This window comes from Gobius niger (assembly GCF_951799975.1).
Source record: "Gobius niger genome assembly, chromosome: 1".
Taxonomy (NCBI): domain Eukaryota; kingdom Metazoa; phylum Chordata; class Actinopteri; order Gobiiformes; family Gobiidae; genus Gobius; species Gobius niger.
This window is the reverse complement of record NC_136852.1, coordinates 17,682,467-17,825,954: the sequence shown is the minus strand read 5'-3', so window position 1 is coordinate 17,825,954 and position 143,488 is coordinate 17,682,467. Positions and strand designations below refer to the sequence as shown.

General features: G+C 42.1%; 14 protein-coding genes and 1 long non-coding RNA gene across 15 annotated transcripts; 5 read left to right on the top strand and 10 right to left on the bottom strand.

The window, feature by feature from the left end:
* Window positions 1-18,398: 18,398 nt before the first annotated feature.
* On the top strand, window positions 18,399-18,833 carry LOC306978772. The gene is made up of 3 exons (XR_013793925.1): window positions 18,399-18,466; window positions 18,553-18,654; window positions 18,772-18,833. It is a non-coding gene; the product is annotated as an uncharacterized lncRNA (long non-coding RNA).
* Window positions 18,834-39,876: 21,043 nt separating this feature from the next.
* Window positions 39,877-43,130, bottom strand: LOC306969858 (extracellular calcium-sensing receptor-like; the record flags this gene model as incomplete). The annotated part of the gene is made up of 9 exons (XM_079565594.1): window positions 43,039-43,130; window positions 42,676-42,970; window positions 42,487-42,573; window positions 42,032-42,301; window positions 41,752-41,949; window positions 41,406-41,681; window positions 41,091-41,318; window positions 40,899-41,022; window positions 39,877-40,796 (listed from the first exon to the last, which is right to left on the bottom strand). Exons 2-9 carry the CDS (start codon window positions 42,940-42,942, stop codon window positions 39,877-39,879), a joined length of 2,370 nt encoding a protein of 789 aa, XP_079421720.1. The 5' UTR covers window positions 42,943-42,970; window positions 43,039-43,130.
* Window positions 43,131-46,261: 3,131 nt separating this feature from the next.
* On the top strand, window positions 46,262-50,422 carry LOC306978731 (extracellular calcium-sensing receptor-like; the record flags this gene model as incomplete). Its single annotated transcript, XM_079577400.1, has 8 exons — window positions 46,262-46,365; window positions 46,640-46,934; window positions 47,030-47,319; window positions 47,773-48,071; window positions 48,146-48,348; window positions 48,419-48,640; window positions 49,337-49,460; window positions 49,527-50,422. The coding sequence occupies exons 1-8, from the start codon at window positions 46,307-46,309 to the stop codon at window positions 50,420-50,422; spliced, it is 2,388 nt and encodes a 795-aa protein (XP_079433526.1). The 5' UTR covers window positions 46,262-46,306.
* Window positions 50,423-51,554: 1,132 nt separating this feature from the next.
* Window positions 51,555-63,501, top strand: LOC306969854 (extracellular calcium-sensing receptor-like; the record flags this gene model as incomplete). The annotated part of the gene is made up of 8 exons (XM_079565587.1): window positions 51,555-51,658; window positions 51,908-52,202; window positions 52,296-52,585; window positions 59,478-59,776; window positions 59,851-60,053; window positions 60,124-60,261; window positions 62,416-62,539; window positions 62,606-63,501. The coding sequence occupies exons 1-8, from the start codon at window positions 51,600-51,602 to the stop codon at window positions 63,499-63,501; spliced, it is 2,304 nt and encodes a 767-aa protein (XP_079421713.1). The 5' UTR covers window positions 51,555-51,599.
* A 1,182-nt stretch (window positions 63,502-64,683) lies between these two features.
* Window positions 64,684-68,565, top strand: LOC306978761 (extracellular calcium-sensing receptor-like; the record flags this gene model as incomplete). Its single annotated transcript, XM_079577431.1, has 8 exons — window positions 64,684-64,703; window positions 64,953-65,247; window positions 65,341-65,630; window positions 66,078-66,376; window positions 66,451-66,653; window positions 66,724-66,945; window positions 67,477-67,600; window positions 67,670-68,565. The coding sequence occupies exons 2-8, from the start codon at window positions 64,987-64,989 to the stop codon at window positions 68,563-68,565; spliced, it is 2,295 nt and encodes a 764-aa protein (XP_079433557.1). The 5' UTR covers window positions 64,684-64,703; window positions 64,953-64,986.
* Window positions 68,566-71,569: 3,004 nt separating this feature from the next.
* Window positions 71,570-80,023, bottom strand: LOC306969850 (extracellular calcium-sensing receptor-like; the record flags this gene model as incomplete). The annotated part of the gene is made up of 16 exons (XM_079565566.1): window positions 71,570-72,471; window positions 72,774-72,897; window positions 73,097-73,318; window positions 73,475-74,008; window positions 74,179-74,370; window positions 74,575-74,661; window positions 74,749-75,037; window positions 75,123-75,234; window positions 76,883-77,785; window positions 77,886-78,009; window positions 78,082-78,309; window positions 78,374-78,649; window positions 78,782-78,985; window positions 79,245-79,514; window positions 79,599-79,685; window positions 79,757-80,023. 16 exons carry the CDS (start codon window positions 80,021-80,023, stop codon window positions 71,570-71,572), a joined length of 4,821 nt encoding a protein of 1,606 aa, XP_079421692.1.
* A 3,265-nt stretch (window positions 80,024-83,288) lies between these two features.
* On the top strand, window positions 83,289-87,973 carry olfcu1 (olfactory receptor C family, u1; the record flags this gene model as incomplete). The annotated part of the gene is made up of 9 exons (XM_079565553.1): window positions 83,289-83,612; window positions 84,552-84,752; window positions 84,883-85,332; window positions 85,406-85,536; window positions 85,606-85,702; window positions 85,776-85,899; window positions 86,821-87,293; window positions 87,373-87,453; window positions 87,617-87,973. The coding sequence occupies 9 exons, from the start codon at window positions 83,289-83,291 to the stop codon at window positions 87,971-87,973; spliced, it is 2,238 nt and encodes a 745-aa protein (XP_079421679.1).
* A 1,357-nt stretch (window positions 87,974-89,330) lies between these two features.
* Window positions 89,331-91,769, bottom strand: LOC306969837 (extracellular calcium-sensing receptor-like; the record flags this gene model as incomplete). The annotated part of the gene is made up of 3 exons (XM_079565538.1): window positions 89,331-90,238; window positions 91,316-91,439; window positions 91,524-91,769. 3 exons carry the CDS (start codon window positions 91,767-91,769, stop codon window positions 89,331-89,333), a joined length of 1,278 nt encoding a protein of 425 aa, XP_079421664.1.
* A 40-nt stretch (window positions 91,770-91,809) lies between these two features.
* On the bottom strand, window positions 91,810-93,297 carry LOC306969829 (extracellular calcium-sensing receptor-like; the record flags this gene model as incomplete). Its single annotated transcript, XM_079565526.1, has 3 exons — window positions 91,810-92,634; window positions 92,852-93,137; window positions 93,209-93,297. The coding sequence occupies 3 exons, from the start codon at window positions 93,295-93,297 to the stop codon at window positions 91,810-91,812; spliced, it is 1,200 nt and encodes a 399-aa protein (XP_079421652.1).
* A 645-nt stretch (window positions 93,298-93,942) lies between these two features.
* LOC306969821 (extracellular calcium-sensing receptor-like) lies at window positions 93,943-97,856 on the bottom strand (the record flags this gene model as incomplete). The annotated part of the gene is made up of 6 exons (XM_079565513.1): window positions 93,943-94,856; window positions 95,038-95,161; window positions 95,229-95,456; window positions 95,606-96,403; window positions 96,526-96,793; window positions 97,852-97,856. 6 exons carry the CDS (start codon window positions 97,854-97,856, stop codon window positions 93,943-93,945), a joined length of 2,337 nt encoding a protein of 778 aa, XP_079421639.1.
* Window positions 97,857-102,832: 4,976 nt separating this feature from the next.
* On the bottom strand, window positions 102,833-106,084 carry LOC306978741 (extracellular calcium-sensing receptor-like; the record flags this gene model as incomplete). The annotated part of the gene is made up of 5 exons (XM_079577410.1): window positions 105,803-106,084; window positions 104,926-105,723; window positions 104,633-104,863; window positions 104,389-104,512; window positions 102,833-103,749 (listed from the first exon to the last, which is right to left on the bottom strand). Exons 1-5 carry the CDS (start codon window positions 106,055-106,057, stop codon window positions 102,833-102,835), a joined length of 2,325 nt encoding a protein of 774 aa, XP_079433536.1. The 5' UTR covers window positions 106,058-106,084.
* A 2,177-nt stretch (window positions 106,085-108,261) lies between these two features.
* LOC306978753 (extracellular calcium-sensing receptor-like) lies at window positions 108,262-111,600 on the bottom strand (the record flags this gene model as incomplete). Its single annotated transcript, XM_079577419.1, has 5 exons — window positions 111,340-111,600; window positions 110,432-111,244; window positions 109,492-109,689; window positions 109,245-109,362; window positions 108,262-109,178 (listed from the first exon to the last, which is right to left on the bottom strand). The coding sequence occupies exons 1-5, from the start codon at window positions 111,592-111,594 to the stop codon at window positions 108,262-108,264; spliced, it is 2,301 nt and encodes a 766-aa protein (XP_079433545.1). The 5' UTR covers window positions 111,595-111,600.
* Window positions 111,601-114,837: 3,237 nt separating this feature from the next.
* LOC306961741 (extracellular calcium-sensing receptor-like) lies at window positions 114,838-117,724 on the bottom strand (the record flags this gene model as incomplete). Its single annotated transcript, XM_079554613.1, has 6 exons — window positions 117,645-117,724; window positions 117,193-117,490; window positions 116,342-117,124; window positions 116,047-116,274; window positions 115,848-115,971; window positions 114,838-115,748 (listed from the first exon to the last, which is right to left on the bottom strand). Exons 2-6 carry the CDS (start codon window positions 117,454-117,456, stop codon window positions 114,838-114,840), a joined length of 2,310 nt encoding a protein of 769 aa, XP_079410739.1. The 5' UTR covers window positions 117,457-117,490; window positions 117,645-117,724.
* A 5,350-nt stretch (window positions 117,725-123,074) lies between these two features.
* On the bottom strand, window positions 123,075-134,476 carry LOC306961649 (extracellular calcium-sensing receptor-like; the record flags this gene model as incomplete). The annotated part of the gene is made up of 6 exons (XM_079554495.1): window positions 123,075-123,997; window positions 124,096-124,212; window positions 124,291-124,522; window positions 124,590-125,372; window positions 133,772-134,069; window positions 134,340-134,476. The coding sequence occupies 6 exons, from the start codon at window positions 134,474-134,476 to the stop codon at window positions 123,075-123,077; spliced, it is 2,490 nt and encodes an 829-aa protein (XP_079410621.1).
* A 5,735-nt stretch (window positions 134,477-140,211) lies between these two features.
* Window positions 140,212-142,522, bottom strand: LOC306961572 (extracellular calcium-sensing receptor-like; the record flags this gene model as incomplete). The annotated part of the gene is made up of 4 exons (XM_079554375.1): window positions 140,212-141,122; window positions 141,222-141,338; window positions 141,417-141,648; window positions 141,707-142,522. The coding sequence occupies 4 exons, from the start codon at window positions 142,520-142,522 to the stop codon at window positions 140,212-140,214; spliced, it is 2,076 nt and encodes a 691-aa protein (XP_079410501.1).
* Between the last annotated feature and the right edge of the window lie 966 nt (window positions 142,523-143,488).

Genomic DNA, 143,488 nt, shown 5'->3' with positions numbered 1-143,488 from the left:
AACGCCAAAAACGAACGCCAAATTCATGGCGTTGCCATGACAAAACCGGAAATCCTATTAGAAAGTTTTCAATAACTTTTAATGCCCCACATGTGTAGATGATCTGGAGCGACCGGGGAGTCGCTGCGTTCAACGCCCTAGGACGAGTTCGTTCAAATGCGAGGGCACGAAAAGGCGCCTTCGGCGCCAGGTCGCTCTTCTGGCCAAGATGGCCGCCATACAGATGGTTGCCTAGCAACCGCGTAATATCTTTTTTTTCTCGGCTTCATGTGACCAATCACTGTGCCGAATTTCTTTCGTCTATGACAAACTAAAATTTTCGGGGTTTTCGGGATTTTGGGGGGTCTGGCCATAGGCCGCAATGTTAACGTGGTTTTTCCAGGGGGCGCTGACGCGCCATTTTTTTGAATTTTTGAATTTTGGAGATGTGAAGTTTTTTGTTTTCACCAAATTGAATTTTGGGCAAAAATTCAGGACTTTTCGTCGGTGGGAAAGTGGATTTCCTCGGGGAGAGGAAAAATAATAATAATAATTAAAGCCGCAAGCGGCATTTAGAGGCCCTCGCGAGCAGCGTTGGCCGGTTGGCGCACGCCGTCGCATGCCACCGCAACAACCGGGGGGCGCTGCCGCGCCCTACGTGGTTATGCCGTCCCTGCCACCCTCGGTTGAGTTTATAAAAGAGCAAAGGCAAGAAACGGCGCCTTCGGCGCCAGATCACGCGATGTTTCCCAAAATGGCCGACTTTGTGTGGGTTGCCTAGCAACCGCGTAATGTACTTTTTTGTTCGGACGGTCATGACGAAGGTGTGTACCAATTTTGGTTTGGCTATGCCAAACTTTATTTCGGGTCATTGCCATGGCAACACGGTGGGGAAATGGGCGTGGCCATAATTTACTTTTTGATCGGGGTCACGTGACGGATGTGTGTGCCAAATTTTTTTTGTCTACGACAAAGTTTACTTTTTTTCCCCATTCATTTTTATTCGGTGCTCTGCAGGGGGCGCTATCGCGCCCATTTTCAAAATTCCCATATCAAAACATCCGGGGCCGACGACTCGACCAACGATTCAAGTTTCACTCAAATCGGCCAAAGTATGTGCGAGTTATGACTCTTCGAAAGTGACGGCGAACGCCGAAAACGAACGCCAAATTCATGGCGTTGCCATGACAAAACCGGAAATCCTATTAGAAAGTTTTTAATAACTTTTAATGCCCCACATGTGTAGATGATCTGGAGCGACCGGGGGGTCGCTGCGTTCAACGCCCTAGGACGAGTTCGTTCAAATGCGAGGGCACGAAAAGGCGCCTTCGGCGCGAGGTCACTCTTCTGGCCAAGATGGCCGCCATACAGATGGTTGCCTAGCAACCGCGTAATATGTTTTTTTTTCTGGCTTCATGCGACCAATCACTGTGCCGAATTTTTTTCGTCTACGACAAACTAAAATTTTCGGGGTTTTCGGGATTTTGGGGGGTCTGGCCATAGGCCGCAATGTTAACGTGGTTTTTCCAGGGGGCGCTGACGCGCCATTTTTTTGAATTTTTGAAATTTGGAGATGTGAAAGTTTTTTTTTTCACCTAATTGAATTTTGGGCAAAAATTCAGGACTTTTCGTCGGTGGGAAAGTGGATTTTGGGGGGGAGAAGAAAAATAATAATAATAATAATAAGAAAAACCCTTACAATAACAATATAGCGCCGCCTCCGGCGGCCCATATTTATATCGTCGGAAAGGTCTCACGTCCAGTAACCCACCCGTGAGGTTCATTGTCAAATACGAGCGCGTTGCGCTCGTATTTTACCACTTCTTTGTCAATATTTCTTAATGCGTTTTTTTTTCAGATTTTTTTGCGAGCAACTACAAATATGCCGCTTTCGCGGCAAACACCTATATCATTGGATAGGCCTCGATGCCCTGAGTCACTCTAGTAGTGTTTTGGGCATTGGGAAGTGGCCATGGTCGATGACGAGCGCGTTGCGCTCGTCATCGACTACTTTCTTGTCAATGGTGCGCCTTGCCTGGATTTTTCACCTTTTTTCACATGAGCAGTTACAAATGTGCCGCTTTCGCGGCACACGCCTATTTCACCGGACAGGGCGTGGTGCCGGGGTCCCCCCTATTACTGTCTAATGCATGGGGAGCGCTCCGCGCTCTGTTTCTTGAGCGCTGCGCGCTCTTTTCGGGACGTGCGCTACGCGCACGTCTTTCATCAGTGCGCTCCGCGCACTGCCGTACAATTACAATAGGCCCGAGCCCTGCCAGGCCGCTCGGGCCTAATAATAATTAAAGCCGCAAGCGGCATTTAGAGGCCCTCGCGAGCAGCGTTGGCCGGTTGGCGCACGCCGTCGCACGCCACCGCAATAACCGGGGGGCGCTAACGCGCCCTACGTGGTTATGCCGTCCCTGCCACCCTCGGTTGAGTTTATAAAAGAGCAAAGGCAAGAAATGCGCCTTCGGCGCCAGATCACGCGATATTTCCCAAAATGGCCGACTTTGTGTGGGTTGCCTAGCAACCACGTAATGTACTTTTTTGTTCGGACGGTCATGACGAAGGTGTGTACCAATTTTGGTTTGGCTACGCCAAACTTTATTTCGGGTCGTTGCCATGGCAACACGGTGGGGAAATGGGCGTGGCCATAATTTACTTTTTGATCGGGGTCACGTGACGGATGTGTGTGCCAAATTTTTTTTGTCTACGACAAAGTTTACTTTTTTTCCCTATTCATTTTTATTCGGTGCTCTGCAGGGGGCGCTATTGCGCCCATTTTCAAAATTCCCATATCAGAACATCCGGGGCCGACGACTCGACCAACGATTCAAGTTTCACTCAAATCGGCCACAGTATGTGCGAGTTATGACTCTTCGAAAGTGACGGCGAACGCCGAAAACGAACGCCAAATTCATGGCGTTGCCATGACAAAACCGGAAATCCTATTAGAAAGTTTTTAATAACTTTTAATGCCCCACATGTGTAGATGATCTGGAGCGACCGGGGAGTCGCTGCGTTCAACGCCCTAGGACGAGTTCGTTCAAATGCGAGGGCACGAAAAGGCGCCTTCGGCGCCAGGTCGCTCTTCTGGCCAAGATGGCCGCCATACAGATGGTTGCCTTGCAACCGCGTAATACGTTTTTTTGTTTGGTTCCATGTGACCAATCACTGTGCTGAATTTTTTTCGTCTACGACGAACTAAAATTTTCGGCGTTTTCGGGATTTTGGGGGGTCTGGCCATAGGCCGCAATGTTAACGTGGTTTTTCCAGGGGGCGCTGACGCGCCATTTTTTTGAATTTTTGAAATTTGGAGATGTGAAAGTTTTTTTTTTCACCTAATTGAATTTTGGGCAAAAACGACGAACTTAAATTTTCGAGTCTCTCCATAGGCGCAATGTAATCCTGATTTTCCAGGGGGCGCTGACGCGCCATTTTTCAACATTTTTTATTGGGATTCATTGACACTGTGTATCGCCGGGATTTTTAATTTTGGGCAAAAAATGGTGAGTTTTCGTCGGCGACTCGTCGAGTTATTCCAAAAAAACACGGATAGATGAAAAATAATAATAATAATAATAATTAAAGCCGCAAGCGGCATTTAGAGGCCCTCGCGAGCAGCGTTGGCCGGTTGGCGCACGCCGTCGCACGCCACCGCAATAGCCGGGGGGCGTTGCCGCGCCCTATGTGGTTAAAATGACGCTGCCACCCTCGGTTGAGTTTATAAAAGAGCAAAGGCAAGAAATGCGCCTTCGGCGCCAGACCACGCGATATTTCCCAAAATGGCCGACTTTGTGGGGGTTGCCTAGCAACCACGTAATGTACTTTTTTGTTCGGAAAGTCATGACGAAGGTGTGTACCAATTTTGGTTTGGCTACGCCAAACTTTATTTCGGGTCGTTGTCATGGCAACACGGTGGGAAAAAGGGCGTGGCCATAATTTACTTTTTGATCGGGGTCACGTGACGGATGTCTGTGCCAATTTTTGTTTGTCTACGACAAAGTTTACTTTTTTTCCCCATTCATTTTTATTCGGTGCTCTGCAGGGGGCGCTATTGCGCCCATTTTCCAAATTCCCATATCAAAACATCCGGGGCCGACGACTCGACCAACGATTCAAGTTACAGTAAAATCGGCCACAGTTTGTGCGAGTTATGACTCTTCGAAGGCGACGGCGAACGCCAAAAACGAACGCCAAATTCATGGCGTTGCCATGACAACACCGGAAATCCTATTAGAAAGTTTTTAATAACTTTTAATGCCCCACATGTGTAGATGATCTGGAGCGACCGGGGAGTCGCTGCGTTCAACGCCCTAGGACGAGTTCGTTCAAATGCGAGGGCACGAAAAGGCGCCTTCGGGGCCAGATCACTCGATGTTTCTCGAAATGGCCGACTTCCTGTTGGTTGCCTAGCAACCATGTAATGTATTTTTTTGTTTGGACAGTCATGACGTACATGTGTACCAATTTTGGTTTGGCTACGCCAAACTTGATATCGGGTCGTTGCCATGGCAACACGGTGGGAAAATGGGCGTGGCCATAATTTACTTTTTGATCGGGGTCACGTGACGGATGTCTGTGCCAAATTTTATTTGTCTACGACAAAGTTTACTTTTTTTCTCCATTCATTTTTATTCGGTGCTCTGCAGGGGGCGCTATCGCGCCCATTTTCAAAATTCCTATATCAAAACATCCGGGGTCGACGACTCGACCAATGGTTGAAGTTATGCGGAAATCGGCAACAGTATGTCAGAGTTATGACTCTTCAAAGGCGACGGCGAGTGCCGAAAACGCACGCAAAATTCACGTCGTTGCCATAACAACACTGAAAAGCCTATTAGGAAGTTTTTAATAACTTTTAATGTCCCACATGTGTAGATGATCTGGAGCGACCGGGGAGTCGCTGCGTTCAACGCCCTAGGACGAGTTCGTTCAAATGCGAGGGCATGAAAAGGCGCCTTCGGCGCCACGTCACTCCTCTGGCCAATATGGCCGCCATACAGACGGTTGCCTAGCAACCGTGTAATATCTTTTTTTGTTTGGTTCCATGTGACCAATCACTGTGCCGAATTTTTTTCGTCTACGACAAAGTAAAATTTTCGGGGTTTTCGGGATTTTGGGGGGTCTGGCCATAGGCCGCAATGTTAACGTCGTTTTTCCAGGGGGCGCTGACGCGCCATTTTTTTGAATTTTTGAAATTTGGAGATGTGAAAGTTTTTTTTTTCACCTAATTGAATTTTGGGCAAAAATTCAGGACTTTTCGTCGGTGGGAAAGTGGATTTTGGGGGGGAGAAGAAAAATAATAATAATAATAAGAAAAACCCTTACAATAACAATATGGCGCCGCCTTTGGCGGCGCATCTTCCTATTTTCGGAAAGGTCTCACGTCCAGTAACCCACCCGTGAGGTTCATTTTCAAATACGAGCGCGTTGCGCTCGTATTTTACCACTTCTTTGTCAATATTTCTTAATGCGTTTTTTTTTCAGATTTTTTTGCGAGCAACAACAAATATGCCGCTTTCGCGGCAAACACCTATATCATTGGATAGGCCTCGATGCCCTGAGTCACTATAGTAGTGTTTTGGGCGCTGGGGAGTGGCCATGGTCGATGACGAGCGCGTTGCGCTCGTCATCGACTACTTTCTTGTCAATTATGCGCCTTGCCTGGATTTTTCACCTTTTTTCATGCGAGCAGTTACAAATATGCCGCTTTCGCGGCAAACGCCTATTTCACCGGACAGGGCGTGGTGCCGGGACTCCCCCCTATTACTGTCTGATGCATGGGGAGCGCTCCGCGCTCTGTTTCTTGAGCGCTGCGCGCTCTTTTCGGGACGTGCGCTACGCGCACGTCTTTCTTCAGTGCGCTCCGCGCACTGCCGTACAATTACAATAGGCCCGAGCCCTGCCAGGCCGCTCGGGCCTAATTAAAGCCGCAAGCGGCATTTAGAGGCCCTCGCGAGCAGCGTTGGCCGGTTGGCGCACGCCGTCGTACGCCACCGCAATAACCGGGGGGCGCTGCCGCGCCATACGTGGTTCTACTGTCGCTGCCACCCTCGGTTGAGTTTATAAAAGAGCAAAAGCAAGAAATGCGCCTTCGGCGCCAGATCACGCAATATTTCCCAAAATGGCCGACTTTGTGTGGGTTGCCTAGCAACCACGTAATGTATTTTTTTGTTTGGACGGTCATGACGAAGGTGTGTACCAATTTTGGCTTGGCTACGCCAAACTTTATTTTGGGTCGTTGCCATGGCAACACAGTGGGAAAATGGGCGTGGCCATAATTTACTTTTTGATCAGGGTCACGTGACGGATGTCTGTGCCAAATTTTTTTTGTCTACGACAAAGTTTACTTTTTTTCTCCATTCATTTTTATTTGGTGCTCTGCAGGGGGCGCTATCGCGCCCATTTTCAAAATTCCTATATCAAAACATCCGGGGCCGACGACTTGACCAACGATTCAAGTTACGCTAAAATCGGCCACAGTTTGTGCAAGTTATGACTCTTCGAAGGCGACGGCGAACGCCGAAAACGAACGCCAAATTCATGGCGTTGCCATGACAAAACCGGAAATCCTATTAGAAAGTTTTTAATAACTTTTAATGCCCCACATGTGTAGATGATCTGGAGCGACCGGGGAGTCGCTGCGTTCAACGCCCTAGGACGAGTTCGTTCAAATGCGAGGGCACGAAAAGGCGCCTTCGGCGCCAGGTCGCTCTTCTGGCCAATATGGCCGCCGTATAGTTGGTTGCCTAGCAACCGCGTAATATTTTTTTTTTTTTGGCTTCATGTGACCAATCACTGTGCCGAATTTTTTCCGTCTACGACGAACAAAAATTTTCGGGTTTTTCGGGATTTTGGGGGGTCTGGCCATAGGCCGCAATGTTAACGTGGTTTTTCCAGGGGGCGCTGACGCGCCATTTTTTTGAATTTTTTAAATTTGGAGATCTGAAAGTTTTTTTTTTCACCTAATTGAATTTTGGGCAAAAACGACGAACTTAAATTTTCGAGTCTCTCCATAGGCGCAATGTAATCCTGATTTTCCAGGGGGCGCTGACGCGCCATTTTTCAACATTTTTTATTGGGATTCATTGACACTGTGTATCGCCGGGATTTTTAATTTTGGGCAAAAAATGGTGAGTTTTCGTCGACGACTCGTCGAGTTATTCCAAAAAAACACGGATAGATGAAAAATAATAATAATAAGAATAAGAATAAGAAAAACTCTTACAATAACAATATAGCGCCGCCTGCGGCGGCCCATATTTATATCGTTGGAAAGGTCTCACGTCCAGTAACCCACCCGTGAGGTTCATTGTCAAATACGAGCGCGTTGCGCTCGTATTTTACCACTTCTTTGTCAATATTTCTTAATGCGTTTTTTTTTTCAGATTTTTGTGCGAGCAACAACAAATATGCCGCTTTCGCGGCAAACACCTATATCATTGGATAGGCCTCAATGCCCTGAGTCACTCTAGTAGTGTTTTGGGCACTGGGGACTGGCCATGGTCGATGACGAGCGCGTTGCGCTCGTCATCGACTACTTTCTTGTCAATGTTGCGCCTTCACTGGATTTTTCACCTTTTTTCACACGAGCAGTTACAAATGTGCCGCTTTCGCGGCACACGCCTATTTCACCAGACAGGGCGTGGTGCCGGGAGTCCCCCCATTACTGTCTAATGCATGGGGAGCGCTCCGCGCTCTGTTTCTTGAGCGCTGCGCGCTCTTTTCGGGACGTGCGCTACGCGCACGTCTTTCTTCAGTGCGCTCCGCGCACTGCCGTACAATTACAATAGGCCCGAGCCCTGCCAGGAGCCCTGCCAGGCCGCTCGGGCCTAATAATAAGAAAAACTCTTACAATAACAATATAGCGCCGCCTGCGGCGGCCCATATTTATATCACCGGAAAGGTCTCACGTCCAGTAACCCACCCGTAAGGTTCATTGTCAAATACGAGCGCGTTGCGCTCGTATTTTACCACTTCTTTGTCAATATTTCTTAATGCGTTTTTTTTCATATTTTTTTGCGAGCAACAACAAATATGCCGCTTTCGCGGCAAACACCTATATCATTGGATAGGCCTCGATGCCCTGAGTCACTCTAGTAGTGTTTTGGGCATTGGGAAGTGGCCATGGTCGATGACGAGCGCGTTGCGCTCGTCATCGACTACTTTCTTGTCAATGTTGCGCCTTCACTGGATTTTTCACCTTTTTTCACACGAGCAGTTACAAATGTGCCGCTTTCGCGGCACACGCCTATTTCACCGGACAGGGCGTGGTGCCGGGAGTCCCCCCATTACTGTCTAATGCATGGGGAGCGCTCCGCGCTCTGTTTCTTGAGCGCTGCGCGCTCTTTTCGGGACGTGCGCTACGCGCACGTCTTTCATCAGTGCGCTCCGCGCACTGCCGTACAATTACAATAGGCCCGAGCCCTGCAGGCCGCTCGGGCCTAATAATAATAATAATAAGAAAAACCCTTACAATAACAATATAGCGCCGCCTCCGGCGGCCCATATTTATATCGTCGGAAAGGTCTCACGTCCAGTAACCCACCCGTAAGGTTCATTGTCAAATACGAGCGCGTTGCGCTCGTATTTTACCACTTCTTTGTCAATATTTCTTAATGCGTTTTTTTTTCAGATTTTTTTGCGAGCAACAACAAATATGCCGCTTTCGCGGCAAACACCTATATCATTGGATAGGCCTCGATGCCCTGACTCACTCTAGTAGTGTTTTGGGCATTGGGGAGTGGCCATGGTCGATGACGAGCGCGTTGCGCTCGTCATCGACTACTTTCTTGTCAATGTTGCGCCTTCACTGGATTTTTCACCTTTTTTCACACGAGCAGTTACAAATGTGCCGCTTTCGCGGCACACGCCTATTTCACCGGACAGGGCGTGGTGCCGGGGTCCCCCCTATTACTGTCTCATGCATGGGGAGCGCTCCGCGCTCTGTTTCTTGAGCGCTGCGCGCTCTTTTCGGGACGTGCGCTACGCGCACGTCTTTCTTCAGTGCGCTCCGCGCACTGCCGTACAATTACAATAGGCCCGAGCCCTGCCAGGCCGCTCGGGCCTAATAATAATAATAATAAGAAAAACTCTTACAATAACAATATAGCGCCGCCTGCGGCGGCCCATATTTATATCACCGGAAAGGTCTCACGTCCAGTAACCCACCCGTGAGGTTCATTGTCAAATACGAGCGCGTTGCGCTCGTATTTTACCACTTCTTTGTCAATATTTCTTAATGCGTTTTTTTTTCAGATTTTTATGCGAGCAACTACAAATATGCCGCTTTCGCGGCAAACACCTATATCATTGGATAGGCCTTCATGCCCTGAGTCACTTTAGTAGTGTTTTAGGGACTGGGGAGTGGCCATGGTCGATGACGAGCGCGTTGCGCTCGTCATCGACTGCTTTCTTGTCAATGTTGCGCCAGGCCTGGATTTTTCACCTTTTTTCACACGAGCAGTTACAAATGTGCCGCTTTCGCGGCACACGCCTATTTCACCGGACAGGGCGTGGTGCCGGGAGTCCCCCCATTACTGTCTAATGCATGGGGAGCGCTCCGCGCTCTGTTTCTTGAGCGCTGTGCGCTCTTTTCGGGACGTGCGCTACGCGCACGTCTTTCTTCAGTGCGCTCCGCGCACTGCCGTACAATTACAATAGGCCCGAGCCCTGCCAGGCCGCTCGGGCCTAATAAGAATAAGAAAAACTCTTACAATAACAATATAGCGCCGCCTCCGGCGGCCCATCTTTATATCGTCGGAAAGGTCTCACGTCCAGTAACCCACCCGTGAGGTTCATTGTCAAATACGAGCGCGTTGCGCTCGTATTTGACCACTTCTTTGTCAATATTTCTTAATGCGTTTTTTTTCAAATTTTTTTGCGAGCAACTACAAATATGCCGCTTTCGCGGCAAACACCTATATCATTAGATAGGCCTTGATGCCCTGAGTCACTATAGTAGGGTTTTAGGGACTGTTTTAGGGCCATAGTCGATGACGAGCGCGTTGCGCTCGTCATCGACTACTTTCTTGTCTATGTTGCGCCATGCCTGGATTTTTCACCTTTTTTCACACGAGCAGTTACAAATGTGCCGCTTTCGCGGCACACGCCTATTTCACCGGACAGGGCGTGGTGCCGGGAGTCCCCCCATTACTGTCTAATGCATGGGGAGCGCTCCGCGCTCTGTTTCTTGAGCGCTACGCGCTCTTTTCGGGACGTGCGCTATGCGCACGTCTTTCTTCAGTGCGCTCTGCGCACTGCCGTACAATTACAATAGGCCCGAGCCCTGCCAGGCCGCTCGGGCCTAATAAGAAAAACCCTTACAATAACAATATAGCGCCGCCTCCGGCGGCCCATCTTTATATCGTCGGAAAGGTCTCACGTCCAGTAACCCACCCGTGAGGTTCATTGTCAAATACGAGCGCGTTGCGCTCGTATTTTACCACTTCTTTGTCAATATTTCTTAATGCGTTTTTTTTTCAGATTTTTTTGCGAGCAACAACAAATATGCCGCTTTCGCGGCAAACACCTATATCATTGGATAGGCCTTAATGCCCTGAGTCACTCTAGTAGTGTTTTGGGCACTGGGAAGTGGCCATGGTCGATGACGAGCGCGTTGCGCTCGTCATCGACTACTTTCTTGTCAATGTTGCGCCATGCCTGGATTTTTCACCTTTTTTCACACGAGCAGTTACAAATGTGCCGCTTTCGCGGCACACGCCTATTTCACCGGACAGGGCGTGGTGCCGGGAGTCCCCCCATTACTGTCTAATGCATGGGGAGCGCTCCGCGCTCTGTTTCTTGAGCGCTGCGCGCTCTTTTCGGGACGTGCGCTACGCGCACGTCTTTCTTCAGTGCGCTCCGCGCACTGCCGTACAATTACAATAGGCCCGAGCCCTGCCAGGCCGCTCGGGCCTAATTAAAGCCGCAAGCGGCATTTAGAGGCCCTCGCGAGCAGCGTTGGCCGGTTGGCGCACGCCGTCGCACGCCACCGCAACAACCGGGGGGCGCTAACGCGCCCTACGTGGTTAAAATGACGCTACCACCCTTGGTCGAGTTTATAAAAGAGCAAAGGCAAGAAATGCGCCTTCGGCGCCAGATCACGCGATATTTCCCAAAATGGCCGACTTTGTGTGGGTTGCCTAGCAACCACGTAATGTACTTTTTTGTTCGGACAGTCATGACGAAGGTGTGTACCAATTTTGGCTTGGCTACGCCAAACTTTATTTTGGGTCGTTGCCATGGCAACACGGTGGGAAAATGGGCGTGGCCATAATTTACTTTTTGATCGGGGTCACGTGACGGATGTCTGTGCCAAATTTTTTTGGTCTACGACAAAGTTTACTTTTTTTCCCCATTAATTTTTATTCGGTGCTCTGCAGGGGGCGCTATTGCGCCCATTTTCAAAATTCCCATATCAAAACATCCGGGGCCGACGACTCGACCAACGATTCAAGTTACGCTTAAATCGGCCACAGTATGTGCGAGTTATGACTCTTCGAAGGCGACGGCGAGCGCCGAAAATGAACGCCAAATTCATGGCGTTGCCATGACAAAACCGGAAATCCTATTAGAAAGTTTTTAATAACTTTTAATGCCCCACATGTGGAGATGATCTGGAGCGACCGGGGAGTCGCTGCGTTCAACGCCCTAGGACGAGTTCGTTCAAATGCGAAGGCACGAAAAGGCGCCTTTGGCGCCAGGTCGCTCTTCTGGCCAATATGGCCGCCATACAGTTGGTTGCCTAGCAACCGCGTAATATCTTTTTTTTTTTGGCTTCATGTGACCAATCACTGTGCCGAATTATTTTCGTCTACGACGAACTAAAATTTTCGGGTTTTTCGGGATTTTGGGGGGTCTGGCCATAGGCCGCAATGTTAACGTCGTTTTTCCAGGGGGCGCTGACGCGCCATTTTTTTTAATTTTTTAAATTTGGAGATGTGAAAGTTTTTTTTTTCACTTAATTGAATTTTGGGCAAAAACGACGATCTTAAATTTTCGAGTCTCTCCATAGGCGCAATGTAATCCTGATTTTCCAGGGGGCGCTGACGCGCCATTTTTCGATATTTTTTAATGGGACTTTTTGACACAGTGTATCGCCGGGATTTTTAATTTTGGGCAAAAAATGGTGAGTTTTCGTCGACGACTCGTCGAGTTATTCCAAAAAAACACGGATAGATGAAAAATAATAATAATAATAAGAAAAACTCTTACAATAACAATATGGGCCGCCTGCGGCGGCGCATATTTATATCGTCGGAAAGGTCTCACGTCCAGTAACCCACCCGTAAGGTTCATTGTCAAATACGAGCGCGTTGCGCTCGTATTTTACCACTTCTTTGTCAATATTTCTTAATGCGTTTTTTTTTCAGATTTTTTTGCGAGCAACAACAAATATGCCGCTTTCGCGGCAAACACCTATATCATTGGATAGGCCTTAATGCCCTGAGTCACTCTAGTAGTGTTTTGGGCATTGGGAAGTGGCCATGGTCGATGACGAGCGCGTTGCGCTCGTCATCGACTACTTTCTTGTCAATGTTGCGCCTTCACTGGATTTTTCACCTTTTTTCACACGAGCAGTTACAAATGTGCCGCTTTCGCGGCACACGCCAATTTCACCGGACAGGGCGTGGTGCCGGGAGTCCCCCCATTACTGTCTAATGCATGGGGAGCGCTCCGCGCTCTGTTTCTTGAGCGCTGCGCGCTCTTTTCGGGACGTGCGCTACGCGCACGTCTTTCTTCAGTGCGCTCCGCGCACTGCCGTACAATTACAATAGGCCCGAGCCCTGCCAGGCCGCTCGGGCCTAATTAAAGCCGCAAGCGGCATTTAGAGGCCCTCGCGAGCAGCGTTGGCCGGTTGGCGCACGCCGTCGCACGCCACCGCAATAACCGGGGGGCGCTGCCGCGCCTTACGTGGTTATGCCGTCCCTGCCACCCTCGGTTGAGTTTATAAAAGAGCAAAGGCAAGAAATGCGCCTTTGGCGCCAGATCACGCAATATTTCCCAAAATGGCCGACTTTGTGTGGGTTGCCTAGCAACCACATAATGTACTTTTTTGTTCGGACGGTCATGACGAAGGTGTGTACCAATTTTGGTTTGGCTACGCCAAACTTTATTTCGGGTCGTTGCCATGGCAACACCGTGGGAAAATGGGCGTGGCCATAATTTACTTTTTGATCGAGGTCACGTGACGGATGTCTGTGCCAAATTTTATTTGTCTACGACAAAGTTTACTTTTTTTCTCTATTCATTTTTATTTGGTGCTCTGCAGGGGGCGCTATAGCGCCCATTTTCAAAATTCCCATATCAAAACATCCGGGGCCGACGACTCGACCAACGATTCAAGTTTCACTCAAATCGGCCACAGTATGTGCGAGTTATGACTCTTCGAAAGTGACGGCGAACGCCGAAAACGAACGCCAAATTCATGGCGTTGCCATGACAAAACCGGAAATCCTATTAGAAAGTTTTTAATAACTTTTAATGCCCCACATGTGTAGATGATCTGGAGCGACCGGGGAGTCGCTGCGTTCAACGCCCTAGGACGAGTTCGTTCAAATGCGAGGGCACGAAAAGGCGCCTTCGGCGCCAGGTCGCTCTTCTGGCCAATATGGCCGCCGTATAGGTGGTTGCCTAGCAACCGCGTAATATGTTTTTTTTTTTGGCTTCATGTGACCAATCACTGTGCCGAATTTTTTTCGTCTACGACGAACTAAAATTTTCAGGTTTTTCGGGATTTTGGGGGGTCTGGCCATAGGCCGCAATGTTAACGCCGTTTTTCCAGGGGGCGCTGACGCGCCATTTTTTTAAATTTTTTAATTTTGGAGATTTGAAAGTTTTTTTTTTCACCTAATTGAATTTTGGGCAAAAACGACAAACTTAAATTTTCGAATCTCTCCATAGGCGCAATGTAATCCTGATTTTCCAGGGGGCGCTGACGCGCCATTTTTCAACATTTTTTAATGGGATTCATTGACACTGTGTATCGCCGGGATTTTTAATTTTGGGCAAAAAATGGTGAGTTTTCGTCGACGACTCGTGGAGTTATTCCAAAAAAACACGGATAGAAGAAAAATAATAATAATTAAAGCCGCAAGCGGCATTTAGAGGCCCTCGCGAGCGGCGTTGGCCGGTTGGCGCACGCCGTCGCACGCCACCGCAATAACCGGGGGGCGCTGCCGCGCCGTACGTGATTCAGCTGTCGCTGCCACCCTCGGTCGAGTTTATAAAAGAGCAAAGGCAAGAAACGGCGCCTTCGGCGCCAGATCACACGATATTTCCCAAAATGGCCGACTTTGTGTGGGTTGCCTAGCAACCACGTAACGTACTTTTTTGTTCGGACGGTCACGACGAAGGTGTGTACCAATTTTGGTTTGGCTACGCCAAACTTGATATCGGGTTGTTGCCATGGCAACACGGTGGGGAAATGGGCGTCGCCATAATTTACTTTTTGATCAGGGTCACGTGACGGATGTCTGTGCCAAATTTTTTTTGTCTACGACAATGTTTACTTTTTTTCTCCATTCATTTTTATTTGGTGCTCTGCAGGGGGCGCTAACGCGCCCACTTTCAAAATTCCTATATCAAAACATCCGGGGTCGGGGACTGTAGCAACTAATAATTCAAGTTAACTTTTTGCTTTTGCTTTTTGCCCACTGAACTTCTGATCAAAGCAAGTACAAAACAGATATTGTGTAAATTTGTCGCTAATAAAATGTCGCGCCTTCTTGGAGTTTTAAGCCACTTTTTTATTTTTAGTCCTAATGCCACTGTTTTTTCCCAGCTTGATGGCATTTCCGTTTCAAACCATTCACTCATAGACCCATAGTTACGGAAAGTAACTGAGCACATGCATCAGGGCCAGTGGCCACACCCATTTATTTTTGTGTAAAGTCAGATATTTGCTCCACTGACACTAATTACTAAGTCTTTGTATCAGTTTGTTGGACTCACAGCTGAGTTACACCATTTCTGTGAAAGTGACTCTGATAAGAGACCCTGCAGTGAAATGCAGCTGTGAACTCACCCCTGTGAAGAATCAGGATGCTACAAATATGTTATGTGTTTAATATGTTATTAAATATGAACCACATATAGTGGCCTCCTCTTCCATTATTGTAAAAAATATTGGGTACTGTGGCTTTAAGGCACCGCGGTGTAAACAAGCGAGCCAGGAGGAGAAGCGTCACGAACAGAGCTCTGCACGCGGAGAGAGAGAGAGAGAGAGAGAGAGAGAGAGAGAGAGAGAGAGAGAGAGAGAGAGAGAGAGAGAGAGAGAGAGAGAGAGAGAGAGAGAGAGAGAGAGAGAGAGAGAGAGAATCAAGCGTGATTACGTATGTTTTTATATGGTTTGACCTTTCAGCCTATCAGCACTATGAAACGTGAGTGACGTCACGCGTTGGACCGGTATATAAACTCCGCGGACCCGCCCCTCTTTGGAAGTTTTCAGTTCTTCAAGAGCCGATAACTTTCTCCCTCTGCGTCTCTGAGCCGAATCCTTTTTGGACCAAGCAAGAGAAGCCCTTTTCAGCCTTTTTCAGCCTTTTCTCTTTGGATCATTTGGACTATTCTGAGTTGATTCTTTTTTTGGATTCATCTCTGAAAACGTCTTAAGGTAAGAACTGTTTTTTCTTCTCTGTGATAGCTCTGGTTTAAGCTAAACGCTGCATTAAAGCAGTAGCCACACATGTATGCTCTGCCCGGGGCTGTAATAAGTATATTTTCTGTATATTCGAGCGTTATTAAGCGTACATATTGAGCTCTATCGTGGTGACTGTGGGGAAAGCTTGGTTTTGTGCGCTGCTGCCACAGCCAGGCTGATGTAATGTCTGAAATGGTGAAATGAAATGGTTTCTTTGAGCTGCTCGTGTTATTTAAGTCCGTGGCTTGAGAGCATGTGTTTAGATGTGTGTGCCTGTGGTGTGTTAGTCACATAAGGTGATTATTAGTTTTATTTTATTTGGTTTTTATGGGTAAAAAGAAAGCTAAATACTGAAAGGTCCCGGAGAGTGTGTGCGGGAGACGGTGCCGCGCGCTCATTGGCTGTGTGTGCGCGGGAAGCTTGGGGGACAGCCAATGAGTGGCTCCGTTGCTATGCCGTTGCTATGCCGTTGCTATGCCGTTGCTATGCCGTTGCCATGCTGTTGCTCAGAGCAGGGGGAGAGACTCAGGGGAGCAGGTATACTGTGTAAGGCAGGACTTTTCTGTTGGAGTTCTGGGTTAGACCAAGTCTTTCACTGTTAGACCTCATGTAGTCCTGGTTTGGTTCTGGTTCTAACTTGATGTTAAAGCTAATGATGACATGTTTCTGGTAGAAGTGGCCATTGCATGTTCAGCCCAGTTGCTATGTCCTTGTAGAGTGAGAGCTTAGAGCCAATCAGAGGAGCTGAGGGTGGAGTCAGCCAATGAAGTTCCTCTGTCCAGCAGCGCCACATTTGAAGTTCTGTTGCCGTGGTGACGAGTATAGACTGTAGGAGCGAAAAACATTTGAAAAATGCACCTGAGGAGGCGTTTCCTAGAGGAGCTGGGACAGGCGGGGGAGGGGGGTGTTTATGTGTGTGTGAGGCTGACGTCACAGCAGAGCCAATGATTCCAAATTCAAGGTATATTTTTAACCACAAGAGGGAGTTTCAGGTTAAGACAAATACTGAAGTGCCAAAATAATGACACATGTACACAGTACTATTAAACACTCATTGTACACAGTACTATTAAACACTCATTGTACACAGTACTATTAAACACTCATTGTACACAGTACTATTAAACACTCATTTATACAGTTTATCAGCCCACAAACATTGATTTGGTCATTTACATAGATTATATCTTTGCTTACATTTTTCTACAAGAAAAACATGTTAAATGTTTTATGTTAAATGTTTTCTCATATTTCAGATGCCTCGTGGAAAGTCTTTCCGTCGTTCCCAGGCAGCTAGGGAGAGGTTGGCAGAGCGGACCCCCGCTCCTGTGCAGCCTCCCACAGCTGATGATGCGGAACTTTACCGTAAGTGTTACTCATTTGTGTCACTATCTTAAGTGTAAACTGTACAGTCATATAAAATAAATACATGTACAATATAAAGATTAATAATTGAATTATTTGTTTCTTTTCTTATTAGCGAAAGGAACAGGATTCCGCCATAAGGTCCGCCGATGGCCAATGTCCAAGCTGACGGGAAAGCAGCACAAATTGGCCATCCCTCCTCCGAGCCCCAGCAAGAAGGTTTGCCTTTTTTATATTAAAGAAAAACATTACAATAATCCTTATAAACTGAAATGACTGTGCATTGTGATATTATAGGTCCAAATGATTTTCCTCTATTTTAAGTGTAAACAATTGTACTCAATTGGCAGATGATTTTATCTATCTACTCAAATCTATGTTACATCGTATTATTTAAAGAAAATTGGACTTGGTTTAGTAACTTTTCATGTTATTAACTGCCATTATTGTGCTGTGTTTTTCCAGTTTGTTCTGATTGTTGGGGCCAGCCATCTGCGCCACTTCGTAGATGGCTATGTCAAGATACCTGGCAACAAGGTATCGTTTGGCATCAGCTGCACCCCTGGAGCGAGCGCCGCGCAGCTCGAGGTCGAGCTCGCGAACGACAGCCGCCATCCATCGCTCGTGGATCGCAGGCCATCGCTCGTGGTCGTGACCGCTCCCTCCAACAACCTCAAGTCCAGCCGTACCATCTCTGAGGCTGGTGTGGACTTTGGCCACTACCTGGCATCTGTCTGCAGCCGCTGGCCTGAGGTCTGTGTCCTGGACTTTCCACCTCGCGGTGATAGTCCAGTCTACCTGCAAGAGCACCTGCGGCAGGAGTACCACCGTGTCGCAGCACGCATGGGTGAGTGTTATAGGGATACATTTAACTATAGAGTCTGATCACTATATATGTTTAATTTTATTTGAGCTTTCATAGACATTAATGCTATGTTTGTAATTTAATGTTCTAGGTATCAAGTTCTACCCTGCTGCTGAGTACTTCCCGCTGAAAGAACAGCACTTGCGGTGCCATGACGGTGTAAGTTCTCTGATATAGTTTGAATCAGATGCAAGTTCATCTGCATTACAAGTCTAGTAGAAATAATTAACTCAGTAAAATGGTGCCCATAATAACTGTTTTTGTCCCATATCTTTCACAGGTCCATCTGAGCGACACTGATGGGGGGATGAAGCTGTACGCTGACCTGCTGTTCCAAGCGTCCTACATCCACATGGAGACACATCCCAGTCCAACCCCTGTGTCTCCACCCCCCCCCCCACCAGTCATCAGTGATCCAACGCCGGATCCTGATGCCTTTACCCTGGTGGAAAGGAGACGGAGGAACAAGGTGAGACTTGCCTCTACTTTCAAAGCTTCAGCTTCATCAGTGCATGTTATTAAGACTGTGGATACTGTCCTTACAGAGGAGCCAGCTGGGGAGCCCCGCGCACTCCCAAAGGGGTCCCAAGAGGCGGCTGGTTCAGCAGGAGGTTTGTAATATTTCTAAACCATTTGACATCTTTGTATTATTGAATTGTTATATATTAATGATTGTGTTTATTTTTATTCTTTTAAGGTGGAGTCTGTCTTCTCCATCCCGCTTTCCCCCGTTCTCTTCAGCAGAGCCATGCTTAAGAAGATGGACAAGCTTGTCCCTTCTGGCTCTGTGGAGTGCAAGGTGAGCTCTTGTGCTTTGCAACACAATGTTGAAATAGTTGAAGTAAAAGTGGATGATTTGCCTTGTTTACAAATATGAAGTATTTATGGTGTTTTTTTTTTGTTCTTTAATTATTAGGCGTCACGTGCGAGACGTCAGAAAGCTGCTGCCTCAAAGCCAAGCCAACCCCAGCGGAAGGTTTGTACCTTTTTCTGCTTGATATATTGTATATTTAACCTCTTAACCCCCACCTTGACTGAGCAAATTTATTCCAGTGCATCTTTACCCAAATCTAAAAGCTTCTTGGCCAGTGTAACAGCTCCTTTAAAAGCTAAGATCTGCAAAAGTGATCATAGCTTTTTTGTCACATTTTTACCCCGTTTTTTTTAAGCGCTTTTGCTGTGTTTTCATTGTGTTTTTATGATTTTTCACAGCTTTTTGTCATTTTCGTTTTATTTTTGTGGCTTCTTTGTTTCATTGTCATGACTCTTTAGTCGCCTTTTCAGGCCTTTTTTATTGTGTCATTGTTGCTTTTCCGTTTTTTTTGAACACTTTTGTTTGGTTGCGTTTTCATTCTCATTTTTATCTCCATTTTGACACTTTGGTCAAGAAGCTTTTAGATTTGGGTAAATGTGCTCAGTTCAGGTGGAGGTAAAGAGATTAAAGACTGAATATTTACATACATTTCAGGTGAAGGCAGCAAAGGCAGTGAAGTTCACCTTCAGCCAGTTCACCTCCCACTCCTACAGCACCTGCGGTGCCAGACCTGGTAAGTGTTTTAGAATGTAAACGATGTGCATGTTATTATTACAAAGCCTTTCAGACGTGAACCACAACATTCTTTTCATTTTGTCATTTCTTAAGCGGCCCCCCGCCGAGGTCGTGGTGGTGACACCTGCTCCGTCACCCACCGGTGCCGTGAAGATCCTGGACTTGAAGCTGAAGGACCGGGTAGGTGTCTTTAGTGTGGGCTTACATTATTAGTATTCAAGTATTTGTCTCATCGTATTTTGTTTATTTACTGTCCAGGCGGTGCCAGCTGTGGAGGTGACGCCTGGAAGGTCATCTACCAGTGCTGATGTGACCGCCGTTTCCCCTGCTGTGATGGAGAAGGACCAGGTTGGTGTCTTTAGTGTGAACTTATTTTATTACTACCTAATACTGATGCGCAGGTCGACCCGACACCCGCAGTGTTTTGTTGAACGTTTAGTTTTATGGGGTAAACGTATCATTAGCGTTTTTGTTTAGATGTCACCTGGCCTATCACTTCTGTATAATTTTGATCACCACTACAAATGCGGCACATTAGCAGTGCCCAAGCACATATGGGAAACATACATGTGATTAAAATAATGCATCAACAAGACACAAGATAAAACTAAAATAAAAAAGACACAGCATCTTGTTAACCTGAGGAGAGCAACACCTTGTAGCGTCAGGTAAAGGCTGCTCCACTTTAGTCCAAACTCTGTTTAGTTTGACGGAAAGATATTTTCATAACGTGATAGAGGTAAAGCCTCATGATAGTTTCTGCTCCTTGTTTCATGATAAGCGATTTCAAAGGTTCCTCAGCGGTGCAGTAGCAAAACAAAACATCAAGTGTTAATTCTCCACTGACGCGCTCCTGTTTTAAAGGAATAGGCCACCGTTTTTACATACTGAGATATGTTCTTACCTTAGCTTTGACGAGTTCTTTAGGACCTGTCTGATCTTCAGTCACGTAAACACAGCACAGACGGCGTTAGCATTTAGCCTCTCCCTCTCTCCTCTATAGCTCCAAAACAGGTCAAGATAGAAGCTGCCAAGCTCTTCCACGTTTTCCCTATTTAAATATGGTTACGTGAAGTGTTCCACTACAAAGTATAATTACACAGAATTAACCAGGAGTAATTTGGTATCCGCACAGTAAAGTGAAGATTACTGGGCGGATTTCGAACTACTCCTGGTATTATTACGCCTTACAATATAGTTCCCCCTTTTATCCGCTTAGAAAATCCACATTGTTTAATTGTGTGTAATTATACTTTGTAGTGTTACACTTCACGTAACCATATTTAAATAGGGAAAATGTGGAAGAGCTTGGTAGCTTCTATCTTGACCTGTTTTGGAGCTATAGAGGAGAGAGGGAGGGGCTAAATGCTAACGCCGTCTGCGCTGTGTTTACGTGACTAAAGGCACGGGTGAAGAAGATCAGACAGGTCCTAAAGAACTCGTCAAAGCTCAAGTAAGAACATATCTCAGTATGTAAAAACGGTGGCCTATTCCTTTAAGTCAGGGGTGCCCAAAGTGGGGCCCGCGGGCCAAATTTGGCCCGCCGAAACAGTTCTGTTGGCCCGCCAAAGAGTGACCTACTTTTGCGCTGCGTGTGGTTAAAACTAACTCATTCTCAATGGTAAATATGGATGCAGTACACTTTTTGACCACCACCGTCAAATTGGGGGCGCTGTTTCACTCCTTTCACAAAGCTAAGGAAACACTATTGTGGTGTCTATTTATCAATTACAGGGCTTTGTAGCATCAACTTTCACAGTTTTCCAACTTTTATTGCAAGAGTTGTTGACATCGACAACAGTATATGTTAAAAATTGACTTATAAAAGAATTGATGCTGAACTGACACTTTCAAAATAATCTAATGTGGCGTTTTCTTTGAGTGAACCTCTTAACTCCCGCCTGAACCGAGGGGATCTTTTTCCTCACGTCATCAGATTTTTTTTCCATAATTTTTTTGTTGGGTATTCAACTCATTTTTGTAACTTTTTGGTCACATTTTTGTCCTTTTTTAGTCAATTTTTTGTCATTTTTTGTCATTTTTTTGGTCATTTTTTGTTATTTTTTTTGTCATTTTTTGTCATTTTTTGGTCACATTTTTGTAAAAAAAAAATGTCATTTTTTTGTCAATTTTTTATCACATTTTTGTCACATTTTTGTCATTTTTTTCGTCACTTTTTGTCAATGTTTTCTCACTTTTTTCTCACATTTCCATCATTGTTTTCGTCTCAGAATGAGGTAAAGTTACTGTAGGTGCTGCAGATACAGGTGTTTTTTTTTTGGCACTAAATGCTACAATTGGCATAGTATACCATTTGTTTTAATATAGCATGTTATTTGCAGTTATATGTGTTTTTCGTGCTTGACATCGCTGTGTTTGGCCCGCGACTCACAGGCACTTTTTAATTTTGGCCCTCGGAGACAAAAAGTTTGGGCACCCCTGCTTTAAGTCATAGCAGCTGCAACGTGACTCATGTTGCAGTTTTTCAATGTGTGCGGGTTCGGGTTGGGTTGGCAAACTTTTTTTTTCGGGTTGGGTGGGTCAGGTTTGATTTACAGTGGGTCAGGAAAGAAAACGACCCGTACTATCTAAATATTTGTCTCATTGTGTTTTATTCATTTACTGTCCAGGCGGTGCCAGCTGTGGAGGTGACACCCGGAGCGTCATCTACCAGTGCTGATGTGGGTGCCGTTTCTCCTGATGCGATGAAGGACCAGGTTGGTGTCTCCAGCATGACCTTTATCCTCTTAACCCCTGCATTAACCGGGCACATTCTCTCCATTTCAACTTTACCCAAATGTAAAAGCTTCTTGAAAAAAACATATCTTAATAGCGACAAAAACACAGCATAACAGGTGACAAAAAAGTCACGGGTTATGTCCACAACACAGCGGCGGTTGTGTCCACATTGGGAACATTTTAGAGCAGTTTTGTAGGTCTTTGCTTTCAAATGAGGCATTACACTGGCCTACAGGCTGTGAACTCTCCAATCAAGAAGCTTTACGATTTGGGTAAAGCTGAACTGGAAAAAATGTGCTTGGTTAAAGGAATAGGCCACCGTTTTTCCACACTGAGATATCTTCATACCTGAGCTTAGGAGTTCTTTTGTAGCTGTCTGGTCTTTATGTGCGCTCAGTCACGTAAACAGAGCACAGATGGCATTAGCATTTATAGCCTCTTCTACGGGACCAAACAGGAGTGAAGTTAGAAGCGACCAAAATCTTCCAGGTTTCCCCTTATTTACATACGGTTACATGAGCCTTTACACAATCCAAGTATAGTTACACAAAATTAAACATGACGATTTTGTAAGCGAATAAAAAGGGAACTATATTGCAAGGCGTGGTGATATTACTACGCCTTGCAATATAGTTTATATATCTTTTTATCCGCTTAGAATATGCACATGTTTAATTTTGTGTAACTATACTTGGATTGTGTAAAGGCTCATGTAACCGTATGTAAATAGGGGAAACGTGGAAGATTTTGGTCGCTTCTAACTTGACCTTTTTTGGAGCTATAGAGGAGAGGGGGAGAGGCTAAATGCTAACGCTGTCCGTGCTCTGTGAAGCACCTGCACCTGTGAAGACCAGACAGCTACAAAAGAACTCCTAAGCTCAGGTATGAAGATATCTCAGTATGGAAAAACGGTGGCCTATTCCTTTAAGCTTATGCTTGCCTATATTATGGTAAAAATCTGTTTTCATTAACAAAACTTCCAGCATCTGTACATGCAATGTGATTTAACCTCTTAACCCCCACCATAACTGAGCACATTTTCTCCAGTTCGGCTTTACCTAAATCTAAGCTTCTGTACTGTAGAGCAACAGTGTTACGCCTCATTTGAAAGCCAAGGCCTACAAAACTGATCCTGTTTTTGTCGTGTTATCGTTGCATTTTTGTTACGCTCTTTTGTCATGTTTTTGTTGCATTGTTGTTTCTTTTCTGGCACTTTTTCGTCGCTCTTTTTCTCACTTATTTGCTCGGCTTTTGTCACTTTTTCATGGTCTTTCTTTTTTGTTGGTCCTTTTTCTTATGTTTTCATCGCTCTTTTGTCACATTTTCATCCTCGTTTTTGTTGCTATAACTTTTCCCAAAAGCTTTTAGATTTGGGTAAAGCTGGAGAAAATGTGCTCAGTTCAGGTGGGGGTTAAGAGGGTAAAGCCTGATGTACTAAACTGAAATTTAAAGTGCAGGTGCCGTTGTTTGTCACATTCGTTTATCAGATTTGCACAAGTTATATAAAAAGGTTTCTACTGATAGCTTATACCAGTCTGTGAAATGTGCCTGTTTCAGTTTGAAGTAGTGCTTGCTATTAACCTCCTGCATTAGTAAATCATCTTTTGTATTGGTAGAGGTTAATTCACTGTTAATACAGAATTAGTTATTTTGTAGTATATTCTCAACCAAACATAAACTTTCAGGCCTTTGCCATGAAGGAAGCCTGGTTCCCCTCTCAAGTTTTTCCCACAGCATTATGAATAAACCAAGTATTGTTTTTTTCTCTATTACACATTGCTGTATCATATGCTTTGTCTCTTTTATAGGGCAGGAAGAAGAGGAGGAAGGGTCACAACCGCGGTCCAAGGAAACTCCTTGTTAGGACCAAGAGTGACCAGTCACCCACTGATGACCTGAAGATCCTGGACTCGTTGCTGGAGGACCTGGTCGGTGTCTTTGGCGTGAATGTATTTTATCACTGTATAATAATACTTGACTCATTGTGTTTTATTCATTTACTGTCCAGGCGGTGCCAGATGTGAAGGTGACCCCTGGAGCATCCAGTGCTGATGTGGGCGGTGTTTCTCCTGCTGTGATGAAGGACCAGGTTGGTGTCTTTAACTTTAAAAGCATACTTTATATGCATAACCTGCCTGTGTTCCCAAGTCTGTTCAAAGCAAATATAGGCTTTACTGATGACTATTGTGATATTATTTACAATTACAAAAACACTCTACACGCTAATGTTTTTACATATACTTTTTTTTAAGCCCTTAAAGACACTTGTTCAATTGTAGTTCACAATAAGCCCAATCAAGCCCTTATTAGTGCTAGTGCAGCTGAGAGTTGAAGCTCAGTGAGTGAATTCTGGAGGTTATTGTTTTGGTTAATTATATTACTTTATTTACCACACAGATGGAGCCCGGAGCTGGGCCACTTGGAACACCGCCTGCCAACGACGCTGATGTTCTGGTGAAAGGCCAGGTTGGTATTGGAGTGTTCATTTGAATATTATCATTATAGGTATTATAAGTCAAAAAGTGTTATTCTTGATGAACGTAAAAAGAGGCTGTATAGAGTGAATGTTCTGTGACTTTACCTGATAGCCAAGTGCATTTTCTACAGTTTGACTTTACCCAATTATAAAAGCATCTGTACTGGAGAGCAACAGTGTTACACTTCATTTGAAAGCTAAGACCTACAAAACTGATCCCAACTGCGTTGTCGTTTAACCGCATTTTTTTACACTCTTTTCACTTTTTGTGTTATTGTTGCTTTTTTGGCATGTTTTTGTTGCTCTTTTATTGCTTCTTTGTCTCTGTTTTGGCACATATTTGCTTCATTTTTGTCTTTGTGTGGCCTTTTATTTGTAGCTTTTTAGTTTCTGCTTTTGCTGTCGCATTTGTTATATTTTTGTTATATCTATTTTGACACCTTTTCCAAAAAGCTTTTAGATTTGGGTAAAGTCAAACTGGAGAAATGTGCTCAGTTCAGGTGGGGGTTAAGAGGTTAAAGCCTGATGTACTAAACTGAAATCTAAAGTTCAGGTGCCGTTGTCTCTCACACTCGTTTATCAGATTTGTGCAATTAATAATATAAAAGTTTGTTATGAGAAATCTTGAGAAAACTTCAAACTTACTATAAAATGACATGTTCTAGATTTAGTTTGAAGTTGTGCTTTACCACCTTATTTGGAGGTAATTCCCTGTTAAAACATAATTAGTTATTTTTACTATATTCTCAGTCCAACAAACTTTCAGGCCTTTGTGATGAAGGAAACCTGGTTCCCCCACACTATTATCTCATAGCTTTATAAATGTAAATCAAGTATTGATTTTTTCTTTGTATTATACATTGCTCAAGCATATTTATTGTCTTTTTACAGAAGAGGAAGAAGAACAGGAAGCGTCACATCCGCAGTCCAAGGAAGGCCGATGGAAGGACCAAGAAGACCAGGAGTGATGTTGTTGATGTAGATGATGGTGATGTTGAGATTGTTGGTTTTGGTCTTGATGTACCGGTTAAAGCAGGTTGTAGAAGAAAAGAAGACTGCCCCGGTGTTTCTGAGGTAAGTCAAGGTGAGTCGGTGCCGGTCACTCTTCCACGGAACATCCGTGGCTCCTTTCACCAGGGGAGTAATCGGTTCGCGTTTGCTGGCTCTCAGTGTATGGGGATTGCACTGATGAGTCTTGCTAAGCACACTGTGGGTCGTGTGTCGTTGTGGCAGAAGCAGGACTTGGACCGGACTCTTCTTTTGGGTGATGAGTTGTATAGATACTGCAAAGTTAGTGGCAGGATTGCTCCCGGGTCAAGTATGTTGTTGGTCCCAGAGCTCCCACATGAGTGGGACGTCGAGGGACAAAAGGTTTGTTTTGAGTTCACTGAAGGTCTTCCCGGTGTAGTTGGTGTTGACAGTGGGGAGTTTATTGATAACATGATCATTGTTAGCCTGCGCAGTGGTTTAGAAAGAATGTTGGCACTGTATGACACCTGCCTGTTCACCATGTGTGGCAGCACTTGTGCCATCATTCATGATAACGGTGTGTACGCTGTGGTCGACTCTCACTCTCGGAGTGTGAGTGGGATGGTCGATGCTTATGGCAAAAGTGTTGTGGTGTTCTTTAGGTCTATTGAAGATCTGTCTGGGCACTTTTGTCGTTTAGCACGTTGTTATAAGCGTGCGGAGAAACAGTTTGAGCTGACTGGTGTTGTTGTAACTGTTGCATCTGAGGATGTTGCCATCAGCGAGGATGTTGCCATCGTCGAGGATGTTGCCATCGTCGAGGATGTTGCCATCGTCGAGGATGTTGCCATCGTCGAGGATGTTGCCATCGTCGAGGATGTTGCCATCGTCGAGGATGTTGCCATCGTCGAGGATGTTGCCATCGTCGAGGATGTTGCCATCGTCGAGGATGTTGGCATCGTCGAGGATGTTGGCATCGTCGAGGATGTTGGCATCAGCGAGGATGTTAGCATTAGCGAGCAGATGCAGTCAGTTGGTTGTAGTGTGCCTATGGTTGAAGCAAAGCCTCTAAACTCCAAAGGCGTTCACAGATCAAAAAAATCTAAAACAATCCTCTCTAAAAAGGTTGATGCTGGTTTAGAGTTCATTAACCACACTCAGAGAACTAGATATTTCACCCCCATAGATAAGGATATTTGCCAGTCTTTGTGTAGAAAGTTAGAAATACAGTTTGAACACATAAATATACCACAAACTACCACCAGTAGGTCATTAGGAGCCCCATGCAAAAATGAGTCCATTGTTGCTGATGGGAATTGTTTTTTCCGTGCAATCTCCCTCGCAGTAAGTGGAACTCAAAAGAATCATAGAAGAATTAGGATTTCAGTTGTAAAAGAACTAGAAAAGAATCCTTTAAAATATAAGAGTTTATGGTGTCCCTATTCCCCCTCAGTTTATGAGTATATCCAAACTAAAAGAATGAAATATGTAGGTAGTTGGGCCACAGAGGTGGAGATACAGGTAACGGCCGACATTTTAGGGGTAGGAATATTTACATTCTATGATGGGAATTGGCTTGAATACACATTTAAGGGTAAAGCACAGTCAAGTCAATCTATATACTTAGAAAACTGCAATAGAAATCATTACGAGGTAGTTATATGTGTTAAAGATTGTTTGGGGCAGGGATGTTGTGGCGTTTGTCAAATTAATGATAATAAAACGGGGTACAGCCTTAGATTTCACAAGGACTCTCCAGCAAATGCTTTACAAGTAAGTAGTAAGGTTTGTAGTGTACTAAAATCTCGGGAAAAAGAGAGAGAAAAATTCAGGAAGCGGTATCTACAGGGGCCTTTCAAAGAAAAACTTAAGAATTTACGCAGAACAACATACAGACAGAACACCACCCGTAGACAGAAAATAAAGCAAGTGAACAGACAGAAGTACTGGCAACAACTTTCATTCAGAGACATGTCAAGAAAAAGAGGTATAGAGTTGTACAAGAAAAGTATGCTGCACAGAGAAAGGGTAAAGGCAAGGAGTGTTATAAAATATAGTAATGATAAGTGCCATCAGGACAGTGTTAGAGCTTATAGTAAAGACAAATATAGTGGGAATAAGCTGCACCAAGAAAGCGTTAAAGCTTACAGTGTAGAAAAATATAGTAGGGATAAGCTGCACCAAGATAGCGTTAAAGCTTACAGTGTAGAAAAATATAGTAGTGATAAGCTGCACCAAGAAAGCGTTAAAGCTTACAGTGTAGAAAAATATAGTAGGGATAAGCTGCACCAAGGAAGCGTTAAAGCTTACAGTGTAGAAAAATATAGTAGGGATAAGCTGCACCAAGAAAGCGTTAAAGCTTACAGTGTAGAAAAGTACAGAACTAGTCTGTCACATCGTGAGAATTTAAAAGCAGCAAGTAAACATAAGTATGAAAATCCCATTCATAGGGAGGATAAAATAATAAGCAGTAAAACTAGATACCATAATAGTGAAAATAAAAAGCATATTCAAAAGACTTCAAAAAAACAGCATAAACTGAAATTGAAGGACTTTGATTATGTAGCACAGTGTTTCTTGGCGAAAGTTGAAAAAGGGCCAGAATACATCTGTTCTGTTTGCCATAGGTTATTCTTTGAAAAATCTGTAAAACCCTGTAGCTTAAATAACTATAGAAAGAATGACAGAGTTTTAGATGTAGCTAATAAGTGCATTAAAGACACATATTTACATAAATGTAGTAAAGCCTGTGCCCGCCCATGTTCAGTTAAGAAAACAGCTAGAGGTAAGTTGTGGATTTGTTTCACCTGTCATCGTAAGATTCTTAGGGGTTGCATTCCACCAGAAAGTTCTTTTAACAACCTAGAACTTGATCCCATCCCAGAAGAATTGGCATTTTTAAACGATGTGGAGGAACTTTTGGTCTCGCCCAATGTAGCTTTGATGAAGATGGTAGCTTTACCTAAGGGAGGCCAAAGGGGAATCCACGGGCCAGTCACCTGTGTCCCTTCAAATATAGCAGAAACAGCCAAGTTATTGCCCCGTTCAGATTTGGGTGGTGTTGTGTTGCCAATTAAACTTAAGCGTAAACTCACATATAAAGGCCATTATAAATATAGGTTTGTCAACACAATGCGTATTAAGTTAGCAATTCAGCGTTTAAAGAGAATTAATAAGTATTTTTCTGATATTGATTTTGATGAAGCGTGGATTAATGAATTTTCTAGAGAAGATCAGGATGATCAGGATCCGGACATTGAAGAAATGGATGTTACTTTAGTTGAAGGTAAGGACAAGTCATCAAATTCACATCAAGAGGATGGAAAACCTCCGGATGTGAACCTTGATGACGAAGTCCTGCATGACCAACAGCGATACTGCATCTTTCAGGATACTTGTTCTTTGCCCGTGAATTTAGGCCAACACATATTAGATCAGTACTTGGATGGTGTTTTAAATTTAGCTCCTACTGAAGGTAACAACCCTATCAAATTACTTTCAGATAAAGGAAATGAAGCCAAATGCTTTCCTTGTTTATTTCCACTAGGCCGCGGTACATTTCTTGACAGAAGACTGATTCGTATAACTTTATATCGTTATTTAAACAATCGTATAATGCATGCCGATGGACGATTCGCGCGGTGTTTATCGTTCATTTTCTATGCATATTATTTATCGGTTCTTCAGCAAGTGGTCTCTAGTGTATCCATCGCACTTCGGAAGGGTGATACTAATCCTAACCGACCTCACGATCGCGGCAGCAATGATTCGGATCTAAAAGAATCACTTAAGAAGATGGTAGAGCGCGATTGTGGCTATCGTTTTCTTAGGCCGATTAGAGGCTCTCCACCATATTGGGGCGGTGGTAAGAGACACATGATGGCATTGCTGCACAAGCGCGAAAACCCAACCTGGTTCTGTTCTTTTTCCAGCGCAGATATGCGCTGGAAAAACTTAATTAACACCGTTCTTAGACAGGAAGGCCGTGATCAAACTTTAGAGGACTTAGAGTGGGCAGAGCGTTGTGAACTCTTGCAGCGTAATCCGGCTACCGCGGCTAGGATGTTTGATTATCGCTGGCGTATATTTCTCAAGGAAGTTTTAATGTCCCCAGCACATCCTGTAGGAGAAATAGATGACTATTTTTACCGCGTTGAGTTCCAACAGCGAGGCTCCCCACATGTCCATATACTTCTGTGGGTGCGAGGAGCACCTAAATTAGATGTAAACACAGATGAAGAGGTGATCGCGTTTATAGATAAATACGTCACCTGTGAGCTGCCACCAGAGGACGATGCGTTACACGAAATCGTCACCTCTGTGCAGAAACATTCAGAGAACCACTCCAAATCATGTAGGAAAAACAAAACTGTTTGTCGTTTTAATTTCCCCCGCCCCCCGTCTGCGCGCACTTTTATAAAACGATCAAGCAAACCTAAATGCCCCAAGTGTCACAAAGACAATAAAGATAACCCCCAGGATGAAGCCCGAGAAGTGCCATGTATATGCCATAGGACCATAAATGCTGAACGAGCTGCAGCGCTTGTGGCTGCCGTCAAAAAAGCTAGTTCTGCCAAAGACTGCGCATATGTCCTCCCCGAAGATCTGTTTGATTCTCTGGGGTTTAATCAGGAAGTTTTTGAAATTGCTTATTGTTCTTTGGGTGGTCGTACACATATTGTTTTGATGAGGAAAGTCAACGCGATTTGGATTAATAATTTCAGTAGGGGGATCGCCAAATTATGGAATGCAAATTTTGATATTCAATATGTTTGCAATCCCTATGCTTGCATTGTGTACGTAATATCATATATGGGCAAATCTGAACGGGAGATAGGATTATTATTGGCTAACTCTCAAAAGGAAGCACAGAAAGGGAATCTAGACGCCAAGGAGGCATTGAAAAAAGTGGGTACAGTTTTCCTCCATAATAGAGAAGTATCTGCTCAGGAGGCCATTTATTTATTAACGGGAATGCATTTGATGGAGTCTTCCAGGAAACTTGTTTTTATTCCAACGGGAGAAAACATAGTTAGAATGAGCAAACCATTAAGCACCATTGAGGAAACAGATCGCGAGGAGGACATATGGATGCTCAACATTGTGGACCGGTATAAGAACCGTCCCAACGATAGCGTGTTTAATGATATGTGTATTGCGACGTTTGCGTCAGAGTATCGCGTCCTTTCAAACAGCCAAAGATCTAAGAAGTCCATTCAGCTCCAAAATGATTGCGGATATATTGTTAAACGAACGAGATCTGAAGCTGCCGTAATCGATCATATGCGTCCTTCAAAAACCAAAAATCCAGAACTGTACTATAGGGTCCTGATTGAACTGTATGTGCCCTATCGTACAGAATTGAAACCGGATACTTGCGAGACGTTTTTGCTGTTTTATAAAAATGGCAGGATTGAGTTCTCCGACGGTTCAATACATAGTGTACATTCAATAGTTAAATTGAATAGAAGCAAATTTGATGTCATAAAAGAAGACATCGAAAAGCTCCAGGAGGAAGTCGTCTGTGACGAAGTCCTGGAGAGCGGATGGGCTTCGTTGTGTCCCGAGCAGGAATCTGAACGTTTAGACTGCATCGAGGAAATAGAACAGCAACGAGCCCAATACCCTGAAGAAGAGGAGCCTCTTCCCATTCCTGAGTTGGCCGTACGCCACGAGGAAATAGCCCACATAGAAAGACAAAATAATATCCTTAGTAGGCAAGAGGGTTTAGCTTTAGTCCGTTCATTAAATGAACAGCAAATGGCCATTTTTTACAAAATCCGGGCATGGTGTTTGAACAAAGTAGCGGGTAACAAACCAGAGCCATTTCATGTATTTATTACGGGTGGGGCGGGAACCGGGAAGAGTCACCTGATTAGAGCAATACAGTATGAAGCTACCAGGTTGCTGGCACCTTTGTGCCGGGATCCTGATGGCATCAGCATCCTACTTACCGCACCAACAGGGGTAGCAGCATACAATTTAAAAGCAGCTACTATCCATAATACACTTCACATTCCAGTCCCCCCAACAAAGCCAGTCAAAACATTATTAGAAGACAAGGCAAATACTGTCCGTGTCAGATTTAGGGATTTACAGATTCTGATTATTGATGAGATTTCCATGGTCGGCCATAATTTAATGCTATATATTGACAGTAGACTGACACAAATCAAACAATCAGGTGACTCTTCCCGGTTTGGTAATATTTGTGTAATAGCTGTAGGGGATTTTTATCAGTTAAGGCCAATTAAAGATACAGCCCTGTATAGAGATGGAGACAGTTCAGACTTGTGGGCAAAATTCTCATTTGTGGAATTGACGACGATCATGCGTCAGAAAGATGAGTATTTTGCCCAATTGCTGAACCGTTTGAGAACACGATCTAGGACTACATCCCTGCTAAATTCAGATATTGAATTGTTAAAACTTTGTGAAACCGGGGAAGAGTCTGATGCTTTGCATATTTATTCCAGAAATAGGCAAGTTGACGACTTTAATCACCATAAACTTTGTGAAACCTGCCCGGATTTTGTAACGATAGTTGCGAAGGATTATAGTCGTAATAAGAAAACAGGGAAATTGGAGGATAGAATGACCCCTCTGTTAAATACCGAGCATACATGCTTGCCAGAGGAGGTATTTTTGGGTAACGGAGCACGCATTATGCTATGTAAAAATATAGACGTTAATGATGGCCTTGTTAATGGCATATGCGGTACAATTGCAGACATTATTTGGTCGGGTAGAACATTCCCAGTAGCAGTTTACATTTTGTTTGATGATAGCGTTGCTGGTTCTCAAAAAAGGCAACGTTATAGACACCCGTCCCCTGATCTAGCTGGATGTACACGTATTGAACCGGAGGAGGAACGTGCAAACAATCAAGGTGGCATTCGGCGTCAGTTTCCTCTTAGACTTGCGTGGGCCTGTACTGTTCATAAGGTCCAAGGCATTTCTGTCGATAACGCAGTTGTGTCCCTTGATCAAATAGATTCCGCTGGTCAAGCATATGTTGCTTTGAGTAGAGTAAGAACCCTGTCTGGTCTCATCATCCAAGACTTCAAAGAAAAAGCCATTTATTGCAATGATCAGGTTAAATTTGCTCTACATTTTATGCCTCCCTTCTTGACAGAAAGTGTGTCTCGGCCCATCTACAATGAACACTTTTTTGTGTTGTTTTTGATGAATGTTCAAGGTTTAAGTAGGCATGTGTCTGATTTGACACAGTGCACACAGCTTTGGCAGCCTAACTGCATTGCTGTGACAGAGACATGGCTAAGTGCTGACTCGTGTTTAGACACGGTGCAAATAGATAATTTCCTATTTCATAGTCGGTCCCGTAGTGATAGTTACAATAGTAGCACCAATCCAGCACTTGTAGAGTTATGTGGCCAACAACATGGGGGAGTTGGCGTGTACTGTGATGTAAATGGGGCTTATGATGTCACAGTACCTCATTTCGATTTGGAATGTATAGCATATAATAATCAGGCTTTCAATATTTTAGTTGTTGTGATTTATCGTCCCCCATCTTATGCCATGTCTTTGTTCATCAAAAACCTGAAGAGGCTATTTAATTGGCTACAGTCTAAGAGCGGAACCATTGTTATTGTAGGAGACTTTAATGAGGACATACTGAAATCTTCCAAATTGTCCAAATTGATGCTTGATAGAGGCTATATTCAGTATGTGGACTCTCCTACAACCGAGAGAGGGACCCTGATTGACCATATATATGTCAAAACAACACAGTTTGAAGTTCACTCTGTGGTGGTGCCAACATATTTCTCTGATCACGAAGGGATTGCCTGTTCTTTTAAGTATTTGACTGATTAGATTATGTGTTGCTGTTGGTCATGCATGATGTTTGAGTAGTAGGTACTGATTACATAATCATGTTTATGCATTATCATATTTATTCATTATCATGTTTATACATTATCATGCAAGATCATTTTTTAATTGTAGATATTGATAACATAATCATGTTTATACATTATCATGCAAGATCATGTTTGAGTAGTGTGTACTGATTACATTATCATGTCTAAAAGCTCATTCATACTTCACAAGACGCAAGAACTTCTTGTTCTTGCACTCTGAGCTGCAGAACAAAGTGAAGTCACTTTTGCCTTTTAACCATGGAAGCGTTTTTTAACTGAGGACAGTTCCATGGTTAAGGCAATAATGACTTCATTTTGTTCTGCAACTCAGGGTGCAAGAACAAGAAGTTCTTGCGTCTTGTTAAGTATGAATGAACCATAATAGATTATCTTGTTTATACATTATCATGCATGATCATGTTTGATTAGTAGGTACTGATTACATAATCATGTTTATTTATTATCATGTTTATTCATTATCATGCGTGATCATGTTTGAGTAGTAGATACTGATACATTATCATGTAAAGGCTCATTCATACTTCACAAGATGCAGGAACTTCTTGTTCTTAAACTCTGAGCTGTAGAACAAAATGAAGTCACTTTTGCCTTGCAACCATGGAAACGTTTTCTAACTGAGGACAGTTCCATGGCGACAAGGCAATAATGACTCCATTTTGTTCTGCAGCTCAGGGTGCAAGAACAAGAAGTTCTTGCATCTTGTGAGGTATGAATGAGCCTTTATATATTATTATGTTTATACATTATCAAGGTATGATCATGTTTGAGTATTAGTTACTGATTACATTATCATGTTTATTCATTATCATGTTTATACATTATCATGTGTGATCATGTTTGAGTAGTAGATACTGATACATTGTGTCTAAAAGCTCATTCATACTTCACAAGACACAAGAACTTGCTCTTGCACTCTGAGCTGCAGAACAAAATGAAGTCACTTTTGCCTTTGAACCATGGAAACGTTTTCTAACTGAGGACAGTTCCATGGTGACAAGGTAATAATGACTTCATTTTGTTCTGCAACTTAGGGTGCAAGAACAAGAAGTTCTTGCATCTTGTGAAGTATGAATGAGCCTTAATACATTATCATGTTTATGTATTATCATGCATGATCATGTTTGATTAGTAGGTACTAATTACATTATCATGTTTTTTTTCATAATCATGTTTTTTCATTATCACGCATGATGATGTTTGAGTAGTTGATATTGATTACATTATCATGTTTATTCATTATCATGTTTATAATTATCATGTTTATAACTATCATGTTTATTCATTATCATGTTTATATACCATCATGTTCATACATTATCATGTGAATGCCTTTGGAGTTTGATGCTTTGAAGGTGAAGTTGTCTAGATTTTGACGATTATGGACAATTTTTATTATTATGATGATTATGGTTGGTGTGATTTGATTAGGGTTAGACTAGTTTTGGTGTAATGCTCGTTTTGGTCTGCTGTTGTGTTCTGCTTCTGGTCTGGTGTAGTGCTTCTTTTTGTCTGGTCTGGCGCTGCTTTTGGTCTGGTGTAGTTCTTTTTTGGTCTGGTGTAGTGCTTCTTTTTGGTCTGGTTTTTGTTTTGGTCAGGTCTGGTGCTTGTTTTGTCCTAGTGTAGTGCTTCCTTTGTCCTGGTGTAGTTCTTTTTTGGTCTGGTGTAGTGCTTCTTTTGGTCTGGGGTAGTGCTTCTTTTGTCCTGGTGTAGTTCTTTTTTGGTCTGGTGTAGTGCTTCTTTTGGTCTGGGGTAGTGCTTCTTTTGTCCTGGTGTAGTTCTTTTTTGGTCTGGTGTAGTGCTTCTTTTGGTCTGGGGTAGTGCTTCTTTTGTCCTGGTGTAGTTCTTTTTTGGTCTGGTGTAGTGCTTCTTTTGGTCTGGGGTAGTGCTTCTTTTGTCCTGGTGTAGTTCTTTTTTGGTCTGGGGTAGTGCTTCCTTTGGTCTGGTGTTCTTTTTTGGTCTGGTCTGGTCTGGTGCGTGTTTCATCCTGGTGTAGTACTTCTTTTAGTCTGGTTCAGTATCTTTTTGGTCTGGGGTAGTGCTTCCTTTTGGTTATGGTGCTTGTGTCAGTCTGGGTGGGGCTTGTTTTGGTTTTGTTGTGGTGTTTGTGTTGGTCTGGTGAGGTGCTTGTGTTGGTCTGGTGAGGTGCTTGTGTTGGCCTGGTGAGGTGCTTGTGTTGGCCTGGTGAGGTGCTTGTGTTGGCCTGGTGAGGTGTTTGTGTTGGTCAGGTGAGGTGTTTGTGTTGGCCTGGTGAGGTGTTTGTGTTGGCCTGGTGAGGTGCTTGTGTTGGTCTGGTGAGGTGCTTGTGTTGGTCTGGTGAGGTGCTTGTGTTGGTCTGGTGAGGTGCTTGTGTTGGCCTGGTGAGGTGTTTGTGTTGGTCTGGTGAGGTGCTTGTGTTGGTCAGGTGAGGTGCTTGTGTTGGTCAGGTGAGGTGCTTGTGTTGGTCTGGTGAGGTGCTTGTGTTGGTCTGGTGAGGTGCTTGTGTTGGTCTGGTGAGGTGCTTGTGTTGGTCTGGTGAGGTGTTTGTGTTGGTCTGGTGTGGTGTTTGTGTTGGTCAGGTGAGGTGTTTGTGTTGGCCTGGTGAGGTGTTTGTGTTGGTCTGGTGAGGTGCTTGTGTTGGTCAGGTGAGGTGTTTGTGTTGGCCTGGTGAGGTGTTTGTGTTGGTCTGGTGAGGTGCTTGTGTTGGTCAGGTGAGGTGCTTGTGTTGGTCTGGTGAGGTGCTTGTGTTGGCCTGGTGAGGTGTTTGTGTTGGTCTGGTGAGGTGCTTGTGTTGGTCTGGTGAGGTGCTTGTGTTGGTCTGGTGAGGTGCTTGTGTTGGTCTGGTGAGGTGCTTGTGTTGGTCTGGTGAGGTGTTTGTGTTGGTCTGGTGAGGTGTTTGTGTTGGTCAGGTGAGGTGCTTGTGTTGGTCTGGTGAGGTGCTTGTGTTGGCCTGGTGAGGTGCTTGTGTTGTTCTGGTGAGGTGCTTGTGTTGGTCAGGTGAGGTGCTTGTGTTGGTCAGGTGAGGTGCTTGTGTTGGTCTGGTGAGGTGCTTGTGTTGGTCTGGTGAGGTGTTTGTATTGGCCTGGTGAGGTGTTTGTGTTGGTCTGGTGTGGTGTTTGTGTTGGCCTGGTGTGGTGTTTGTGTTGGCCTGGTGTGGTGTTTGTGTTGGCCTGGTGAGGTGCTTGTGTTGGCCTGGTGAGGTGTTTGTGTTGGCCTGGTGAGGTGCTTGTGTTGGCCTGGTGTGGTGTTTGTGTTGGCCTGGTGAGGTGCTTGTGTTGGCCTGGTGAGGTGCTTGTGTTGGTCTGGTGAGGTGTTTGTGTTGGCCTGGTGTGGTGTTTGTGTTGGCCTGGTGAGGTGCTTGTGTTGGTCTGGTGAGGTGTTTGTGTTGGCCTGGTGTGGTGTTTGTGTGTGTCTGGTGTGGTGCTTGTGTTGGTCTGGTGAGGTGCTTGTGTTGGTCTGGTGAGGTGCTTGTGTTGGTCTGGTGAGGTGTTTGTATTGGCCTGGTGAGGTGCTTGTGTTGGTCTGGTGTGGTGTTTGTGTTGGCCTGGTGAGGTGTTTGTATTGGCCTGGTGAGGTGTTTGTGTTGGTCTGGTGTGGTGTTTGTGTTGGCCTGGTGAGGTGCTTGTGTTGGTCTGGTGGGGTGTTTGTGTTGGTCAGGTGAGTTGCTTGTGTTGTTCTGGTGTGGTGCTTGTGTTGGTCTTATTTATTTCCTCTCTTTAGTGTGGTCCTATTTAGACTCTTTGGTCTGGCTTTGACCCTTTGGTCTGATGTTTGTTTGTTTGTTCCTGATTCAATGTTGTCCTTTCTTCTTTTTCTGGTCCTATTTAGACTCTTTAGTCTTCAGTCCTTTCTCCGTTTCCTTTCTTTTATGTGGTCCTCCTTTGGTCCAGCTTTAGACCCTTTGGTCTCTCCTTGGTCGAGACAGACGACCCACCTTGAGCCGGGGTCTGTCCGAGGTTTCTTGCCGTTAAAGGGAGTTTTTCCTCGCCACTGTTGCTCAAGGTTAGCTTAGAGAGGGAGAAATTAGTTCAATATAACATTTAGGTTAATCTAATACTAAATTTTAACACGTTAATAAAAATATCAATAGTTATAGTAGTAGTAATAATAATTATAATCATAATAATAATAATAGTTGTAATAATAGCTATACTAGAAATAATTGTAATAAGTTTCAATAGTATATAATAGTAATAGTAATTATAATTGTTCTAATTCATTAAATTAATTGTAATCTACTGTACAAAAATACTTTAAATATTAAATATGGTGTTCTAAAATACTTTAATTGATTACTATTGATGTTTCTTAGGTGTTTAAAATAATCAACTTAATTTAGTTCTCTTTAGTGTTTTACTTATATCTCGTTTTATTTTCCAATAGATGTATATAGTTCATATTGTTTGGATTACTGATTTTGTTAAAGCCAAAATTAAAAGTTATTTGCAATCAATGTATCTTTGTGTTTCTGTTTTCTAACTCTTACTTTTTTTAATTAAATATTGCTGTGAAAACTATAGAATTTGTGTCTTTTCTTTATTTTTTCATGTGCTGCATTTAAATTCATTGCCTGAAAAGTAAATAAATCTGTAAAAAGATATGTTTCTGTGTATTTTTACTCATGTTTTTCCTTTTTTTATTGTTTTGTTGAAGGTGTAAAGCTAAATGATCATTAATTGATGTCAGGGGTCGTGAATTAAATTTACCTGAGGTCCAAATAAAAACGTCAAGCAAAGGTCTGGAACAAACAGGGTTAATTCAGTTATGTGGCGATTTTAAGCCATTATTTAATCCAATAATTGCTTTACTTGAAAAGAATGCAATTCATTGAATCCTGTTTTGTTACTCTGAAGATATGTATTGGCTCCTAAATATCAGAATTTGTATTATATAAGCAATGTGCCAATGCAGTGATGTGTTTCTTTAGTCCTGGTTATGTCCCGGTTTAGTCCTTGTTTGGTCCAGGTTTAACCCTTGTTATGTCCAGGAAATAGCCGCTTTATTTGCACCTAACGATTATTAGATTCTCCTTGGTTTTGAGCCATATTTCAATAATTTCAGGTGTGGAAGGGTTGGCACATTTTCATGTAATTAGTTGTGTTTTTATTATTGCAATGTGAAGATTTCAAATTAAGATGTTATATGAACAATCTGGTAAACAAATACACCACATTCTCTCTCTGCGCCAAACTTAACAGCAGGCTGTCGGATAGGCGATTGTTGGTTTGGCGATCGTTGCCATGGCAACACTATGGGAAATTGACTTTTTTGATCGGGGTCATGTGACGGATGTCTGTGCCAAATTTGATTTGTCTGCGACAAAGTTCATTTTTTTCTTCATTCATTTTAATTCGGTGCTCTGCAGGGGGCGCAATCGCGCCCATTTTCAAAATTCCCATATCAAAACATCCGGGGCCGACGACTCGACCAACGATTCAAATTTTACTAAAATCGGCCAAAGTATGTGCGAGTTATGACTCTTCGAAGGTGACGGCGAACGCCAAAAACGAACGCCAAATTCATGGCGTTGCCATGACAAAACCGGAAATCCTATTAGAAAGTTTTTAACAACTTTTAATGCCCCACATGTGTAGATGATCTGGAGCGACCGGGGAGTCGCTGCGTTCAACGCCCTAGGACGAGTTCGTTCAAATGCGAGGGCACGAAAAGGCGCCTTCGGCGCCAGGTCGCTCTTCTGGCCAAGATGGCCGCCATACAGATGGTTGCCTAGCAACCGCGTAATATGTTTTTTTTCTCGGCTTCATGTGACCAATCACTGTGCCGAATTTCTTTATTGGTTATTGACGGAAGTGAGCGGGGGAAGTCTTTAGGAGTTACTGCGCGGACGTTTTGCTCCTCGTATCATTACGCCTCACAATATAGTCCCCCTTTTTATTTGCTTATAAAATCGACATGCTACATTTCTGTGTAAATATACTTCGCATGAAAACACTTCACGTAACTTTATTTAAATAGGGAACACGTGGAAGAGCTTGGTAGCTTCTATCGTGAGCTTTTTTGGAGCTATGTGACATGTGGGAGAGGCTGCGTATGTGCTCCGTTTGCCTGGCGGAGCGCACGGACAAAGACCAGACGGGGATATATTAACTCGGCTAAAGTGAGGTAAGAGCATATCTCAGTATGTAAAAACGGTGGCCTATTCCTTTAAGGGATAATGTGACCAAAAGCCTAAATCAGACTTTGACGCTTAGTACTTTTTACTTTCTACTCTCTTTTTGCCTTTTCTGGAGTTAACGTAGGACATTTTATCTTAAGAATTTTTTTTTTTTTTTAAAAGCAACACAAACTGGCACATTTTTAATTATAATATTTTAATACTCATGCAAATACATACAGTTCCATAACTATTGATAAAGAGTGCAGTTTCTATCAATCATAGTTGAGCTAATTACATGCCTTTGCATTGGAACGATTAATTATTCCTTTTTTTGTGTTTCTCTCTGGTCTCAGCAGGATTATGTAACATTTGGGTCCAAACAGCGCCAATAAGAGGCCAAAACTGGAGGCCAGGATGGCAAACACCTCCACTGCATCTGCATATTTACCCGGAGAGTTGACATAAGCCGGGACGAAGGCCACCCACACAGCACAGAAGATCAACATGCTGAAAGTGATGAGCTTGGCCTCGTTAAAATTATCAGGCAGATTTCTGGCCAGAAATGCCAACATAAAGCTCAGGAAAGCTAAAAACCCAATGTAGCTGAGAAGAACAGTAAAACCTATGGTTGAACCAATGGCACATTCATGAACGATTTTGTCATTATGATATTTCATATTCTTGTGAGGTGTTGGCGAGGCTGATACGAGCCACACAATGCAGACGACTGCCTGGACAGATGTCAGCACAAAAACTGTCCCTCTCTGCTGTAATGCACCAAACCACTTCAGTGTGGCGCCACCTCCTGGTTTGGAGGCCTTGAAGACAGCCAGCACCACCATAGTTTTCACCAGAATACAAGAGACACACAGCACAAAGCTGATCCCAAAGGCTGCGTGTCTCAGCTGGCATGTCCACAGTCTGGGACGTCCGATGAACAGCAGGGAACACAAGAAGCACAGTTTGAGTGACACTAAGAGCAGGAAGCTCATTTCTGAGTTATTGGCCCTGACCAGAGGTGTACTGCGATAATAAGTGAAAATGCCCAACACAACAGCACAAATAAATGCCCCGAGCAGTGAGGCCGTGGTCAGACAGATTCCCAGTGGCTCGTGGTAGGACAGGAACTCTGTTTTCTTAGGAACACATTGGTCTCGACCGGGACTGGACCAGAAGTCCTCTGGACACATGCTGCACTCTGTGGAGTCTGGTTAGAGTTAAAACTGTATATTAGTTTGTTACTTTATGAAATACCATTCTGCATGATTTTGTCAGCTCACTATGTGAACCTCTGTGAAGGGTCTCTGACCTGTGCTGTTGCTGATCGTGCCCTCAGAGCAGAGAATACAGTCGAAGCAGCACACAGGCTGACCTCTCTGTCTCGCCATGCGGGTTCCTGCAGGACAGCTCTCACTGCACACTGACTGAGGAGGCTGCAGACAAAATAATGTTAATAATTTCAGTTTATTAACCCTTTATCTGCAAAAGTGTAAGAACCAACCTTTGTGAACTGTGGATTCCACAGGATTCTGTTTCCATGCAGTGTAAGCTTATCTCCTTTAGAGGCTAATTTATTGAACACACCCACATTTAAAACTATAGTTTCTCCATTCGGAAGCCACTGCCAGTTCATGACGTCATATATAGGTAGAGCATCACCAGTCTCATCAAAGGATACCTCATCCCCAAATTGTGTTGAAAAGTGAACCTGCTCCATATAATACAAGAGCTGCAAAAGACATTTGATTAAAATGTTTTCTTAAGAAAACATAAATACATGCAGTATTTTTTGTGATATTATTTTATCATGTCATACATGCCATGGCTCCATTGTTTGTAAAGTGGCACAGCTGTTTCCCGCAAAAGGCCCTCTTCCTGATTCACAGTTCAGCAAGTCGTCAAGAGCATGCGCTAAAGCATAAACGGCTTTGTAAATGTTATACTCTGGTCTGAGGTTGGACAGATCCAGAAACTCAGTTTCTATGTTCTGTAGATCTTCCTGCCCAGTGCACAAAGCTCCTCCAGCTTCTACCCACTCTGCGGGAGCTGGAGCAAACCGACATTCAAATGCGTGCTCCCAAAATGTATGAATCTGGAATGCAAGATAACATAGTTGGGCAATATTTAATTCTTACATTTTTAGCACACGTACACAATTTTACCAGGTTTTTTTCTTCAGTATTTTGTGCTGGATTTAGTCTCAACAGAAAGTTTTGAAATCCTGGCATCTCGCCTCGACGGATGGCAATTCCCAGAGTGCCAGACAAATATGGCATGAATTCTGCAGTGTGAAGTCCCTTGACACATGTCCAAGCTTCACTGGATATCCACTGCAAACCTGTCACGTTCTGCTTCACCACCTGCACATGCACATGTGAATGCAACACAGCAGTATGTGAAGAGAGCTATTGAAAGAAATCTCAAAAGTTTATTCTGATAAACCTCTGTCATGAGTTGGATCATGTGCATCTGATGGGCAAACACAATGACCACTTTAGACGATGAGCCTTTAATCGTTCCTACTATTTCACTGTAGGTGTCGGCGTCATTGCCCCACGGGAGGATCTCTGTGTAGGCCAAGCACCCTTCACCAGTCTGTGCAAAGTCTGTCTGAAAAGATCTGGCAACATGAAGGCCATAGTCATCATCACTGACCAGGAGTCCCACCCACGTCCAGTCAAAATGTTTCAGAATTTGGATCACTGCATGAACCTAAACATCAATAGTAAAAGTAAATGAGTAAATATTTTTACATTTCATTTACCGTTTGATCGAATAAGTTGAATAATTGCTCAAACAAAAGGGTGAGTATTAAGGCCATGCATTATTATATATTCTTTACAATTTACTGTAAAAGATTAATTGAACCATTTCACACCAAAATCTATTATCATTACCTGAAAAACGTCGCTTGGAATTGTTCGAAAAAAGGAAGGGAACTGATTACGATCACTTAAACAAGAGCATGTGGCAAAATAACTGACCTAAAGAGGAAAAAAATCAACAAAATGATATACTTCTACTTAAATTAACCAAATGTGTCTGTGTTTCACGATGAATGCACAAAGTATGCCTCCATTACTTACGATAGGCAGTCTAAATAAGCCCAGAACATTGGATATAGCGATAGAAAAAGTGGAGAAGGGATCACCCACAATGCCAAGCACAGGCGGATACCCTGTGCAGTTCTCCTGGGGCACAAATGCCTCTGTCTGTCCACTGGCCATTGACACAGCTGCACTGAACCCAATACCCAGCGTGGCACAGTTATCGTAGAGACTATAGCCCAGTGTCAGGTTTGGGAGAAGCCGAGAGCTGTTGTTTATTTCTTCAACAGCAAAAGCCATGGTCATTGCATGCCGGAAGCCTAAGGGGTCAAATCTAATAGAGAAAACATACATTAAGTGCAATATATACCGCATTGGTGGTGTTATACAGAAAACACTCACCCGTGGCAGGTCGGCTCTTGTGGCTCTGAGGAAAATGTCCATTCAGGAAATATAGAGCTGTAGTGAACCTCAAAAAGCCCCCCAAGAATCACATCGCCAGTCATGTATATGCTATTAAGATTGAATTTTCTCCACAATTTACAAAATGGCAAAAATGTGGTAGATTCAGATGAAAACAATATGAGGAGCAGTAACATGGCAAGAATTTGGAACAGCAAGCACGCCCTAATGAAAAGACACATTTTGATCCCTCTCACCTCCCCGCTCACCGTTAGCATGAACATGCCTCATTTAAAAGAACATCCGAAAATATATATTATTTTCAGATGGTGTAAGTCACCACCCATCAGGGCATTGATAGGAACAAAGGGCATGACGTGCATTACAAAACAAAAGGGTTTCATATAAGCATATCCTTTATTACTATGCATTTGTCGAAAAAGTGCAATTTTATGTTCATATTATTTGGACGAAAAACAATAATGAAAAAAATAATAATTCAGCCGAGCTGGTATTGCATCATAGAAGATTGATTTTGGTGGGAAGGTCAATGTTGGCAAACTAAAAATGTCAACATGTTGCATTGGATCACATGCCATAGTCTGTTTTAATAATTATAGTGTCTCTAAAAGGACATGGCATAAAATGCAAGCATTTTTTTTATTTATAAAAAATAAATAAAAAATGATGTGGATGTGATCTATTGCGGATTTCCTGGGAGGCAATAAAACACACAATCTGGTTTATCCTTAAAGGGACTAGATAGGAGTCACTACTGCCATCACAGGTCTTAAGCGTAAACTGCAGGTTCTTTATTAAGCTTGTGCATGACGGCACTTCGGACCAGAAGTAACACCTTTTTGAGTGACAGTGCAGGATTTTAGAGGCAGTTGTGATGAACAGGTCTGAGCTCATGCTACACATTAGGACATTGCTGGAACATGTAAGGGGAGGAAAGTACTTATTTTGAACATTTTTACACTCCCTATATCCCTTTATGTCTGTTTTTATGGAATTCAATGCATGAGTTGTCATACAGTGCCTCTCGTGAGTATTCATACACCTTGAACTTTTGCACATTTTGTCATGTTTACAACCCTAAACATAAAGATTTTATTTTGATTTTTTTACTGAACGTTCACACACAAGTAACAGACAACTGTGAAGTGAAAGCAAAATGATACATGATTCTGTTATTTTTCAAAAAATAGAAAAGTGAAAAGTGGGACGTGCATAAGTATTCATACAGCATTTTCTGAGTGCATTAAATTGCCTTTAAAACATTCTTAATGACTCCAGAATGTTCACACCTTGGCCTAACGGTTAAATAGAGGCCACCTGTGTGTAATCTACTCTCAGTATAATTTCAGCTTTTCTTTTAGGCCCTCAGAGCTATGGTCGGAGTGTATTGGTCACTAAACAACATCATGAAGGTCAAGGAGCACCAGAGAGGTCAGGGATAAAGCTGTGGAGAAGTTTAAAGCAGCATTAAGTTATACAAAGATTTCCCAAGATTTAAACATCTCCCGGAGCACTGTTCAATCCATCATTCAGAAATGGAAAGAGTAAAGCACCACTGTGAACTTACCAAGACACGGCTGTTCACGTAAACTAACAAACTGAACAAGGAGAGCACTGGTCAGAAATACAACAAAGTGCCCCAAGATAACTCTGGAGGAGCTGTGAAGTCCTGCCGCTGAGCTGGGGGAATCTGTATATGGGACAACTATAAGTCGTACTCTCCACAAATCTGGCCTTCATGGACAAGTGGAAGAAGAAAGCCATTATTGAAAGGAGGCCATAAGAAATCCCGTTTGAAGTTTGCTAGAAGTCATATGAAGGACACAGCTCCATGTGGAAGAAGGAGCTTTGGTCAGATGAGAGAAAAATTTAACTTTTTGGCCCAAATGCAAAACGTTATGTATGGAGCAAATCTGACACTGCTCATCGTCCTGAGTGCACCATCCCCAGTGTCAAATATACGGGGGGGAGCATCATGCTGTGGGGCTGCTTTTCCTCAGCGGGGACTGAGGAGATTGTAAGAATAGTTGGGAAGATGGATGGAGCCAAATACAGAGACATTTTGGAGGAAAACCTGCTGGAGTCAGCAAAAGAACTGAGGCTAGGGCGGAGATTCACCTTCCAGCAGGACAATGACCCGGAGCACAAAGATAAATCTACAATGGAATGGTTCAATAAAAACATATTAATGTGTTAGAATGGCCCAGTCAAAGTCCTGACCTAAATCCTATTGAAAATCTGTGGAAAGGTCTGAAAACTGCTGTTCACAAACGCTCTCCTTCTAATGTGACAGAGCTTGGGTTGTTTTGTAAAGAGGAATGGGCTAAAATGTCAGTCTCTACATGTGCAAATCTTGTAGAGTCAGACCCCAAAAGACTTGTGCTGTTATTACAGCAAAAGGGGGTTCCACAAAGTATTCATTCATGCTGTATGAATACTTATGCAAGCCCCACTTTTCACTTTTCTATTTTTTGAAAAATAACAGAATCATGTATCATTTTGCTTTCACTTCACAGTTGTCTGTTACTTGTGTGTGAACGTTCAGTAAAACAATCAAAATAAAATCTTTATGTTTAGGGTTGTAAACATGACAAAATGTGCAAAAGTTCAAGGTGTATGAATACTAACGAGAGGCACTGTATGTATTTATAGATTTTAAATATAATATATATATATATATATATATATATATATATATATATATATATATATATATATATATATATATATATATATATTCATACAATCAAACTAAACTCACTAAGTTTAGTGTGATAATTTGTGAAAATCAAATGTTAATTCCACAATAACTACATACTACAGTATGTCATTGCAACACCATCTTGTTTCTTTGCCATACATAACACATGTAAATGCTTTGTTGTTTATGTCTTTTGATTCACACTGAGACCTATTTCAAAGCCAATAGAAGTCCTGAATACCATTATGTTAATGAGTCCGGGACATCCGATGTGAGGTACAGTCAGAGGAGGGACAAGTGTTCGGAAAGCCTTTATAAACACAGATATTCCCACATGAAGCACTTTCTGCCATCATGAGTTACAGAGCTGTATTGTTGAGTTTAACACTGGTTCTTTATGATGTGCCGTCTCCACTCTGTCTAAATGTCAATACCACAGACCAGGATTCATCTGTGGTTTGCAAGGCCAAGGGCTCGGCTCTGGCCCCAGCTTTCTCTATGGAGGGGGACTACCTCATAGGGGGGATTTTCTCTATTCACTACAACATGCACACAGTCATTAACAACTATACAAACAATCCTGAACCACTACGATGCACAGGGAGGTAAATCTACAAGTGTGTGCTACGTTTATGTGTGGGACAAATTCTGAGATTTGATTTGAAACTTGTCAAAATATGTGTTGTTACAATAGATGTTCATTTTTGAAAGATGTCAGCATAATCGCTCAGATAATTTAGAGTTTGTTATGTCCTTAAAATAGTAATCGATTTATCACATTTGTCACATTAAGTAATTATTGTCTTGTTTGCTTTGAACATGCAAAAGGTCCTTTTTCTGACAGTTACATGAACAATATGCCCATGTGTATGTGTGCAGTGTAAACCCCCGTGAGCTGCGTTTCGCCCGTGCCATGGTGTTTGCTGTTATGGAGATCAACAACAACTCAGCACTGCTGCCTGGAGTCACTCTGGGGTACCAGATCCACGACTCGTGCGCCTCTGTCCCGGTGGCTCTGCAGGCGGCCTTCCAGCTCATCAATGGGCATGACCCGGAGCACCGCCCAGACCAGCCCTGCTCTCAGGCAGGGACAGTGATGGCGTTTGTGGGGGAATCTGGTTCCACACCCTCCATCAGCGTGTCCCGTCTTTCAGGGCCATTCAACATACCCCAAGTAAAAAAAAAAATACATTCTGTAGATAGAAATCGGTTTTCGGTTTTTACTTTTAATATTCTCTGAAGTTTAAAAAATATTGTACCATTTTCTAGGTCAGCCACTATGCCACTTGTGCTTGCCTCTCTGACAAACAGCAATATCCCAACTTCTTCCGAACAATTCCCAGTGACCAATTCCAGGCAGCTGCCCTGGTCAGACTGGTAAAACACTTTGGATGGACTTGGATCGGCACAATCAACTCAGACTCAGACTATGGGAATAATGGGATGGCATCTTTCCTGTCTGCCGCGCGCAAGGAGGGCATTTGTGTCGAATACTCTGAGCCTTTCTACAGAACCTACTCAAACAGTCGGATACAGAGAATAGCAGAGGTCATACGCAGGTATAGCCCAAAGTGAAAAAAACAAAACAAAAGCGGCTTTGGTCGCCTATTTGTACCTATTTGTTCAACAATGTTGAAGGCAGGGGCGGACTGGCCATAGGGCCATTTTGGAGGAGCACAGAAGGGCTGCTGGCTTGAGGGCCATCAGTCTGTAAGGGCATGCTGCTACCTGGCCTTGCACAGCGAAGCAGCAAAAAATTTTAACAAATCTTTATTCTATTTGTCTAACAGCTCTGTTGTTCATGACACAGCAATTGCGCAATCAAAATTAGACCTATTATACATTGATGTAAAAATATGTCTTTGTGGACGCGTATGTTTACACTAACTTGGGCCGGGCTGGTCAGAGTGCAGGGCTGTTTTTTAGTCCCAATCCGCCCCGTGGTTGAACAAGGTTTTAAAGTTTATTTCCACAAAATCAAAAATAGCAAGTCTAATACTGTATGATTGCAGGTCTACAGCCATGGTAGTTGTAGCCTTTGCATCTTCTGGAGATATGCGGATTCTGCTGGACGAGCTGTGCCAGGGGCCTGTGCCACAGCGGCAGTGGATTGGCAGTGAGTCCTGGGTGACAGACCTGGAGCTGCTACGCTACAGCCCGTGTGTGGGGAGAGCGCTGGGCTTGGGCATTCCGCAGTCTGTGATTCCAGGTCTGCAGGACTTTTTATCCGACCTACCGCTTTCCACTGTGTCTGCTTCTCCAGTGCTGAGAGAGTTCTGGGAGGAGACATTCGACTGCAGGATGCCAACAAGTGACAACATTTTGCATATTAGGATTCCGAATCTACGGGTTTTAAGTGTAGACAAAAAGGCTTATGTATTTCAGATGCTGGCCCTGATGATCCCGTGTGTGATGGCAGTGAAGACATAGAGACCGTTCAGAACACGTACACTGACACATCCCAGCTGCGCATCACTAACATGGTCTACAAGGCTGTGTATGCAATAGCACATGCAATTCACAACACACTGTGCCTTGGACATAATAACAGTCAGTGCAACAACTTAACACCACTGCAGGCTACACAGGTCAGACACATTTAGAGGTTTTATTTTTTGCACAAGAATTAAAATCTTTCTCATGACATTAACCTCCTAGGTACTTGATCATCTTAAGAAAGTTAATTTCACTCAGAATGGGTACAGTGTGTCCTTTGATGCAAATGGGGATCCAGTAGCCTCATATGAGCTGGTGAACTGGCAGGTCATCGGCCAAGGCACTATTCAGCTGGACACTGTCGGGCACTTTGATGCATCTCAACTAAAAGGCCAGGAGTTTCAAATACAAAAAGTCTTACAATGGATGCAAGGGACCACACAGGTAACTGATACAATCGGATAGAAGATCATCTTAATTCAGTTTGACATAATCTGAGTAATCTGTATCTGTATGATACAATATAGCTTTTACCTTTAAATCATCTGAGTGCCTTGGAGTTTTTTGTCTGCTTTTATCCATCTGGCAGACAACGTCTCTTTCATTTGAAATAGTTCCCTGACCTTTGTCACAAACTTTGTGGATATCATTTTGAGGAACAAACACGGGGCAAAATGGGTTTGGTTCCAGAACTACAGTATCTAGACACTGTTGACCAGTGGACTTCATAGAGCTAGGACCTCCATGCTTACAGTTTGTAAGGGAATGTGAAGTGACAGAGGGGCAAAGATGCTTCGCAGGGTGACTGGGCGCTCCCTTCAAGGCTCTGTCTCACGGGAGGAGCTCAGCTGGATCAACAATAAAGAATTTGTTCATAAAAACTCCTGGGCTAAGCAGACATTTTGGGCCCATGCACTGACACGACCCAGCTGCGCATCACTGACATGGTCTACAAGGCTGTGTATGCAATAGCGCATGCAATTCACAGCACACTGTGCCTTGGACATAATAACAGTCAGTGCAACAACTTGTTCAAAATAACAAGGACACAAAGTCTCTGCAACTTGGCCCTGGATGAGCAGAAAACAGATATGTTGTTAGCATCAACAAACTGAAAAGATATTCTTTCTACAACTTCAGGTGCCGTTGTCAGTGTGCAGTCAGAGCTGTGTCCCAGGAACTCGCAAAGTTCTCCAAAAGGGCAAACCGATCTGTTGTTATGACTGCATTGCCTGTCCTGATGGAGAAATAAGCAACATTACAGGTAACAGCACTAGCCTTATAAAAGGCAATGTAAAATATATTGAAAATGTTTTTTATTTTTTTTTAGATTCAACTAATTGTCACTCCTGTCCTGAGGAGTTCTGGTCAAACCCCAAAAGAGATTCCTGTTTGCCGAAATCAGTGGAGTTTTTGTCATTTAGCGAAGACCTGGGCATCATCCTGGTTGTGTTCTCAGTGGGCGGGGCTTGTTTGGCAATTCTCACAGCAGCAGTGTTCTTCCGTAACAGGAATACACCAATAGTCAAAGCCAACAATTCTGAATTAAGCTTTTGGCTACTTTTCTCACTTGCTCTCTGCTTTCTATGTTCGCTAACTTTTATTGGGGCGCCTTCTGAGTGGTCCTGCATGCTGCGCCACACAGCGTTCGGCATCACCTTTGTCCTCTGTATCTCCTGTGTTCTGGGGAAGACTATAGTGGTGCTGATGGCCTTCAGAGCCACACTTCCAGGCAATAATGTCATGAAATGGTTCGGGCCTCCACATCAGAGAATGACAGTCGTTTCATTCACATTGATACAGGTTTTGATATGCATTATTTGGTTGGTTGTAAACCCGCCTTTTCCTATAAAGAACAGGACTACATACAAAGACAGGATCATATTAGAATGTGCACTCGGTTCTCCCATTGGCTTCTGGGCTGTGCTGGGATACATTGGCCTTTTAGCCATTTTCTGTTTCATATTGGCTTTCTTGGCTCGTAAACTTCCTAATAACTTTAATGAGGCCAAGTTCATCACTTTCAGCATGTTGATCTTCTGTGCAGTCTGGATCACGTTTATCCCAGCTTATGTCAGCTCTCCGGGAAAGTTCACTGTCGCCGTGGAGATATTTGCAATCCTGTCCTCCAGTTTTGGACTAATATTGTGTATCTTTCTCCCCAAATGTTACATTATACTATTCAATCCAGAGAAGAACACAAAGAAACATCTAATGACCAAATAATTTATTGTAGGCGCAGAAAGGAAAAGGCAAGTTTATTATTTTGAAGCGCAAATTCATGTACAAAATAAATGTGTCTTACAATTAAAGGTTAGAGATTTGCAATAACAGTTAAAAAGAAAATAAGACCAATGTTAAAATTATTATTGCAAATAAAGTGTTCAAAGCAGAGTTATGTCTATTTCTCTCTCTCTTTTTTATTCATAAGACTAGCTCACTCCGTACACTTTTAGAACCCAGCATATTGTATTTGGCAGATCATGCCTTGAGTGTAGTGAATGAAAATATAAAATTGCTGCATGCGATACAGCAAGCGAGGTAATAGAGGGTCCACGCACGCTCACCGATGTGGGTCAATTGTCTTGGGGAGAGTTAATGCACTGTTGTGTGTTTTAGGCATAATTTAGATGCTTGTGTTTTACTCTCATTCACACATTCCCAGGGGCTTACACATGCGTATTTACACTCCTTAGCACAAAGCACGGTGGCACAGTGGTTAGTTCTCGTGTTTCACAGATAGAAGGCCCTGGGTTCGATTCTCACCTGGGGCCTTTCTGTGTGGAATTTGCATGTTCTCTCCATGTTTGCTTAGGTTCCCCCTACCACTAAAAACATGTACAATACAACCCACATAATTTGTGTAGGAAGAGTAAATAAACCTTAAGAAATCCAAAGAGAAGTTTAAATGATTTTTTTTTTTTTTTCACAAAATTTGTGAAAATCAAATGTTAATTCCACAATAACTACATACTACAGTATGTCATTGCAACACCATCTTGTTTCTTTGCCATACATAACACATGTAAATGCTTTGTTGTTTATGTCTTTTGATTCACACTGAGACCTATTTCAAAGCCAATAGAAGTCCTGAATACCATTATGTTAATGAGTCCGGGACATCCAATGTGAGGTACAGTCAGAGGAGGGACAAGTGTTCGGAAAGCCTTTATAAACACAGATATTCCCACGTGGAGCACTTTCTGCCATCATGAGTTACAGAGCTGTATTGTTGAGTTTAACACTGGTTCTTTATGATGTGCCGTCTCCACTCTGTCTAAATGTCAATACCACAGACCAGGATTCATCTGTGGTTTGCAAGGCCAAGGGCTCGGCTCTGGCCCCAGCTTTCTCTATGGAGGGGGACTACCTCATAGGGGGGATTTTCTCTATTCACTACAACATGCACACAGTCATTAACAACTATACAAACAATCCTGAACCACTACGATGCACAGGGAGGTAAATCTACAAGTGTGTGCTACGTTTATGTGTGGGACAAATTCTGAGATTTGATTTGAAACTTGTCAAAATATGTGTTGTTACAATAGATGTTCATTTTTAAAAGATGTCAGCATAATCGCTCAGATAATTTAGACTTTGTTATGTCCTTAAAATAGTAATCTATTTATCGCATTTGTCACCTTAGGTATTTATTGTCTTGTTTGCTTTGAACATGCAAAAGGTCCTTTTCCATGTGTATGTGTGCAGTGTAGACTCCCGTGAGCTGCGTTTCGCCCGTGCCATGGTGTTTGCTGTTATGGAGATCAACAACAACTCAGCCCTGCTGCCTGGAGTCACTCTGGGGTACCAGATCCACGACTCGTGCGCCTCTGTCCCGGTGGCTCTGCAGGCGGCCTTCCAGCTCATCAATGGGCATGACCCGGAGCACCGCCCAGACCAGCCCTGCTCTCAGGCAGGGACTGTGATGGCGTTTGTGGGGGAATCTGGTTCCACACCCTCCATCAGCGTGTCCCGTCTTTCAGGGCCATTCAACATACCCCAAGTAAAAAAAAAAACATTCTGTAGATAGAAATCGGTTTTCAGTTTTTACTTTTAATATTCTCTGAAGTTTAAAACATATTGTACCATTTTCTAGGTCAGCCACTATGCCACTTGTGCTTGCCTCTCTGACAAACAGCAATATCCCAACTTCTTCCGAACAATTCCCAGTGACCAATTCCAGGCAGCTGCCCTGGTCAGACTGGTAAAACACTTTGGATGGACTTGGATCGGCACAATCAACTCAGACTCAGACTATGGGAATAATGGGATGGCATCTTTCTTGTCTGCCGCGCGCAAGGAGGGCATTTGTGTCGAATACTCTGAGCCTTTCTACAGAACCTACTCAAACAGTCGGATACAGAGAATAGCAGAGGTCATACGCAGGTATAGCCCAAAGTGAAAAAAACAAAAGCGGCTTTGGTCGCCTATTTGTAAGATTGTGTAAAATGCAACTATACTTTCACTCAATATTTTTGGACAAATCTGTTCATATAGTTGCAGAAGTACAAGTATATTTTGGTAAACCAAAACTGAACCAACAATGTTGAAGGAGGTTTTAAAGTTTATTTTATGGATTAATTAATCTTGTTTCAATTTATAAAACGTTTCTAGGGGTCATTTAAATGCTCTGTCATGGTTATATAAGCTGTTTTTGTAGAGCAGCCTTCAACGTCTGCTAAAGGTCTGATGAACTGGGTTAACTGTGCTAGCACCAGGTTCATCAGACTTTAAGGTTAATGAATAGTGACTAAGCAAACTTGTTTTGGTCAGGGAACCGCACGTACTGTCTGGGTGAAAAGTCAAATCTAATGTTTGGGTTTAGGAGGCGAGGCATCTGGGGTATAAAGTAGAATGTTTGGTTGTGATACATAGACTTCCGTGTTACGTCCGTGGAAGCATGTTGGGCTTTAACATGTATTCTGTGACATCTGATTGAATAAATGACCTCAAGAAGGAAACCATTCTCCTGAGAGTGATTTCGATGTGGACCGGAGCAGATGGCGAACTTAGTTACGCACCTTTTTTAATCTTAACAATTTGGTGACCGCCGACTTGATATTTTTGTAACAAATCGTCCGTAGACTTTTTATAACGCGAGTCCGACGGAGCAGCCCTCCATCTCCGCTGCTCACACGAAGGTACAAAGGTCCAACAGCGCAGCCCATCCCATCCCCGCGGCTCTCACGAGAAAGTTCCAGAGGTTACCGGAGTCTCCGTAAAGATCCCATCCCACACGACAGGCCGGCAAAAGGAGAAGGTGACGCAGAAACCTATTTGTAAAAAATTCTGTCAATTGGTTTAAAAACAAATTTTGTTGTTGTGGTTTAAAGAGGGGCTTTACGTATACATTTTCGTAATTAATTAATAGAATAAACTAGTTGTACCTTTTTTAAGAAAAATAAGAAAACACTTGAATACCGTGCTGATTTTTTTAAAGTAGCTACAAGAAAAGAAAGAAACAAGGGCTTTTTCTAGCACGAGAGAAAATAAACAGAAGAAAAGCAAAATACCGTGCTGTTTTTAAAATGTTGTTTTTGGGCACGAGAGAGGAAAAGAACGAGAAAATAATATACAGCTGTATAATTATAACAGACTGTAGGTTTTTTTAAGAAAAATAAATAAAAACAATATAAAAATAACTGAACGTTCATTTTTTAAAGAGTATAAGTAAAAAAAACAGTACAGGGAAAGTGTAGGGACAGAAGATAGTAGGCTATAGGCGTTTATTGAAAAAAAACACATTAGAAGATACCATATGTTTTGTAATAAAAAGTGTAAGTAAATAGATAATAAAACAGTGTAAAAATAAATTAGTAATAAGAATAATAAACGTAAAAATAGCATAAAATTAGTAATCAAAATGACCAACAATTAGTCTAAAAATAGCAATAGATTTATTTAAAGAAAAAAATGTGTACATGCTGTTTGTTGCTGTGATTGTGGCTTTGTATGTGTGTATTGGGTTATAGTACGTAAAGCATGTTCAAAGAGGTGTGACAAGAGCCTTGTTATTGAACGCGCCGACCTTTGAGCGTCTGCCTGATAAGAAGGCAAGAGAAAAAACCTAGACGATAAATTTGATCTACATGTCCAATCTAGATATACATGGTTTGAATAATCCAAATAACAAGATATACTGTATAAGCGTGGTTGTGTGGAGGAGAACAGTATTGGGCGAGTGCTTGGAGTTTTGACGATGCATTTCGGTACTGGTGGTTATGGCTTTGAAGCGCTGGGTCTGTGTCGCATGCAGCTGTTCCGGAGGCGTGGCTTGGTTTGCGCTGCTTGGGTTGTCATAGGCTGCGTTTGGCAAAAGGTAAACACATTTGAGTTGCCTTTGGCGGAATGTAGGCTGTGACTGCTCCTCGTGTGGCGTGACGTGGCTGTGTTTTTGGGGCACTGGTGTGCGATGCTTGCTCGTTGCGTGTTTGGAGCTGTGATAGCTGGTGTGGGAATGTATTGCAATGTTTTTGGATGGCTTGCCCATTGTTGTTCTGACCTACACAATTGCATAAACTAAAAATATTAAAATAGAAAATAAATTAAAAAGTAGCCTCCCCCATTCTCTTGTATTTTGTAAAAACATATTAAAGCATATATATTAGATAGTTTCCCCTCGTCTCCCACAGTGACCATGCTGTGGGGAAAATCATAGCTCCTCCCCAGCTCTGACGAAGCATGTTCCTATAAAGGTCATATGGGCGGGATCTGCAGTGTAGACTCGGCCCTTGTGTGACGTGTACAATGATGACAGTCCGACTTTCAGTAAATGATTGAGACTGGAGGCGATATGGAGTTACTACAACAGTGGCAACCTCTAGTGTTGTGAAAGAAAAAGAAAACAGAGCAGTCAGCGTCAAGTGGTGCAGTGTGTGTTTGATTCAGATTGAGTGCATATAGTTTGAGAATAGCTTGACAATCTTTTCTTTCCTTATTTGCACATAAGGATGTTTTTGTGGCTTGAGTTGCTTGCTTGTGGTGACTGATGTATTTCCCTATTTGATCTTAATAATATGTATATGCTTTGGATACTAGAATAATCAAACTTATTACTTTTATACTTAGATTATAAGTAAAATGAGATAAATTATGGTAAAACATATAAACAAAAAACATTATTTTGTTTAATAATAATAATAATAATAACGATAACGATAATAATAGTAATGATAAAATTAATATTAATAATTATTAATAAAATAATAACAATGGTTTCAAATTTTATGATCATAAATGTTTTATAATAACGATAAGTAAAACTGACCAGTGCGATTTTCTGTTTCTTTTAGATAAAACGTAGGAGACAAGATAGGGCGAGATTAAAGGACAGCCCATCCATGAATATTCAAACATTCCTGAGGTAAAAATTAACAATAACAAAACAAAATAAGAGATCCAAAATAATCAGCAATCCATTTTAGCAATCCATTTAAGAATTAAAATTGATTGGTTAAGTTAGTTGATTGATTGATTGATTGATTGATTGATTGATTGATTGATTGATTGATTGATTGATTGATTGATTGATTGATTGATTGATTGATTGATTGATTGATTGATTGATCGATTGATCGATTGACTGACTAATTAATATAAAATAAAAACAAACAACAAATTTAAATAAATAAAATAAAATAAAACAAGATACATAGATAAATAAATAAATTAAATTAAATTAAATAAAGTAAAATAAAATAAAAACTTAACTTGATTAAGGCTTACGTATGTAGTAAAAGATAAAAACATTAGTATAAAGGATGTCTCAAATTACCACACAAAGCCAATTGATATTATTTTGGAACAATAAGATTCTGCAAAATGAACCCGATCCTAAAAAGGCCAAATTCAATCGCTCTATTATACAAGATTTACTGAAAAAATACGCCCAAAAAGGCTTGATCCACAGAGGAAAGAATGCGATTGCACCAACAGAAGACCAATGGAGAAGTATCATGCAATACCACGAAGGAAAAGTCCTTCACTACAAGACCCATTCCATCCGTACCTTCCGGGGAAGAAGACTGAATGAACTAAAACTCAAAGACCATCAGAAGAAACAAGCCCAAGCTCGGAGGATGCAAAAATGGGCGAAGGAAATGCTGGAAAGGCAAGAATTAAGAGACTTGTCATCAATCCTTGTAATGAAACCGACGGATGAAGATAAAAAAGTGACATTTAAAACAAAGCCTCTCCCGAAGAAGATTTTGAAGACACCCTCAACAACCGTTTACACAGTGGAAGGAGACAAAAGACACGGATGCTACACACGCTCACAACAGCCTTCAACACGGCCAACCTCTCCAATAAGATATGAACATGATGATTATGCATCCGGGGAAGATGAGAAAGGTGAAGTGGAAACTGAAAGAAAACGCCGTGGATTAACCCCACGACAAGAAGATGCAAAAGCAGAACCACGATCAACATACTCTGCTACAGTCTATCCATTAAGAACAACGGACAATCAACAAGTGATGTATCAACCATTTACGCTTAAAGATTGGAGCGCCTTGATGCTGGTGTTGCCAAAACTAACAAAGGGTGGAGTCCCATGGCTGAGAGCACTTCTTAAACATACCGCAGGAGACATATTATGTTGGAGTGACGTGCACGCGGCTTTGACAAAAGCTGCAGATGAAACAGTCGCACATAACGTCAAACGTGCAGTGGAAATTAAAGTGCGCATGAACTTGCAGAAAACTGTTTCCATACACATGTTTCGAAACGCACTCGAAGAAGAATTGAGAACAAGATTCCCGTGCATCATGACTGATGAACTTATGTCACTGCAGATGAAAGATGATGAAGACTACTACAGCTACAAACAACGTGCTAAAGCCCTGTATCATGATGCAACAGGAGAGCCAATTCAACCAGGAACTGGTATAACAATCATGTTCTATTCTACCTTGGTCAAGGGAATGCCAAAATCAGTGCAGAATGCATTGAGTGATGTGATTGGCTTATATACTAAATCTGAAGAAGAATTTGATGCACATTGCAACCACAACGTCACCAAGTGGTTGAACAACAACAAAGAAACTGACTCTAAGAAGAAAGAACTTGAGTTGGCAGCAATAAAGCTACAATTGCAAAAATTGCAAGCACAGTCTGAAGACATGAAGAAAGAAAAGACGTCTAATGTTATGACAGTCAAACAAGATCTCACTGAAGGAAATGTGCCAATAACAACTGAGCAATTGGCAACTGCCATCAAGATGGTGATGCAAGCACAAGGGACACTGTACAACACTGTACAACAAAACCAGCCTATCTATTACACCGCCCCATTTGTTAACACTCGAGAAGAAGAAGAACAAGAACAGGAAGAGGGCGAAGCAGCTTTGGAAGAGGACAATATCCATTGCTGGTTGGATGAGAAATGGTTGCAAAATGACAACTGGTCTTACCATCAAACATGAGCCACTGAAAACAGTGAGGTTGGCTGTGCAACGCTTGACAAATGCTGATAAGAATCACCATTCAAGAAGTTCTACCCCTGGGGTTCCAGGGGAAGAAGAGAGGGAAGAAGAGAGGGAAGAAGAGAGGAAAATACAGAGAAGAGAGGGGAAATAGAAACAAAAAAAAAAAGATATATAAAAAATAATTACTAAAATTTTGATTTTTAACTTTTTGCCTTATCTATCTTTATATTTCTGACATTTTTTGAATACATTCATTAAGGTCAAAATTCAAAACCATATATATACAGAAGTTTGAATTATTATAGTATTCACTATAATTTTGCAGTACGTTAAATTAATATTTTTTGGATGTAAAACAAAGCATATTTGAATAATACTCTTAAAAATAAAACGGGGTGCAAAAGAAGATCTTACATACTTAAGGCTGAGCTAAAAGACATTGTTGCATATAATTAAATATCAGATGAACTGCCGGATGAATCTCTTCCATTACAGGACAAGGACGCACCTGTAATTGGAGAGGCTGGAACTTGGTAAAGACTGTTGAAAAGAGACTGGTCGTTACCTAAGAGAGAGATCTATGACTATATCTCTCCCACAAGCTGAACCAAAGGTACTGTAATTCACAAAAACACCATCCAAGTACAGGAAAAGACACTTTTAGAACCAAGTAAAAGAGCATGTGCTAGTAACCTCTGCTCTAGGGAACACAGAAGACCGAAGCTACGTCAGATTAAGGAGTAAGTGCTTGTAACCTCTACTCCAGGTACACAGATGATCGTGGTCACATCTTACATCTTGCACGTGACCAGAAGAAGCTGTTTCCATCATGAACATTATAAAAGTAAATCCACTTAAGATGAGTCGCTCTCAATGTATGGTGATATGTCTTAATTATATCAAATGTGTTTGTGTTTAGCCTATTGATGTTGTTTAGAGAACGATTGGAAATGAGTCCTGAAAATTTTACCAAAAGTTTATTTGTCTTATAGCTTTATCCATCCATCTTGGCATCAGCAAAACATTAACTGAAAGGCGACATGTCAATTCCATTTGAGACACCAGAAGCCCTTCTAAAAAACGTAGAATGCAATGCCCAATTAGATCTATTAACATGGCCATAACGAAAATGATGATGACTCAAATTGAATTTCAAAATTGATAAAAGCTTTGGTTTTAATCCAATTATTTGAACATCACTACTGAAGATGGGTGTATAATTCTATAATTTTAAAAGAGAGATAGCGATTTGCGTCTCAATGTCAAGTGCATCAAGATATTATGAATGTTTTGTTTTTTAGTGATTACCTGTATTCAGGTAATCAAGAGAGGAAATTATGGATTAATTAATCTTGTTTCAATTTATAAAACGTTTCTAGGGGTCATTTAAATGCTCTGTCATGGTTATATAAGCTGTTTTTGTAGAGCAGCCTTCAACGTCTGCTAAAGGTCTGATGAACTGGGTTAACTGTGCTAGCACCAGGTTCATCAGACTTTAAGGTTAATGAATAGTGACTAAGCAAACTTGTTTTGGTCAGGGAACCGCACGTACTGTCTGGGTGAAAAGTCAAATCTAATGTTTGGGTTTAGGAGGCGAGGCATCTGGGGTATAAAGTAGAATGTTTGGTTGTGATACATAGACTTCCGTGTTACGTCCGTGGAAGCATGTTGGGCTTTAACATGTATTCTGTGACATCTGATTGAATAAATGACCTCAAGAAGGAAACCATTCTCCTGAGAGTGATTTCGATGTGGACCGGAGCAGATGGCGAACTTAGTTACGCACCTTTTTTAATCTTAACAATTTCCACAAAATCAAAAATAGCAAGTCTAATACTGTATGATTGCAGGTCTACAGCCATGGTAGTTGTAGCCTTTGCAGCTTCTGGAGATATGCGGATTCTGCTGGACGAGCTGTGCCAGGAGCCTGTGCCACAGCGGCAGTGGATTGGCAGTGAGTCCTGGGTGACAGACCTGGAGCTGCTGCGCTACAGCCCGTGTGTGGGGAGAGCGCTGGGCTTGGGCATTCCGCAGTCTGTGATTCCAGGTCTGCAGGACTTTTTATCCGACCTACCGCTTTCCACTGTGTCTGCTTCTCCAGTGCTGAGAGAGTTCTGGGAGGAGACATTCGACTGCAGGATGCCAACAAGTGAGAGCATTTTGCATATTAGGATTTCGAATCTACGGGTTTTAAGTGTAGACAAAAAGGCTTATGTATTTCAGATGCTGGCCCTGATGATCCCGTGTGTGATGGCAGTGAAGACATAGAGACCGTTCAGAACACGTACACTGACACATCCCAGCTGCGCATCACTAACATGGTCTACAAGGCTGTGTATGCAATAGCACATGCAATTCACAACACACTGTGCCTTGGACATAATAACAGTCAGTGCAACAACTTAACACCACTGCAGGCTACACAGGTCAGACACATTTAGAGGTTTTATTTTTTGCACAAGAATTAAAATCTTTCTCATGACATTAACCTCCTAGGTACTTGATCATCTTAAGAAAGTTAATTTCACTCAGAATGGGTACAGTGTGTCCTTTGATGCAAATGGGGATCCAGTAGCCTCATATGAGCTGGTGAATTGGCAGGTCATCGGCCAAGGCACTATTCAGCTGGACACTGTCGGGCACTTTGATGCATCTCAACTAAAAGGCCAGGAGTTTCAAATACAAAAAGTCTTACAATGGATGCAAGGGACCACACAGGTAACTGATACAATCGGATAGAAGATCATCTTAATTCAGTTTGACATAATCTGAGTAATCTGATGTATGATACAATATAGCTTTTACCTTTAAATCATCTGAGTGCCTTGGAGTTTTTTGTCTGCTTTTATCCATCTGGCAGACTACGTCTCTTTCATTTGAAATAGTTCCCTGACCTTTGTCACAAACTTTGTGGATATCATTTTGAGGAACAAACACGGGGCAAAATGGATTTGGTTCCAAAACTAGAGTATCTGGACACTGTTGACCAGTGGACTTCATAGAGCTCGGACACCCATGCTTACAGTTTGTAAGGGAATGTGAAGTGACAGAGGAGCAAAGATGCTTCGCAGGGTGACTGGGCGCTCCCTTCAAGGCTCTGTCACACGGGAGGAGCTCAGCTGGATCAACAATAAAGAATTTGTTCATAACAACTCCTGGGCTAAGCAGACATTTTGGGCCCATGCACTGACACGTCCCAGCTGCGCATCACTGACATGGTCTACAAGGCTGTGTATCAGGGACGTGCACAGGTGGTGCTCAAGCACCTGCCCCTCTGCCCTGTGCCCTTTAAGTGCCCTTTTCAAGACCTGTTTTTTTTCTCCCCAATATTGAGTATTATTTATTTTATTGTTCTTAGATATTTGCCTATTAAGCCAACATGCTGAAAATACAGTTTTAATGTTCAACAAGTTCAAATCGCGCTTCATTCCTCCTCTGCTTCTCGAGCCGCGGCGGCGTTGACGCTCCTGATCAAAAAGAGCAGCTGTGCCGTCCCCGCGTTTCCCCTGTTTGAGAAGATGGTACAGCCCATCTCTGTGAGACGCGGGAGTAAAGTAAACTGAGTAAATTCAATAACTTTATGAACGAGCCAGCGCGACATGACTGGATTATTAAGGGGAAAGGAAAAGAGAGGGCCGTCGGGGCGAGACTGTCAGCGCTGCGCGTGTCGAGACCGCCCGGATAAAGCCCGCGGTAAGAAGTCAGTAACTTTAGCGGTTCTGTTTTGTCGCGCTATAAAATGTTCTGAAAATGAGCTGTATTATTCAGACTAAGTCAGGGCTGAGTGTAGACCAGGGCCAGAGCAGTGTGAGCTGAGCTGAGGAGACAGAGGAGAGAGGAGGAGAGAGAAGGGTGAGGAGGTGCCTGCGTTCTGGACACTGTGCGTCTGTGTGAGGAGCACAGGAACAGCCCAGGATTATTGTTATTTAACATATTTTTGACATGGACAAAAATACCCATGTCCTGATATTGACAAACCAGATGTTTTAAGTGTAGGCTATAGTACCTTTGCATCATTTATTTGTATTTGTGCTAGACTTAAAGCCACACCGTGTAGAATTTTACCCAATAAATAAAATTGAAATACAAGCATTTACTTTATGACCATTATTTTCATCATTGAAAAATACCTCAGAATTGTACAAACAAACATCTATGAGGCTAACCCCGCCTAACTTTACTGGAGTGGGTACGTCTCCAGCTCGTCTCCATGGAGATGTGACTAAAGGCAGTAAAATTTGAGATTTAAACAGGTTAGTTTCACATCTAAATCCATTCTTTTACTACACACTAACAGCATTTTCTGTGTTCGAGCTGGTCATTAGGAGCATGTTTTGTTTTGCCACAACAATATAGTCCAAAATGTTACGCAGTGTGCCTTTAAGTGCAGAGCCTTGTGATAGTCCTACATTGTCCTTTAAAGTTTATGTAGTTTACTATTAGGTCCACATAGTGGGACATTTTATGTGTATAATCAATGGTGTGTTAGTGTCACTAATTACAGAAAAAAAACACTTTTTTGTCTTTTTTTGGGGGGGGTGGGGGGGTTGTGCCCTTTTGTCTTGGTTGAGCACCTGCCCCTCAAAATGTCTGTGCACACCACTGCTGTGTATGCAATAGCGCATGCAATTCACAGCACACTGTGCCTTGGACATAATAACAGTCAGTGCAACAACTTGTTCAAAATAACAAGGACACAAAGTCTCTGCAACTTGGCCCTGGCTGAGCAGAAAACAGATATGTTGTTAGCATCAACAAACTGAAAAGATATTCTTTCTACACCTTCAGGTGCCGTTGTCAGTGTGCAGTCAGAGCTGTGTCCCAGGAACTCGCAAAGTTCTCCAAAAGGGCAAACCGATCTGTTGTTATGACTGCATTGCCTGTCCTGATGGAGAAATAAGCAACATTACAGGTAACAGCACTAGCCTTATAAAAGGCAATGTAAAATATATTGAAAATGTTTTTTTTTTTTTTTTAGATTCAACTAATTGTCACTCCTGTCCTGAGGAGTTCTGGTCAAACCCCAAAAGAGATTCCTGTTTGCCGAAATCAGTGGAGTTTTTGTCATTTAGCGAAGACCTGGGCATCATCCTGGTTGTGTTCTCAGTGGGCGGGGCTTGTTTGGCAATTCTCACAGCAGCAGTGTTCTTCCGTAACAGGAATACACCAATAGTCAAAGCCAACAATTCTGAATTAAGCTTTTGGCTACTTTTCTCACTTGCTCTCTGCTTTCTATGTTCGCTAACTTTTATTGGGGCGCCTTCTGAGTGGTCCTGCATGTTGCGCCACATAGCGTTCGGCATCACCTTTGTCCTCTGTATCTCCTGTGTTCTGGGGAAGACTATAGTGGTGCTGATGGCCTTCAGAGCCACACTTCCAGGCAATAATGTCATGAAATGGTTCGGGCCTCCACATCAGAGAATGACAGTCGTTTCATTCACATTGATACAGGTTTTGATATGCATTATTTGGTTGGTTGTAAATCCGCCTTTTCCTATAAAGAACAGGACTACATACAAAGACAGGATCATATTAGAATGTGCACTCGGTTCTCCCATTGGCTTCTGGGCTGTGCTCGGATACATTGGCCTTTTAGCCATTCTCTGTTTCATATTGGCTTTCTTGGCTCGTAAACTTCCTAATAACTTTAATGAGGCCAAGTTCATCACGTTCAGCATGTTGATCTTCTGTGCAGTCTGGATCACGTTTATCCCAGCTTATGTCAGCTCTCCGGGAAAGTTCACTGTCGCCGTGGAGATATTTGCAATCCTGTCCTCCAGTTTTGGACTAATATTTTGTATCTTTCTCCCCAAATGTTACATTATACTATTCAATCCAGAGAAGAACACAAAGAAACATCTAATGACCAAATAATTTATTGTAGGCGCAGAAAGGAAAAGGCAAGTTTATTATTTTTAAAATTAAAGGTTAGAGATTTGCAATAACAGTTAAAAAGAAAATAAGACCAATGTTAAAATTATTATTGCAAATAAAGTGTTCAAAGCAGAGTTATGTCTATTTCTCTCTCTCTTTTTTATTCATAAGACTAGCTCACTCCGTACACTTTTAGAACCCAGCATATTGTATTTGGCAGATCATGCCTTGAGTGTAGTGAATGAAAATATAAAATTGCTGCATGCGATACAGCAAGCGAGGTAATAGAGGGTCCACGCACGCTCACCGATGTGGGTCAATTGTCTTGGGGAGAGTTAATGCACTGTTGTGTGTTTTAGGCATAATTTAGATGCTTGTGTTTTAATCTCATTCACACATTCCCAGGGGCTTACACATGCGTATTTACACTCCTTAGCACAAAGCACGGTGGCACAGTGGTTAGTTCTCGTGTTTCACAGATAGAAGGCCCTGGGTTCGATTCTCACCTGGGGCCTTTCTGTGTGGAATTTGCATGTTCTCTCCATGTTTGCTTAGGTTCCCCCTACCACTAAAAACATGTACAATACAACCCACATAATTTGTGTAGGAAGAGTAAATAAACCTTAAGAAATCCAAAGAGAAGTTTAAATGATTTTTTTTTTTTTTTCACAAAATTTGTGAAAATCAAATGTTAATTCCACAATAACTACATACTACAGTATGTCATTGCAACACCATCTTGTTTCTTTGCCATACATAACACATGTAAATGCTTTGTTGTTTATGTCTTTTGATTCACACTGAGACCTATTTCAAAGCCAATAGAAGTCCTGAATACCATTATGTTAATGAGTCCGGGACATCCGATGTGAGGTACAGTCAGAGGAGGGACAAGTGTTCGGAAAGCCTTTATAAACACAGATATTCCCACATGAAGCACTTTCTGCCATCATGAGTTACAGAGCTGTATTGTTGAGTTTAACACTGGTTCTTTATGATGTGCCGTCTCCACTCTGTCTAAATGTCAATACCACAGACCAGGATTCATCTGTGGTTTGCAAGGCCAAGGGCTCGGCTCTGGCCCCAGCTTTCTCTATGGAGGGGGACTACCTCATAGGGGGGATTTTCTCTTTTCACAACAACATGCACACAGTCATTAACAACTATACAAACAATCCTGAACCACTACAATGCACAGGGAGGTAAATCTACAAGTGTGTGCTACGTTTATGTGTGGGACAAATTCTGAGATTTGATTTGAAACTTGTCAATATATGTGTTGTTAAAATTGATGTTCATTTTTGAAAGATGTCAGCATAATCGCTCAGATAATTTAGAGTTTGTTATGTCCTTAAAATAGTAATCTATTTATCGCATTTGTCACCTTAGGTATTTATTGTCTTGTTTGCTTTGAACATGCAAAAGGTCGTTTTTCATGTGTATGTGTGCAGTGTAGACTCCCGTGAGCTGCGTTTCGCCCGTGCCATGGTGTTTGCTGTTATGGAGATCAACAACAACTCAGCCCTGCTGCCTGGAGTCACTCTGGGGTACCAGATCCACGACTCGTGCGCCTCTGTCCCGGTGGCTCTGCAGGCGGCCTTCCAGCTCATCAATGAGCATGACCCGGAGCACCGCCCAGACCAGCCCTGCTCTCAGGCAGGGACTGTGATGGCGTTTGTGGGGGAATCTGGTTCCACACCCTCCATCAGCGTGTCCCGTCTTTCAGGGCCATTCAACATACCCCAAGTAAAAAAAAAAACATTCTGTAGATAGAAATCGGTTTTCGGTTTTTACTTTTAATATTCTCTGAAGTTTAAAAAATATTGTACCATTTTCTAGGTCAGCCACTATGCCACTTGTGCTTGCCTCTCTGACAAACAGCAATATCCCAACTTCTTCCGAACAATTCCCAGTGACCAATTTCAGGCAGCTGCCCTGGTCAGACTGGTAAAACACTTTGGATGGACTTGGATCGGCACAATCAACTCAGACTCAGACTATGGGAATAATGGGATGGCATCTTTCCTGTCTGCCGCGCGCAAGGAGGGCATTTGTGTCGAATACTCTGAGCCTTTCTACAGAACCTACTCAAACAGTCGGATACAGAGAATAGCAGAGGTCATACGCAGGTATAGCCCAAAGTGAAAAAAAAGAAATGCGGCTTTGCTCACCTATTTGTACCTATTTGCTCAACAATGTTGAAGGCAGGGGCGGACTGGCCATAGGGCCATTTTGGAGGAGCACAGAAGGGCTGCTGGCTTGAGGGCCATCAGTCTGTAAGGGCATGCTGTTACCTGGCCTTGCACAGCGAAGCAGCAAAAAAAATTAACAAATCTCTATTCTATTTGTTTAACAGCTCTGTTGTTCATGACACAGCAATTGCGCAATCAAAATTAGACCTATTATACATTGATGTAAAAATATGTCTTTGTGGACGCATGTTTACACTAACTTGGGCCGGGCTGGTCAGAGTGCAGGGCTGTTTTTTAGTCCCAATCCGCCCCGTGGTTGAACGAGGTTTTAAAGTTTATTTCCACAAAATCAAAAATAGCAAGTCTAATACTGTATGATTGCAGGTCTACAGCCATGGTAGTTGTAGCCTTTGCATCTTCTGGAGATATGCGGATTCTGCTGGACGAGCTGTGCCAGGGGCCTGTGCCACAGCGGCAGTGGATTGGCAGTGAGTCCTGGGTGACAGACCTGGAGCTGCTGCGCTACAGCCCGTGTGTGGGGAGAGCGCTGGGCTTGGGCATTCCGCAGTCTGTGATTCCAGGTCTGCAGGACTTTTTATCCGACCTACCGCTTTCCACTGTGTCTGCTTCTCCAGTGCTGAGAGAGTTCTGGGAGGAGACATTTGACTGCAGGATGCCAACAAGTAAGAGCATTTTGCATATTAGGATTTCGAATCTACGGGTTTTAAGTGTAGACAAAAAGGCTTATGTATTTCAGATGCTGGCCCTGATGATCCCGTGTGTGATGGCAGTGAAGACATAGAGACCGTTCAGAACACGTACACTGACACATCCCAGCTGCGCATCACTAACATGGTCTACAAGGCTGTGTATGCAATAGCACATGCAATTCACAACACACTGTGCCTTGGACATAATAACAGTCAGTGCAACAACTTAACACCACTGCAGGCTACACAGGTCAGACACATTTAGAGGTTTTATTTTTTGCACAAGAATTAAAATCTTTCTCATGACATTAACCTCCTAGGTACTTGATCATCTTAAGAAAGTTAATTTCACTCAGAATGGGTACAGTGTGTCCTTTGATGCAAATGGGGATCCAGTAGCCTCATATGAGCTGGTGAACTGGCAGGTCATCGGCCAAGGCACTATTCAGCTGGACACTGTCGGGCACTTTGATGCATCTCAAGTAAAAGGCCAGGAGTTTCAAATACAAAAAGTCTTACAATGGATGCAAGGGACCACACAGGTAACTGATACAATCGGATAGAAGATCATCTTAATTCAGTTTGACATAATCTGAGTAATCTGATGTATGATACAATATAGCTTTTACCTTTAAATCATCTGAGTGCCTTGGAGTTTTTTGTCTGCAAAATGGGTTTGGTTCCAGAACTACAGTATCTGGACACTGTTGACCAGTGGACTTCATAGAGCTAGGACCTCCATGCTTACAGTTTGTAAGGGAATGTGAAGTGACAGAGGGGCTCAGCTGGATCAACAATAAAGAAGTTGTTCATAACAACTCCTGGGCTAAGCAGACATTTTGGGCCCATGCACTGACACGACCCAGCTGCGCATCACTGACATGGTCTAAAAGGCTGTGTATGCAATAGCGCATGCAATTCACAGCACACCGTGCCTTGGACATAATAACAGTCAGTGCAACAACTTGTTCAAAATAACAAGGACACAAAGTCTCTGCAACTTGGCCCTGGATGAGCAGAAAACTGATATGTTGCATCAACAAACTGAAAAGATATTCTTTCTACAACTTCAGGTGCCGTTGTCAGTGTGCAGTCAGAGCTGTGTCCCAGGAACTCGCAAAGTTCTCCAAAAGGGCAAACCGATCTGTTGTTATGACTGCATTGCCTGTCCTGATGGAGAAATAAGCAACATTACAGGTAACTGCACTAGCCGTATAAAAGGCAATGTAAAATATATTGAAAATGTTTTTTTATTTATTTTTTTAGATTCAACTAATTGTCACTCCTGTCCTGAGGAGTTCTGGTCAAACCCCAAAAGAGATTCCTGTTTGCCGAAATCAGTGGAGTTTTTGTCATTTAGCGAAGACCTGGGCATCATCCTGGTTGTGTTCTCAGTGGGCGGGGCTTGTTTGGCAATTCTCACAGCAGCAGTGTTCTTCCGTAACAGGAATACACCAATAGTCAAAGCCAACAATTCTGAATTAAGCTTTTGGCTACTTTTCTCACTTGCTCTCTGCTTTCTATGTTCGCTAACTTTTATTGGGGCGCCTTCTGACTGGTCCTGCATGTTGCGCCACACAGCGTTCGGCATCACCTTTGTCCTCTGTATCTCCTGTGTTCTGGGGAAGACTATAGTGGTGCTGATGGCCTTCAGAGCCACACTTCCAGGCAATAATGTCATGAAATGGTTCGGGCCTCCACATCAGAGAATGACAGTCGTTTCATTCACATTGATACAGGTTTTGATATGCATTATTTGGTTGGTTGTAAACCCGCCTTTTCCTATAAAGAACAGGACTACATACAAAGACAGGATCATATTAGAATGTGCACTCGGTTCTCCCATTGGCTTCTGGGCTGTGCTGGGATACATTGGCCTTTTAGCCATTCTCTGTTTCATATTGGCTTTCTTGGCTCGTAAGCTTCCTAATAACTTTAATGAGGCCAAGTTCATCACTTTCAGCATGTTGATCTTCTGTGCAGTCTGGATCACATTTATCCCAGCTTATGTCAGCTCTCCAGGAAAGTTCACTGTCGCCGTGGAGATATTTGCAATCCTGTCCTCCAGTTTTGGACTAATATTTTGTATCTTTCTCCCCAAATGTTACATTATACTATTCAATCCAGAGAAGAACACAAAGAAACATCTAATGACCAAATAATTTATTGTAGGCGCAGAAAGGAAAAGGCAAGTTTATTATTTTTGAGCGCAAATTCATGTACAAAATAAATGTGTCTTACAATTAAAGGTTAGAGATTTGCAATAACAGTTAAAAAGAAAATAAGACCAATGTTAAAATTATTATTGCAAATAAAGTGTTCAAAGCAGAGTTATGTCTATTTCTCTCTCTCTTTTTTATTCATAAGACTAGCTCACTCCGTACACTTTTAGAACCCAGCATATTGTATTTAGCAGATCATGCCTTGAGTGTAGTAAATGAAAATATAAAATTGCTGCATGCGATACAGCAAGCGAGGTAATAGAGGGTCCACGCACGCTCACCGATGTGGGTCAATTGTCTTGGGGAGAGTTAATGCACTGTTGTGTGTTTTAGGCATAATTGCTTGTGTTTTACTCTCATTCACACATTCCCAGGGGCTTACACATGCGTATTTACACTCCTTAGCGCAAAGCACGGTGGCACAGTGGTTAGTTCTCGTGCTTCACAGCTACAGTGCCTCTCGTAAGTATTCATACACCTTGGACTTTTGCACATTTTGTCATGTTTACAACCCTAAACATAAAGATTTTATTTTGATTTTTTTACTGAACGTTCCCACACAAGTAACAGACAGCTGTGAAGTGAACGCAAAATGATACATGATTCTGTTATTTTTCAAAAAATAGAAAACCGAAAAGTGGGGCTTGCATAAGTATTCATACAGCATTTTCTGAGTGCATTAAATTGCCTTTATAACATTCCTAATGACGGCAGAATGTTCACACCTTGGCCTAACCATTAAATAGAGGCCACCTGTGTGTAATCTACTCTCAGTATAATTTCAGCTGTTCTTTGAGGCCCTCAGAGCTGTGGTCGGAGTTTATTGGTCACTAAACAACATCATGAAGGTCAAGGAGCACCAGAGAGATCAGGGATAAAGCTGTGGAGAAGTTTAAAGCAGCATTAAGTTATACACAGATTTCCCAAGATTTAAACATCTCACGGAGCAACTGTTCAATCCATCATTCAGAAATGGAAAGAGTAAAGCACCACTGCCAACTTACCAAGACACGGCTGTTTACGTAAACTAACAAACTGAACAAGGAAAACACTGGTGAGAAATGCAACCAAGTGCCCCAAGATAACTCTGGAGGAGCTGTGAAGTCCTGCCGCTGAGCTGGGGGAATCTGGACATGGGACAACTATAAGTCTTACTCTACACAAATCTGGCCTTCATGGACGAGTGGAAGAAGAAGGCCATAATTGAAAGGAGGCCATACAAAATCCCGTTTGAAGTTTGCTAGAAGTCATATGGAGGACACAGCTCCATGTGGAAGAACGAGCTTTGGTCAGATGAGACAAAAAATGAACTTTTTGGCCCAAATGCAAAACGTTATGTATGGAGCAAACCTAACACTGCTCATCGTCCTGAGTGCACCATCCCCAGTGTCAAATATATACGGGGGGGAGCATCATGCTGTGGGGCTGCTTTTCCTCAGTGGGGACTGAGGAGATTGTAAGAATAGTTGTGAAGATGGATGGAGCCAAATACAGGGACATTTTGGAGGAAAACCTGCTGGAGTCAGCAAGTGAACTGAGGCTGGGGCGGAGATTCACCTTCCAGCAGGAAAATGACCCTAAACACAAAGATAAATCTACAATGGAATGGTTCAATAAAAACATATTAATGTGTTAGAATGGCCCAGTCAAAGTCCTGACCTAAATCCTATTGAAAATCTGTGGAAAGGTCTGAAAACTGCTGTTCACAAACGTTCTCCTTCTAAAGTGACAGAGCTTGAGTTGTTTTGTAAAGAGGAATGGGCTAAAATGTCAGTCTCTACATGTGCAAATCTTGTAGAGTCATACCCCAAAAGACTTGTGCTGTTATTACAGCAAAAGGGGGTTCAAACAAAGTATTCATGCATGCTGTATGAATACTTATGCACGCCCCACTTTTCACTTTTCTATTTTTTGAAAAGAACAGTATCATGTATCATTTTGCTTTCACTTCACAGTTGTCGGTTACTTGTGTGTGAACGTTCAGTAAAAAAATAAAAATTAAATCTTTATGTTTAGGGTTGTAAACATGACAAAATGTGCAAAAGTTCAAGGTGTATGAATACTTTCGAGAGGCACTGTAGAAGGCCCTGGGTTCGATTCTCTTTTACGTTTTACAACACCCTTAGGTATGTCAAAGATCAATTTGGTAAATTTTCATGTTTTCTCTCCAATGTTACGTTAAACACACTTTCCGATCGCTCTGCCATCGCTCTGCCGTCAAACTATTAACTATTAACTTAAGATTCTGGATTTGTGGTAGTTTCTGCTGTTCAGAAGAGGAAACCTTTTCATTTTTTAACATTTATATTGAAATTATTTTTTATAGTGAAAATATGGCTGTGTAAAGGAGGCTCTATTTCCCATTGACTTTCTATGGAGGTCCCCATAGCAGACAGTATGTTGATGTTTGAGTGGAGTTTTTCGGGTCATGATGGGATATACTGGCCTGGGGCAGAGGGTAGATGTGTTTTGGGGCTCTGGGGAGTGTTGGGTTGTGTGTGTATGTGTGTGTGTGTGTTGGTTTGTGTGTGTGTTTGTGTTTGTGTTTGTGTTTGTGTTTGTGTTTGTGTTTGTGTTTGTGTGTGTGTGTGTGTGTGTGTGTGTGTGTGTGTGTGCGTGTGTGTGTGTATTTTTTAGACTGTATGTTTTATTGAGGGTGGCTTGATTGCAGCCATATTTGTAAACAAGTTTGTAAACAAAAACACCGGAAACGTCTCTCCACCATGTCCCCCCCCATAGTTTGTGCAGAAGTGGATTAACAAATTCAAGTCAAGGTTTCTCACCATTAAGCTATCTCCAAAACAGGAACGTTTATGGGCAAATTAAATGTCTCATGTTCAACACAGATAAAAGTAGAAGGCTTTTGAAAAGGTTTTATCCCACTTCTTAGAATGAAATAAATATTTCACAAGTAACAAGTCAAAGCAATCAAACAGAACATTGTTCAATTCTTGTCCCTGGAAATCAGATGCTGTTTAGTGTTCTTCTCTGGTTTCAGTAAAATAATGTAGCATTTTGGCACAAACAGACACAACAACAGTCCAAAACTAGAAGCCAGTATTGCAAAGGACTCCACTGCGTCTGCATAGCTTCCTGGAGAGCTGATGTAGGCTGGGATGAAGGCGAGCCACACCGCACAGAAGATCAACATGCTGAACGTGATGAATTTGGCTTCATTAAAATTCCCTGGTAACTTTCTTGCCAGGAAGGCCAACAGAAAGCAGAGGCAGGCCTGGAGACCAATGTACCCCAGTACGCACCAGAATGCTAGGCTGGAACCATTGCTACATTCTAGTATTATCTTTGATCGCTCATACTCCATGTTCCTGGATGGATAAGGAGGTGCGTCGACAAGCCAGGCTACACAAATCACCACCTGGACTAAAGTGGAAGTAAATATGATGGCTCTTTGCTGATTTGGACCAAGCCATTTCATTACATTGTTCCCTGGCCTGGTTGCAGTAAAGGCAGCTAGCACTACAAGGGTTTTCCCAAGAATGCACGAGATGCACAAAGAAAACGTGATGCTAAAAGCTGTGTGGCGCAGCATGCAGGACCAGTTGGTGGGTTCGCCAATGAACACCAATGAACAGAGGAAACACAGGACGAGAGCAAAGAGGATGAAGAAGCTGAGTTCAGAGTTGTTCATTCGGACAATAGGTGTGTATCGGTGATGGAAGATGACGACCAGGACAATGATGGTGAGACAGGCGCCAACTGCAGAGATGACTGTGAGCACGATGCCCACTGTGTCATAGGCCAGGAACTCCACCTCCTTAGGAATACAGGCGGTTCTGTCTGGGTTGGACCAGAAGTCTTCAGGGCACTCTGCACAGTCTACTGAATCTGCAAAATCAAATAAAATGAGCTGGACAGTGAGGAAGTTAGGAAAGTGTATCAATGATACTCAAGGGGTTCCAACAGAAGCTCGGGCTAAGGAGCTGCCAAGGCACTAACAAGTTTCCCGGGAGGTTTACTTAAAACATGCACATGAGTGGCTTGAAACACAACTCCAGGTTTGTTTTTGGCGAGGGGACAACACTTTAACATGGTAAAAAAAAAGAAAAGAAAAAAAGAAGTAAATTTTGCATTATACCCCCATTGAAAGCAAACAAATCAAACATATGTCAGCTCATTTACCCCCTCACCTGTCTCATTGCTAATTTTGCCACTGTCACATGGTACACAGTCAAAGCAGCAAACAGGCTCCCCACGACGGACAGCTTTCCTGGATCCTGGAGCACAGCTGTCACTGCACACAGACACTGGCACCTACAAAGGACAATGTCAATCCACTCTAATAACCTGGACGGACAGATGTCTGGTCAATGTTAATATCCCAACTGAATGCATCCTTGTCAACTAATATCCTTCTCCCCCCTTTGCACTTAACTTACCTCCCTCCGGACCTATAGAACTTCAACAGCTGACCTCTGAAGAAGGTAAAAGTACAGTGTGAGCTGCAGCTTGCCTTGCTCTGGTGACCAGCCCATATAATCCTGTCCTCCTGGATGTCCAGCTCCTGCCCTGCAGTCTTGGTCCCGTCGAAGAGGCCAACCAGGACAAACTCTATGTTGCTGGTGCTCCTCTGCCAGTTGATGATGTCATAGTATGGTACGGAGTCACCTTTGAGGTCGAAGTTCACCTCTTCTCCACCAATGTTAAACTCCACCTCCTGGAGATATTGTTGGAGCTTCAGGAAAGAATAAATAATGTTGAAACAATTTGGGCCTAATTTAATTGTGATATGGATCGTTATGTAAACATGTTACCAGATTATATTTCAGTGCAGTATATTGTATATACATATTCCCAAAATAACACAATTATTCTTCCTTGTTTAGTCTACCTGCCAGGGGTGTATGTTGTTGCTTTGAGCACAGGAGCTGTTTTCAAAAGGCCCCACTCCGGGCTGACAGAGGAGCAGATTGTGGAGGGAACGGGCGACTGCGTGCACTGCTTTGTACACATTGTATGCCACTCTCGGACTTGATGTATTCATATACGCAGCATGCTTCGCCATTAGTGTCTCTTCTCCCGAGCAGAGGGGAAGGTCCACGACGGAAGAAGGGACAGGAGCACAGCCATACAAAGCCTCCCACAGCTCACGCACCAGTGGATTACTGGGGTACATATATGGAGTTACTGTTTGTAAAAAGTCACTGAGCCCTGGAATATGGCCTTTTCTGATCCCAAAGCCAATTGTGCCCCCGAGGTAAGGGTAGTAGTGACTCCCTGAGAAAACTGACGCTGTGACCCACGCCTCACTGGCAATCCACTGGATCCCACTGATGTTCTGCGCCATGTAGTCCTTAAGGAAGGGTGTCATCTCCCCCTCTGCAGAAAACACCACCACCACTTTGGCCCCTGAGCTACTCATTACCTTCAAAATGAGACACAGTTACAGCAGGTCTATATACTGTATGCTGCACTAATCCACTGAGAAGTGAATAATGGAATTTGATTTACAGATTTTTTTTTTTTTTTACTTATAAATGGATAATTATTTTCTATGACAAACTGAAATGCACATTCAGTAAAACTCAGAGCTACCTGTATAATTTCCAGAGCCCGTTTCTGGTTGTAGAGTAAAGGGATCATCTCTGTGTACGCCACACACACATTGGTCCCCTGGAGCTCCCTCAGTAAACCCTGCACTGCAAACCGTCCATACTCATGATCCCCACGTATCAGACCAATCCAGGTCCAGTTAAAATGCACCAGCAACTGGGCTATGGCTTTCACCTGAGAGAGAGAACTGATTCAATAATGCAACTGTTCATTTAGTTGTATATTATGACATATGACATAGCTTGGAGTCAGTATAAAGGGTGGTTCAAGAAGGCATGAATTTTATATGTCCAATTTGAAAGAGAATATCTGTCAAACTGGCTCTCAGTTGACAACTTCTGAACTACAGATAACGATATTGTGCAGAAAAACGATTACCTGATAGTCATCATTAGGAATCACTCTAAAAAATGTGGGGTATTTTCGTCTGTCAGTAAAACAAGCACATGATGAGAAATAACTGATCTGAGAAAAAAAAAAAAAAAGGACAGACAGACAATACATCAATGAGGCAACAAACCCCTGCAGCAAAATTATCATAAATATGTTAACCATTGGAATCCTGAATGGCCTCAGTATTCTGGACACTACTATGGACTGAGCAGATCCGGATTCTCCGATGATGGCCAACAGCGGAGAAGCACCACTGCATATGTCATGGTCTTTCTCTGTCACCCCATTGAGCACAGCTAGGGCTGCTCTTTGGCCAGTGAGAGGGTAAGCACAGGAGTCAAATATTTTGTATCCCAGCGTGTGATTGGGCAGCAGCTCTTTGCTCCGGTTGATCTCCTCCACAGCCAACCTCATGGTCAAAGCCCACCTAAACGCCCTGGGATCAAAGCTGAAACAAGCATAAAGGCAAGTCAAAATGCAATACTAACAACACTAATAATTATTGACATGTATATTTATGAATCTCATTTTACCCATTGCACTTAACTGGTGGTGGTTGGTAGGTAGAGTTCAGATCCGGCATCTCTTGGTTATAGTGAAGAGGAAAAATTCCCCCAAGTACAAAGTCACCCAGAGTCTTGAATGCTGGTTCAAAATGATTTTGTAGATTACAGAGTGTTTCAGAATCATGGTCAGAAAATGCCACACTGCAAACTGAGCTCAACGTTAAAACTAAAACGTGATAAAGAATATACAGTGTAAGAGTCATCCTGAAGTTGAACTAACTGACTAACATGTACAGGTAATCTGCAGCGTGTTATATACACATTGACAAGGCATCCTGCATGATCTCAAGGGAACAGCTGGGTAGCAGAGTAACAGTAAACAGTCTGAGTTTTCAAGTTAATTCTAATAACAAACACATTCTTCAGAGTTTCAGGGAAAACTAGCTCCCTCTGCCACAAAATAAATGAAGAGGGCAAATTATCACTCTAAATGCAACATGCATAAAATGTAACTTAATGTTTTTGACTGAAGAAAAATAAAATGTTGTCAAGGAAAGGCCAGAAGTAGTAAAGAAAATAATCAGTCCTTTCAGGTTTATGGAAATTTGTTCAACAATTTATAAAATATGGTGCATTTTGATACAGTAAAAATAATGTAGTCAAACTAGACGTTGTTTACTCTACTCAGAAAATCCGGGTATCATAACAAAGAACATTGATTGATTGATTTATTTGTTTACATTTACAAAACATGTAGGTTAATGTGGATTTGAATAAATATGGTTCACATACGTTTTCTAAAATGGGACTCACCAGAAGCTATGTTTAGCTTGCTTTCCCACCCATTACCAATTTACATTCAATACTAAAAGCACTACCTGAATCTATTTCACACATGAGTACACATCAGTTATTCATTAAAGATTATCCAAATTACATACATTGAAAATCAGAAGGAAAAAAAAAACATTATTTCATCAATCATTGAGAAGACACATTTATTCTCATATGAACAAACTGTTCTATTTATTTATTTATTTATTTTAATTTTAAACTTTAGACCACAGTTACTACTACTACTCTATTATCTCTAAAAGCCTACAAGCTCAGCTATCATGTATCACCCGTCTGCCATTGGTCGGTTGGATGATCGAGTTTTTTGTTCTTTAAATGTTTTTATTCATTACATTGTACAATTCTACACTTATTTGTATAACCAATTTTATACTAATTTGCACTAATTGTTGTTTTTGTCAGTTTCGGTCTGACATGTTGTCAGCTGCATCTGCACTATGCGCCCATGTGGGACAATAAAGTTTAATTCATTCATTCATAATTCACAATAATTCCCATGCTTCTGGAAGTGCATTGCAGTGGAAATGAACGAGAGAGCACACATCACAATACATATAAACATTACATTCTCTGATTGGTCTCCTTAAAGGGGCTAGATGCAAGTTAGTCATTTTATGCTCACTACTGCCACCTCAGGTCTCATGCGTAACTGCAGCTTCTATATTACGCTCGTGCATGACGGCACTTCGGACCGAATTAACACCTTTCTGAGTGACAGTGCAGGATTTTAGAGGCTGTTGTGGTGAAAAGGTCTGAGCTCATTCTACACATGAGGACATGGCTGGAAAATACTTAATTTTAATATTTTTAAATCTGTATAGTACCTTTAAGTCATAATCTCCTCTCGTTGTGTATGTATTAATCGTGTATGAATGATCAAATAAATTGGATTGAGAACATTGCACGTTCTGTAATGTGCAAATATCAGCTACTGATGCCTCGACCCATAATTGTCTTCTTTGTGTTTCTCTCTGGTCTCAGCAGGATTATGTAACATTTGGGTCCAAACAGCGCCACTAAGAGGCCAAAACTGGAGGCCAGGATGGCAAACACCTCCACTGCATCTGCATATTTACCCGGAGAGTTGACATAAGCCGGGACGAAGGCCACCCACACAGCACAGAAGATCAACATGCTGAAAGTGATGAGCTTGGCCTCGTTGAAATTATCAGGCAGATTTCTGGCCAGAAATGCCAACATAAAGCTCAGGAAAGCTAAAAACCCAATGTAGCTGAGAAGAACAGTAAAACCTATGGTTGAACCAATCGCACATTCATGAACGATTTTGTCATTATGATATTTCATATTCTTGTGAGGTGTTGGCGAGGCTGATACGAGCCACACAATGCAGACGACTGCCTGGACAGATGTCAGCACAAAAACTGTCCCTCTCTGCTGTAATGCACCAAACCACTTCAGTGTGGCGCCACCTCCTGGTTTGGAGGCCTTGAAGACAGCCAGGACCACCATAGTTTTCACCAGAATACAAGAGACACACAGCACAAAGCTGATCCCAAAGGCTGCGTGTCTCAGCTGGCATGTCCACAGTCTGGGACGTCCGATGAACAACAGGGAGCACAAGAAGCACAGTTTGAGTGACACTAAGAGCAGGAAGCTCATTTCTGAGTTATTGGCCCTGACCAGAGGTGTACTGCGATAATAAGTGAAAATGCCCAACACAACAGCACAAATAAATGCCCCGAGCAGTGAGGCCGTGGTCAGACAGATTCCCAGTGGCTCGTGGTAGGACAGGAACTCTGTTTTCTTAGGAACACACTGGTCTCGACCGGGACTGGACCAGAAGTCCTCTGGACACATGCTGCACTCTGTGGAGTCTAAGAAAGTAAGCATTTTATTTTTGTAGCTTGAAATCAAAATATTAATCAAATGAACATTTGAATATAATTATGCATAACAATAAAATAAAACACACACCTGTGGTATTGCTTATTTCCCCCTCAGAGCAAGGAATGCAGTCAAAACAACAGACAGGTTCTCCTTTCTTTTGGGCCATGCGAGTACCTGGAGGACAGCTCACACTGCACACTGACACTGGTGGCTGTGGAAATATTATTTAAAATATAAAGAATCTGAAAGTGATTCAAAGTTGGACTTATAATTTGTCAGTTACCCTTTTGGACAGAAAGTTCCAGTATATTTCATCCTCATCAAGTGTCATCTCTTCTCCGTTGAACACAGACTTTTTAACCACACCTACATTCTGAACTTTTACTTCTCCATCTTCAAGCTCCATCCAGTTCATAACATCATACACTGGTAAAGCATCGCCGTTCTCATCAAATGATACTTGGTCTCCAAACGATGTGGTGAAATTAACATCTTCCAAGTAATACATGAGCTGCACAATAACACATTTAACTAAACTCAATGACAAAAAATATCCTTATTTCTGAAATACACACCTGCCATGGCTCCAGTTTGTTCAAAGTGGCACAGCTGTTCCCAGGGAAAGGCCCTCTGCCCGGTTCACAGCGCAGCAGATTGTCGAGCGCATGAGCCAAAGCATAAACAGCTTTGTAAATGTTATATTCTGGTCTGAGGTTAGACACGTCTAGAAACTCAGTGTCTATGTTTTGTAGATCTTCATGTCCAGTGCACAAAGCTCCTCCAGCTTCTATCCACTCTGCAGAAGTGGGGGCAAACTTACACTCAAATATGCGCTCCCAAAACTGCCTCATCTGAAAAAAACATTTTAAAATCCAAATTAAATGAATGAATAAATAAATAAAAGCTCACAAAGAACGGAAGAAAAGAAGAAGTACACAGTCGCTTAGGAAATATGTACAGACAACAACAATAACAAGACATACCAAGTTACTTCCATAGATATCATCAAGCATATTTGGCTGCAATTTAGACAAATATTCCCTAAGTCCTGGTATTTCTCCTCTGCGGATGGCAATGCCCAGTGTTCCGCCCAGATAAGGCATGAGTTTTGGAGTTTGCATGACAGTCGCTGTTGTCCAGGCTTCACTGGCAATCCACTGCAGACCTGTCACGTCCTGTGTCACCACCTGAAAAAATAAAGTGCTTATTCTGCTGATTCTCAAGTAAAATAGCCTATTGGAGGCACTGATGCTAAAGCATTGCTGTCAAAGAACAATGCAGATGTACTCAAAATTACTCAGTTCACTAAGACTCATGATCAGTTCTGTGAAAATGTTGGTAAATATTTTAAGAGGAAAGGAACAACATGAATAAAAAATAAAATAATAAAAACTCTCTCTAATTATTGTTGTTAAGACTCCAAGATGTTCATAACAAACAGCAAACCTCGCTCATAAGTTGGATCATGTGGATCTGATGTGCAAACACAATAATCACACGAGCTGTGGATTTCTTCATGACATCCACAATCCGACTCAGTTCTGCTTGGTTTTCGCCCCATGGCAGGACTTCTGTGTAGGCCAGGCAGCCTCCATCAGCCTCAGCTAAGTCCAACGGAAACGATCTGGCCACATGGAGGCCATAGTCATCATCACTGACCAGGAGTCCTGCCCATCGCCATCCAAAATGTTTTAGAATCTGGATCATTGCTCGGACCTGAATGAACAAGAGAATATGTCAAATTTATTTCGAAGACTTACATCGTCTAATATATTTTTGAGTTAGGCGTTGAATGCTGACCTGAAATGCATCACTGGGGATTGTTCTAAAAAATGATGGGAACTTTTGCCGATTGCTTAGACACGAACAGGTGGCGAAATAGCTGACCTGCAGACACCAAAAACACCATTTACATGGAAGCACTAAGATTTACTTGTAAATACTCTCTGAATACTCACTAAAGGCAACCGGAATAACCCTATAACATCCGACGTGGCGATAGAAAATGTTGAGAAGGAATCACCCACGATGCCAAGCACCGACTGCTTCCCAGTGCAGTCACCTTTGAGCAGAAATTCTTCCTCCTGCCCACTAGCCATTGACAAAGCTGCACTGAATCCGATGACAAGTGTGGCACAGTTATCATACAAACTGTAGCCAAGAGTTACATTGGGAAGAAAATCTGAATTGTGGTTGATTTCGTCTATTGCAAAAGCCATAGTCATTGCATGTCGGAATCCTGGAAGGTCAAAGCTGACAAAAATAAATAAAATGAATATGAAACAAAATGTTGCTATTACGTTTCTTATGTCATTCACAAAGAAAAGACACTGGCATGAGGAAGTCACTCTTCTCATTCTACTATAGAACTGTCTGCCGGCACTTTCCCCCCCCCCCTTGATCCTTAATAGAGATTAACTTACCCTTGACAGGTGAGCTGTTGTGGCTGAGAGGTGAATGTTAGCTCTGGGAAAACTGATGTGTAGTGGACCTCGAACAGTCCTCCCAGAATCACATCACCAGACTTGTGGAGACCATTCAGTTGAAACTGTCTCCTTAGCCTACAAGATGGAGAACAATATAAGATGATACAGAAGCACGAGAGCACAACTGTCAGTTTAATATACAAACAATATGCCCACATCACTAGTCCTCTAAGCACTCAGCATGTCTTCAAGTAACGTTTTATTTTATAATCTCCATTATGTCATAAAGTCCAATAGCTGCCATTTGTGGGTAGGGCAAGATGATGAAACTGTCATCCAGTTGGTACTATTCCTGGACTGTCTAATGGTCTTCCACTCTTGTTATTTCCCTTTTGAGGGATCAGCAACATCTCACCCAAATAAAGACATTTCTCCAAGATTGTTTGGACATGTTCCTGAAGGAGCTTTTATGAAAACTGCTGTGCCTGTTATCCCAAATCATTTTTGTTTTTCTCAACCTAAAAGAAAATGTAACGGTGCAAACATTCAGCCTCTTTTGGTAATGATTCCTCTAGCATGTTAAATTTCATTGCAGTGAACATTTCTAATACTGTAAAATAAAGTACTAGAAAAAAGGAGTACATGCCCATTACTTGCCAATACTTAGTAAAGTTTCCTTGGTTTTATTCATTATCTTTACAAATGTAAGTTCACACAACTTATAAGTTACTGTAGCTTCGATGTATGAAGTGGACGACACAATCAATAAGTAAAGTCAACTTCCTCTGAACTTTCGCATTTTGTTTCCACACTCCTACAAAATAAAGTGAACTTGTTAGAATCTTCAGCGCGCCAAGCCATTGGCAGCGAAACATACAGAAACATCTAAAACAGTAGAACAATAGAAAATAAATGCTCACCATTTTTAATACATTTTTATTTATTTATTACTTTTATAATTCATGTGTTGCATGCAATTTTTCAGTTGTGCAAAACTTTCTTATCCCACAAGCCTTCAGAAAGACATTTGGTTATGACAATTAACATGTTTCAACAATGCCAAACAAACTGTGCAAAAGTACATGTACTTAAGTAGCTTTCTGAAGTAATTGTACCAAATTGTAGTTTTGACTTCTACTTGACTATTGTAATGAAGAACTGTACTCTTAAAAAATAAAAATAGTTACTCATTAAACGGTGAGTAAATCTGGGCAAAAATCATGGCAAAAGCTTCATGTTAACATGTAAAATAGATGCAGTGTCATGTACTTTATTCTTCATTCTTTGTTTTTTGCATATCCTTTGGAAATACATCATTTTATGTTTTGTTTTTCATAATTCATCCATCCATCCATCCATTCATCCATCCATCCATCCATTTTCTTCCGCTTTATCCGGGGCCGGGTCGCGGGGGCAGCAGTCTCAGCAGAGATGCCCAAACTTCCCGGTCCACGTCGCACACCTCCTCCAGCTGTTCTGGGGGGACCCCGAGGCGACACCAGGCCAGCTCGGAGACATAGTCCCACCAGCGTGCCCTGGGCCTATTCATGTTACTACTAAAACATAAATCAGACTTTTACACTCAAACAGTTTCTCAGTACTCATAGTTTTATCCACTCGCCTCCGGGTAAGACTGAATGGACTCGAGACAAAGTATTAGAGAAACAAAATGTCTTTTTTTTTTCTCAGAAATTCCTCCACACTCATCCACACTTGAAATAGTAGTGAGTTATTTTTTGCACAGTTTGTTTCCGAAATAGACTACACATCATGAATAAGCAAAATGAACAACACCTAAATAGTCTCCCCTTCCCAAACCCGTCGATCCAATATTGGGGTGTATTGATTTCAGTGGCCTGTATTTATTGACTCATTTTGACCAAAAAAAAAAAATCACTCCTGCGTTACTGAGAGCTGAGCTGTCTTTTACCATTTTTTTGTAAAGGTCAAGGTCAAAGTTTATTTATATAGCACAATTAAAATATGACACTGCCCATAAGTTTCACACAAGAAAAAATATACACTTTGAACTTTGACACTCAAAGAAAACTCACTTTCCTGAATGTTTTTCCTCATAACTGAATTCATTCAAATCAGACTGCGGTTTGCTAGTGCCATGGTCTTTGCTATTGAGGAGATTAACAATAGTTTCTGAAGTCATGCTGGACCTGGGGGGCCTTTTGTTCCATGCAGTGGCCCAAAAAATATTGCTCTCAAACACACTTTAAACTTAACTATTTACATTAATACAGAAAGGAACGGTGTATGCTTATCGTCATAATGATATCACACTAAAACGTGTGCTTTGTTTTGATTGGTTGATTCAGTGGTGACGTGGGTGAATGACATTAACATTACAAAAGATCCTCCACTGGATCACTGGTATAGGTCTTACTCTCACTTGGGTCTTGTTATGATGGTAGAGTGCAGTAGTAGAGTACTCATCTCTTTCTCTCTTTTAGTTCAGTTTTCCATTATTTTGCAGTTCCCAGGGATGTCTGATGGTAAATCTAACTACACTTTGGGACCAGGTTTGAGGTTTGAAGACGTTGCCGTGAACAGATCATGTGATGCTCTTTTTGACAGTGAGCTATTAGCGCTGCAGTCAGAGGGACACATCATCATCGGAGGACTATTCCCTTTGCATTATGTGGCTCCGCAGTCGGAGCAGAGCTACAAAAGCAAACCTCGACTCACAGCATGCAGTGGGTCAGTGTACCATAGGAAAATCTTGCATATTTATGATATCTACTGAACTTGTGTTAAATGAAAATATCTGAAAAGGTGACATATGGGTTTTAGGTTAGGTTGATTACAAGTGAAATGGGTTATAATGAAAAATCATAGGGAAATAGTCACATTTGATCAACAGATTTTGTTATATGTTATTGTTTCATCTTGCTTGCTGCACCTGATGTGAAAAACCAGTGTGAATTATCTCCATAGAAAAACAAAACAGAGCCCAGTCTCATGCCTCATATTGTTTGACAGCAGCATTAGCATATTCAAGTGAACAAACTGTGTGTTTAGTTTTGACTTCAGGGCCTTTCGATGGATGATGACAATGGTGTTTGCAGTGGAGGAAATCAACAGAGACCAAACTCTGCTGCCAGGGCTTAAGCTGGGTTATCGGATTATGGACAGCTGTGACCATGTCCACACCAGCCTGCAGGCGCTCCTCTCCTTACTCTCACAAATGGATGAGAAAGCTTCGCCAAAAATGGAGAAAGCAAAGTTCCAGCGGAGTATTGTCAGTAGTAGAGCGGTGGCAGAAAGCTCCTTGTCTGGGTGCTTGGCTGGTTTACCTGTGGCTGCTGTGATCGGACTGGCTTCCTCCTCTCCCACCAGAGCAGTGGCACACACTGTGGGTCCCTTCAATATCCCCCTGGTGAGAATACATTGGCTACCTGCATGAGTGATTGTGTTTGCATACTGCTGAAAATGTAATCCGTATAGTTGTGTGTATGAATAACAAATAAGAGCTTTAACCTCTTAACCCCCACCTGAACCGAGCAGATTTTCTATAGAGTGGCTTGACTTAAATCTAAAAGTTAAAAAAAAATCAAAAACATCGACAAAAGCAAGGATGAAAATGCAACAAAAAAAGTGAAGGAGTGACAAAAACATGGCAAAAAAATTAACAGCAAAGTGACAAAAACGTGACAATATTGCAACAAAAAGCAACAAAAAACGTGCCATAAAAGCAACAGAAATGCAAGAAAAACAGAACAAAAATGTGGCGAAAGCTTGACACAAAAGTACTGAAAAAAGCCAAGAAAAAGCAGCAACAATGGACCAAAAAAAGCAACAGAATTTGACAAAGACGTGACCAAAAAAAGTGAAAAAAAAAAGTTCAATAATTGTGACAAAAAAGATACAACCACTTTTGTAGGTCTTTACTTTCAAATGAGGCGTTACACTGTCGCCTTTAATTTAGATTTGGGTAAAGCCGAACTGGAGAAAATGTGATTGGTTAAGTAAGAGGTTAACAGTTGCACTTGCAGCATTTCGACAGTAAACATTGTTATGGAGCTCTTTAATATGTCTAACTTTTCTAACCGCTTTTCAGTTTCTGATTGCTTTCTCCCATAGGTGAGCTACTTTGCCACATGCACGTGTCTCACTGACAAACAAACGTATCCATCATTTCTGCGCACTGTGCCGAGCGACCTCTTCCAGGTTAGAGGTCTGGTCCAGCTGGTCACCTTCATGGGCTGGCGCTGGGTTGGCACCATAGGAACCACAGTAAGACGTCTCTATTTCACCAGCATTGTCAAATACAACCTTAGAATCAACACATTTTATACATGTGTTTGTCATTATTTAGGATGATTACAGTCAATATGGCATTCAGGCATTTACGCGTCAATTCAGGGAACGTGGAGGATGTGTAGCCTTTCACATCACTCTTCCCAAATCCCCGTCTGTGGCTCAGATTGGGAGTATGACGGACAGACTGCAGAGCTCAACAGCACGAGTGGTGGTGGTGTTTGCAACAGAGGGCCAGCTGGTGGCACTGTTCTCCGAGGTAGATTCAATGCTGACGGGTTGAAAAGTTAAACAAAACTTCTCAATGTTGCGCTATAGCCTACGAATGAAATGAAAAGTCCTTGCAGAGGATATGTGTACATTCTTAATCATGCCATTTGCTGTTGCAGCTGTCTCAGAGGAATGTGTCGGGGATCCAGTGGGTGGCCAGTGAAGCGTGGGTGACCGCCAGTCTGCTCACCTCAGTCGGTTTTCAGTCTCTCCTGGAGGGAACAGTGGGCTTCTCCTTTCCTGGTGTTTTTATCCCAAAATTAAATGACTTTTTACTGAGCGTCCGCCCCTCACCAAGACCCGGGATGGAATTTGTCAATCTGTTTTGGGAAGAGCTGTTTGACTGTAAGCTGAACTTTGATCCTATAAAAGACAATGGCGTTGCAGTAAAGAAGAAGTGCTCAGGTTTAGAGGATCTTAGTGACACCGACAGTGGATACACAGATGTCTCACCGGTTAGAATCTCCTATAATGTTTATAAAGCTGTCTACGCCATTAGCAACGCACTGCACCGCCTATTAACATGTGATGGTGGGACATGTGAGCTCTTGCCATTTACTTCAAAAGAGGTAAACAAACAAGCAAACAAACAAAACAACAACACTTACATGTTTGCTTTGATTATTATTACTTTCTTGATAGTTATTGAACCATCTCAAAGCAGTCAATTTCACCGATCATTTTGGGGAAAAAGTACATTTTGACACCAATGGGGAGCCAGTTCCACTATATGACATTATCAACTGGCAGAAGGACAGCGAAGAGAAAATGAGGTAAACATGAGAAGATGATTAGAAGTCTTGGGTGAATATGAATAGAACCTGGATCTATGTTCTGTTTAGATTCATAAAAGTGGGCAGTTATGATGGATCAGCTCCGATGGGACAACAGCTGCACATAGAACAGGACACTATAGTATGGACCAAAGGACAAAGACATGTGAGTTTGATTGTTTTCGCCCCACTGTTTTACAAGTCATTATTTTACTTTTTTTTCTTCTTCATTTGTGCAGGTGCCCTTGTCCCAGTGCAGTATCCCCTGCCCTGCTGGCACCAGGAAGGCCACTCGTATGGGACAGCCGCCATGTTGCTTTGACTGTTTGCCCTGCGCTGATGGAGAGATCAGTAACCAGTCAGGTACATTACATTGGTGTGTGTTGTATGATTTGCTGTGATGCACACTATATTGTAGTTTTAGTTTTGGTCTAAGCCTAGAGGATTTTTGTTGTTGTTGCAGTCCGATTGTAGGATAACAAAAGCATTAATATAATTCGTATGTTTAGGACGCTTGAACTTTGGAAATGAAAGCAGTATTAAGTAACTTGTTCACCTTAATAAATCCTTTTCGTGTTGATGGGATGTTTGGCGGGTCTTTCATCTCCCCCTGGTGTCTCTGGCCAGAAAACCACACTTGCAGCTTTCCCTGCACTGGGTCTGAGGCCCCAATACACACTAATGGAATCACAAAGAAGAAGCTAACAGGCTAACGGGTAAAGCTAACTGTGGGCTAGCGCCACTTAAACAGTATTTACAGCCAACTTTGAATGAAAAAAAATGATCTCCATTGTGTAATTGGATGTACAATATCCCTCTCTCTCCCTTTGTCTTTTCTGTCAGTGTAGTATTTACTCTCACGGACAATTAATGAGTAAAAAACCGAAACATGCTACGACACCTGCAGTGGCGCTTATGGCCTCTAGGGGCATGAGTTAGTTAGTATTGCTTTAATGGTGGGGTAAACAATATTTTCTTTCTTCTCCTTTACCAATACCAATATTGTAAACGCTGCAATTTGTAAAAAAGTATCAGTATCAGTATCTCAAAATAGCAGGTTTTTACAAATCGCTAACACAAAAGTAAGGCTCTAAATTGGCACATTGTCTGACAAATCCTTAAAGCAGGTCAATGATTGAGATGTGTGGGAGGTTTTCTGAGAGAGAAACAAGTACAAGAGTAGCAGCAAACAGTTTGTGCTCCTCTACGTCCAACTTTCACAGCTTAAGAGTTTGTCATAGATTTTCTTGTAGCTTACACTGGAGGCTTGTGTGTTTTGTGCAGGATCAACAGAATGCACCAAATGCCCTGAATACTACTGGTCCGACAAAGAGAAAGTCACATGCATTGCAGGCGTGGAGGAGTTTCTGTCCTACTCTGACTCCATGGGCATCATCCTGGTGACGTTGACGTTACTGGGCGTGTCCCTCACCACTGTCATCACCACCGTCTTCCACCGTTTTCGCTCCACACCCATCGTCAAGGCCAACAACTCTGAGATCAGTTTCCTGCTTCTTGCGTCGCTCAAACTGTGCTTCCTGTGTTCTCTGGTGTTCATCGGTCAGCCATCGGAGTGGACATGCCGCATCAGACAGGCAGCGTTCGGGGTCAGTTTTGTCCTCTGTCTCTCCTGTCTCCTGGTTAAGACCATCGTGGTGCTACTGGCTTTTAAAGCCAACTCGCCCAGGTCCAAGACTCTGCGACTGTTCGGGCCCATTCAACAGAGGATTCTCATACTGTGCACGACAGCTCCTCAGGTCAGACAGCTTAGAGAGATATCTGCATTATTTCTTTGAGAAGACTAAATCTGTGCTTTTTTCTTTTGTTGAATGTTAGATTTGCCTGTGTGCCGGCTGGCTTATAGCAGCACCTCCTTTTCCATTCAGGAATCCAGACTACCAAGCTTCAACTGGAAAGGTAGTGGCCTGTATGAGATTCCCAATATGAGTCATTATTAATGGAGACCCAAAAATGAAACGTTAAAGGGACACAGTGTGACAAAAACATCTTCTCGCATTTGATACCCTTCATATTTGAAAAGTTTAATGTCTTATGTTTCCAAATTGATCCCCTTTTCCAGATTGTTTTGGAGTGTAAAGAGCCCTGGCCTCCAGGATTCTACTTAGTTTTGGGCTACATTGGACTCCTGGCTTTCTTCTGTCTCCTGCTGGCCTTTCTTGGACGAAAGCTCCCAGACACCTTCAATGAGGCGAAACTAATCTCCTTCAGCATGCTCATCTTCTGGGCCGTGTGGCTTAGTTTTATTCCGGCTTATGTTAGCTCTCCAGGGAAGTTCACTGTGGCAGTGGAGATTTTTGCTATATTGGCTTCTAGTTTTGGACTGTTGGTTTGCATTTTTGTTCCCAAATGTTACATCATTCTACTTCAGCCGGAAAGAAATGTCAAAAAGGCCATGACTGGGAAACTTTCAAAATGAATGTATTCATGTTTTGTTTTTTAATCACCACAGACAATAAAATACAAAATGTGTGGAAAACAGTGTTGTGCATGAAAATAAACTGAGATAATGATTTCATTTAATGTGTTTCTTATTCAGTGAAAAAGCTGAAAATGAAATGGCTTAGTGCTTTTATAATGACTTGGGGGGTTAAAATATGGGTTTCTTTTCTTTTTTTTTTGACAAGGGACTATTTCTTCAAAAAGCCTTTGGTCCTAGTTACCCATCTGAAAGACAGAGGGACAAATCACAGTAAGTACTTAATTTAGTGAGGTAGAAAACTGCTTTTATTATGTTGCTGTATCATTATTTTGGTACAATGACAAACAGACATGCATATATTCATACATACATACATAGTGGTGTTTGAGCAAATAACTGTTTAAACTACAATATAAACTATATAAACACAAAGTTGCATTATACTGTACTTTCGGACTATTAGGAGAACCCCTTAACCCCCGTCTTAAACAAGCGCATTGTCTCCAGTTTTACCCAAATCTAAAAGCTTCTTGACTGGAGCTTACAGTCTAATGGCCAATGTAATGCCCCATTTGAAAGCTAAGACCTACAAAACTGATATCAGCTTCTTCCTTGTTTTTGTTATCACGCTTTGGTATTTATTTATTTTTTGGCTATTTTAATCACGTCATTTTTCTCACGTTTTTGCCATCTTTTTGTAATAACGTAACTGTGATCTGATCAGGCCACAACAATGTGACCAAAACATGTCAAATAAGCAACATAAACAAGATGTCAACACAACCCCAAATCATAACAAGGAAGCTTACTTATGTTGGTCTTAGCTTTCAAATGAGTTCGAAAGCTCCAGTCCAGAAGCTTTTAGATTTGGGTACAGCCGAACTGGAGAAAATTCACTGTATTAAAGCAATTGTTTACCTTAATAAATCCTTTTCATAGTCCCTCTGGGGGTAATACAAGTGTTAATGGGATGATTGTGGGGTCTTTCATTTTCCCCAGGTGTCTCTGGCCAGAAAACCACAATTGCAACTTCCCTGCCTCTGGGTCGGAGGCGCAATACACACTAATAGAATCACAAAGAAGAAGCTACAGGCTAACGGGCAAAGCTAACCGCGGGCACTTAAACAGTATTTACAGCAAAGTTTGAGCATTGTGAAATTGGATGTACAATATCCCTCTCTCCCTTTGCCTTTTCTGTCAGCGCAGTATTTACTTTCACAGACAATTAATGAGCGTAGAAACGTAAAACGTAGCATGCTATAACACCAGCAGTGGCGCTTATGGCCTCTAGGGTGAGTTACTTAGTTCTGCTTGACGGTGGGGGGTGAGAGGTTTATATTACAATTCTGAAGCATCATTTTGCTAACATTTTCCCCATGACGTGTTTTCTTGTATTTTTCTCTGGTTTGAACAGGATAATATAACACTTTGGTGCGAAAATGCTTATCAATAAACCAAACGCCGATGACAAAATAGCAAATATCTCCACAGCGACGGTGAACTTCCCTGGAGAGCTGACATACGCTGGGATAAAAGCGATCCAGACTGCACAGAAGATCACCATGCTGAAGGTAATAAACTTGGCCTCATTAAAGTTATCGGGGAGTTTACGAGCCAAGAAAGCTAAGACCAAACATATCACTGCCAATAGTCCGATATACCCCAGAACAGCACAGAAGGCCGCCTGGGAGCCTGTATTACACTCTAAGACTATTTTTGTACTGCTGTATGTAAACACCTTGTCTGGAAATGGTGGGCTTATCTTGAGCCAGGCAGCGCAAATCATAATTTGGACTAAAGTACAAGAAAAAACAATAATTCTTTGCTTTGCGTGACCAAACGTCCCCGCGGCAGAGTCTCTGGGAAAAGTCGCTTTGAATGCGGCCACAACCACAATAGTTCTCCCTAAGACACAGGAAATGCAGAAGGCAAATGTCACTCCAAAGGCACTGTGGCGCAGCATGCACGTCCAAACGGTGGGCTTTCCAATGAACGTGAGCGGACACAGGAAACAAAGGAACAAGGAGAAGAGCAGGAAGCAGCTGAGCTCACAGTTGCTGGCCTTGATGACCGGGGTGTCTCTGTAGAGAAGGAAGATCAGGATAGTGGACAATGACAGAGCTGTCCCCATCAGAGAGACAACTGTAAGGGATATACCCATTGCTTCGCGGTAGGAAAGGTACTCCACACTTTTGGGAATGCACTGATCTTTGAAAACATTGGACCAGTATTCTTTAGGACACGGCGTGCAGTCTATTGCTCCTGTTGAAAAGAAAATTGAACATGGGTTTGCATTCATTTACACACATTTGAATTCCAATGGTCTTCAAACCCTCACCCAAACTGAGCACATTTTCTCCAATATGGCTTTACCCCAAATCTGAAATCCTCTTGGAAAAAAAAAAGATGTCAAAATAGCGACAAAAATGAGACACAAACGAGGATGAAAATGCAACAATAGAGTGAGGAAAAAGTGACAAAAAAGCCACAAAAATATAACAAAAAAGTGACAGACAAGCGTCGAAAATGCAACAAAAAAATCTACTGATTAGCAACAGAAATGTGACAAAAACGTAACAAAAACGTAACAAAAAAGTGTCAAGAAAGCGATGAAAAAGTGACCAAAACGCAACAAAACAGCAATGAAAAAAACCAAAAAAAAGTGAGGATAGCGTGGCAACAATGTGAGGATAAATATTAGTTTAGATGAGTTTTGTAGGTCTTAGCTTTCAAATAAAGAGTTGTGATGGGCGTTCAGATTTGAGTAAAGCTGAAATGGAGAAAATGCGCTCAGTTAAGGCGAGGGTTGAGAGGTAAAAAATAAAGTTGAGAGTCACTGCTATTGAGAAACGCTTCAAGTCATCTATCATTAATGTCCCAGTCATGGGAGGAAAAAGTTAGTACACCGTTTCTTACATTTCTGCCTATATTGGTCATAAAGTGTTGACTGATCTTCATCAAAAACATAAGAATGTGTTTGCTTAGACTAATACCACCCAAACATTTACATTTCACATTGTACTTTTCTGTAGTTGCAGATATGTGCACGATTGAGTTGAAACTTGGACCATTCCTCTTTACAAAACTGCTGCAGTTCAGCAAGATTCAGGGGGTGTACTCACTTATTCCTCCCTGTCCTGTGAATGTTTACATGTTCGGGCCAATAAAAATATGATAAATGTAAATGTGTGTGGTGGTATTAGTTCAAGCAGACACTGTTTAGTCACTCTCATGATTTTGATGAAGATCAGACCATATTTTATGAAAAATTTAGGCAGAAATGTGAGAAATTCCAAATAGTGTGCCTACTTTTCCCTCCCACTGTATAATATTCAATACCTGTAGTATTAGCAATAGTTCCTTCAGTACATGGGATACAGTCAAAGCAGCAAATAGGTTTTCCTTTAATTTGAGCCTTCCTTGTTCCCAAATGACAATCAGTTGAACACACCGATTTTGGGGCCTTTGTGAAAAAAACAAACAGACAAACAAACACAAAACTAACATTAAAAGCTTTGATTTTGGTTTACAGTTGTCAGGATTTTACCATTTGTCCCGTTCTCCAGACGATATCTTCTTCGTTAACTCTGAGCTCGTAGTCTGAGTCTCCCTCTGCTGAAGTGAAGTGGCCCACTGTGGCGTGGTGCACTTTGCCCCCTGACATCTGCCAATTTATCAGGTCATAAAATGGAGGAGGGTTTCCACTGGCGTCAAAGAACACGATATCGCCAAACATGTTCTGAAATTTCACCTCCTTCAACTTCTCTGTCACCTTGAGATTTCGGGGAAGCATTAGTTCTACTCTTTGGCAATAATGAACAGTTGTTTTTTTTTTAACTGCACACGTACCTTACCTCTTTCGCGCTAATTGCAGACACATTCTTGCACATGTGATTTGTTCCCTGAGATGCTGGCTGGCAGAATAACGTCTTATGTAGAGCGTGTGCCACTGCGTATACAGCATTGTACACGTTATAGGACACTCTCAACTGTGTCACATCAAAAAAAACATCAGAATCGCGTAGCGTCTCATTCCCTGTGCAGAACCCCTTCGCTTCCCCATTCACTGATGGGCTGCATCCTGTCATAACTCCCCAGAACTCCTTCACAAATGCAGCTTCTGGGTTGGCGTAGGGGTTGATTTCTGTAAGGAATGGCTTTAGATTTGGAATGGCCCTTTTGTGCACGACGAATCCCAATGCTCCTCCAAACGACCGGTACATTTCTGGTGTCGAGGGTCGGGCCGCTGTGATCCAAGCCTCACTCGCGATCCACTGAACGCCCGAAACATTTTGCTTTACTATTTCAAGCATTAAAGGGCGAAAATCTCCCTCCGGAACAAAAGCCAGAATGACTTTGACGGTGGACTGCTTGATCATGTCCACCACACTGAGGATCTTGTCCATGGGATATGTCCTCAGAACGGTACCAACAAAGGCGACACAGATTCCAAGTTTTTCAACCTCTTGTATGAACGCCGATACACCATTTCTCCCATAGTCATTGTCTGACTGTATAGCTCCGATCCAGCGCCAGTTAAACCGTTTCACCAGAGCTGCCAGCGCTTTCGCCTGGAAGTAATCGCTGGGAATTGTGCGGAAAAATGTTGGGTATTTGACTCTGTCGCTGAGGCAGGCACAGGTGGAGAAGTAACTCACCTGCAAGAAACAGAGGATACAAGAAAACTCCTCAGACCACCTCCATTGATCTGATTCATAGTGTTTTTGAACATGTGGAAATGTGGCAAATAAATGAAACAAAAAGGTATTGCCTTCATACTGCTTGAAGTGAATACATATTTGGGTAGAAGAATGGCACAATGAACAGTAAAAATCAAAACAACAACCCTGAAATAAATCACATTATAATGCTTACGACTGGCACTTGAAATGGCCCCAGAGTCCCGGCCACAGCTAAGGACTGCGACGACCCCGATTCGGCGATTAGTGCAGACACGGCGGGCGCGCAGGCGGGGGAATAATCTGCCCTCTCCACACCGCCAGCCAGAGCGAGAGCTGCGCGCAGGGAGGTGCCGGGAGACGCGCACGAGTTCAAAATCCTGTAGCCCACAGTCACATTCGGCAAGAGATGAGGGTCCCTGTTCACTTCCTCAATCGCAAAGATCATCACCTGCGTCCATCGGAAAGCTCGCAAGTCAAACCTACAAGTTCAGTCAGTGTTACATAATGGACAGAAAAGCAGCGTTCAGTGACTGAGACGACATCATCCTACCCTGCACACTTGGCTCCTGCAGGTTGGCTGTTAAATGTGGATGTACTGAGGACCTCTTTGTTGTAAACTGGGAAAATGCCCCCAATCATGATCTCTCCCTCTCTGAAAAGACTTGGCACGTTCAATGGCCCCAGTAGCCTGCAGTTTGAATATGCATCGACACAGTGAAAAAGCAGGAATAGTATGGCTATATCCGGCATCTTCCTGGTGTCTCAATCTAGCTCCGATAAGAAATGTAGAAAGATCAGAGGTGCTTTATTAAAGGTTCCATGAAACCCTCAGGGGAGTCGACATTGGCAGATACTGTAGGAAAGATTGCAAGACTAGTATGATGTACGGACTATGTGTGTGGCCACTAGGGTGTCTGCAACCCTGCTTAAGTTAGTCCATCAAAATCGCTCAATACAGTAACTTTATGATTGAAGAAAGACATAAACATTATGTGTCTGTATGTGATACACCACTACAATCAATGTCCATCTTGTCTGAGTCAAAGATGGCAGACACTGGGGGGACACAAAGTTCAAGAATTGCACCCGAAACTATTTTGCTTTGAAAGAAGTTTATTAATCACTTTGTCACCAATACAAATGAGTTTTAATAATTACATGTATTTGCCAAACCAATGTGAGTCAAAAACATACAACATTTGTTTATTGTTTCTTATTTGTATGTATTTAATCAATAATTTCAACGGAAAAGTATATCAAATCTATGCAGTAAAAGAGCTGTAATTACAAACCCCGGGCCTGAACCTTTACTCTTAGAAGTTTTTTGGAGTTTTGTTGTGGTCTAAATATTATAATATAGCATTTAGGAAAGAATATGCATATCAGTAAACCAAAAGTAGAAGCCAGTATCGCAAATATCTCCACGGCGACAGTGAACTTTCCAGGAGAGCTGACATAAGCTGGGATGAATGTGATCCAGACTGCACAGAAGATCAACATGCTGAAGGTGATGAGTTTGGCCTCATTAAAAGTATCAGGCAATTTACGAGCCAGAAATGCAAGTACAAAACATAATAGAGCTAGACAGCCGATGTATCCTAACACAGCCCAAAAACCTACAGCAGATCCGAGATCACACTCTAAGATAATCTTCTCTTTGTAGTGTTTCATGTTCATCTTTGGAAAAGGTGGGTTTGTACTTAGCCACAATATGCAAATGACAACCTGGACTAGAGTGACCATGACCACACTGAGTCTCTGCTGAAGAGGCCCGAACCTCTTCATCATGGAACTGCCAGGAAGTGTGGCTCTGAAGGCCACCAAAACCAGTAGGGTCTTCCCCAAAATGCAGGAGATACAGAGGACAAAGGTGATGCCGAACGCTGTGTGGCGCAGCATACATGACCACTCAGAGGGACGGCCGATGAAGGTCAGAGAGCACAGGAAACACAGTTTCAGGGAAAACAGAAGCAAGAAACTAAGCTCTGAGTTGTTGGCTTTAACTATTGGAGTTTCCTTATGTGTTAAAAAAATTATAAAGACCAGAAGAGACAGAAATACGCCAATACAACTAAATATGGTTAATAGTGTGCCCATGATCTCTTTGTAAGAGAGGTATTCAGTGGGTTTGGACAGACACTTGTCCTTGAGTTCATTTGGCCAGAACTCAGGTGGGCAAGCCATGCACTCAGTAGAATCTGTAACATAGGACAACAAAAGTTATATTATTTATGATTTTTATTCATACATGTGTACTTTGGCTTTTTTGAATGATTAAGAGTTTGAGAAGTTTAAGAACTTCTAAGAGAAACCACACATTACTTTATCCCCTGTTCCATAGTTTGATAACCATATATTTTGCTTTCTCTTTCCTCTCACCTGACTTGTTACTTATAGTTCCCTCTGGACACTCAAAACAATCAAAGCAGCACACAGGTCTGTTTTTGTTTATGGCTTTGCGAGTCCCAGGTGGACATGGCTCCCTGCATACAGACTTCACAACCTGATATAAACATATCCATATATTAGTGACATAAAAACAATCTCATGGGTGTTCCTGGAAATAATACCTTGTTGTTTCCTCCACCCCATGTTATCTTAGAGTTAATGAGTTGAAGATTCTCTCCCTGTGTTAAAGACGTGTCATAAATGCCAATATTAACAATCTCTACCGAGCCATTATCGCTGATCTGCCAGTTCACCAGATCATAGCGAGAGGCCGAGTCTCCATTCTCATCAAAATACACTTTGTCACCACTGCTTGTGGTGAAGTTCACATGGTGTAAATGTTCAAGTACCTGTGCAGATAAAGATGGCATCAGTGTTATTATAAATACATGTAATATACTTACAAGAAAATTAGTATTATTATTTTATATATCCCATTAATATTACAATGTTTAAAAGTGTTTTTTCAAATATATTAGTCTGTGTGATTACAACTCACATCTTTGGGCCGGACTTCACTCTTGTTAACGCATGCCTTCCCTGTGGTGGGGTTCAGTCCGTTGCTACACTGCAGTAGTGATCGAAGGGCGTGTGCCAAGGAGTACACTGCCTTGTACACATTAATCTCTGTTCTAAACTCTTTGAAGTCTGCATACCCATTGGGAATTCCCAGCAGATCCTCCGAGCCTGTGCACATTACGGAGGTATTGGAGGGAGTGAAGCTGCAGCCGAACATATGCCCCCACAGAGCTTTGACAATTTCACTCTGGGGTTCATCCAGTGGTTTTAACTGAAGCAGAAAGTCACGGAGACCAGGCTGGCTCGCTTGCGGTAAAGCGAAGCCCATTGTGCCCTGTAATATGTTCTTTCTCTCCACAGTAGCCAGCTCCCTCTGCGTAATCCATGCCTCGGTGCCAATATACTGCTTTCTCGGGATGTCATATCCCTCAAACTTCGACAGAAAGGAATTGGCATATGACAAGCTCATGAATAACAGTACTACTTTGGCTGTGGAGGTTTTCAGTGCTTCTACAACGTGATCATGAGATTTAGACTTCCAGTACTTCACAGAGTATTCAATACATATACCATAATGTGAGGATAGCTTTCCAAATGTTTTGAGGCCTTCTGAAGAATACAATGACGGGCTGTAGATGATTCCGACCCAGCGCCACTCAAAGTACTTCATGAGCTGCAGGAGAGCGGAAATCTGGAAGAAGTCACTCGGCACGGTTCTGAAGAATGTTGGGTATATCTTCTTGTTGCTTAGACAGGCGCATGTAGAAAGGTGGCTTAACTGGACAGAATACAATGGAATAAATGTATTACAAATGCACTTTGTTGTGATTAACTTTTTATTGTATTTGGTGAGTTTTATCACAGAGGCAATTGAAATACTGTGTATGCTTTCATGCTTACATGTGGCACAGACAGAGGGCTAACAATGTGGTTGATGTCTTGAGTCACTCCTGAGGAGGAGTGACCGATCAGGCCTAACATCCGACCATTGCAATTCTCTTTTCCCTCACTCACAGCCTGAACAGCTGCTCTGACCACATTTTCACTTCCACAGCCGTTGTAAAGACGATAACCCAGTCTCACCCCCTGAAGTAACTTTGAGTCCTGGTTAATCTCCTCTACAGTGAACATGATGGTGCGAGCAAATCTCAGCTCCCGGTAATTCCACCTGAAAACACACACAGACAAGAGACAACACATGCATAGCAGTAACAGTAACAGTAACTTGTCAAACTTTTCACAGGTAGTATATACAGAATTACTTTGAGCATGTTTCATAGGGCAGAGCTGTATAATCTGTATTAAAGCGCTTCCTTGAACTGGTGATGGTGAAAAGACCTGCTAATATAAAATCGGCTTCTTGCGAGAATTCCAAGAACCCAGTTCTACCAATAAAAGTACAGGTCTGGTTATCGCAGTTAGTCCCTGCAAGAAAAGTTAATAAAAACATAGCAAGCCGCCCCATCACTGTGCCCTGCCTCCTCTAAGTCGACTCCAGACCGATGTGCCACATTTATAGTCTTTTCTCAAATCAGACAAACTGGAGCAACCAATCAACATGCACCTTCGACTCTCAAAAGATTATGGAGTTTTTGAGCTTCAGTGTCATGGGACACTGGGACACTTTTCCTGTAATGTTTTGAATTGGTCAATTTAGTTACTTATCTTGATTTATCGGATCTCATATATATATATATATATATATATACATACATATATATATATATATATATATATATATATATATATATATATATATATATATATATATATATATATATATATATATCTATATATCTCAAGTTGTGAGATATGAGATAGATGGATACAGACGGACAAAATGGTAATGGCGAACCAACCGGACATTGTGGTGGTGGACAAAGAGCAGAGGAAAGCAGTTGTGGTCGACATAGCAATACCAAGCGACTTCAACATCAGGAAAAAGGAACACGAGAAACTAGAGAAATAACAGGGGCTCAGAGAAGAGCTGGAGAAAACCTGGAGGGTGAAGGCATCAGTGGTGGAGTGGCTCCAGCAGATCCCAGGAAATACATCAGACATCTCGGTCCAGAAAAGTGCAGTGCTAGGAACTGTATATATATATATGTATATATATGTATATATGTATATATAAACATTAGCATCTGTCAATTCAGTTATTTTCAATGATGATAGCACTTTCACACTTTCATTGCACATTACACCTTGACAAGCTTCTCAAAGCACCTCATGGTGTCATTATATATTCACTCCATATTTGGTGGTGGTAAACTAGTGAAGTCACAACTGCCTTGCAGAGAGGCTGAAAGACAACGAGGCTGCCAATCTGTGCCAATAACCACTCTGACCACTACAGGACCCGGGGTTTGCACCACCAACCACCAAAACAAAAAAGATAATTTATGAGCCTTATAGAAGAAGTTGTGGGGGTCAGGAAGGTCAAGTTGATCGAAGGGCAGGAGTGGTAAGTAAGTAAAACTTTTTTTGCTCAAATCAGTCATTTTAAGAACAATTATTGCTAGTTTGCAATGTATAACTAGAGACATAAGAAAGCAATAATCTTGATCACAAAACTTCCAACCAGCATTTTTTATTCACTTTAAAGGGGCTGGAAGCAAGTTCGCCATTAAGCTCGTGCATGACGGCAATTCGGGCCGAAGTGACACATTTTTGAGTGACCGTACAGGATTTTAGAGGCAGTTGTGGTGAACAGGTCTGAGCTTCTATACATTAGGACATGGCTGGAACATGTAGGGGGAGGAAAATACTTAATTTTAACATTTTTAAACTCCTTATAGTCCCTTTAAGTTAGTACATCATACATCTTTCAATTGTACAGTATGTTACCCTTGTGTTTTTTTCTTGTGTCATGTACTGTCCTTTTATATGAAATTTTCAACATAAAAATAACAAAACACATATAAATGAAAAATTATACAAAGGGTATACAAATCAACAATCAGTTTAGAATATTAAACTAAAGAGCATTTGGCCATAAATATCTCAGTTTTGATTTGCAATCTTGCTGTTATTTGCTCCATATGATACACCTCTTTCAGTTTATTTTTCCATTGGGTGATGGTGGGGGGCTGAGGTTTGAACCAAGAGACCATAGTTGGGAAATGTTACAATTTGATCTGAGGTTGCTCGGGAATAATCCCAATATTGTGACTTTCAGTTCCAATAGAATTTCAACACCTAAACAACTTTTTAATTCTAATAATACATTTGTTTTGGACAGTACAAATATGTGAGTGTGGTCTCCCACCTGACCACAGCCCCTCCAGCATTTGTCTGAAGTTTTTGACAAGTAATGCATTTTTATATGTTGACTGTGCACTTGTTACTTCAAAATTAAGCTATGAGGGACGTTTTCCTTCTCTATTACAGTTAAGACATTTTGGACTTGTATTTCTAAACAGGCACCTAAAGGCAGAATGGAACATTGATTGATCCTTTACCCTCAGACCAAAATTGTGATAAAGTACTGATCCACATTATAGTATAGCTCTTAAAGAATATGTAAATGTTTGTTACTCTACTGATCTGTGGATATAAAACTGGTCACCACACTAGCTTAAAGCGTGACACATGAAAGGAACTCAAATGAACACATATTAATAGCCGGAAATGAGTAGGCCTACAGCTGATATTTTATGCCATATCACTTTTTAAAAAATATTATTTTGTGGTAAGCTACTTAACACAATCAAGATGTACTAATGTAGACGTCAGCTTCTCACATAAATGTAGATCCACTTGCTTTAATGTTAGAAGATAGGCTTGTGTTTAAAACGGACCTTTTTGTAAGGTATATATTATATATATTTTTTAAATTCCTGCAGTCCATATATTTGAAGAGTTTAGTGGTGCTAGGCTAGTGCTAGGCTAGCACATGTCTATGCTAGTAGCCTGCATTAAAAACAGTCTGACCCAAGCACAGTGCACCTGAGGCAAATCACTTATAACATCAGACTACCGATATAAATGTGTTGACTGAACAATTCTTGAAAAATAACCATTTTGCTTTTTTTTCTTATATTTGAGCAGCATCAGCTTCCTAGTTGTAAGCTACGCAGCGGCGGAGTGATCTGCTAGGTGACCGGATCTACAGTAGTTTGTTTACCTGCGGTCGGCATTACTACACGTGGAATTTACGAAGGAGCTTTCTACAAATCAGATATGGCAACATTTGGAGGACTACCCGATGAGTTTTTAATGCAGGCTACTAGTTACCATAGACATGCGCTAGCCTAGCACTAGCCGAGCACCACTAAACTCTTCAAATATAGAAATCAACAACACTCTGGATAACTAGAAAATGAGGCCCTATGTCAAAAATCCTGAAATATCCCTTTAAAGACTGTCTAAATCGTGTTATATTTGACATTTGTTGTAGTTATGGTTAATGTGTAGGCTGCATGACTCGCTGTCACACCCCCATTGGGTACTCAAAGCGCTTCAAAGCACCCTTTTGTTTTCATGCACACACTAATATAATCCTTCATGCCACCTTAATTATTTGATTAAGATGTCACATGCCTGTAAGATATACTGATATCCTGTCAATTTTTTCGTTTACACTTTATTGTAACACTGAAGTCGTCATTACATTATTCTGCTCTATTGGCCATTTTTCATATTCTTACCCTGTTCATTCAGCTGTGTTGTGTCACTGCTTCCCCTTTATGGACTTGTAGCCTATTCTAACTACCACTAAGAAAATTAAAATGCAGTTTAAAGGGCATGCTTGCAGTTAGCCCACGGTTGGTTTGCCTCTTGCATCATATCTGCCTAAATGCTTCACATCTGGAGTAGCGCTTTGTCCATGTTTGCTTTTGATAAAATGTATGTTAAGGCACTATACACTGTAGACCGCCCAGTGCTTGACCACTGCCTTAAACTACAGCACAATCAAAGCAGCATGGCAGGCTGCGAAGACAAATCACTTTCTATGTAAATATAGTTCTCAGTCTGGACTTTTATTGAAAGAAATCCAGTGTTTTTCTGCAACTGTGACTTTGGAGAAGAAAAAACAACAGCCATGTGCACATGACTATGAGATATGTCTTTACTAAAAGATACTTTTATAGGAAATTCAGTTCAAACAACACATTGACGACTAATCATAGTAAAAACAAATAAAATGTTGCTTTAACATATATGGGTCTACTGTGTTCTGAAAATCACCACACATTTTACAAATATTCCAACATTGTTTCCATACATCCCTATATTCATCCATACTGAACACTCTGATGCTTTTCTTTTTGACTGTGATATTTGGCGGATAAGGCAAACCGAGCCGTGTGGATAATGTGCAGCAGCCAGCAGTAGGAAGGCCATTACAGACCATAACAACGGCTGCAGAAACGGTTTCACAAACAGTAAAAGGAAACACTTGAAAACTGACCAAATGAAACCCATAACAAACATTAAAGGTAATGGAGAACAATTTAACTTTGTGACAATGTGGACAGATTTAGGAGCACAGGGTAATATAGAGCTTGTACTAAAAACAGAGATCCACTCCACAACATGACTCGAATGAAGAAAGGTCATGGCGGATAAAACGCATAAATAAGTCAATGTAGAAAACAGCCCTTTTGATACAAATCCGACATTGATTGTGTTCAGAGATGCTCTGAGTCGTAGCATATAGACTTCGAGCAGAAGGACAGGTGTAAGTGTTCTCCAATAGTAACAACCTACAGTAAAACAAGGAAAATGTAGATTAGGATTTGTGTTGTGGAATCTGCTACTGATTTAGACAGCATTTACCTTTTCCACAGAAGACAGGTAGCATCTGTAGCAAGACAAACATCAACACACAAAAAAAAGAAACTGGACTTTAAAACCCGCAATTTGCCGTTATTTTACAAGGACATGAGTTTCGTGACAATCAAAACATGTCTGAAAAGTTAAAGCAAACCTGGAGACTGCAGATCCACAGAGTATTGGCTGCACAGGACACATGCCGATCGCAGCCAGTGATGTTAGAAAGAATAGCTGAACTTGGATTTTTGTTTTTAAGATTGTATTTGTTAACTGATAAACTGTATAGAACATGAGCATCTTCCAGGTCAAGTGAAATGTTAAAAACACATTTGCAATTCTGTCAAGGAAAGCAACAGACACAGGGTTAGAATAGTCTTTTGCAGATTTCAAATGTCAAATTCAAAAGGCTTACATCTTTTTCAAACATCCACATTTTAGTCCCACATGCTGTAGACATTTGACTGTTGTAGTAACACACACAGTTGTTCTGCTGCCTTTTTGGGTGATTCTTTGGCACGTATCTTCCATATGGAGTGTGTGTTTTCTGTGGCGTTGTCTCCTCAAAGGAAACAGAGGGAGATCTGAATGACAAAAAACATGAACATTTTAGAAACAAAGTACAGTAATCTCACAGGCATGCAGAACTTTACACAATGATGGGAATAAAGCAAAGTAGGACTGTCTCGCTTCCTGGGTCTCTGTGGGAATAATCTAATTGTCAGCTAAATGATCATGAGCTGGCACTTGTAATCAGCTGCCCCCCCCAATGACTAAATCATTCAATTATGGGCTAATTGCTGTTGAGGAGTAATTTCTCGCTTAATAGACATAATTATAAGGAGGCAGCCAAAGCAAACAAGAAGGAATACTTACATTGTTGATGCCACTTTTGTGCCGTCACAAACAAAAGTAGCAGCGCTGTAGATGCCCTCATCCTGGTCGAAGCACAGACCACATGAAAGCATCCACACTAACAATGAGACGACCAGAGTGAGTGTTGTCATCTCAGAGAGTAGCCTTTGGCACAGTCCCCGTCACAGCCACCCTGCTGGGTTTTATAGTTTCCAGCGTGTAACAGGTGTGAAAGACAATGCATTCGGCCATTGTTCAGCGCATGTGCAGAAAAACCTTTGTGTGGAAGCCAAGGTGACCTGAACTGAGCAATACACCTGAGACCTTTTTCCAAGAATGACTTATTGAACTTTGTATGTATGAAGCCAAGAAGACACAAAAAGGACCAGACCTAAGATATTCACTGTTTGTGGGGTGACTTAGCAAATGAAGGTGAGGCTGGTGTAACCTTTGCGGGAACACTGCGGTTGCAAAATGAGTGTCCAGTGAAGAGAGAAACTGTTTCTACATTTCAAATATTTTGTTTATTACAGCTTAAGCCAAAACGATAACTACATTAATACAGTATCCGAGAACATCAATAGCGTATGCTCTTATTAGTCTTTCCCATGATGTTCTTTTTGGTGTTTTTCTCAGACTGAAATAAAATAATTAATATTTTTGGTGCAAATATGCAAAACAGTAGACCATAGCTCGAGGCCAGAATAGCAAAAATCTCCACAGCGACAGTGAACTTTCCCGGAGAGCTGACATAAGCTGGGATAAACGTGATCCAGACGGCACAGAAGATCAACATGCTGAACGTGATGAACTTGGCCTCATTAAAGTTATCAGGCAGTTTACGAGCCAAGAAGGCCAATACAAAACAGAGAAGAGCTAACAGGCCAATGTATCCGAGTACAGCCCAGAAGCCTATGGGTGAACCTAGATTACACTCTAAAATAATCCGATCTTTATAATACAACATGTTTTTTTGCGGAAAAGGAGGGTTGGTTGTTAACCATAAGATGCATATTACAACTTGTACCAGTGTGAAAGCCAGAACACTGAGTCTCTGCTGAAGAGGCCCGAACCACTTCATGACATTACTGCCTGGAAGTGTGGCTCTGAAGGCCATCAGCACCACTAAAGTCTTCCCCAGGACACAGGAGATACAGAGGACAAAGGTGATGCCGAACGCTGTGTGGCGCAGCATACAGGACCACTCAGAGGGACGGCCGATGAAGGTCAGAGAGCACAGGAAACACAAGGTCAGGGAGAAGAGCAACAGGAAGCTCAGCTCAGAGTTATTGGCTCTCACTATTGGAGTTTCTTTGTACTGATAGAACACTAATAAAAACAAAAATGTTAACAGGGTACCGCTCAAACAGAAAAAGGTCAGTATGATTCCCATGATTTCAGAAAAAGACAAAAATTCGATGTCTTTCGGTACACATTTGTCTTGGTTTGTGTTGGGCCAGTATTCAATTTGACATGCAAAACAATCCAGAGAATCTGTCAGTAAAGAAAGGAGAAAAATATATTAGGACTGGGATTTTAAATTTTTATTTTGTGTTCAATAAAAAACAAAGCAACATTTGATGGGAGCAACACATCCCAAAAATTTGTGGAGGGTCAAAATCATTTAAAGGTGCACTATGTAATGTTTTAGGTGAAAAACAAAACTTGACATTTGTGCTTTTTTGACCTTTTAGTCACTCAGTGGCTATATAGGTGCAGCTTGGCACCTTTGCTTTCCCTCACAGTGGCCTCTATGATGCTCCAGAATCAATTGTTTTTCAGTTCCTAGCAAGTTTCTGGTACGAACCCCTAAAACGATTGATCCTAGAGCATCATAAAGTCCACTGTGAGGGAAAACAAAGGTACCAAGCTGCACCCATAATGCCACTGGGTCAGTAAAAGGTCAAATATGCACAAAGACTTTTTTCACTTGAAAAAGTTGCATAGTGCACCTTTAATAAAAGTTGAACATTCCAAATCAACTCGCTCTTTATTTCCTTTTGCTGTGTTGTTGCCCCAAAGTATGCAAGTAATTTTAACACAAAGTTCTTGATAGTTACATTACAATTCCTATTGCTGTTTACCATTGTACTCTGTTTTTACCATTGTACTCTGTTTCAAACGTAGCTCTACCTGTAACGTTGCTGATTTCCGCTTCTCCACACGGGATGCAATCATAGCAACAGACGGGCCTGGTTTTATAGAGAACCTTTCGCTTTCCAGGTGGACAACTCTCACTGCACACAGACACTGGCACCTGGAGAACACCATTTTCCACTCTTACTTCATTTTTTATTGCATTTCAAGAAACACTGTTCAGAACGACATAGTGACTGCTCATCCAGAAATACCCAAACAGATCAACCAAAATGTGTACCATGTTCACTCCTCCTCCTCCCCAAACAACTTTATGGCTGTTCATTTGAATCTGATGATCACGGGGCATCGTGGAATCAAAGAAGCCGACCGTGGCGAGGTGCATTGTGCTTGTGGTGATACTTTGGATATTAATAAGTTCATATTTTGCAACGATATCTCCATTCTCGTCAAATGTCACCCTCTCCCCTTGACGTGTTGTGAAATTAACTTTCTGCAGATACTGAAGCACCTAAAGAAACAGTCCTTTTAGTACAGCATACGTAGAACAGTCTATGATGCTGCCGTTCTCACCTGCCATGGTTCGATACGTTGACTATTAGTGCAGCCTGAGTTCCCATTTTCACAAGACCTCAAGGCATGAAGTGCATGAGCCACAGCGTACACTGACTTGTACACATTGTTTACAAATCTTAGCTCAGAAACGTCTGTAAAATAAATCTCCTCATTTTGCAGGCTCTCCATTCCAGTGCATGGCCTCCTTTGTGTATTTGAAGAATCAACCAAAGAGCATCCAAACACATATTCCCAGAAATCCTTGACAAATTGACTCTGAGGGAATTGTGATGGGTGGAGTCGCCTTAGGTGCTCCCCTAATCCCGGGATGCTTGCTTTGCTCACAACGAAGCCAAGAGAACCAACTAGGATGCCGTAGCCTTCAGCGTCGGTCAGAGAGTTATCGCTGATCCAAGCATCACTTCCAACCCACTGTAGCCCTGTAACGTTATTCTTATACAGCTCTGAAGCCAATGCTTTGACCTCTCTGTGAGACATAAAAGCCAGGATCACTTTCGAAGTGGAGCGCTTGATAGTTTCCACCACTTTGGCTAAGGCACTCGCTGGCCCAGTCTGTTCAAAGGCTTCGTAGTACTCAACGCAAACTCCCTCTTCTTGGGCAGCCTGCATGAAAGCGCTGATGCCATTGACGCCGTAGTCATTGAGGTTGCTTATAGCGCCCACCCATGTCCAGCCAAAGTGTTTGACCAGTTTGGCCAGGGCGCGACTCTGGTGATTGTCGCTGGGAATGGTCCGAAAGAAGGATGGGAACTCCTCTCTGTCACTCAAGCAAGCACAGGTGGCAAAGTGGCTGATCTGTGTGGAAGAAATGATAGAATAAAACATGTCTTCATATATTCTGACAATTAGCAAATACATTAAGTGCTGCATTCACCACTGGGACCAGGAACCTTCCTATAACACGAGCGAAAGCCATAGTTGGGGCAGAGCCAGAGTGTCCCAACACAGCCACAGCAGTCCCAGAACCAGTGCAGTGAGTCTCATCCAGGACCTCCTCCTGACCATTGGCCAAAACAATTGCAGACAGGGCAATATTAGACATGCCGCATGAGTTGTAGATCTTGTAGCCCAGGGTGTGATTTGGAAGAATGTAAGGATTCTTGTTTATTTCATCTATTGCAAAAATCATTGTCTGGGCAAATTTGAATTCTCGGACATTGAGGCTGGAAAGACAAAATATTTGAAAACGGCGTTAAAATAAAGGAATATATCAGAAATCATACAGTCATACTCACTTCATACATTTAGGAGCCCTTGGTTTATTGTTGAACGTTGAAATACTTCCCCTGTACGCTGTGTGGAAGGTGAAAATGCCCCCCAATATGATGTCCCCCGTTCGGGACAGTTCTGGAGCCTGGATCTGTCCTAGCGGCTGACAGAGACATGAGCCTCTAAGGACCAGCTGAACCAGGGACAGCAGCACCAACCACTGCATCATTCACCCCCAACCTACAATCCCTGTTGTTCACCTGCCTTTATATGCTCTTCATATCAGAGAGAATGCTCATGGATGACTTCAGTCCCCATGGGAAATACAAGTACACTACTGAGTATATTTAGAAGAAGTAGAAGAAGAACAATTGTATTGTCTTTACACAATTGTACAACAAAATCGTGTCAATCTGATGTTAGATTAGTCCTGAGCCACTGCAAGTCTATGCACCGGGCCAACGTGACTAGCATGTTCAAGGAGGTAGGGGAAACCGGACTACCCGGAGGGGAGAACATGCAAACTCCTAACAGAAAGGCCCGGTCCGGGGACCGAACATGGGACCTTCTTTCTGTTAGGCAAGAGCGCTAATCACTCATCCACCATGCTGTCCAGTATATATAAAGTAATATATCAAGTGTGACAATGTTGATCGATGTACATAATTACTGTATATACATAAATAATTGAGTTATTAGTATTGATATACAATGTATTTCGTAGATGAGGATTTGTTATGCTGTGGGATTAAGGTGCACTTTACTTTTCACAGGGGGATTTGTCCACTACATTTTGACAACCTGTCAGAAGATGTGTCCAGCTGCTATAGGTGCAGAGCTATTCGCTTTGGTGATTTTGAGGGAAACCATAATGAGCAGTATAAACCCACCCATGCACAATCCACTCAGAAGGGCTCACTGTGTCTGAGGATCAAGCTTGGGAAAGGGCTGATCTTCTTCTTCTTGCTGTGAGGCCACAGAGCCAAACCCAGGAGGTGCGGCACGGTTTCAGAGGATCAGAGGAGCGCTTGAAGGCAGCCAGCCGGGTTTACTCTGGATGCCCTGACCTCCAAAAACATGATGGTCAGGTTGGCCCACAATTGTGTTGAGCCTCTGACAAATAAAGCACTTGCCTAATATGGTATGTACAAGTGGAGTGCTGTCATTGGCCACAACCAAGGTTTCTTGGTTGTTCAATTTTTAAAATTAATTGTGAGGCTCATCTCTTCCATTATCCTACACTGTTGATGATAGAGTTGTTAGTGAAAATGTTATACAAATGAAAAGTTAAAGTGGAATAAACTTTTACACTATAACCAGACACTTCCTGCTTTTGTTGACTAAACTTCTGAGACTGGTCAAAACAAGTTGTTAATTGATTTCACATGTAACAAGATCATGTTGTGACAGTGGCTAGTCTAAATACAGACTCTAGTTTTCCACTCGAGATCTCAGGCCACCCCTGTTGTTGCTGTTGTGTTGAAGATGAAGTAACTGTTGCATCCCAGTGCAGTCTCCCTCAGGACCATGGACAGCTCCAGTGGGGTAGACCAACATGTCATAACACATTACTCCTGTTTTCCTCACTGTTGTTCTCTGTAGTTGTTTTGAGTGGAGATCATGTGGTCACGACCTTGGACTTCCTTTTAGTTTTCACTGCTCTCCAGGTCCAAACTTTCTAAAAAGTTACACAAGCTGGGCTTAGACAGTATTTTTATTTATTAACTGACGCTTTTTTGTGATAATTTCATATATAGTTTTAATTCATTGTATTGGCTTTTAACCCTAGCTGAGCTGAACATTGTGCCTCATGCTTTTATTCCTCCTGTTCTTTTTCATTCTGTTTTAATGTTTGTACTAGTACTGTTTCCAATTCTGCTGCTTTTATAGTCAATGACTTCAAACCATGTTCTTGCCGTGTTTGTGTATGTTTCCCCGGATACTCCAGTTTCTCCTGCCAGTAAAACATGTATAATAGACAAGGATGGATGAGAGTGTGCTTGAGGGTGTGAATGGGGGACAACTTATTTTTATTGTATAGGAAATCACAAAAATGTACTGATAAGAAATAGTTTATTTCATTTGTTTACATTTTCTGTAAGAAATTGATAATATATACAATTATTAATAGCGAATATCATTTTGTGTCTTCCCCATGATGTGCTTCTTAGTGTTCTTCTCAGGATGAAACAAAATAATGAACACCTTTGGCATGAATATGCAAAATAGTAATCCATAACTAGAAGCCAGTATTGCAAATATCTCCACAGCGACTGTGAACTTTCCTGGAGAGCTGACATAAGCTGGGATAAACGTGATCCAGACGGCACAGAAGATCAACATGCTGAAAGTGATGAACTTGGCCTCATTAAAGTTATCAGGCAGTTTACGAGCCAAGAAAGCCAATACGAAACACAGAAGAGCTAACAGGCCAATGTACCCCAGTACAGCCCAGAAGCCAATGGGAGACCCCAGATTACACTCTAAAATAATCCGATCTTTATAGTACAACATGTTTTTGTATGGAAATGGAGGATTGATTGTTAACCACAGGATACAGATGAGAACCTGAATTAAAGCAGCGCCAAAAACACTGAGTCTCTGCTGAAGAGGCCCAAACCATTTCATGACATTACTGCCTGGAAGTGTGGCTCTGAAAGCCATCAGCACCACTATAGTCTTCCCCAGGACACAGGAGATACAGAGGACAAAGGTGATGCCGAACGCTGTGTGGCGCAGCATACAGGACCACTCAGAGGGACGGCCGATGAAGGTCAGAGAGCACAGGAAACACAGGCTCAGGCAAAAGAGTAGCAGGAAGCTCAGCTCAGAGTTATTGGCTCTGACCAGAGGAGTCTCTTTGTGGCAATAGTAGATGAGTGTGATGAGAATGGTCAGAAACCAGCCCATTAATGAAAAGAGGACTAACAGGTAACCCAGGAGTTCGGTGTAAGCTAAAAACTCCACTACTTTGGGGACGCAGACAACTCGATGTGGATTTGACCAGAATTCAGAAGGGCATTTCAAACATTGTATTGAATCTGGAAAAGAGAGGATAAGATGAATTATTTAGTTGTTTACAGTACATCTTAAAATTAGGGGTCTACCTGTAGTGTTTGTAATTTCTCCAGCTGGACAACGAATACAGTCGTAACAGCAGATAGGCCTGCCTTTGGTCAGCACCTTATGAGTTCCAGGAAGACAACTTTTACTGCACACTGAAAAAGGAATCTCCTATAAAAAAAACAACAACAGCAAAACACAGAAAGCAGTTTTATTGATGATATTAACACTGTACATCTCATTTTATATATTGTCTGTGTCATTTACCGTTGAAGCATTGCTCCATATCACTGATTTGTTATTCATGATGAACTGCTGGCTCTCGGGTAAGGAGGCATCATACACCCCAACAGTCACTGCCTCCATTAATGTATCTGTTGTTTGCAAATTCACCAGTTCATATCGAGCAGGCAAGTCTCCGTTACTGTCGAAAAACACTCGTTGTCCTTCAGTCGTGGTGAAATCTACATTGTCAAGGTAGTGCAGAACCTGTAAGACACAACTATTGAGTTTAGCACGTGGAGATGTCAGCACAAAGCACTTGAGATACGATGTCAGAATTGTATTTTGTGTAGTGCTAGCTTTATAACTGGATTGATGATTTAATTGTGAATCATTTAACCTCTGACCCCCCGCCTTAACCGAGAGCATTTTGCCCAGTAGCTCTTTACCCAAATCTAAAAGCTTCACTGGAGCTTACAGCCTTTAAGCCAGGGTAAGGCCTCATTTGAAAGCTAAGACCTACACAGCTAATTGAGACTTTTTTGTTGTGTTGTCGTCGCATTTTTATCACACTTTTGTCATGTTATCATCTATTTCTTTGTCCTGTATTTGTAGTTTTTTTGTCGTGTTATTGTCACTTATTATTATTATTTATTTCTGCCTTTTCAGCATGTGTTTGTTGTTGTCTTTTTGCTTTTTCATCACATTTCATCACGTCTCTCTTTTGTCGAGAAGCTTTTAGTTTTGGGTAAAGCCAAACTGGAGAAAATGTGCTTGGTTCAGGGTCGAGGTTAAGAGATTAAATGTACTTTTTTTTTTTTTTATACATGTTGGAGTCCATGACGCAGTGCAACACCATAAAGCATGTTTGAATAAAATAATATTAATTCATGTTGTTGTCAATTATCTAATACTAAAGCTAAAATAGCATGTGTGTGTGTGTGTCAGATTGTTGTCAGGAGGGGAAAATAAGGCACAGTATGACCCAGTTTTTGTAATACATGTTTACCTGTGATGGTTGTATGTTTGTTGTATCAGCACAGCTCCCATTGTGAAAGGGCCCCATACCCTCTTCACATTTGAACAAGTCGTCAAGAGCATGTGCCACCGCATACAGGGACTTGTACACGTTACTCACAAACCTCAACTCTGACACATCAGTGAAATCTATGTCCACGTTTTGCAAGCTCTCTGTCCCCGTGCAGGGTCTTTTGTCTGCGTTTGCGGAATGAATCAGCGAGCAGTCAAACACAGCCTCCCAGAAGTCCTTGACAAATTGACTGTCGGGGAACTGTGAAGGGTGGAGTCTCCTCAAGTGGTCCTCCAATCCTGGAATATGCGTTTTGGTCACAACGAAGCCAAGAGAGCCAATCAGAATGCTATGCCCTTCACTGTCTGTCAGGGAGTAATCGGTAATCCACGCATCACTCCCAACCCACTGCAACCCCGTGATGTTTTGCCGGTACAGCTCAGCAGCCAGAATCTTGATTTCTCTGTGGGACATAAAAGCAAGTATCACCCTGGAAGTTGCCTGTCTTATGACTTCCACGATTTTTTGCAAACGTTCGGGGGGATCAGAGGAAGAGAACGCTTCAGAGTACTCGATGCATATTTCGTATTCTCGTGCGGATCGAGCGAAAGAGGCGACCCCGTTGAGGCCGTAGTAGTTGTTCACCGCTATAACACCGATCCACGTCCAGCCGAAGTGCTTTATGAGCTTGGCCACGGCTCTGCTTTGGTAATAGTCACTGGGAATGGTTCGGTAAAAGGTGGGGTACATGTTACGGTTGGTGAGGCAGGCACATGTGGCAAAGTGGCTGATCTGGAAGAATCAACAAAATCAAAAGTGTGCATTTTGTTCATGAATGAATAAAGAAATGACACAGATTTCTACATTGCAACATAGAATGAACTCACCACAGGTATGTTGAATCGTCCTACCACTTGTGCAAACCCAATGGTGGGAGTGGATCCAGAATGCCCCAAAATGGCTTGCACCGTCTCCCTGTCGGTGCAATTGTTGTCCGGTATTTCATGCCTTACTCCACTGACCAATGCCAGCCCAGCCCTGAGTATGTCCATAGTACCGCAGTCGTCATATATCCTCCAGCCCAGAGTGACATTGGGGAGAATGCTGGAGTCTTTGTTGATCTCATTAATGGCGAAAATCATTGCTTGAGCAAATTTAAATTCTCTGAAATTGAAGCTGAAAAGAAATGTAACAAAACGCTTAAATCTATTAAAATATGACAACCTTCTGAACAGTTTGAACTAACTCTTGACAAAGATGTTCTTAAGTGAGAAACAAAATGTACATTTATCATGAAATGTTTATGACTGAATAAAGTTTTTAGTCCTTTTCTAAACAATTACTAAACCAGGTCTAAACATGAACAAAACAATAATCTTCTAAACTAAAACTGGTGCAGTGACAAAGAAATTGATATATAAAGAAGATATGCCAAAACCCAATTAACAATCCCCATATACCAAGAACTGAACACACTTCTTGCATTTCCGAACTTCTGGCTCACTTTGAAATGTGTTAACAACATAGTCTTGCCCTGTCCTGAAAGAAAAAATGCCCCCGATGTTCAGGTCTCCGTCCTCGGCCAGTTCAGGCAGCTGCACACCGCTTTGTAGCCGGCACGCAGAGTCTCCCCCATTGATCAGCACAGCTAATAGTAACAGCACTGACGCTGACATGGCTTTAGCTGCAGACGACAGCAACTACGGCGCCCGCTAAACCATTTATAAGTGCAACAGTAAAGGGATTTGTCAGTTAAAGGCTATTCCCATGACGCAGAGGAGTAAACATGTAATGCAAGTGTTTTTTTTTGTCTTTTGAACTTTCTGGTTTTCTTTACTTAACATACATGTCACCGCAGGAAAATACCAAACATCATTTAAAGAATATTGATTTAATCATCTATGTTTTATTTAGTTTTATATAGCCTCTTTACTGCATAGGATTAATGAGGATGTTTTAGTTCAAATCCCCTTTTTCATTTATTGGTTTTAAGAGTAGCTCTACTCTTAGCCAGTATTGCAAATATCTCCACAGCAACACTTAACTTTTGTGGAGAGCTGACATAAGCTGGGATAAAAGTGATCCAGACTGTACAGAAGATCAACATGCAGAAAATGATTAACTTAAATTCTCAAGTTAAAGCCTCATTAAAGTTATCAGGCAGTTTACGAGCCCAGAAAGCCAACACAAAACATAAAACAGCCAACAGGCCAATGTAGTACAGCCCAGAAGCCAATGGCTGAACCCATGGCACACTCCATAATGATTTTGAACTGTTTGTACCTGTTTGGGCACGGCTCTTTACTAGCAAATGCTTCATAAATAAGGACTGGATGTACTGGACGTATTGGACAGCAGAAAATATGCAGCTTGTGTCAAACCTGGGGTCAGATCTTCCGCCTGGCGCAAAGACAGCGCAAGTTCCAAATGCGATGGTTATCTCCCATGTGGCTCAGCTGTTGCTCTATGTGCCTGCACCACTAGCATAAGGGCGTCGCTTTTAAAAGAGAAGAGGTCAACTGAGGCATGGTTAATTACAAGGAGCACTGAGAGTGGTGCTCTGATGGAAACCTTAAGCATAGGCTCTCACAGGTCAAACTTTATTTACCCCATCGTGAGCTAAACAATGTTGTGTGCCCCATTCTTTCTTCTGCTTCTCGACTGTGCTGCTTCTGGGTCCAGACACATGCTGCCCCTGTTCCAGGAGTAGCCTGATGGACTGTTTTTATATCTGCATTAATCTGTAGCCGGTGCCCGGGGACATAGACAGTGAAACGAACTCTGTTTGTGTTTGTTTTGTCCAATAAACACCCTGATTATTGTCCAAAGCATAAAAGTGCATCACTTTAGTATGGGGGACACAATCATGATGTAGTTATTTAATTAATTCATGCATGAAGTCATGAATGAAAGAGCATGAAGTCATGTTAACTTATGATGAGTCATGATATCGTCATACATGAATACATCATGAAATCCAGCATTAATTCATGCATACATGTTCTTTATGCATGCCTTCATGTAACCTTATTATAAGGTGTTACCCACATTTTAATTTTGGCTGTCAGAAAAGGAGTGGGGAGGAGTATATCTTTTTACTACTTTATTTTATTTTTGGACAGGTTTATAGGATTCACAGTCACACATGAGCACGGTTCATACCAGTGTTAATTTTTTTTTTTAATTTTTTTATTTTGAGTCAAATGAATATATCTGCTGACTAAAACTAGACTAAAACTAATTCAAAAGCTATTAATGAGCCTAAAACTATGACTTTCTTTATACATTTACATGCAATTTCATCAATTAAAACTAGACTTAATCTTGACTAAAACTACAACAACATTTTCTTCAAACGGCTGAGACAAAAACATAATTTAAATAAGTTGTCCAAATTAACACTAGTTCACACAACACAATTAATAAGCTGGGAGCCCAAAGAACACATGCAGCATCTACCAGTTGTAATTGGGAGTCCAAACACCAAACTTTGGGTTAAGGTAAAAATATGCTACCAGTAAATAAGACTAAAATGGCAATGGTTAATTTCCCCCCAAAAATCCAGCACCAACAAATCTCCACTTACTTAGTTACGAGTAAAATATAAATTGTTAGAGCAATTTAGATACTCAGTCATCCAAACACAACATGTCACAACCACTGTATATGTATTTATATTGTGAATTAACATACATTATTACATAACACGGGTTCGCCCTGTCGGTACTTATTTTCCTAATAATGACCAGCGTTCTATACATTATCCCTTACTTATTATACGGCTCTTCACAACGTAAGAAGAACACTCCATTGATTTGAATGGGATTTTCCAACATTCTACCGTCATTATTATTATTATTATTATTATTATTATTATTATTATTATATTATGAAAGAGGACCTCTGATAAAAATAATGACCGCTGCCAATGGCAACGGAGTTTGTGCTTTCATATCACTCCGCACGTACATAGTAGCGGGCACTCTGTCCCCGTCTCTGCGAGAGAAGTTGGGGGAATTGCTCGTGAAGTTAACGTGAGTCCGACTTTCAACTTACCCAGAGATTCACCACCATTCCTCCAACTGCACCTTCATCTAAGTAGCTAGGCGAGCTACTAGCCTTGCTGCTTCTAGCCTAGCCAAACGTTGCCAAGCAACGCGCAAACTTTTGGGAACTATTTGCCACAGAAGTCATTAAACAAACCTTTCAGCCTTCATACAAGTGTATGAAGTTTATGTGTTCAGTTGGCAAATGGCCGTATAATAAGCGGGATAATGTATAGAACGCTGGTCATTATTGGGAAAATAAGTACCGACAGGGCGAACCGGACCCCGACGCGAATCATATAACGTATAAGCTGAAAACAAGTGACTTAACAAACTTGTTTATATTTTATGATTTCCCTTGCTCATTAAATATTTTTTTGAATTCTTTTCAGGTTTGAGTAAAATAATATAACACTTTGGGATGAAAATGCAAAAAAGAAGCCCAAAACTTGAAGCCAGTATGGCAAATATCTCCACAGCAACACTGAACTTTCCTGGAGAGCTGACATAAGCCGGGATAAAAGTGATCCAGACGGCACAAAAGATCAACATGCTGAAAGTGATGAATTTGGCCTCATTAAAGTTATCAGGCAGTTTACGAGCCAAGAAATCCAACACAAAACATAAAACAGCCAACAGGCCAATGTATCCCAGTACAGCCCAGAAGCCAATGGCTGAACCCATGGCACACTCCATAATGATTTTGTAAGTGAACTGTTTCATGTTTTTAAAAGGAAATGGAGGTGATATTGTTAACCAGAGGACACATATCAGCACCTGTACCAGAGTAAAGGCTACAACACTGAGTCTCTGCTGAAGAGGCCCAAACCATTTCATGACATTACTGCCTGGAAGTGTGGCTCTGAAGGCCATCAGCACCACTATAGTCTTCCCCAGGACACAGGAGATACAGAGGACAAAGGTGATGCCGAACGCTGTGTGGCGCAGCATGCAGGACCACTCAGAGGGACGGCCGATGAAGGTCAGAGAGCACAGGAAACACAGGCTCAGGGAGAAGAGCAGCAGGAAGCTCAGCTCAGAGTTATTAGCTCTCACAATTGGAGTTTTTCGGTATTTGAGGAAAATCCAGGCCACAACACAAGTCATGCAGGTCCCTAATAAAGAGGCAGCTGTGAGAAGAGCTCCCATTATTTCTTCATAAGACAGAAACTCTGTTTCCTTCTTCACACAAGCGACTCTTTGGGCATTGGACCAAAAATCTGGAGGGCATTGAATACAAGTGATGGAGTCTGTAAATATTCAGAGAAAAAAATCAGTCAATATCTGGGACAATGTTTAAAATGAGATAAATATTTTTGGCAAATGTGTGGCATTTAAATCTTTGAAACCTGTAGTGTTACTAATTTCTCCCTCTGCACAGGGTGTACAGTCATAACAGCAAACAGGCTTTCCTTTCTGGAGGACTTTATGTGTTCCTGGTAAACATGGTTTGCTACAAATGGATTCTGGCACCTATAGAAAAACATGTACAGTATATTTATAAAGCTTCTATACTGCTTCATATTGTAGCCTCCGTGAATTACTCCCCTGCTTTGAATTCTGTGCCCAAAATAGAGATGTGTTTTGTAGTTTCAGCTGTCGGTCCACAGGTAAAGAAGCATCATACAAACCAACTGTGACAAACTCCACTGTGCCCTGTGCTGTAGGCTGCCAGTTTATAATTTCATATTTAGCAGCAGGGTCACCTTTTTCATTGAAATAAACCTCTTTTCCTTCTTTGGTTTTGAAATGAATGTTTTTTAGATGCTGCAGAGTCTAATAAAAACATCCAATAATTTAAGTACTTGAGTGAGCCGGCAACAACACTTGTCACCATACGCACCATGGATGGATCCAGAGTCACATTCGTGTCACAGGTTTTGTTACATTTGAGGATTTTGTGCAGGGCATGAGCCACTGCATACACTCCCTTATAGACATTGTTGAAGATCGGCATCAGTGACATGTCGGTGAAGCTGTTTTGCACATCACTCAGGTCTTCAGTTCCTGTACATCGTTTGTGGTTGTTCTTTGAATTAAATTCACAGCTGAACAGAGCTTCCCAAAACTTTGTGAACAAGTGATTACCAGATGAGTTTAAAGGCTTCACATCCATCATAAACTCTTGAATGCCGCGGACATGAGCCTCTGGGATGGACAACCCTAAAGCCCCGTCCAGAATGTGGTGCTTATTCATAGCCGCTGTTTTAGAATCAAAGATCCAGCCCTCTGTGCCAACCCACTGGTGACCCGTCACATTGTGTTCAGATAAGGCTGTGATCAGAATCATAATTTCCAAAGGTTGAATAAAAGTGACAATAACTTTGGAAGTGGATTGTTTGATTATAATGACTATACTGAGTAATTTTTCAGGAGGGTCAGTACTGATGAAGGGCACAGAATACTCCAAACAGATGCCCAGCTCATTGGCTGTTTCAGTAAAAGTGGCCATGCCATTGTTGCCATAATCATCATTTGATCTGATGGCTCCCACCCATGTCCAGCCAAAATGTCTGACCAGCTGGGCCAGGGCTCTGCTCTGGTACAGGTCACTGGGTATAGTCCTGAAGAAAGAGGGGTATTTGGCTTTGTCACTCAGACAGGCACAAGTGGCATAGTGGCTGATCTGAAGGAGGGAACAATCATGAGCATATTTGAAATCAATCGTTACATTTCAGTAACAAATCCACACACCAGTGGTAAATGAAATGGTCCAATGATGGTAGCTATGGCCATGCAAGGGGAAGATGAAGTCGCTCCCAGAATAGCCTGAACTTGTGCTGATCTGGTGCATGGCGTCTCAGAGGAAACAAATGTTGCTTCATTGCCGTTAGCGAGGGCTAGTGCTCCTGCAACTCCATGAGGAGTGGATCCACAAGAATCATACATCTTATATCCCAAAGAGACACCTGGCAGCAGGTCTGAACTGTTGTTTATCTCTGCTATTGCAAAGAGCATAGCCTGTGCATACTGGAAATTCCTGATATTTAAGCTGAGAACAGAGATACTTGTTTTACCACTCTATCTAGTACACTCTATTTGTGTATTGTACATGAATTCATTATGATAAAAAGCATACATTGTTAAAACATGAAGAGAGCTAATTGTATTTCCTTGAGGGTATAATGATGGAGTGTGTAACTTACCTGACGCACTGCAGTGGCAGTGGTTTTTGAGTATTATTATTCTGCCTGATTATCCAGCTGTCATGAAAAGAAAAAATCCCCCCCAGAAAAACTTCACCATCCTTCAAAAAACTGAAGCTTCTTTGATCCCCTCTCTTAAAACAAATGTTGTCTTTAGTATGTAACAAAGAAGCCTTCATGAGCAGACAAAGTAAAGCCAAACCACTACAGTCTGAGTGTCTGACCATCATTGGTGTGGGCCTGCGAGTGGCAGTTCACTGAGAGCAGCACACTCATTGTGTTTTTATATCACAGTGACATCACGTGATCTCATGTGGAGGTTGAATGTTCTTATCTCAATGTATGAATGTTGTACGCTTGTAGGTCAATTTTCACTTAAAAGTACCTCAGTTGTCTTTGAATTTACTCATAAATAACAAAATGCAACCAATGATGATCAATACATTTATTTCAACGATGTTTTGAACAGTAGAGCTATTATTAAACTGAATGTGTAAATCATATTAATAAATTATGATGAGTGCAAAAGAGCATACAACATGATTTTTACCTTTTTAGTTTTAGGTTTTTGTTATAAAACCAGTTTTGAACATGACCAAAATTGAGCTGATTTTGTAACAGGGAAAGGTCTAAATTAGAAATATAAAGTATGGTATCATCAGCACACAAACTCATAGAACAATTTGTAATAGCTTGATGAAGGTCATGAATGAAAATTGCAAATAATAAAGGACCAAGGGTTGATCCTTGAGGTTGCCCTTTTTTGATTATACAATTTCCCTACTAAGAACCATTATAAAGAACATATTGTTTCGTATTGTGAAGATAATAACTAAACCACAAAACTGCATTAATGTTAAGACCTATAGCATATAATTTGTCAAGAAGTAAATAATGATCTACCATATCGAAAGCCTTAGACAAATCAAGAAATAAGGATCCCACAAACTGATTATGATCAAAAGAACAAAATACATCATCGGTGAATTTAAGAAGAATGGTTGTAGTAGAAAACCCAGATCTAAATCCTGATTGGAACAAACAAACTAAACAATATCAAGAATAGCAAAGCTCAGTCTGCACACTGAATGTATTAGACAAATAATGTGTTGCCAATATGGGAGAAAGGTTCTTAACTGGTCTTTTTCAAAAGAAGCAAAACCCAACAATCAGGCTAATGAAGACAGTATTTAATGTATAATTTCAAATTAATTATACTGCAGAGGAAAAAAATAAAACTATGGGTTACACTGTTTACGGCAAACATATATTCATGCATGAATTAATTAATGAAGTAACTGTAATGAATTAATGAGACAATTTTGTAAATATATCATGGTGGTGAGGCCCCTGTTGAAAAAGAGCAATTTGGACTGTAAAGATTCTAACAATTTCAGACCAGTATCCAACTTACCATTTTAAAGCAAAATCTTAGAAAAACTTGTCTTTATCCAACTAATGATTTGATTACCGCACAAAATGTCCTTGAGAAATTCCAGTCCGGCTTTAGGGTAAACCACAGCACCGAGACCACCCTCTTAAAGATTTTAAATGACTTTAGATTAAATTATGACTCACAGAAGGTCACAGTGTTGGTTCTTCTGGATCTGAGCGCTGCCTTTGATACAGTCGACCACACTATTCTTTTAACTCATTTAAAACACATTGGCCTCTCCTGTGCTGTACACAAATGGTTTACTTCCTACCTCACAGACAGGACGTGCATGGTAAATGTGGATACCTGCTCCTCTAAGGTCCATGAAATTACATGTGGTGTGCCCCAGGGTTCAATTTTAGGCCCAGTGCTTTTTAATCTGTATATGCTCCCTTTTGGTGGTGTCATCAGGAGACACGGGGTCAATTTTCACAGTTATGCTGATGATACACAGTTATACATCTCCATGTCTCCTGATGACACCAGGCCAATAGATGCACTTTTTAACTGCGTTTTAGATATCAAATTCTGGATGGCAGAAAACTTTCTCCAGCTTAACCAGGACAAAACTGAAATGTTCGCCCCTGAGAGAGAGACTTCTACCCAACAGTCACTGTCTATTAATCCTTCCTCACAGGTGAAGAACCTGGGTGTGATCTTTGACTCTGAGCTGGCGTTTATTTCACACATTAAGAATATCACAAAGATAGTTTTTTATCATCTAAAGCACATAGCCAGAGTCGCCCCATTCTCTCTCGGGCCAACACGGAGACGCTAATGCATGCTTTTATCACCAGTCGTATCGACTACTGTAATGCCCTGCTTTCTGATCTTCCCAAAAAGAGTATCTCAGGTCTACAACTTTTACAAAATTCAGCAGCTCGTGTCCTGACGAAGACCAGGAGGCGGGACCACATTACACCGGTTTTAGAATCGCTGCATTGGCTCCCCGTGTGTTTCAGGATCGATTTTAAAGTTCTTTTAATGTTTTTTAAATGTCTTAATGGTCTTGGTCCTTCTTATCTTTCAGAACTGCTTTTACCTTGTGAACCTTCACGGCCCCTTCGCTCCCCCGGCAGGGGTCTCCTCGTTATTCCTAAAGTCAACAAAAAGACTCATGGTGAGGCGTCTTTACGATATTACGGCCCTCGCCTCTGGAACGACCTGCCAGAGGAGCTCAGGGCTGCAGAGAACGTTTATGTTTTTAAGAGCAGGCTCAAGACCCACCTTTTTAGCTAAGCTTTTAACTGACTAATCTATTTATTTAATCCTAATATATGAAATACTATATATATGGGAGGTTGTGCCAGGCGTATTGTTTTAAATGTTGTAATCTGTAAAGCACTTTGTGATACCTTTCGGTATGAAAAGCGCTTTATGAATAAAGTTTGATTTGATTTGATCATGATCTTAGAATCATAATGAATTCACTTAAACATTTAGATCGTATTATGAAGTCAATGAAAATTCTTGATTCATCATTAGTTTGCAAGATGCACAATACCAAGATATACCATAATTAACCACTTACTGCTGTAATTAACCCACTAATCTTTAGTTCATAAATTTGCCAATCCTTAGTTCATAAATTCAATAAACAACCCCCTTTGTTCCTTCTTTTTTTTTCCAGTAAACTCTATACCATATACACCTTTCTCAATATTTTCAATCTGATTTTAACAATATAAATCACAGGCATCAGACGAAACGCTTTGAATACAGAAGTTTATTTCAGATTGTTTATAATATAACGAAAATAAATACTAATATTTCTGAAGAAATATAACTGAATGAGACAAACATTATGACATAGCGGACATTTCAGCCAATCAGAGGGGCAGGCTCACCTGCCCAAACGCCCTTTAGCTGATACACGTGTTTCCATTGGACAGAGCGACTGCCTGTCAAAAACCTGCGAGCTAAACATAGCTGTACCTATGTTTTTTATTATCAAATGAGATCCTGCGGGGATATACATTTCAGCACGGACATTTGGCACCACGTTCTCAAGAGGAACTCTGAAAGAAACGCAGGACTTTGGGAAGAACAGCAGCGGGAACCGAGGTCAGACTTTGATGACGAGAGGAGTCTCCCCGCATCATACCGGAACCCAGCGCGGGATCCGAGGCTCGCAGCGGTCACCGAACAATGGACAATGGGAGACACGGGTGACACGGAGTCTGACAACACTACGACGTTTGTTGAGAACAGCGATGGAAGTGGACAGAAGAGATTATGGAGTTGGAAATGACGCATAATGGAGAAGAAGGACTCACGAAGACCAGGCCCATCTTAATGTACCCATAGGCCCTGGGGCTTAAACAGAATTGTAGTCCCTACCACCCCCACCTCCGATTAAAATGATTAATTATGTTTTATTTGCTTATTTGTAGATTTTTTTTAATCGATCTTAAAACCATTGATAATGTCTCTCATTGATACGGTTGTTTATCGTTTCTCTTATCAATTCATAAAAAAAATAGGCTATGAATTATAATGTGCTTCTTGTGTTTTTTTTTTATTTAAACAGAAAAGAAAGTAAATTAACCTATTTTGACATAAACTTCCTCAAAGCATTTTTATAAAGGCTAATGTAACGGTTAATTAAATTAACGGGATATAAAACTATTTCAGTGGGGCAGACGCTCTATTTGTGTATGAACGAGGGTTGAAGAATATGGGCTAGATGCACAGTCCCCCACGTGATTTCCGCCTGGACAGTCAGCCAGAGGCTGTCCTTCCTGTCTGTTATCTCTTCCCATTAAAAATTAGCAGGTCCCACAGAAATGAAGCAATAGCTTAAGATTTGGTAAAGGACAGCGAGTAAAAGTTCGGATGTGGCTGGAGCAGGTTAAAAAATATTACGTCAGACGCAACGACTTCACTGGAGGAAACCTCCGTGTTCATAACGGTGGATGTTTTTGTCTTGAAGCTAACGCGGCTAACAAAATAAAAAGTAAAACTAGCGCAAAGTTTAGAACGAGCCTGCGCAAAAAAGAATCGTCTTGTTAGTAGTTTAAATAATATTTACTTGTTTACATGTTATATTATCATTTTTCAACACTAGCCTTTAGCTCTAAGATAAAAGCTCCTACCTTACGACAGCTGGCGTTTCCTTTGGGTGCTGGATTCACAGCGAACATGATGTTTGTAATACGTTGCTGTGACTGTCCATCAGTAACTCGTTGTCCTTAACCAGATCCTGAGCTATCGATATTTTAGTGTGGGAACCTGCTAATTGTGAACGTAAACGACCAGCGACAGGAAGTGCTGCGTCTGGCTGACTGTCCAGGAAGACGTCACGTGGGGAAACTGTGCATATAGCCTATTCTCAGCCCTTCAGCGTCATAGTTTCTGAATGATACGAGCGAGCGTGCAAAAGCACATGCACGTGCGCTTTGTTTTGGTTCTTGATAACGTAGCAGCTGCATGTACTGTATTAGCGTATATTAAGAGGACAGATTCAGACGGGCTCATTACAATGTGTAGCGCGGATCCTAAAACAGCGCAAACGTTTGGGATGGTGCGAGTGGTGCGTGTATCTGCAGCGGCTCCGCGCCTGGAGGTTTATAGCATAAAGAGACTGCGGCGCAAAGCGCCATCAATAAGAGGCGTCGTTAAGGAAGGAGTAACACATGATGGATTACTCATCAGAACCGGTTCTCCTTGCAGATATACTCGTTGCTGCTCCAGTGGGACAAAGAGCCACTACAATGAGGCTAAAGAGCTGCATGCGGTTCCGGAGCCCTGTGACCCCCGTTATAGGCCCTTGAATATGGTAGGCCCCTGGGCTCCAGCCCCTGTTAGATCATTGGTTAAGGCGGCTCTACAATGTCACAAAAAAACAAACATCATTTAATGAATATTTTTTATTCATCTATGTTTTACTTAGTCTTATATACACTAAAACATTATATTACTGCATATAATTAATAATAATTAAACATATATTTTACCAACTCCTAGTCAGAATGTTTTTGTTGAAATTACTTTTTTCATTTATTGGTTTTAAAAGTAGCTCTACTCTTACCCATTACATTCTTTTTTGTGTTCTTCTCTGGTTTGAATAAAATGACATAACACTTGGGGACAAAAATACAAAAAAGAAGCCCAAAACTTGAGGCCAGTATTGCAAATATCTCCACAGCAACACTGAACTTTCCTGGAGAGCTGACATACGCTGGGATAAAAGCGATCCAGACTGTACAGAAGATCAACATGCTAAAAGTGATGAATTTGGCCTCATTAAAGTTATCAGGCAGTTTACGAGCCAAGAAAGCCAATACAAAACATAAAACAGCCAACAGGCCTATGTATCCCAGTACAGCCCAGAAGCCAATGGCTGAACCCATGGCACACTCCATAATGATTTTGTAAGTGAACTGTTTCATGTTTTTGAAAGGAAATGGAGGTGATATTGTTAACCAGAGGACACATATCAGCACCTGTACCAGAGTAAAGGCTACAACACTGAGTCTCTGCTGAAGAGGCCCAAACCATTTCATGACATTACTGCCTGGAAGTGTGGCTCTGAAGGCCATCAGCACCACTATAGTCTTCCCCAAGATACAGGAGATACAGAGGACAAAGGTGATGCCGAACGCTGTGTGGCGCAGCATGCAGGACCACTCAGAGGGACGGCCGATGAAGGTCAGAGAGCACAGGAAACACAGGCTCAGGGAGAGGAGCAGCAGGAAGCTCAGCTCAGAGTTATTAGCTCTCACTATTGGAGTTTTTCTGTATTTGAGGAAAATCCAGGCCACAACACAAGTCATGCAGGTCCCTAATAAAGAGGCAACTGTGAGAAGAGCTCCCATTATTTCTTCATACGACAGAAACTCTGTTTCCTTCTTCACACAAGCGACTCTTTGGGCATTGGACCAAAAATCTGGAGGGCATTGGATACAAATGATGGAGTCTGTAAATATTCAGAGAAAAAAACAGTCAGTGTCTGTGAACATATTTAAAATCAGATACATAATTTTCACAAATGTGTAATACATAAATCTTTGAAACCTGTAGTGTTACTGATTTCTCCCTCTGCACAGGGTGTACAGTCAAAACAGCAGACGGGCTTTCCTTTCTGGAGGACTTTACGTGTTCCTGGTAAACATGGTTTGCTACAAATGGATTCTGGCACCTGCAGAAAAACATGAACTGCATATTTATAAAACTACTATACTGCTTCATATTGTAGCCTCCGTGAATTACTCCCCTGCTTTGAATTCTGTGCCCAAAATAGAGATGTGTTTTGTAGTTTCAGCTGTCGGTCCACAGGTAAAGAAGCATCATACAAACCAACTGTGACAAACTCCACTGTGCCCTGTGCTGTAGGCTGCCAGTTTATAATTTCATATTTAGCAGCAGGGTCACCTTTTTCATTGAAATAAACCTCTTCTCCTTCTTTGGTTTGGAAATGAATGTTTTTTAGATGCTGCAGAGTCTAATAAAAACACACATTCATTTAAGTACTTGAGTGAGCAGGCAACAACACTTGTCACCATACGCACCATGGATGGATCAAGAGTCACATTCGTGTCACAGGTTTTGTTACATTTGAGGATTTTGTGCAGGGCATGAGCCACTGCATACACTCCCTTATAGACATTGTTGAAGATCGGCATCAGTGACATGTCGGTGAAGCTGTTTTGCACATCACTCAGGTCTTCAGTTCCTGTACATCGTTTGTGGTTGTTCTTTGAATTAAATTCACAGCTGAACAGAGCTTCCCAAAACTTTGTGAACAACTGATTACCAGATGAGTTTAAAGGCTTCACATCCATCATAAAATCTTGAATGCCGCGGACATGAGCCTCTGGGATGGCCAACCCTATAGCCCCGTCCAGAATGTGGTGCTTATTCATAGCCACTGTTTTCGAATCAAAGATCCAGGCCTCTGTGCCAACCCACTGGTGACCCGTCACATTGTGTTCAGATAAGGCTGTGATCAGATTGATAATGTCCTTAGGTTGCATAAAAGTGAAAATAACTTTGGAAGTGGATTGTTTGATTATATTGACTATACTGAGTAATTTTTCAGGAGGGTCAGTACTGATGAAGGGCACAGAATACTCCAGACAGATGCCCAGCTCATTGGCTGTTTCAGTAAAAGTGGCCATGCCATTGTTGCCATAATCATCATTTGATCTGATGGCTCCCACCCATGTCCAGCCAAAGTGTCTGACCAGCTGGGCCAGGGCTCTGCTCTGGTACAGGTCACTGGGTATAGTCCTGAAGAAAGAGGGGTATTTGGCTTTGTCACTCAGACAGGCACAAGTGGCAAAGTGGCTGATCTGAGGGAGGGAACAATCATGAGCATATTTGAAATCAATCATTACATTTCAGTAACAAATCCACACACCAGTGGTAAATGAAATGGTCCAATGACGGTAGCTATGGCCATGCAAGGGGAAGATGAAGTCGCTCCCAAAATAGCCTGAACTTGTGCTGATCTCGTGCATGGCGTCTCAGAGGAAACAAATGTTGCTTCATTGCCGTTAGCGAGGGCTAGTGCTCCTGCAACTCCATGAGGAGTGGATCCACAAGAATCATACATCTTATATCCCAAAGAGACACCTGGCAGCAGGTCTGAACTGTTGTTTATCTCTGCTATTGCAAAGAGCATAGCCTGTGCATACTGGAAATTCCTGATATTTAAGCTGAGAACAGAGATACTTGTTTTACCACTCTTATTTAGTACACTCTATATGTGTAATGTACATGAGTTCATTATAATAAAAAGCATACATTGTTAAAACATGAAGAGAGCTAATTGTATTTCCTTGAGGGTATAATGATGGAGTGTGTAACTTACCTGACGCACTGCAGTGGCAGTGGTTTTTGAGTATAATTATTCTGCCTGATTATCCAGCCGTCATGAAAAGAAAAAATCCCCCCCAGAAAAACTTCACCATCCTTCAAAAAACTGAAGCTTCTTTGATCCCCTCTCTTAAAACAAATGTTGTCTTTACTATGTAACAAAGAAGCCTTCATGAGCAGACAAAGTAAAGCCAAACCACTACAGTCTGAGTGTCTGACCATCATTGGTGTGGGCCTGCGAGTGGCAGTTCACTGAGAGCAGCACACTCATTGTGTTTTTATATCACAGTAACATCACGTGATCTCATGTGGAGGTTGAATGTTCTTATCTCAATGTATGAATGTTGTACGCTTGTAGGTCAATTTTCACTTAAAAGTACCTCAGTTGTCTTTGAATTTACTCATAAATAACAAAATGCAACCAATGATGATCATTACATTTATTTCAACGATGTTAAAATCCAGGGTTTTACTTTTCATAAAAACATTTAACACTTTATTAAAAGGTATACATGCAGTCATGCATCTATAACATGAAGTTAAGTATGAAACACTTCACCCTTTAGATCCTATTATGAAGTAAATGAAAATTCTTGATTCATCATTAGTTTGCAAGATATACCATAATATACCACTTACTGCTGTAATTAACCCACCATTAGCTAATCTTTAGTTCATAAATCCAATAAACAACCCCCTTTGTTCCTTCTTTTTTTCTTTTCATCAGCAAACTCTATACCATATACACCTTTCTCAATATTTTCAATCTAATTTTTACAATATAAATCACAGGCATCAGACAAAATCCTTTAAATACAGAAGTTTATTTCAGATTGTTTATAATATAACGAAAATAAATACTAATATTTCTGAAGAAATATAACTGAATGTGACAAACATTATGACATAGCGGACATTTCAGCCAATCAGAGGCGCAGGCTCACCTGCCCAAACGCCCTTTAGCTGATACACGTGTTTCCATTGCCTGTCTGTCAAATCTAGTTAAAAAACCTGCGAGCTAAACATAGCTGTACCTATGTTTTTATTATCAAATGAGATCCTGCGGGGAAATTACCTACATTTCAGCACGGACATTTGGCACCACGTTCTCAAGAGGAACTCTGAAAGAAACGCAGGACTTCGGCAAGAACAGCAGCGGGAACCGAGGTCGGACTTTGATGACGAGAGGAGTCTCCCCGCATCATACCGGAACCCAGCGCGGGATCCGAGGCTCGCAGCGGTCACTGGACAACGGACAATGGGAGACACGGGTGACACGGAGTCTGACAACACTACGACGTTTGTTGAGGACAGCTATGGAAGTGGACAGAAGAGATCATGGAGTTGGAAATGAGCATAATGGAGGAGAAGAAGGACTCACGAAGACATCAATGGTAAGTAATGCTTTGGTGTCGCTGTTATTGTGAGTAAAATGGCGATAACCAGGCGTTTTCAACGCTCCACTCACCGGCCCTGCAGCAGCAGGTTTTGTACGATCTAAAATAAACCTTGTGTCAGACGCGAGCGCCGTTTAGCTCGGCTCAGCGCCGCATCCACGCGACGTATTTTTGTCAAAATAGTTCAGCTCTACGTTCTCTTAAAACAACGTGAAACTCACGCTCAGACATTCTCAATAGTTTATGTTCTTTTCTTAAGCCCCTGTTTTCAGCCACAGCCCAGAGAAGAGAGTGACATGAGAGAGACAGTTGTGAAAGTCTGTGTTTCTGTAGGGGCGCTGCTAAGACACTTGTGGGCAGATGCCCCCTGCAAAATACCCCACTAGCAAAATATACTAGCAAGAAATAGTATTAATAAACGGAAAAAATAATAGCTGTTTGCTTTCCCCAAATCTATATTTTTAGCCCCTATGCAGCTCCTTTTACTTTTGTATAAAATAAATAAATAATTAGATTTGAAATAAAATTGATTGCTATAAGAATTTAAGAGGAGTTGGTCAGGGGTCGCGGGAGGACGGATTGGGTGTCGTGTCCCTTTGATTTTTGAGCCCCTGCCCCTCTGTAGCTCTCTGCACGGCCCTGCTTGTCAGCCCTTCAGCGTCATAGTTTCTGAATGATACGAGCGAGCGTGCAAAAGCACATGTTTCAGCACGTGTGCTTTGTTTTGGTAGCAGCTGCACGTATTAGCGTATATATAGAGGACAGATTCAGACGGGCTCATTACAACGTGTAGCGCGGATCCTAAAACAGCGCAGACGTTTTGTTGCGAGTGGTGCGTGTATGTGTAGGCGTGTATGTGCAGGCGTGTATGTGCAGGCGTGTATCTGCAGCTGCTCTGCACCTGCAGGTTTCTATTATAAAGAGGCTTTGGCGCAAAGCGGCATCAATAAGAGGCGACGTTAATGATCATCCGAACCGGTTCTCCTTATACTCCCTATCGGTGCTCCTCCAGTGGGACAAAGAGCCACTACAAAGAGCTTGAAAAACCGCATGTGGCTCCGGGGCCACGGGTTGCTGACCCCGGTGATAGGCCCTTGAATATGGTAGGCCCCTGGGCGGCTCCAGCCCCTGCTAGCCTATTGGTTAAGGCGGCTCTGAATATAATATGAGAGTGGTGAATCGTGACCGCTGCTATGGTTGGGGAGGTGTGATGCGTACTGGCGCGGAGTGTGCGCTTGGAGAGCCTTTGGCACAGCTGGACGTTCAGTTCCTCCACAGGTGTGGCGGGGCTGAAGATCTTGGGATGCCTTTTGGCGGCACATATTGCATGGGAGGCTAATTTTGCAAGTTCGTGTAGGGCTGTGCAATTAATCGAAATTGGATTACAATTTCGGTTATTACACTAAACAATTACAAAATTAGCATAATCGGGAAAAAAATGCTTTTTTTTGTTTTTGTTTTTTGCAAAGCAGACTTGCATTATTTCATGGCGCTGAGATTATTTTCCCTTCGCATTTCATGTGCCATGGCTTATGCTTTTGCCTAACAAATAGAAACAAACAGTGCTGTGTGATGTCATCAGGCCGCACTGCTCAGTTTACTTGCACAGGTGTGAGGGCTGGCCAGCAGGGGGCAGGTGTGAAACAGAGACCTCTCCTTAATCGAGGCATACTTGAAATCATTTGTACTTTTATTAATAAATTAATATTTGTTAATAAATTAATATATGTACTTATTTTATTAATAAATACATACATAAAATAAAGACAACCTATTCTTAATAGTCTATCACTCAGATAAGCAAAAAAGGCTTAATTGTGGGAAACCAGCTTGAGTTTACTGTAATAATGGATGAAATAGATATTTTATTATAATATATGATATTCATAGCCAGAGTTGACTCATCACCCACAGCTTCAGGGGGTACACAGCTCCAAAAAGTTTGGGAAGCACTGGCTCAGGCTATTTTTTGTGACACAGTCTATCTGGTCCTAACATTTCCTCCTCATTGAAACAAACAGAGAAAGAGATGAAGAGGTTCAAGAAAAGCAAGTTGGTCAACCTGAAGCCTCAGCTTGACAGCAAAAAAACGAGAAAGAATCATGAAGAAGACAGGGAGAGAAGAAAGTGCAGGTAGTGTCCATGGCGTCTCACTAAAGTTTCTTTTAAAGTTTTCTTTGTTCTGGCTTTGACAAACCTGGGGTTGATGTTTCACACTGGGTTTGGAACATAGTGTTGGTTTTGAAATAGCTGTTTAAATAAAGCTTTATAATAAAGATAAAGCACATTTTTGTAATCTGAGAGTGAGTGAGCATGAGGGTGCATGAGGGTTGATGAAGCTGTTAGAGTAAAGAACTGTGTTTTGCTATGGTTTGTTGTGACTAAACTGATGTAAAACTGGAAATTGATGTTAGTCAGCAAGGAAAGCTGTAATATGGAAAATAATACTAATGCATTAATCTTATGTAGCGCTTTTCAGATGCTCAAAAGTTGCTTTACAATTTTGTGCATTATTCATTCACTCACTCACTCACTCACTCACTCACTCACTCACTCACTCACTCACTCACTCACTCACTCACTCACTCACTCACTCACTCCAGGCCGGTCTCCAAAAGTGCAACAAAAAGCTGCTCACAGTTGGGCAGATACACTACTACAATAAAGTAGTTTCTGAATTGGGTTAAATGTAATGTACTTACTCTCAATGGGAGCTTGGGGGCGCTGTTTTAGCAAATGTCTTATGGTCGTAATTCAAGGATAAAACAAACAACCACTTGTGTCGTATGGATTTGGAGGACTTGTTGCCCCTTTTACCATCTGTGGTTGAAAAAGCACTGCTAAAATTAGGTGGAGAGGCCTCAGGGAGGACAAGTTTTGCATCTGCACCCAGTCAGGTTTCAATTAAAAATAAACAAGTTTATGATCAAAATGAAATAATTTATGATAAACAGCTTGTTCAGCAGAGAGCGGACATTTTAAAGGGCCATGTTTATTGTGATGGGGGACTGGATACTAACAGAAGTATGTGTGTTGTGATTTGGAGATAGGTCTGAGGTTATTGATGTTAGCAGTGTGAATGATAGTTTTACCTTTAGTCGGCTCTCGCAGCAACTACTTCGCCCACTAAACCATTGTGGGCGACGGTATAGGGATTTGTCAGTTAAAGGTTGTTCCTATGATGCAGAGGAGTAAACATGTAATGCAATTGTTTTTTTATCTTTTGAAAGTGGTGGGCTTGCTTTAATTAACATACATGTCCATCCATCCATTTTCTTCCGCTTTATCCGGGGCCGGGTCGCGGGGGCAGCAGGCTTAGCAGAGATGCCCAGACTTCCCGATTCACACACACCTCCTCCAGCTGTTCTGGGGGGACCCCGAGGCGACACCAGGCCAGCTCAGAGACATAGTCCCACCAACGTGTCCTGGGCCTTCCACGAGGCCTCGTCCCACTAGGACATGCCTGGAACACCTCCCGCGGGAGGCGACCAGGAGGCATCCGGAACAGATGCCCGAGCCACCTCAGCTGGCTCCTTTCGACGTGAAGGAGCAGCGACTCTACTCCGAGCTCCTCTCGGGTAACTGAGCTCCTCACCCTATCTCGAAGGGTGCGCCCAGCCACCCTGCGAAGGAAACTCATTTCGGCCGCTTGTATTCGCGATCTCGTCCTTTCGGTCATTACCCAAATCTCATGACCATATGTGAGGGTGGGACTGTAGATCGATCGGTAAATCGAGAGCTTTGCCTCCTCGACTCAGCTCCCTCTTCACCACGACAGACCGATACAGCGACCGCATCACTGCTGACGCAGCACCGATCCGTCTGTCGATCTCACGCTCCATCCGTCCCTCACTCGTGAACAAGACCCCGAGATAACATACATGTCACCAAAAGAAAACACCAAACATCATTTAATGAATATTTCTTTATTCATCTATGTTTTACTTAGTCTTATATACACTAAAACATTATTTTACTGCATATTATTAATAATAATAAAACATATGTTTTACTAACTCCTAGTCAGAATGTTTCTGTTCATATCACTTTTTTCATTTATTGGTTTTAAAAGTAGCTCTACTCTTACCCATTACATTCTTTTTTGTGTTCTTCTCTGGTTTGAATAAAATGACATAACATTTGGGGACAAAAATACAAAAAAGAAGCCCAAAACTTGAGGCCAGTATTGCAAATATCTCCACAGCAACACTGAACTTTCCTGGAGAGCTGACATAAGCTGGGATAAAAGCGATCCAGACTGTACAGAAGATCAACATGCTAAAAGTGATGAATTTGGCCTCATTGAAGTTATCAGGCAGTTTACGAGCCAAGAAAGCCAATACAAAACATAAAACAGCCAACAGGCCAATGTATCCCAGTACAGCCCAGAAGCCAATGGCTGAACCCATGGCACACTCCATAATGATTTTGTAAGTGAACTGTTTCATGTTTTTGAAAGGAAATGGAGGTGAAATTGTTAACCAGAGGATACATATCAGCACCTGTACCAGAGTAAAGGCTACAACACTGAGTCTCTGCTGAAGAGGCCCAAACCACTTCATGACATTACTGCCTGGAAGCGTGGCTCTGAAGGCAAACAAAACCAGTAAAGTCTTCCCCAAAATACAGGAGATACAGAGGACAAAGATGATGCCAAACGCTGTGTGGCGCAGCATACAGGACCACTCAGAGGGACGGCCGATGAAGGTCAGAGAGCACAGGAAACACAGGCTCAGGGAGAAGAGCAGCAGGAAGCTCAGCTCAGAGTTATTAGCTCTCACAATTGGAGTTTTTCTGTATTTGAGGAAAATCCAGGCCACAACACAAGTCATGCAGGTCCCTAATAAAGAGGCAGCTGTGAGAAGAGCTCCCATTATTTCTTCATAAGACAGAAACTCTGTTTCCTTCTTCACACAAGCGACTCTTTGGGCATCGGACCAAAAATCTGTAGGGCATTGGATACAGGTGATGGAGTCTGTAAATATTCAGAGAAAAAACTCAGTCAGTGTCTGTGACAATATTTAAAATGAGATAAATCATTTTTACAAATGTGTAACATATAAATCTTTGAAACCTGTAGTGTTACTTATTTCTCCCTCTGCACAGGGTGTACAGTCATAACAGCAAACAGGCTTTCCTTTCTGGAGGACTTTACGTGTTCCTGGTAAACATGGTTTACTACAAATGGATTCTGGCACCTATAGAAAAACATGAACTGCATATTTATAAAGCTACTATACTGCTTCATATTGTAGCCTCCATGAATTACTCCCCTGCTTTGAATTCTGTGCCCAAAATAGAGATGTGTTTTGTAGTTTCAGCTGTCGGTCCACAGGTAAAGAAGCATCATACAAACCAACTGTGACAAACTCCACTGTGCCCTGTGCTGTAGGCTGCCAGTTTATAATTTCATATTTAGCAGCAGGGTCACCTTTTTCATTGAAATAAACCTCTTCTCCTTCTTTGGTTTGGAAACGAATGTTTTTTAGATGCTGCAGAGTCTAATAAAAACATACAATCATTTAAGTACTTGAGTGAGCAGGCAACAACACTTGTCACCATACGCACCATGGATGGATCAAGAGTCACATTCGTGTCACAGGTTTTGTTACATTTGAGGATTTTGTGCAGGGCATGAGCCACTGCATACACTCCCTTATAGACATTGTTGAAGATTGGCATCAGTGACATGTCGGTGAAGCTGTTTTGCACATCACTCAGGTCTTCAGTTCCTGTACATCGTTTGTGGTTGTTCTTTGAATTAAATTCACAGCTGAACAGAGCTTCCCAAAACTTTGTGAACAACTGATTACCAGATGAGTTTAAAGGCTTCACATCCATCATAAACTCTTCAATGCCGCGGACATGAGCCTCTGGGATGGACAACCCTATAGCCCCGTCCAGAATGTGGTGCTTATTCATAGCCACTGTTTTCGAATCAATGATCCAGGCCTCTGTGCCAACCCACTGGTAGCCACTCACATTGTGATATGATAGCTTATGTATGATTACATCCATATCCATGTGTGACACAAAAGCCACTATCACTTTGGCGGAAGAGTGTTTTATCACGTTGACTATATTGAGTATTTTTTCTGCTGGATCGGTTCTAAAGAAAGACACAGAATACTCCAAACAGATGCCCAGCTCATTGGCTGTTTGAGTAAAAGTGGCCATGCCATTGTTGCCATAATCATCATTTGATCTGATGGCTCCCACCCATGTCCAGCCAAAGTGTCTGACCAGCTGGGCCAGGGCTCTGCTCTGGTACAGGTCACTGGGTATAGTCCTGAAGAAAGAGGGGTATTTGGCTTTGTCACTCAGACAGGCACAAGTGGCAAAGTGGCTGATCTGGAAACAGATATTACATGATATAATTTATTATATAATTATATAATTATTATATAATTTATAATTATAATTTATTATAAATTATGTCTCCTCCTGACATTTTCCTGCCACTGACTTAAGCTTACCAGTGGTAAATGAAATGGTCCAATGACGGTAGCTATGGCCATGCAAGGGGAAGATGAAGTCTCTCCCAGAATAGCCTGAACTTGTACTGATTTGGTGCATGGTGTTTCAGAGGACACAAATGTTGCTTCATTACCATTAGCCAGGGCTAGTGCTCCACTCACTGCTCTTGCAATAGAGCCACAGGCATCGTACATTTTATAGCCCAGGGAAAGGCCTGGCAGTATTTCTGAGCTGTTGTTAATTTCCGCAATAGCAAAAAGCATCGCCTGGGCAAACTGAAAATCCATTAAGTTTAAGCTATATTTAAGAGGCAAACAGAATGCTGAATTAAAATTAACTTGGCCATGCCCAGTGAAATTTGTCACTTGCAAAACCCTTTGAAAGGATCTTTCTTTTCTTACCGTCTCACTTACCTTGTACATTGCAGTGGCTTAGGTTTTTGTGTGTAATTGTCTTGCTTGTTTATCCATCGGCTGTGAAAAGACAAGATTCCTCCCAACAAAACATCACCATCCTTGAATATCTGAGGTTCTTCTACTTTGCCAATCTGCTGACAGACTGGCTCACGGGCCTGTGAAAATGATACCACCAGCAGCAGATGAAGGAAAGCCCAGCCCTGCTCTGGCCAGCTCTGTGTAAACGTCGTACTGTCGAAGCACAGCATCATTCAGCACATATTGGACTGGGCAGGGGCCGTCACTCATATTTATACTCTAATCTGGTCACGGTTGGATGATTCTTTTCCTGTTTAATGAAACAAAGTGAAAAGTAAAAAAGCCAATAAAGATTAAGATTTTCAAATTCAACTACAAAGAAAACATTATATATTATATTATATATAACATGTTATTCTTTTGCCTGACAGTCAACAACTTGATTTTTTTGTCATTAAGTAAATGAGTGGCTGAGTCTCAAAACATGCTTGCTTTATCATACCCCCCAAAACAATCAGTCTCTCCTCTTTGAAGCCAAGGCAAGTTTTTTCCTGCATAGAATTGCAATGCAAAGAGCTTCATAGTTACATAAAATTACATGAAGGGAATCCATAAAACATCAGTATAATAATTAAATAACATTAAGTTAATCCAGTCTAGACATGTTAATGTTGTGAATGCCTTTTCCATCTGGAAACGGGTGATTTTTAATGGAATATTTATATAGGAGCAGAGGCGCATTTCTAGCAACCATCGCTCCAGTGTTCTAATGGTGCATTGTGTTAGCTAGTCATGTTCAAGGATAATGAATGATTAGAAAACCCTCGTGCAATTATGCTAGCACTGCTGAAAACTCTCATTAGAAAAGCTAAGAACTGGCCTGTGTGACCCCAAACTTTGAAACGGTTGTGTTATTATAATATATACAGTGCCTCTCGTTAGTATTCATACACCTTGAACTTTTGCACATTTTGTCATGTTTACAACCCTAAACATAAAGATTTTATTTTGATTTTTTTACTTAACGTTCACACACAAGTAACAGACAACTGTGAAGTGAAAGCGAAATGATACATGATTCTGTTATTTTTCAAAAAATAGAAAAGTGAAAAGTGGGGCTTGCATAAGTATTCATACAGCATGCATGAATACTTTGTGGAACCCCCTTTTGCTCTAATAACAGCACAAATCTTTTGGGTTTGACTCTACAAGATTTGCACATGTAGAGACTGACATTTTAGCCCATTCATCTTTAAAAAACAACTCAAGCTCTGTCACATTAGAAGGAGAGCGTTTGTGAACAGCAGTTTTCCGACCTTTCCACAGATTTTCAATAGGATTTAGGTCAGGACTTTGACTGGGCCATTCTAACACATTAATATGTTTTTATTGAACCATTCCATTGTAGATTTATCTTTGTGTTTAGGGTCATTGTCCTGCTGGAAGGTGAATCTCCGCCCCAGCCTCAGTTCTCTTGCTCTGCAGGTTTTCCTCCAAAATTTCTCTGTATTTGGCTCCATCCATCTTCCCAACTATTCTTACAGTCTCCCCAGTCCCTGCTGAGGAAAAGCAGCCCCACATCATGATGTTCCCCCCCGTATATTTGACATTGGGGATGGTGCACTCAGGACGATGAGCAGTGTCAGATTTGCTCCATACATAACGTTTTGCATTTGGGCCAAAAAGTTACATTTTTCTCTCATCTGACCAAACCACATGGAGCTGTGTCCTCCATATGACTTCTAGCAAACTTTAAACGGGATTTCTTATGGCCTCCTTTCAGTAATGGCTTTCTTCTTCCACTCGTCCATGAAGGCCAGATTTGTGTAGAGTACGACTTATAGTTGTCCCATGTACAGTTTCCCCCAGCTCAGCAGCAGGACTTCACAGCTGCTCCAGAGTTATCTTGGGGCACTTGGTTGCCTTTCTGACCAGTGTTCTCCTTGTTCGCTCTGATATTTTAGGTGGAGCACCACACCTTGGTAAGTTGGCAGTGGTGCTATACTCTTTCCATTTCCGAACAATGGATTGAACAGTGCTCCGGGAGATGTTCAAATCTTGGGAAATCTTTGTATAATTTAAGGCTGCTTTAAACTTCTCCACAGCTTTATCCCTGACCTCTCTGGTGCTCCTTGACCTTCATTATGCTGTTCAGTGACCAACACACTCCGACCACAGCTCTGAGCGCCTAAAGGAACAGCTGTAATTATACTGAGAGTAGATTACACACAGGTGGCCTCTGTTTAATGGTTAGGCCAAGGTGTGAACATTCTGGAGTCATTAGAAATGTTTTAAAGGCAATTTAATGCACTCAGAAAATGCTGTATGAATACTTATGCAAGCCCCACTTTTCACTTTTCTATTTTTTGAAAAATAACAGAATCATGTATCATTTTGCTTTTACTTCACAGTTGTCTGTTACTTGTGTGTGAACGTTCAGTAAAAAAATCAAAATAAAATCTTTATGTTTAGGATTGTAAACATGACAAAATGTGCAAAAGTTCAAGGTGTATGAATACTAACGAGAGGCACTGTATATGGGAGCTTGAACCCTCAAGCGTTTTTGCAGAATCTTTTAGTTGAGATCATGAAAAAGCCTCATCATGTTTCAGATAACAGTATTGGTATATTAAACCCTTGTCTTCCGTTAAGAAACACTACTCTAATCTTGCGTTAGTGGCTTTACATGCCAGTTTTTCAACTGCCGTAAAAATATTGTAGATCAATATTTTTTCAAACATTTTTTACATAGTTATGTTAATCCACTTCTGTTACGCACAAAACTTTTAAAGTTTGAAGAAATGTCTAAATATTTAACAATTTTATAGTCAATTAAAAAAAAAATTTACACACACAATTATTCATTTTTCATTAAAAAAAAGTGATTGGGGCTGAATTTGAATTTACATTATAAAACACCCTTGGGTATGTCAAAGATCAGTAACAACTTTGATCTTGTTTTTATGTAAAGTTGAGTTTTTGCATTTTCTCCCTAATCTTACGTTTCAACTGCTGTAAAAAATATTGTAGATTAACATTTTTTAAAACTTTTTTCACATAATTATGTTAATCCACTTCTGTTCTGTACAAAAGTTGAGGGTGTGTACGGATATTCTGGCCTGGGGTGGGATGGAGTGTGTTGGGGGCGTGTGGGGATATACTGGCCTGAGTGGGGTGCAGGTGTGTTGGAGGTGTGTGGGGGTATGCTGGCCTGGGTTGGGGCGTAGGGGTGATGTGAGGATCTGGGGAGGTCTGGGGGGTGTTGGGCAGATGTTGGGGATATACTGGCTAAGGGTGGGGTATTGGTGTATTTGGTATGTTGAATTTGTGGGGGATATACTGGCCTGGAGCATGATGGAGGTGTGATGGCAGATGTTGGGACTGTGTGGGTGACTATAATAGTCTGGGGCAGGGTGCAAGGGTGTTGTAGGTGGGGATTGGGGGATATACTGGCTTGGAGCAGGGTGTGGGTGTGTTGGTGGGGTGGTGTTGAGAGTGTGTGGGGGATATTCTGGGCTGGAGAGCGGTGTAGGTGTTTTGTGGTGTGTTGGGGGTGTGTGGGGGAGGTACTAGCCCAGGGCGGGGTGTAGTTGTCAGGTGTTTTTGTTGGGGGGGAGTATACTTGTCCGGGGCGGGGTGTGTTTGGGGGGTCTGGGGAGTGTGCGTGTATTTTTAGCATCTGTGTTTAGGTGTGTTTTATAGAGAGCTGCTTGATTACAGCCATATTTGTAAACAAAAACACCTGACAACTACCCCCACCATGGACAACCACCCCAACTCACAAACCCTCCAATTTGCACTGAAGCTGGTCATGAGTTATGGTTGCTTTTTTAGACTCACTGCGGATCATTTAAAAAAAGGTTTTTCAAAACCGCCCCCAACCGGAACATTTCGGTCGGTGCCAAGTAGGTACCGTTTAAAGGTACCCAGACCTATTCCTCACTGATGCCATGGCCGTAATTAATTGTTTTGTGGAGAAGCGTCTCCAAGTTCCAGTAGTTTTACCAGAATTATGGCATTTTAATGAGCAAACTTAAAACACATGCATAATTATGCTTGATGAATGAATGACTGAATAATATTTTATTCTAACCAACATTTATACAACCTGCCATGAGTGAGGCAGTTGTGAGCTGAATACAAACATATTTCGTCATCATTTTAGTCAAATTAATATATGTGCTGACTAAAACCTGACTAAAACTAAATTAAAAGTTTTTTAATCAACTAAAAGTAGACTAAAATTGAAAAGAATTATGTGACTAAATCTTGACTAAAACTATAAACAACATGTTCTTCAAAAGGCTAAGACTAAAACATAATTTAAATAAGTTGTCCAAATGAACACGGGTTCATAACACAGTTAAAAAGCTGGGAGCTTAAAGAACACATGCAGCACCCGCCAGTTATAATGGGAGTTCAAAAACCAAACTTTGGGTTCATGTACAAATATTTTATCAGTTAAAAAGTCTAAAAATGTCAATGGTTAATTTCCAAAAACATCCAGCACTACACATAAATTTTGGAGCAATGTAGGTTCTCAGTAATCCATGTGGTCATTCAAAAAATTCTCAACACAACATGCACGATGACCTATAATAGTATTCTCATCCTGTTATTGTGAAAATTAACCTGTATTTATTCATATTGTGAAATAACTAGAGGTGGGGATATATTATTTTTTTTAAAATCTAGATTAATCTAGATTAATTTTGAAATTAATCTAGATTAATCTAGATTAAAATGGCTCGCTTGAATTCTGCCGAAGCCATTCAGAATATGTGTGCTGCTACCCAAATAATGACTAAAAGCAAGTCTTTGAGAACGAGTTTCTCAAGCCAGGCGGTGCAGGGTCCAGGGGCTCATCTCCTGTTTCCAAAATGCATCACAAACTGCATGAGAACGTTCTACTATGATAATTGGTGATGAAAATAATTCATGTTCAAGAAGATGCACTTGTGTTTACTAACTGTTTATTCAGTTAAACATTAATTTTGAACTGTAGGCCGACATTAAAGGTCCTGATGAACGGTTTACAGTCAGTAGCTTTGTGTCAATCAGTCCAAGCTGTTTCTCCTTCTTCCACCGGTCACTCAGGCTGACCAGCTTGTTCACATTTTCTGGTGACAAACTAAATCTCCTCTTTTGCACAAAATGACCTGCTAAAGAAAAAGGTCTATCAGTTGTGGCAGGAGTCTCCAAGTATTTATTTACTGGCAGATCATTATTTATATATTTTTTATTTACCAGATCAGAAAATATAGGCCTCTGTGAGCGTTGGAAACATGTGCGCGTCTCCTGATTGGTCAACAGTGTCACGTGATCACTGTCACAACAACGCAGTTCATGCTGCTGGAGCTGCTGCTAGTACGAGCTTCAACTTGGCGATAGTTCTGTCAAAATGGAGATAAACGTCGACAACACGAAAATGCGGGACGTATTTCTTTGGATTTAATAAGAAAAGGAAACGGACATGAGGCGGAGGAGACAGTGGAGAGCGGAAAAAGAGAAGCTAACGGAGAAAAGTAGCTGGAAAGTCCGTCTCCAACCTCAGTAAGTGCTGCGGTTAAACTCTGCTCGCGGTTGAAATGTAGCTGGAAAAGGCTCTGGTGAACTTTTTCGTGTGGGGCTGTGGCCATGAAATGAGATGTTTATGTCGCTGTTTTGAAAGAGAAGTGAACACGGATGGGCTGCGGTGTTTTTCTGTCTATTTTCACTCTGTCATTGGCCGCTGCTTCTGAGTGTCGCTTTGGAGCCACTATATTCACTCACGTTTCTCCTGTGCGTTGGGCATAAAAGTCGTGTAATGTGTGCTGACCTTAAAATATCACGGTGAAAGTCATCATAACTTGCAGAGTATAGACCCAGCTCCCAACCCAGCTTTGAGAATAGATTAACGGCGATATTTGTTTTATCGCCCGATAAGAGTCTCGCGTTAACGCAGCACGTTAACGCCGATAACGGCCCACCACTAGAAATAACATATAAGCTTCACAAACATGACACTATATTTTATGATTTCCCTTGCTCATTAAATATTTTTTTGAATTCTTTTCAGGTTTGAGTAAAATAATATAACACTTTGGGATGAAAATGCAAAAAAGAAGTCCATAACTTGAAGCGAGGATGGCAAATATCTCCACAGCAACACTGAACTTTCCTGGAGAGCTGACATAAGCCGGTATAAAAGTGATCCAGACTGTACAGAAGATCAACATGCTAAAAGTGATGAATTTGGCCTCATTAAAGTTGTCAGGCAGCTTACGAGCCAAGAAAGCCAATACAAAACATAAAACAGCCAACAGGCCAATGTATCCCAGTACAGCCCAGAAGCCAATGGGTGAACCCATGGCACACTCCATAATGATTTTGTAAGTGAACTGTTTCAGGTTTTTGGAAGGAAATGGAGGTGATATTGTTAACCAGAGGACACATATCAACACCTGTACCAGAGTAAAGGCTACAACACTGAGTCTCTGCTGAAGAGGCCCGAACCACTTCATGACATTACTGCCTGGAAGTGTGGCTCTGAAGGCCATCAGCACCACTATAGTCTTCCCCAGAACACAGGAGATACAGAGGACAAAGGTGATGCCGAACGCTGTGTGGCGCAGCATACAGGACCACTCAGAGGGACGGCCGATGAAGGTCAGAGAGCACAGGAAACACAGGCTCAGGGAGAAGAGCAGCAGGAAGCTCAGCTCAGAGTTATTAGCTCTCACAATTGGAGTTTTTCGATATTTGAGGAAAATCCAGGCCACAACACAAGTCATGCAAGTCCCTAATAAAGAGGCAGCTGTGAGAAGAGCTCCCATTATTTCTTCATACGACAGAAACTCTGTTTCCTTCTTCACACAAGCGACTCTTTGGGCATTGGACCAAAAATCTGTAGGGCATTGGATACAAGTGATGGAGTCTGTAAATATTCAGAGAAAAAAATCAGTCAATGCCTGTGACAATATTTAAAATGAGATACATAATTTTGGCAAATGTGTAACATATAAATCTTTGAAACCTGTAGTGTTACTGATTTCTCCCTCTGCACAGGGTGTACAGTCAAAACAGCAAACAGGCTTTCCTTTCTGGAGGACTTTACGTGTTCCTGGTAAACATGGTTTACTACAAATGGATTCTGGCACCTGCAGAAAAACATGTACAGCATATTTATAAAGCTACTATACTGCTTCATATTGTAGCCTCCGTGAATTACTCCCCTGCTTTGAATTCTGTGCCCAAAATAGAGATGTGTTTTGTAGTTTCAGCTGTCGGTCCACAGGTAAAGAAGCATCATACAAACCAACTGTGACAAACTCCACTGTGCCCTGGGCCGTAGGCTGCCAGTTTATAATTTCATATTTAGCAGCAGGGTCACCTTTTTCATTGAAATAAACCTCCTCTCCTTCTTTGGTTTGGAAACGAATGTTTTTTAGATGCTGCAGAGTCTAAGAAAAACATACAATCATTTAAGTACTTGAGTGAGCGGGCAACAACACTTGTCACCATAGGCACCATGGATGGATCCAGAGTCACATTCGTGTCACAGGTTTTGTTACATTTGAAGATTTTGTGCAGGGCATGAGCCACTGCATACACTCCCTTATAGACATTGTTTAAGATCGGCATCAGTGACATGTCGGTGAAGCTGTTGTGCACATCACTCAGGTCTTCAGTTCCTGTACATCGTTTGTGGTTGTTCTTTGAATTAAATTCACAGCTGAACAGAGCTTCCCAAAACTTTGTGAACAACTGATTACCAGATGAGTTTAAAGGCTTCACATCCATCATAAACTCTTGAATGCCGCGGACATGAGCCTCTGGGATGGACAACCCTATAGCCCCGTCCAGAATGTGGTGCTTATTCATAGCCACTGTTTTCGAATCAAAGATCCAGGCCTCTGTGCCAACCCACTGGTGACCCGTCACATTGTGTTCAGATAAGGCTGTGATCAGATTGATAATGTCCTTAGGTTGAATAAAAGTGACAATAACTTTGGAAGTGGATTGTTTGATTATATTGACTATACTGAGTAATTTTTCAGGAGGGTCAGTACTGATGAAGGGCACAGAATACTCCAAACAGATGCCCAGCTCATTGGCTGTTTCAGTAAAAGTGGCCATGCCATTGTTGCCATAATCATCATTTGTTCTGATGGCTCCCACCCATGTCCAGCCAAAGTGTCTGACCAGCTGGGCCAGGGCTCTGCTCTGGTACAGGTCACTGGGTATTGTCCTGAAGAAAGAGGGGTATTTGGCTTTGTCACTCAGACAGGCACAAGTGGCAAAGTGGCTGATCTGAGGGAGGGAACATCCATCCATCCATCCATTTTCTTCCGCTTTATCCGGGGCCGGGTCGCGGGGGCAGCAGTCTCAGCAGAGATGCCCAAACTTCCCGATCCACACACACCTCCTCCAGCTGTTCTGGGGGGACCCCGAGGCGACACCAGGCCAGCTCGGAGACATAGTCCCACCACCGTGTCCTGGGTCTTCCACGAGGCCTCTTCCCACTAGGACATGCCTGGAACACCTCCCGCGGGAGGCGACCAGGAGGCATCCGGAATAGATGCCCGAGCCACCTCAGCTGGCTCCTTTCGACGTGAAGGAGCAGCGACTCTACTCCGAGCTCCTCCCGGGTAACTGAGCTCCTCACCCGATCTCGGAGGGTGTGCCCAGCCAACCTGCGAAGGAAACTCATTTCGGCCGCTTGTATTCGCGATCTTGTCCTTTCGGTCATTACCCAAATCTCATGACCATAGGTGAGGGTGGGAACGTAGATCGATCGGTAAATCGAGAGCTTTGCCTCCCGACTCAGCTCCCTCTTCACCACGACAGACCGATACAGCGACCGCATCACTGCTGACGCCGCACCGATCCGTCTGTCGATCTCACGCTCCATCCGTCCCTCACTCGTGAACAAGATCCCGAGATACTTAAACTCCTCCACTTGAGGCAAGGACTCCCCACCGACCTGAAGAGGGGAAGCCACCTTTTTCCGGTGGAGAACCATGGCCTCAGATTTGGAGGTGCTGATTCCCATCCCGGCCGCTACACACTCGGCTGCAAACCGCCCCAGAGCGTGCTGGAGGTCCTGGTTCGTTGAAGCCATCAGAACAACATCCGCAAACAGCAGAGATGAGACTCTGAGGCTCCTAAACCGGACACCCTCCGGCCCCTGGCTGCGCCTAGAAATTCTGTCCATAAAAGTAATGAACAGAACCGGTGACAAAGGGCAGCCCTGGCGGAGACCAACACACACCGGGAACAGGTCTGACTTACTGCCGGCAA